Source organism: Pipistrellus kuhlii, unplaced genomic scaffold (assembly GCF_014108245.1).
Source record: "Pipistrellus kuhlii isolate mPipKuh1 unplaced genomic scaffold, mPipKuh1.p scaffold_m20_p_2, whole genome shotgun sequence".
Taxonomy (NCBI): domain Eukaryota; kingdom Metazoa; phylum Chordata; class Mammalia; order Chiroptera; family Vespertilionidae; genus Pipistrellus; species Pipistrellus kuhlii.
Window position 1 is genome coordinate 101003382 of NW_023425515.1, and position 144179 is coordinate 101147560.

Here is a 144179-nt window from a genome sequence, read left to right on the forward strand (position 1 = left end):
GTTCTGGATGATGTCCGTTTTGTCTTTTAGTTGTATTTTTGAAATTGTTGTGTGAGGCTGCAATTTAAGTTTTTACCTATGCCGCCATCTTGGTTTCTCCTTTTATCCATTTTGAGTTTATTTTTGTGTATGGTATAAGTTGGGACCAGTGTCATTTTTTTGGATGTACCTGTCTAATTTTCCCAAGACCATTTATTGAAGAGACTGTCTTGACACTATTATATGCTTTTGCCTCCTTTGTCAAATATTAATTGAGTGTAATGGTTTGGATCAATTTCTGGCATTTCTGTTCTGTTTCATTGATATAAATGCCTGTTCTTGTTAGGCTTTTAGCAATTTTAAAATCAGCAAGTTCCAGATTAATATGGAAAACTACAATCAACATTATGAAGCCTAACTTTTAAATTAATGACATTAATAGTATGGTAGAGAAAGCTGATTTTCTGAGGCTAAATGGCAACTTGAAACCTGACTGGGACACTGTCCACTACCACTTGACAACCTTTCAGTTCCACCCCCACACATTACCTGTGGCAAGAAATGAATCAGCTCTCCCTTCCCTTCCCCTCTAATCTGACTCCTCTAATCATTTCTTTCTCAGGGAAGAGCTCTAGTACTTTTTCCCATGTTAGTAACTCTGCTTTCTTTTTCTCAGTACTCAGCCATGACAGTGACTTCAGCTGACATCCTCTTGACTGTGCACACAGAGGCAAACTCAAGTAGGACCTCACCTAGAGGGTGGCGGTCAGTGAGACAGTTGTCATCTCCATAGTCCAACACTTGTGGATATTAGATTCATGTTGAAATGGAAGAAGATAATTTTTCAATTTTCATGTTTGGAGCCTGCAAAATTAAAGGTCTGAAACAATCCCCTTTGGAGAGATGCTGACTTAGAGTTGCCATGCCTAGGCCCGTTTTATGAGCTGGAGAAATTGCGGCCCAGAAAACAGTGGGAATCCACCTTCCCTTCTCTAATTCCTCTAATGTTCATCAGTTATGTTTCACATTAGTTTGTCTCCAAATGCAAGGGGTTCCCCTAAAATGAAGTGAGATGCCCTTCCTGTGCATGGTTGGCCACCACCCAGTGGGGACAGTGCAGAGTGATATGAACACTGACTGGGTGAGTATTGAGCCACAGGAGGGATCCCCAAAAGCCTAGGGAAGCCACACTTGGCACCTGGGACACTGCTTATAAGTAGAGAAGCTACAATATGTGCACATCTTCCAGGAAGTCTTCAAATTCCTTCTGGTTCCGTTGTTGTTGTTGTTGTTGTTGTTGTTGTTGTTCTTCTTCTTCTTCTTCTTCTTCACCAAATATTTATCATATATTGAGGGTGTGATATAATCCCAGACATTTTGCTAAATGTTTTACATGTATGATTGCATATAAACCACATGGTAGCATTACTGTTATCATTCCCATTTTATTGATGAGAAAACTGAGGCTGAGGGAGGTTAATCATTTTCCTAATGTTACAGAGCAAGTGACTGAGCCAGGACTCAAGGCTGGGTGTGTTGTACTAATGCTCTTAGCAACATTTCATAGCTGACTCTGCTCCTAGCTGGTCATGTATCAGGAGCCTGTTGTTTTTGTTTTGGGGTTCAGCCTTTCCACCTATGGAAAGAGGAGTTTCTTTGCACCCTTTATACTCCACTATCTCGCCCTAAATTTGCCTTTTGTGTGCTGCTCAGCGAGTCAACAGGACATTGGTGGCAGAAGGATGTCCATGATCCAGCTGCTCTCAGTCAGGATGCTGGGGCCCTCCCTGTCCTGGCCCTTCTGGGCTAGGCACTGAATCACAGTGCAGTGAGAAAACCTTGTGAACAGCAGTGGTAGGATTGAGATGTAGATGAAAGCCATGGAAATGAAATCAGAAAAGAGGCCTCATTCTCGGCAGAGCTGGGCTGGGAAGATGTGAAGAGAGACAAACAGGAGGTTGAATGCTTGTCAGCCACAAAATAATGGAGTCTCACCTTCCTTGTAAAAACCACATGCCACAGTGTCACTACCCTTCTCAGATAGTTAGCTCTTTATTAAGCACTGTGTGCCAGACACTAGATACTGAACAAGCAGTTTAACCTCTCAACATCTCACTTTCCTCTTCTGGAAAATGAGGCTGTTGTGAGGAGTACATGAGATCATTCACTTATCCATTTTTGCAACTATTGTGGGCTGACTGTGTGCCAGTCATCATGCTAGGAAATGCAGTGCTAAATGACAAATATCTACTTCATTGTATTAGTTCAGCAGGAAACAGATAACATAAGTCAACAAATGAATGTATTTGTCAAGTTCAAGGGGGTGGCAGTAAACTCTAGGAAGTTAATTCAAGCCAGGGTAAGAGTTAGAGAGTGCTGTGCTGGGGTAGGGAAGATACTCAGGGATTATTTAAATAAAATAAATGGCCACTCATCATTTTAAAACTATCCTTATGAAAACCCACATGGACTGCATCACTGCCCTTCTCAGACACGGGTGACGTGAGCAGCTTCCACATCTGTGGAACGAGTCTACAGGTTTTGCTGTCAACTCTTGAGCAGCGTCTGCATACTTTTCCCCAAGTCCTCCTCTTCCTAACTCTTTGCTCTCTGTGGGCTGGTTTGTGTCTTGGTTGGTCAGGGCCTCCTCTGGAGGTGCTCATTCAGGTGAGAGGGGACCAGCACATAGTGGTACAGCCACTGTGACAAGGGACTACTGCGGCTGTAGAGGTAAATAGCCTTGGGTGAGAATGGTTTGAGGGAAGAACTGAATTGTAAAAAGTATTTTTGTTATTCAGTTCTCAGCACATCTCCCCTTTAGAGAGGCCTTCTCTGACCACATTAGCCGAGATTCCCCACAAAGCTCCTTTCTTTCACACCTCCTTATGCAAGCTGAGTGGTGATGGTGAACAAGATTTGTGTTGCTAGCCCTTACCTCAGAGTCTTTCCCAGTGCTGGGGAGAGGCAAGAAAGAAATAGTGGGCATGGAAATAAAGGCAGGGTTCCCTGAGGTGGCCAGTGGTGAAAGGAGAAGAGTGGCCGACAGGAGGAAAGGTAGCTGGAGATGAGGCTATTTTACATTGAGTGCCTGGGAAGATGTATCTGAGTTCTGTTTCAGGGGCTTTCTCAAAGCCACACAATAGTGAAAAAGCTGGGAGGAGAATCTCATTCTCTTGACTCCCACAGAAAGCTTCTGCCCTGCACGCATGCCCCATGTTCTATGTCCCAGTGGTCTTTTTCAGCAGCCGTCCCCAGATGCACATCACTGGGGCCTGGGGCTTTCCACTCCTCCAAGCTGCTCCAAATGTGTTAGTAATAAAAACTTTTTGTCTGGTTTGTATTGCTGAAGCTTTTTTATAAGCATAAATGAAGAAAACTAAAGAAGCAATTACAAATTCTTTACAGCACAGGCCCAGAATTCATCAGTGGGAACTGTCTTCAATAGGGACATCTATTCCTGATGGGTTGTGACAACAAGTGGTGGCTGTGGTGTCCCCATTAATTTGTTACAAACATGTACACACCACTCACCATTTTCAGGCAGCTTTCTAAGCCCTTTACATATAGCATCTCAAACCACTGTTATCATCACCGGTTCACACATGAGGAAACTGAAGCAAGGAGAGATTTAAGTAAATTTCCCAAGGTCACAGAAATAACAAATAGTGGAGCCAGAATTTGAACCCCTTTAGAGCTCTTGTTTACAGCAGTGTGGTAAGGAATGAGCAGAACTCAATGCATGTGGTAAATAATTATTAATTGCAGTCCTTGGGACCCATACCATCTCTTCTCTGTAGTCAGCAGGGGGAGCCAGAACCCCTGACTGAAAGTGGAACTGCATTTGCTAAAGAGACATGCCCAGTTATTCATACCTGGTTTGGGGTATTTGAACGAGTCAGATAGAGTTGCCCCATGTGTGGGGATCCCCAATTAGTGAAAGATAAATCGCCTGAAAATTATTTACCCCAGAGGAAGCCTCAAAATGAAAAAACCAACTGTCTTGGATCATGCAGCTATTAAGTGGCAGATCTGGGACTCAAGACACCAAAGTCTATGCCCTGGAGCATAAAGGAAGACACGTATTCAAATGTTTCCTGCTGTATCTGTACCCAGCACAGGGCACCACACATCTTCCTCTTCAGTGTGGGTTTGATGAATGTGTGAATGAGGAGAAGCTAGAGCCAACTGAAGAAGATTAGCCAGGGAAGAAGGGAGGTTAGTCAAGGAAGACTTTTCAGATGAACTCCTAGTGGGTGGTCTTGAAGGATGAATTAGGAGCTTGCCATGTGAAAAGGAGGGGAAAGGCATTCCAGGCATATGCAAAGGAATAAGAGGGTGGAATAAAAAGTCTCTCACTTGTTTTAAAAACATCAGAACCCACAACACACACACACACACACACACACACACACACACACACAATTAAAACTTTATTATATACAATGTCCTCTTGCTTTCTGGTCCATTTTCATTTTTTAAATGTTAATGGAAATCCACTGATTTTCTGTGATGTGGAGGCGTTGGGAAAACTGGAGATTGGAAGGGAGTTTGGAGCCAGTCTGTGAAGACCTTTGTAAATCAGCATGATCATCTGGACCCTTTTTAGTCCTTGCCTCCTGCAAGGTTAGACCCTAAAAACCTCTTGCTCTTTTTCTAGCAATTTGAGTAACTGCCTTCTTCCCTGGCTAATCTTCTTCAGTTGGCTCTAGCTTCTCCTCTTCCCCAGCTGGTTCTTTAACTCATGCTGAGTTCCTGGGGTTCTGTGCTGGGCTCTCCACACTGGGCCTCCTTGGCCTCCCACAGCACCCATTCTCATCTTGGTTTGAATGATGGCTGCTTCTCACTGTGGAGTTCTGCCACTTTTGAAGGCCCTCCCTTTTGAGTGCCAGGTACACACAATCAGCTGCCCTCCCACTAACTTACAGATACCTCAAACTCCCAATGCAGTTCATCACCCTCTGACTGGCTCCTCTCCCATCCCAGCTCCATGTTGCCCTCACTAGTCCAACACACTGTCTCACAGAATAGGATCTTATCCTTGGGGTTTCCTCATCATGTCCATTCTTCTCTCAATTCCCTCTGCTTCTCTCCATGCCATCTGCCACACCCTTGTCCAGGCTGGGCCCTTTCTCTCCGGATAACTGTTTTACCACCTGCCCTTGTCTCCTGCCCCTTTCTGTTTATGCCCCATAAGAGCTGCCATGAGCCTCTGAAAAAGAAATCAGATCATGTGACATCCCTGCTTTAAACTTATTGATATTTCCTAAATGTATTCCCAGTCCTCCTCTGGGCCCCTTCTCTGAAACCTTTTCCACTCCACTGTCTCTAATGCTCTGTTCTCTAGATCCAGGGGCCCTGCTTCCTCTGGCTTCATAACCTCTTCCTAGTTAACACCAACTCATTCCTTCTGGATCCCAGTGTAGGAACATCTCCACGAAGCCTACCCTGATTCACTCAGGCTGGATTTAGTGACCCTGCCACAGTGTTTCCACAATCCACTGTGCATCCCCCAGCTTCATGCCTAACACCTCCTTTTTAATTGCAGTGCCCCAAGTCTGTCTTTTCCATCAGATGGGCAACAGAATTGAGGGGTTAAGGGCAGATGTCAAAGCCAAACCACCTAGATTAAAATCCCAGCCCTACCATGTATAGGCAATGGGAGTTTGGAACTTTATTTAATCTTCCTGTGATTTGCTTTCCCTCTACTGTAAAGTGTTGGTAACTATGATTATAATAATGATATTAACAAGAAGAACAGCTGTTAGAGGGTTAAATGATGCCTGGCACATAGCAAGTGCTGTGTCTTTGGTGGTTTAAATCAGCATTCAGACTAGTTACTCCAGGAGAGCAGACCCTGGATTTATTGGACCCACCACTATGTCCCCAGCTCCTGCCCCAACATCCTGGTTATGAGTGTGATACAAATGCATCTTTGGTCTCAGAGAATGGTGATGCATACAGATAAGAAAGTAACATTTGAGAAATGCTTTGGAGGAGACTGTTGAGGGCTCCTTGTGGGTGAGACAGGAGGAGGAAAAACCTGACAAGACAAATCTGTGATGTATCCTCTCAAATATTCGGCTGTTTCAATTCACACCCCCCACCCAAGCATTCATTGGCACCTCGATCCATGAAGGACTCCAGCTAGCATAAGAGTCATTGCATATTTCTCTCTTCTCTTTCCCTACCCCTGCTTTTCTCCAATGAGTCCAAGCCCAGCATCTTCCTTCCTTTCTGCACCCCACTTCTACCCTAGTTGTTCCAATTAGGATTGATGTGTCACAAGTAACAGTAACACAGTGGCGTCAAACAACCATTTCATTATCTTCACAAATCATGGGGTTCAGCAATTTAGGCAAAGGCACACTGGGGACAATCACAGAAGCAGTCTACAGAGCCTTAGCTGCGGAGAGTCAAAGGCAGGGGTGACTGAATCCAGCCGGGTGATTCCAATGCTGAACTCATCTGGGACTGTGGACTGGAACACGTACATGTGGCTTCTAAATGTGCCTGGGCTTTTTCAGTGTGGCCGCCTCGGACCTGCCGTGGTGGGTCAGGGCTCTCACAGGTATTCTAGCTGAGGCAGAGGCTGCACTGCCTCTTATGACATAGCCTTGCAAGTCTTGCAGCATCACTTTGAGCACATCTCGTTGGTCAGAAATCGGCCCAAATTCAAGCAGGAAGAGCACAGAGAACCCATCTCTTAATGGGAGGCATGTCAAATAATTTTGTGGCCATGCTTCAAAACCACCATCTGAATCCCAAACACTAATGTCTTGTACCTGGACCTGCTCCCTGGTCTGCCTGGCTCCACTGTGGCCAATCCTTCCAATCTCCTCAGTGGGTTCTCCACGGCAGCCTATGGGAGCTTTTAAACACACCAGTTACCCTTTTTCCTGTCTCTCCAATATTTTCCTGCTGAACTTCCCACGGAAATGTAGGCTCCCTGACATGGCCACACAGCTGCATGGGATCTGCACACCCATAACCTCCTTTCCACCTCACTGGCCTTCTTTCTCTTTCTTGACTGCTGATCCAGTCACCTTTCCTTCCCAAAATGTCAGGCCCCTAAATCCTGTGTCCTTCAGATCTCAGCAGGAATGCCACCTTGCTGGATCTAAAACAAACCCTGCATCACACAGTGTGTCTCTCCCATAACTCTGTTTTATTATCTCCACCTGTCCCTGAGGTGTCTGAAATTATGCATTTGTTTACTTTTGGTCTGTCTCCTTCACAAGTTCCAAGAGAGAGAAAGACCCTTGTCTCTCTTGTTCCTCATAGCCTAGGTTCCCCACCATGACGGGCAAAGGCATTTATGGGTTGTGAATGAATGCATGAATGACAGTTTTCCAAGGAACACGTGCGTGGTTTGAAAAAGCAATTATAGAGGAAAGGCAGGCATGGCCTGTGATGGCTGTGGTGGTGGAGGTAGCCTTGCTTCTAATTGGGTTCTGCCACTTACTAAGCCGGGGTCTTTGGGAAAACACCTTGGTGTCCCTGAGCCCCAATTTCTTCAGCTGAAATGAATCCAAAAGCCCCTAGCTCACTGGAGGGGTGTGTACAGTATATCACATGAAGGATTCAGCACCTCTGACCAGCCCAGGACAGTCCCTTAGTGAGGCTAAGCTGTAACACCTGTAATGTTCGCCAGGTGTCGCCCCACAGTGAGTTCTGAGCCCTGCGCTTCTGGGTGGCTCCGCAGCCCGACGTCTGGCTTAAATGCGGAGCGTCTGGGCCTCAACCTGACTCTGTCCACTAGCCACTAGGAGCGGGGGTCCAGAGAAAGCTGCTCGATCTGGGCACCCACTTGCTATCCCCCATCGAAAAGACAGGAGCGGGGGAAGAATATGCTGAGTCAGTTATCCCCGCTCCGCCATTAGCCCTAAGGAAGGGGTGTCCTCTCCCAAGAGGGTCTCCGAAGCCCCGGGGAAGGCGGAACTCGGATGCGACCTAACACCCTACAGCAGCTCCAAGCTCTAGGCCCGGCGAAGAGGACGGGAGACAGGTCAGAGCCCAACCAACCCCGGATTCCCCTCTCCGCCCCGAGTGCAATCCTGAGCGCTCACTCGCCCCGCAACTTGCGAGTTAGCGACCTCTGGGGATAGAGCAGACTCCCACCTCTCCCCACCCGGCTCCACGTTTCAGAGCCGGGAGAGGGCGCCTCGCGAGCGCGCGCCGGGAGCAGGCGGCTGGGTCCGAGGCTCGGGGCGGGCGCTCCGGGGGGCAGGCGGGGTGGGGGTGAGAAAAGAGGGAAGGAGGGGCCGGGCGGGCGGCTGCAGGGTCCCGCACTCCCCGCGCCTCGCACATTCGCAGCGGCAGCTCGCGCGCAGTGCGGTGTCGCCCGGCGGTGCGCTCGCTCCTCCCCTCCTCCTCCCGCTCCGTGGATCCCGCGTTCCCAGAGGCTCAGGCGCCGAGTGCGCGGACGGGCACGCGAACAGACGGCCCAGGGGACGCCTCGGCCCGCACCTCCCAGGCGGGCTATGTTGATTGTCCTACCGGGGTCGGCCCGCGGGATCAGCACAGCTCGGCCCGCGGCCCCGGTGACGAGGGGGGACTATGAACCGGAAAGCGCGGCGCTGCCTGGGCCACCTCTTTCTCAGCCTGGGTATGGTCTACCTCCGGATCGGGTAAGGGCCTCTCGCAGCCCCTGCACGCGTGTCCCGGCAAAGTTGGCGTGGCCTGGGGAGAGGCTGTGCTGCCTAAGAGCCGCCGTCGCCCCATCAGAGAGGCCGGGTGGGCAGGGTGCAGGAGAGGTGGGTGCACAAAGGCAGGTGCCCCAGTTATTGTACCTTAGTTCGAGAGGTCCGAGCCGGTAGACCCGCCATCCTGAGGATGTCTGAGTCTGGAAGCCCCCAGAACTAGAGATAGCTAGTAGGGACGCTCCAGTTTGGGGGACTAGGGCTAGCCAATTTCAGAGGCCCTTTAGTCCAGGGCATGGGAACAGCAGGTCCAGCAGAAACACTGAGCGGTATCTGGGACCACAACCTCTCCCAGGGAACTCATCCCCCAGAGCTCCAGAGGCACCGACACAAACGCTCCTAGAAACAGGGCAGTGCCCGCGGGGCAGGCGGGGCCGTCCAAACAACAGGGAACAGGTACCCAAAGGGAGGGATGTTCTTTGACAAAAAACACCAACCTTGCTTAGAACCCTGGAACTACACGATTGCCAAGAATCCTTGGACGTTCAGAGCCTTTCCTAGCCCAAGGGGACAGCGTCTACTAGACGAGACAAACACACAGAGACAGGACAAGAGCTGGCCCCAAGTCGCTGAAGGAGACAAGCTCGCAGAGTCAGCGCCTGAGAAAGGCGGGGCACCCTACCCTAAAACTGGGTGCCAGAGTCTGTCTGCGCGCGGGCAGAGCTGTCTCTCCCCCGCCTCCCCCCCCCCCCCCGCCCCCACATCACTGCATTTCTATGGAGGTGGGGCCTGGGGCGGTGCTCTGGTTGGAAGGTTGGAGTGGGGGCTCCAAATGGGTCTTGGAGCTACATTTGTACGGCCCAGTAACCCTTTGTACTTAGGAGATAATGCGTATGAAGCACTGAGGGGTGATGAGGGGCCGAGGGAGGGCTTAAGGATTGGTAGAGGTGTGGCGCTGATGGTCCACCTTGGCAGCTGGTTGGACCTGCTCTCCTACCCCCAGCTGGGAACCTCCCTACTGCTCTGCTTGGGGAGGAGCGGGCTGGCTGCCCAGGGCTGCTGCGAGGAGTGGTGTGTGGTAGATCCTTTGTGTTTTGTCACTACCACTTCTCCCCTTTGCCCACCTCGCGTCTCCGGAGCAAGGATTTCTCAAGTTGACCTGCAGTGGAAGCAAGCAAGGGAGCACAGAGCTAAAGAGCCGGCCCGTCAGCCCAACTGCTGGCAGAGAGCAGGTGACTGCGGGTGGAGAGGCGGCTGCGGGCCCTGCGCACTGCCGGCCTCCTGTGTGTTTTAAGTATTATTGATTTGCCAGCGGCTGAGTGCCTTCTCCCTCCCTCTCTCTTCCCACCTGCTTTAATCTTCACTTTGGCTCGTGCACCCGCTGCCACGCGCGCATCTAGCATCCAGGAAGCCGGTATGGCTGATGCTTGCGGCTTTATCTTTTTTTTTTTTTTTTTAATTAGAAATGGGGTGGAGGGGCCCGGAGGAGAGAGAGAAAGGAAAAACAACAGAAAATAATCTCCCCTGGCTGCACCGCGAGCCCAACCTCCCGATGGCGCCAGCACCTCATTGAACCCGTGGGGGCCCAGCTGCCCCGGGGGAGGGGTCCAGGAAGGGCGCTAGCCGAACTGCGGCCCAGCAGCTCCCCTTTGGGGCCCAAAGAGGTCCAGGTCGGGAGGAATTGCAGGGTAATTTGGGGTCCAGGCCCTGCTGCTCCGTGAGCCTTGGTTATTTATCTGAAAAATGAACATGCGGAGTAAAGTCCCTAAGAGGCCTTCTTTGGGAAGCAGGTGCTCACCTTAAGTGACATTTTTGAAATTCTACAATTCATTTGTGCGCTAACTATTCAGTGAACTAGCAGACAGCCTTCCTGCCCTCAAAGTGCTCACAGTCAAATGAGAAAGGCAAAGAACAAATGAACAGAGAAATGAAAAACAAACACATACATTAAGACATTTCAGAGGCGTGGACCATGAATAGCAAAAGCATTAAGAAAAACAAAACAGAGATTGTGATGGAAAGTTAGGAGGGGAGAGGTAAGAAGACAGTTTCCCTTACCTAGGTTGGTAAGAGCGGTGACTCGAGGTCACATAAATGATGACAAGAAGCCAAGTGTGTGAAGCTCAGGAGGTGAGAAAGCTTCTAGGGAGAGGTACCAGCAAGAACAAAGAGCCTGAGGCAGAAAGAAGCTGATATGAGGCAGAGGGAAAGTGGTCAGTTAGGCACTTAGAAAGGAGTGGGATCAGCTCATCTCTGGTGCTGTTGACACAGAGTAACTGCTCTTTAAGAAATCCCAGTTCCATAATCATTTGAGAGATGCAAATCAAAACAACAATGAGATACCATCTCACACCTGTCAGAATGACTATAATAAACAAATCAACAAATGACAAGTGCTGGCGAGGATGTGGAGGAAAAGGAACCCTCTTGCACTGCTGGTGGGAATGCAGATGGGTGCAGCCACTGTGCAAAACAGTATGGAGTTTCCTCAAAAAGTTGAGAATGGAACTCCCATTTGACTTAGTAATCCCACTTCTAGGTCTATATCCCAAGAAACCAGAAACACCAATCAAAAAGGATATATGCACCCCTATCTTACAAAGCTAAAATTTGGACACAGCCTAAATGCCCATAATCAGATGAGTGGATTAAAAAAAACCATGGTATATCTACACAATGAAATACTATGCCACTATAAAAAAAGAATGAACTTTTACCATTTGCAACAGCATGGATGGAACTGGAGAGCACATTATGCTAAGCAAAATAAGCCAGTCAGAGAAAAATAAATATCACATGATTTCATCATATGTGGGATATAGTGATCAGCATAAACTGATGAACAAGAATATATCCAGAGACAAATGGTAAGGAAGGAGGAGAGGTTAGAGAACAACCAAAGGACTTGTATGCATGCATATTAGCATAACCAATGGACACAGACACTGGGTGGTGGGGGCTTGCCTGGGGTGGGAATGACTTGAGGAGGGTTGTTAATTGGGAAAAAGGAGACACATGTAAAACTATAGACCAAAAAAAAAAAAAAAAAAAAAATAGTATGACCTACCCCCCAAAAACCAAAACCCAAAAACAAAACAAAACAAAAAACCCAAAACAACCTAATTCCAGAACAACTTCCCATGCCTGAGCTCCAGGATGGAAAGTATGGAGCACTTAGTCCAGTGATTGGCCATGGCCCTCAATAAGTGGAAGCTCCTATTATTATAACTACAATGAGACATCTGGGGTGAGATCTCTTTCAAACTAGACTTGAGGATTATACAAAAGGAAACTCCACATGAATGGGCCATCTTTATACAAAGGAAGGACTACTTGCATCATCAGGGTTACCATCTGAGCCTGTTTGGGGTTATCTTGATATTAGGAAATGGTCCCATCCTCAGGCCAGGTATCCACAAGTCACACTGATGCCCGTCTTTCTACCTTCTCCATCTGTCCTGTTAGCTCCACCCCATCCATCAGTCCATCAGTCTATCAGTTCATAGCAAGTTTGGTCAGCTCCATCTTCAGCCATCCCCAAAGGCCAAGCCACCACCACCTCTTGCCTGCCTAGTCTCCCTGCTTCTGCCCTGGCATCCTATAGTCCTCTTCCATGGGGCTGGAGAGATGGGATGCTGTCAGTATCATGCTGACAGCCCTTCAGTGCTTTCTGATGCCTGAGAACATTCTAGCCCTGAGTCATCTCTTGCCCCCAGATTGTCCTCCTTCCTAAGCCCTGGTTTGCATCACCTTCTATGGGTTCTTTCTGTTTCTTGGTGACCCCAAGCTTGTCCCCTACCATGACTTGTTTTCAGTTCCTTCTGCCCAGCATACACTTCCCCAGACCTTTCCACTGCTGGACACTCAGATCTCTGCTTCACTGCCACTTTCTCAGGAAGGCCCTCCTTGACCACCCAAGTTAAAGTGGCTCCATCTCTTCCCTTCCAAATTTACCCTTCCTGCCATAATAGCATCTTTACTTAGGCTCCGAAGTGGGCACCAATGTCTGGAATGGCCTATTGTATTTGTTTATGGTATGCACATTGTCTCCCTCTGTAGCTCCTTGAGTGCAGGGCCTTGGCACCTGAGAGATTTCTGATATGTGTCTATTCATATCAGATGAGGCATAAGCTTCCTCTAAGCCAGTCATGTCTAGAGGGGGCTACACATACACCATTGGCATTTAGGGAGCAAACTTAGAATTTGTATTCATAATTTCTGCTTAAATATTTTTTAGTAATAAAATATACACATACATACTAGAGAGTATATAAAACATGTACAAACAGTTTTTTAAATGAACATCTATGTACCCACCAACCTTTCTTTTGCTTGCCTTTGTCATTTTTCCACATAAAGATGATTCCTAAACAATATTGGGATTCATTTTGCATAATTTTAAATTTCATCTCAATTCAATCCTACCATAATTAGAAAGGCATCTTGCTTAGTTCCAACATTTATGTTTCACATACATCATTTTATTTTTTGCTATCGAAAAAGGAAATCAAGCCTCACTAATATTGTATATACACCCCGCACAGAAACCAATGTGTAACCACAGGTGAATAAACCTGGGTTGGGTGCAGTATCAAAAAAGTTGGGAGACTCCTGCTGGGAGCTGTGGGGTGAGGTGGCCAGGACTGGATACCAGGGAGGACCTATAGTACATACCCCACCCTGAAAGCCTAATGCTCCCTCTCTCTGTCTCCTGCTCCAGTGGCTTCTCCTCGGTGGTAGCTCTGGGCGCGAGCATCATCTGTAACAAGATCCCAGGCCTGGCTCCCAGACAGCGGGCGATCTGCCAGAGCCGGCCCGACGCCATCATCGTCATAGGAGAAGGCTCACAAATGGGCCTGGACGAGTGTCAGTTTCAGTTCCGCAATGGCCGCTGGAACTGCTCTGCGTTGGGGGAGCGCACCGTCTTCGGGAAGGAGCTCAAAGTGGGTATGTGCTCACCGGACACTGCAAACAGGCTACTGGCAGACAAACTTTTGGGAGCTCTCTGGGACCTCCTCACCTGCCCATGCTGGGATGATCCTACTGTGGGACTTGAATTCAGGTCTCTATCAAGAGTTGGCTCTCAGGTTTGAATCCAGATGACGCTGGCCCTTTATGGCAGAGTTGAATACTAACTGGTTGATACGGCACTTATGTTGTTTTTTAAATTGAAGTCCAAATTTAAAATTAGTTGTTTTGCCTAAAAATACAAATTCCTGAATTCTTTTGAAAAATAGGCTTACACATGTATCCACATAGTTATTATGGGCTAAAGCTGAGAACATAGCTTCCTTTAGCTGGAGCCAGGGCAACCCCATTCACTGCAATAGTTCCCACTACTGCCTATTATCCATCTTATATTCACCCTTATATGATATTACAGGCCCAGTATATGAAATTCATGCACTGGGGGAAGTAGGGGGTGTGGGAAAGAGTATCCCTCAGCCCAGCCTGTGTCCTCTGACAGTCTGAGAGCCCTTGGCCCCTCCCCCTGACTGAGCAGTACTTCCCCTGTGGGAGCACACTGACCAGCAGGGAGCAGCTCCTGCATTGAGCATCTGCACCTTGGTGGTCAGTGCATGTTCTAATGACTGGTCGTTCTGCCGTTTCAGTCAATTTGCATATTAGCCTTTTATTATATAGGCTGCCTGGCCACTGTGGGCATTTCAGTTTACAACCCCTGTGTGTTGCTTAGACATCGCGCGCTCACCCCCCCCCCCGCCCCCCCCACACACACAGAAGCACAAAGTGTCAGGCCACTTGGCATTTCTCACACTTTCAAACCAATGTGAGAAAATCCTAGTGGAAAGGGGTTGGTCACTGGGAACCCTGGTGAGGGAAAGGCCATGTTGTGTGTCTTGCTTATGTGCATCTGAACTGTAGGACCAGAAACTCTGCAGGCTTGCTTTGAGCTGTGGACCTCCGTGAAGGTCAGGTCAGCCTTGACTCTTTGTGCTGGAGTGGTTCACCTGGCCTACTCCACTGCTCAAAGGGCATCCCTGAGTTACTTCCTCTTGGATCATACAGCTGGTGTATCTGGGCTCTCAGGTTCCCTCTTCCACTCCCATCAACCTGCTGCCCCTGATTCTCCTTCAGGCAAAAACATCCTTTGTAAATGGAAATCAGATTATGTCATTTTCTTGTTTAAAACCCTGGGATCATGATGAAATCCTGACTGCTGACCTCTATCCATCTCTGCCCCCAATCTTCCCTCTATCCCTCTTGCCCACCCAACTTCATCCTGTTTCCAAAACACATCACACTGGGTCCTGCTTTCAGAACATAGCTCCAGAAGTTCTTTATGCCTTAGATCCTTTCCCACAGCCCCATACTCCTGAGCCCTGTCCTCCGTGCACAGTTCCCTCAGCATCCAGGTCTCACAAGCCTCCCTGGGTCCCCTTTCTAAAGTCCCCTTTAGCCAGGAAGCCCCATCCCATCAGCCAAGCAGTTGGCACTATCTGCATCTCTTCCTCACTCTTTGGGAATGCTGGCTCTTGGGGGTCAGGCCCTCTGCCACATTCACCATTGAATGTTTTCTTTCTCCTTCTTGTAAGGAGGAGCAGTAGCTCTCAGCCCTGTGGAAGGTCTCATTTTGTCACCACCTTCTGTAGCTGCTTTCTCACTCACACCTGAGGGGACTGCTGAATACAATCCCAGGTTCAGGGTGAGGCTGGTGGGGGTGTAGGAGCCTCCTCCTTCAGGCCCTCACATGAGTTTTCTTTTCAACATCTTTGTGGGATAGGACCTTGCCTTGCACCGCCTGCCCTTGTTACCCCACTTTCCAACCTCAGGGCTTACTTTTCAGGTGGAGAACCGAGGCCCAGAAAAAAGAGGCACTGCCCACCTGATGCCCAGAAATGGCATCAACACTGAGATTCCAGTTTAGGTCACTGAAATACCCATCTTGTGACCCTCCCCGGTGATCACCTATGGTTTTTCTGCCTACTCATGCTCTCATCCCTGGCCTCCATTTTCAGGACCCATGTCTAGGCTCTAACACTATTTCAATGATGATGAAACTGAACCTCAGAAGGGACCTGCAAAGGTAAACAAAAGTGAATGGCAGGGTCCCCCAGGACTGGGTTGATCCCAGAACAGCTTGCAGTCTTGAAATAGCATTGTAATGGTGCCTGCTGGGGTGCAGTGGCAGGGTATGGTGCAGGGAGGCCTGCCCCCACCCCCAGTGGGCTAGAGTCATAGAACTGAGGGATTCTTTGCAGGCTGAGGCAGAGGACTACCACCAGTACACACTGAACAGGAGTGGAGGGAGGCCTGAGGCAAGGAGCATTCTTTAAGAGGCAGGCTTGGATAGGTAGAGGTGGCCTTAGGGAATTCAAGCAGAGAGGAGTCTAAGAAAACTCATGGGATAGACCTACCTGGGCCTGAAAGAGATGGAGTCAGAGCCAGGAGGCATGTGGTCAATCTAAGCAGTTTGAATTTCTAGGTGGTGAGAGCAATTAGCGAATTTTGATCATGGGCATGACTGACAAAGTAGGTCACATTGTATAAAATAGCCACCATTCAGTGATTTTTGACCCATGACAACATCATATGATTCAGTCTAATAGGAATTCTGGAATTAAAGGGTGGGTACAGAATTCATTCGTTCATTGTCATTCATTGATTCACTCATGCATTCACTCACTGTGGTTGGTGGCTGCTGTTACAGCCTGTGTGGTCTTGGATTCATGAAGGAGGTGAGCCTTAGGCAAATTGGGAGAAAAGTATTTCAGGCAAAGGGAATGGCAGGAACAAAGGCCATGAGGCAGAAACATGTTTGAGGAACAGAGAGGAAGCTAGTTTAGCTGGAGAACAGCAAAAGAGAGAAAGAGGAAAGCTCAGAGGTCAGAGAAGGAGCCAGGAGCTAGACAATGCAATGTCTGTCACACCAAGTCAGGTTTTTGGATTTTCCTCCAGTGAATGGAGAGCAAGGGAGTGATAGAGATCTGGCTTTCAGATTTAGCAGCATTGCTCTGGTTCTGGGAACAGAATGAACTGTGTAGGGGCAAGGCTGGGAGTTCGGAGTCTGGTACAATGTTCTAGACAGGAGGTGACCAGTGCTGTGGACTGAGTGTAGCCATGGAGATCGCTTGGAAGTGAGCTACCAAGGTGAAGGGAGACTAACAACCTAAAGGACACTGAGGAAGGAGTTGCCTTTCTAAAGTGGTGGTAGTGGGAACAGAGAAGATTAGATCAAGATTGGACCCAACTCCTACAAGGCTGAGAAGTTACTTCCTTTCTGAGCCTTGGTTTCCTCATGTGTGAGCAGGTATCCTGCTCAAGGACACCAAGAAGCAAGTCTCCAATTTAGGCTTTCCAGACTCTTCATCAGTGTTCTTGCTCCCATGGGTTGCCTTTTTGTAGGAGTGACCAGTTAATAAGGGCTGCCTTGCAGGGGTGAGGGACCAGGAGTATGATATTTGACTTTGGATTGCCATCCAATCCACACTGCAAAGAGCTGGACACATCTACCTTTATTTTATTTTATTTTATTTTATTTTATTTTATTTTATATTATATTATTTTATTTATATATTTTATTGATTTTTTGCAGAAAGGAAGGGAGAGGGATAGAAAGTTAGAAACATTGATGAGAGAGAAACATTGATCAGCTGCCTCCTGTACACCCCCCACTGGGGATGTGCCCACAAACAAGGTACATGCCCCTGATTGGAATCGAACCTAGGACCTTTCAGTCTGCAGTCTGACGCTCTATCTACTGAGCCAAACCAATTTTGGCACATCTGCCTTTAAAGAGACTTCCCAGAAGCTCCACCCTGTGTTTCTATTTCTATGTCATTGGCTTGAACTTAGTCATATGACATACCTTGCTGCAAGAAAAGCTGGGGAGTACAATCTTTTATTCAAAACAGATATAAGACCAGCTCAGGATCTGTGACTGAGGAGGAAGGGGAACATTGACATTGGAGTGGGCACTAGCATAGGTTTTCCATCCCATGCTGAGACCTAAAGGCTCTCCTTTCACCACCTCCCCAAGTCTCCTCTCCAGTCCCCAGCTCTGTCTGTGTTTTTTGGCTCTGTTTCACATTCTGAGTATTCCAGATTTTGCTTCATAGATCTGAGGACAGCAGTGGGCAAGGCTGTCCACTGACAGGCCCTCTTACAGACCTCTGTGACCTGCATTCCAACCCCATTTGGGCTGTGGGACAGCCAAATAAATACTGGCATCAAAACCCAGTTCAGGCCACCCCAGGAGAAGAGGGGATTCAAGTTGGTCTGTGTAACTGGAAAGTCTGGATGGTGCTGACTTTCAGAATGACTTGGACCAAAGGTGGTGTTGGCTTCTACCAACCTCAGAACCCACCCCATTGGGACAGCATCACAACTTCTAAGTTCAAGTCCTGCAGAAAGGCCGTAGCTTTCTCTGACAGTACCTGCAGAGGTTCTATGGTTCACTCAGATTGGATCAGCTTATAGGGCTTGACTTTTGGTTTTGAGTTCATCCACTCCTATCATAGTGCTTTTGTTGGTCAGGCCTGGGAGCCCCACCCAGACCATTTTTCCTGGGAGGGACTTCTCATGAGTCTGTTAGTCAGCTCCAGCTGCTATAACAAAGTACCACAGGCTGGGCAGCTTAAACACAGACATTCATTTTCTCCCATTTCTGGAGGCTGGTTTCTTCTGAGGCTTCTCTCCTTCTTACTGTGTCCTCAGAAAGTCTTTTCTCTGTGTGCATGCCCTCGATGTCTCTGTGTGTCCTAATCTCCTAACGACATGAGTCAGTTTGGGTTAGGGCCACCCTCATTGTCCCATTTTAAGTTAATCACCTCTTTAAAGGCCTCCAGATATAGTCACTTCTAAATTACTGGGGGTTATGAATTTGGGACAGAACGCAATTTGGTCCATAACAATGAGCAACCAGAGGGAAGCATGGTTTGTGCATTAGGGGAACATATTAGGGGTTTAGTGGTGTTCAGAAGTAAGACTCCAAGGTGGGAGGAATGGACTGGACAATGGAGATGGACTTTCCCTTGGGTCTTATGGGTGGAAGGACTTTCACAACTCAGTGAATAGGATTCCAGGCAGAGGGAACAGCAGTATAAACACATGGATATTTGATTGCTAATGGGATGATGAACAGGAGTTTGCAGGCTCAGATTACTTAACAGGCTGCCTATTTAAGAGTCTTAAAATGTCAGGGATTCAACTTTATCAGATGCTTCCCATTGTGGCTCTTGAAGGCTTAAAAAGATATTCACCAATGTCCAGGGTTTTTCTTTTCTTAAATAATACAATGACATCCGTCCTTTGAGTCTGCCACCAACACAACAACTAGAACAAGAATAGGTAATTTGCATCCACTTCTGTGAGTATCCCTCGTGCACACCTGCCTTTCCCTTCCAAGCCGTATATTCACTATCCTGAATCTTGGGTTTTCCATTCCTTGCTTATTTATGTCTAATTTATTATGTTGCTATATTCCCTAGAAGTAAATTATTTGATTCTATTTGTATTTAGTTTTATAAAGAAAAGCGTCACACTGTATGCAATCTTTTGGCATTTATTCCTTTATTTACTACTAGTAAAACTCATCTATCTTCTAGTAGCTATTGTTGATTCATTTTAGCTGTGGTAAATAGACTAAATATGTGCAAGTTTGCTTTGGGTTATGGGACATCTGGGTGGCTTCTAAGCATTTGCTGCCACTAACAGTGCCTTATTGGTCTCCTTGTGCCTATCTCCTGGCACCCATGTGTATGCGTTTCTCTTGGGTATATACAGAGGAATGGAATTGCTGGTCACGGGGTATGAATGACAACCTAAAATCCATAGTGATTGCTCCACGTGCCACTCCCACCAGTGAGCAGCATTGATCTATGGACTCTCCAACACTGGGAATCATCTAAACTTCCTCATTTTTGCCTAGGGAATGGGTGTGAAATGTTTCCCACTGTCATCTTGATTTGCACTTCTCTGAGAAGTGGTGCTGTTGAAATCTCTTCCCACATTTACTGAGTATGTTTACTCTTCTGTAAGTTTCCTATTTATGCTTTATGCCCATTTTTTTGGGGTGGGATTGTGTGTCCTTCCCTCAGTTTTGTTTCATTGTGCAGGGAGCAGAGAGGGCTGGGTCAACAGCACCTTAGGGAGGCAGCATCATAAGAGGTTTCACTCTCTTGTCTTTTATGTTTTCATGGAGAACAGTAGATGCTGAGAGCAGAGACAACCCTTCCTCACATATCAACTCATTTGGTCTCATCCAGTCTGGAAAGGAGGTCTTCATCTCAGGCTTAGACTAAGCTAGAGGCTAACCAAAGTCATATGGCTGTTTTGTGGCAGGACTGAGATTGGTAGTAATTCCCCGTTGCTGAGAGATTCTTCTGTGTGAGCCTTCCAGTGTTGAGGGTCTCCATGCTGCTGTGAACTTGAGAACTTTTTTTGTTGTTGTTGTTGTTGCTGGGTTGTGGGGCAGCCAAATAAGTTCAAAGTCATGCAGCCAGGTATCCATCCCAATCCCACCACTACCTTGCTGGTTACTCTGAGCAGATACCTCACCTTTCTGATCTCAGATTGGTCATCTGCAGAATGCAGGTGTCACATGGCCCACCTTGCCAAGTGGAAGCAACATGACACAGTGTTTTAAGACCCTGGCATCTGCTGGGTTAGGACCATCAGAGGATGTCCTTTTGTTCCTCCCAGGAGGCTCAAATGATGATGAAGAGCTCAAAGAATTGAGTATCCTGTTCTAGATTTTATTCTTGTTGCAATAGAATGGGAAGATGTAGAGTGAAATGGGGAGAAGCTAAGCTAAGCTCACTATTTTGACTATCAGTCTGTCTACTTCTCACTAACTCCACTACCACTTCCTCATTCAAAACTCTATTTTTAAAGACTTGTTGTCCCAACAACTACATCAGCCTCCTAATATAATCTTGTTTCCACCATACACATAGCCATTCAGCATAGCATCTTGCCTGTGATCCTGTGATCATGGCACCTCCTGTGTAAAACTCATCTATGGTTTCCTAATGTTCTGGGAATAAAATACTGACAGGCCCTCTTATAGACCTCTGTGACCTGCATCCCAACCCCATCTACACCTCAGCCCTGCTGGTTTTCTTCTGACTTTTACATAAGCAAAAGTCCTTCCAACCTCAGGGCCTTTGCCCTGGCTATTCCTTCTGCCTGGGCACTCTTCTGTCCTTCCATTCTGGGCTCACATGTCACTCTACCTAAGAGAAGCCCTCATGAGTTTCCCATGTAACAGACTCATCCCTGACCATCCCTCGCTTTGGCACTTTTCTCATATTTCTTTGACTACTTCAGTGCATTCCTGATTTATTTGCTCATTCTCCAGCACTTTGTAATGGTTCAGCCCCGAAGCCACCTGCTCTGTTCTTTTTGCATCCAAGGACCTTGACCACATGGCAATAACAGTGCCTATCATATAGGTGTGGGAGGAGATTAAGTATTCCCCGTGAGGCACTCAGAACCATGCCTGACACACTACACAGACACTATAAATCATAATTGAGGTGTTTTCATTTGCCTCTTGGGTTAGAAGACAGCTTGTTGAGAGAGCAAAGTCCTCTGATGCAGAGCCTGTCACATGAGGGCATGGCCACCATGGCACAGTGGATGTGGGGACAGACACCTGCCCCAATTCCTTCTTGAGTAGGAGTAGGAGCAGAAGAGTGACAGGGAGAAGCTGCTGAATGATGGCAGGTAACCTACCCAGCATTATGCAGGTCTCTCATTTGCATTTCTTTTGCAAGCCTCAGATCATTCTGTGTTTTAGTTCTCCTAACACTATTTTTGAGATATGTTTTTGTTATAATGTTCTATTTTCAATTTTCATATGGTGGACACACACACACACACACACACACACACACACACACACGCCACATACTTTACACCCATAGTCATTCTCTGTTGAGGATTCACAGATGAATAATACAGGTTACTACAATCTAGTTGGTAGAAACAGATAGATAATTCAATTAAACACAAACTAAGGATGGCTAATGTGTTGGACCACAAGCAGAGGGAGGACTATCAGGAAGGTCCCTCACAGAAGGGACACTGGAGCTATGTCTTGATGGGTATGCTTCACCAGCAATGCATTTATCTAGTTAGAGCTACTCTTATTAATCCTTTACCAGGTATTGTGCAGGCCTGTTATATGTCTTGCTTTATTCACTTCTAACAACCTTAGAAAACAGATATTTTATTATTCATTTTATAAACAAGGAAACAGGCCTTGAGAGGTCAGTTAATTCACTCAAGTTCCTGTCACTGGGAAGTGAAGCCAGAATGTGAACCCATGTTTACCAGTCTCCAGGGCCCTGTTTAGAAACCATTGGGCTACATTGCCTATTACTTGGAAGATGGAAGAGGAAGGGCATTTCTAGACTGAAGGAACAAAATGTGCAAAGGCATGGAGGCAGAAAAGAATAGGTATTGGCTCTTGATGGGCACTCAGCAGTGCTCTCCTCCTTGCTTGGTGGAAAGAGACACTTAGATAGAACCAAGATAGGAGAGAAAGATGGAGGCAAAAAGCCTACACCTGTCACTTCCCCAGGTCCTGTCTCTGTGGGTCCATTACCTTAATTGGACCCAGCCCAGGCCCTGCTCCCTAGTTTCTATGGTTGTTCATCAAAAGGCTCTCTAGTTCCTGTGGATGGAGACACCTGGATGTGGCATTCTGAGCCCAGCGGGTGTGAACTGCCATGCCATAGGGCTGGCAAAAGCAATCTTTTTCCATCTGTGTATTTTCCAAATCATCATGTATTTTAGCCTGTGTCACTGCAGATTGCTCACTCTCTGACCCATTGGCTTTAAATAGAAAAAGAAAAAAATACAATGCACTTTGTGGTTTCCAGTAAGATACTGTGAATACACCCAGATAATATTCCGGGGCAAACCATTTGCAGTGGATGCTTAGGGCAATGCAATGGAACCTTTCAGGCAGCCTGGACATCAGTGCATTTCCTCTGTACCCACAAGAATTGCTGTGGAGCTGGAATGTGTGGAGGGCATCAGTCAGGCTCCCCACTGAAAATCTCAGTAATAACACCAGTCTTTTCACACAGGGGTTTCATTGAATCATGGCAACTTGGCAGTGGCCTCCTGGTGGTTCCCATTTAACAGATGGGGAAGCTGAAACTTAGGAGGCAGAGTCCTTGCTCAGGGTCACCCAGCTCAATAGGAGCAGAGAGGAGAGACTGACGAGCTCCATTTTATTTGAATTCTGAACTGAAGCCACCTGGACTTCTGGAGGGACATTTTTTTTTTTTTTTTGAGATATGGGTAGATTCAGAATTCAGGAAGATATGGTGGAGCGGTGGGGGGGGGGGCGGGGAGGGAGGGGAAGCAGGGGGGAATGGAGATTCCATACTGGAAGCCAGGGTACCCTGGTTCAAATCTCTCTGGTCTCGCTGAGTCACTGGAGACTTTGGGCAAGTCTCCTGACCTCCTTGAACCTGTAATTCAAGGAGGAACCATGGGCTTCATGTCTGGGGCTCTGAGAGTCTATCCCCTGATTCCACAGGCATCAGAACCCTTGCTGAGGCAGGATAGCAGGGGCCAGAGGACCTGCCAATGTCCTATCTATAGCTTCAGTGATCCCTACACCCCCTCACTCACCTGCTCCCACCACAGACTGTATCATGCCAGGGCCACCACAGTCTTCCTCTGGCCTGGAGCCCTCTCTCCCCCCACAGACGACCTCCTAGCTGCTTTTCCATGCTCAAAAGCTACCATGCCAGATGCTTCCTGCTCTGACATTGTCCTGTTCTACATTCTTCTGAGCCCTCAGCTACTACTGAGTGTTTTGATCTCCCTATCTGTACCCCATAAAGTCAAGGCATGTCAAAATACTTCTTGTCAGTTTTCTCAGCCCCTAATGTGGTATCTGGCACATAGTAAGTGTTTAAGAAATATCTATTGAGTGAAGGAATAGGAAACATGGCTCACTCAAGGAGAACAAGGCGATGGCTGGCTTTGATGGAAGCTCTTCCTCTGCTTGTGGGCAGGAGGTAGAGGTGATGGTCAGGGGCAAGAGGTAGAGGTGATGGTCAGGGCAGGGAGGGTGGGGCTGTCCCTGGCGGTTACATGATTAGTGATGGTCAAGCCCAGTGTCTGCTGCTTATGAGCCCCATATGGTAGATTCAGGAAAGAGGCTGGGCTGTGGTCAGTAGGACTGGACTAGGGCAGTGGTCGGCAAACTGCAGCTTGTGGGCCACATGCGGCTCTTTGGCCCCCTGAGTTTTTAGCAAAGACCAGTTTAGGAGTACCCTAATTAAGTCAATAACAATGTACTATATAGTTTAAGTTTTAAAAATTTGGCTTTCAAAAGAAATTTCAATCGTTGTACTGCTGATATTTGGCTCTGTTGATTAATGAGTTTGATGACCACTGGACTAGAGTGAGTATCATGCCCTTACAGTAGAGAGTAACTCAGAAGCTAAAGCTGGGCTAATTGGGTTGGAGTCCTTGGCAGGTTACATTACTTCTCTGGGTCTCAATTTCTATGTCTGTAAAATGGAGATAATAACAGCCCACACCTCATAGGATTGCTGTAGGATTAAGTGAGTTGATCTATATCTAGTGCTTAGAACAGAGCCTGGCAAATAGTAAGCAATTTTATGACTTTGCTAAGCTGATTATGAATATTAGGTACATTGTATCACTCCACTTCTGCAGCAATCAAGCAGCCATCTATAAACTGTCTTCCAGATCTTGTAAGGGACACAGGAGATGGCATTCAGGAAATTACCTAGCGGGAGGAGCACTCTCAGGCCAATGGGATGGTCCTTCTCAGAGTACTGCCATAGTCAGGGTCTGGGCATGCTCTGGAGTTGCTGAGATATTTATCATGTGACCTTTAGGCTTGCACCTGGACTCTGCTAGAGCAAGTCTCTCTGAGCCTCAGTTTCTCCATTGATAAAATAAGGAGCTGTTAGTGACCTGGGTTGGGTGAAGAAAGAGTAGAAGGCTGGAGTTCGCTGTGGCCTTTCATGCACACAGTCTGAGATTTTGAGATTCTGGAATCCTTCTCTATCTTTTTACTGTCATCAAAACCAGTTCTTGGTTCAGCAAGCTTATCTCATTTGAGTGGATGGGGTCTTACAAATCATTTATTGAGAAGTCTTAACTAAGTGACATCTCTTGACAGCAATAAAGGCATTTTGATGAGTCGATTCTGTAAGCCAAAGGAATGGTAAGCTTTCAGACACAGCAAAGAACCAGGAAGGGAGGGAGGCTGGGACTGAGGAAGGTCACTATCAACCTGAGCCCAGAATCCAAGCTTGGCCAGTGTCTAGGTGGGTGGCCTCAGAGAATGGCATTACTTCTCAAAGCCTCAGCTTCCTCGCCTGTCAAATTGTGAGAAATGCTGGCTATCCAGCAGGACTATTGTGAAATATCACACAGAGAGGCAAGTGTGGGTCTGGCACATAATAGATGATTAACAAATGTTACTTTCTTCCCACCCTTGTCCCCCACCCCAAGCCAAAACCCAACCCCAAGCCTCTGGCTACCTCTGTGCAGACACCCTAGGGGAAGCCATGCTGGCTAGGCTGGGGGTAATCCCCACCCTACTTTGTAGAGCCTCTTTGGACCTTGGTTGGATTGTTCTCCTTAAGAGTAGGTGAGCACTGCATGGAAGCATTAAATAAAGATCACGTAATTATTGGCCACTGTTTGGAGCTGTCTTTCATTCATTCATTCATTTATTCATTTGACAAATATTTATTGAATGACTACCTACTACTTGTCAGGGAACATAACAAAGTACTTGCCTTCATGGAAATTACATCCCAGAGGGGCGATGGAGGTGGTAGGTGAGGTAAAAGAACAGACAATAAACAAGTAAGTCTAAAATATAAGGAAGGCTATGGAAAAAACTAAAGCAGGGGAAGTTTCTGCACCTCCCAACAGTGACTATAATTTCATCCATTATAATAATTATAATACTTAATGTTGTTTATTTAAGCATTGGGTACATGACAAGTGATTCCTAGTTCTCTCTACAGGGTGGTTGATATTAACAGATACGGAAATAGAGGCTCAGAGAGGTTCAATGACTTGCTCTGTCTGGCAGGGTTCAAATTGGAATTTAGGTCTGCTATTCATTTATCCCTCACACATTATGGTGGGAGTTGTAAACAGTGGAGCAAGATCCACATGGTTTTTGTCCCCTTGAAAATCCATTTGGATGGGCAGACAGGCCTTGGACCAGCCCCATACACCATGAGATTATCTTGTTCTTGAAGGTATCATGGAGCATGATATGTCAAAATGGGACACAGTGGTAATAATAACAATGGCTGGTGTTTTCTGAACATTTACTGCATGTTCAGTGCTATGCTCAGCACTTTTTCCTCATTCTGTTAAGATGCTGTTATTCCCATTTTACAGAGTAAACAGGGGCTTAAAGAGGTTAACAGGCCTAACATTAGTTACATAGTCAGCCTGATGCCCAGGAGAGTTTCTTCAGTGGTCAGTGTTGGAGGAGAAGGGAGATGGGACTGGGTGGTGTCAGCCTAATGTTGGTGGGCAAGGTCAATGTCAAGATATCAAGGGGTCTTCAGTACTGTTAACATCCGGAAGCCGGTACCTGGGTCCCTGAGAACTTCTGAAGCCAAGAATGACTGCACCTCAACATTCCTCAGACTCTAGGCTACCGCCTCCATTCCTCAGCAGGTGCTGAGGTGAGGGAGTTAGGTGGTCCTTGATGAGACTTCACTCAGGTCTGGAGGTCTACCTTAAATTCAGTAAAATGTGTGTGGTGCAGTTGCCCTTCACCCATTTGGAATTTGATGAGTATCTTGCATGGGTAGAGAGCTATTGTATTATTATAATGTTTAACTAGTGTCTGTCCCTCATCATTTGCAAAGTCATGGGGCTCAGAAAACCCCCAGGGACTGGTAATCACTTGGTGGTGGAGCTCCTGCACACAAAATCACCTGGAAGGGGTTGGACTGGCAGCCCTTATGCTGTTCTTGGCCCCACCTCCCAGAAGGAGCCTGGGAGAAAGGTAAGCTTTAGATGACAGGCCAGGCCCCATCCCTCCCAATTTACTCCACTCAAGGTCTGATTAAGGGGACCCAGCCTCCTTTCTTGGAGTCATTTAATCTTTGGGGACAGTTCTTGATCTGTGTGGAGTGTTCAGAGGCAGACTCTGCAGCTCAGCTCTGCAGCCCACCAGGTGGGCGGCCTGAGCAAACCAGACCTTTCTCTTGGCCTCAGTTTCTCCAATTGTAAAGGAAGATAAGTGAAGGCTTCTACTGCTTACCACACAGCTCTTTTGTAAAGAACTGTTACTATTGTCATAGATAAAAATTGCAATAAATCCAGTAGTTGGGGCCATTTTCTCATGCCAGCTCTGTGCTAAATGCTTTACCTTTGCTAATTTTTTTCTAGCACTAAATGAGTGGGTAGTTAGCATCCTTATTTTAGTAGAGAAACTGGAGCACAGTGATATTGGTGATCCAGCTAAGGTCACACAGCTAGGAGATAATAGAACAGGGAGTCCCCAGCACCCATCCTGCTCTCTCTATATTTTTTATCTGATATTCTTTTTCTTGATGTTGGCGAGGGTCTAATCTGACCATAGGCTATCCCCTTCAGTGTATTATTACCTGTCCATTGACATCTGGAGCAGTTAGTGCTGCTACTCAGGACTTTATCTTTGTTCCCCTTCAAGTAATCACTGGCCTTGGACCAGTCTTCCCCCTTGGCTTGGATGTCCTAGGAACATGCAGGGGAATAAATTTAAAATATGCAGAGGTAGGAATGAGGTTGCAAATTCCAGGAGATTCTGGTTGCCCACCCCTTACTCTCCTACCTCCTACTCTGGACAAGTCAGACTTACCTGCTTGCTGCCCAGCTTTGGGAGAAGATTTATCCAATCTGCCCTCTCCCTGGAAGTCTGTCCATTAAGTGCTCTTGTCCAGTGTCCTGACTGAGTGGAACTTGAGGTCTGATCTCCTGCCCTTGTGACCTTAAATTTCAAAGCTCCCTCTTTCCCAAAGCCCAGCAGCAGGAGATGGTCACTCCTTTGCTACCTGCTCATCTGGTGGTCAGTTCTCTCTTCAACATATGGCCACAACAGGCCTTCCATTGATCCCAGTGGAGCATTGCTAGTTCTTATGCACCATTTATTAATTTCACAAAACAAAAGCATTGGCAGGTGTCCAGCTTGACAAATTGTCAGACCTGTGTACATGTCCACCCATCGATGTGGCTTTGTCCCAGGCCCCCTGTCAGGAATTTATTACATGCATGTGGTGTGTAATACCAATATGAGAATATATGCAGAGTCAGGGACCCAGTAGGTGGGTGACAGAACTGGAATTTGAGCACCCGTTTTAACAGGGTGCTGTGGATGGGCTGGCCTGGAATGTCAGAGCAAAGTGGCTTGGGCTACAGGAAGCCACCCAGTGGTGATTGGGTGGGGACAGGGGAGTACAGGTTGTCTGTGTCTTAGCAGCCTGGGTTAGGGTGATCATGAGTGGGTGGGAAAAGGGTGTGTCTGAGTGTGGGTCCCAGTGACCTGGGACTTAAAAGCAACTTGGAGGCTGCCTTTTATCCACCTTCCCCACAGCTTAAGCCATTTCACCCCAACATCCTGAAGAATTTCTCCCCATTACACCATGCCTGATCAGCACTATTTCATCTCCTGCTCTGGCTTGGGGGCCTTTCCCAACAGGCTGCTCTCCCTGAAACCCACACTACCCAGGCTCAGAGTATGAACTTGCTGAATGCTCACTCAGGGTTGATGCTGCACTCAGGGCTTCCCACAGAGTGCCTTGGTACATCTTCATTCTGTGTAGTAGACACTGCTTGCATGAACATATTTGAGGCCCCGAGAGGCAAAGAGTGTGGGTGGCAGCATTCTTGCACCCTGGCTACTAAGTGCCCTTCTGTCCCTGCTAAAAGCCCAGCACTGCTGGGCAGGGCCATCTTCAAATAGCTGGGAAGACTTGTGGGAAAGTGACTTCTCAGCAACTTCTCACACCCCCTACTGAACCTTCCTGTTGACGTACCTGCTCTTTTCCACCCTGACTGTGGGCACTCCTCGCTCCTCTTCCCCAGCCTCTGCCTTCTGGGAGACCAAGGCCTGAGGATGAAGATGTCCAGGGTCCAGGTCCCAGCCTTCCCTAGAGATACTCATGGTCTGTCGAAGAGGCGTGGGTGAGCCTGCGACTGTCAAGAGACACACAGCAGTAGTAACAGGGGCTCACAGATAACAAGGGTGTGTCAGGCACCTGCCAGCAGCCAGATGCAGAGCTGAGAGTGCTAAGAATTTTTTTAGCTTCTAGTTCTTATTTTTGACATCTGGAGCAGTTAGCGCTGCTGCTGAGGGGCTTTATTTTGTTTACCTTTAAGTAATCACAGGCCTCAGACCAGTCTTCCCCCTTGGCTTGGATGTCCTAGGAACATGCAGGGAAATAAATTTAAAACTTGCAGAGGTAGGAATGAGGTTGCAAATCCCAGGAGATAACATTAACAAGAAAACATTCAATCAAATTTTAAAAGTTAGGGTGGATTAATTTAAAATAAAATAATAAACTCAAAATATCAGCCCTTTCATTTAGGGTCAAAGAGGCCAATAGTTTCCATTTAAACAGATTTACAAAATTTATATTTTAACCTATATTTGATGGCACAGAAATATAAAAAGCATATAGCTTCCATTGAGACTTTTCCTTCCCTTCAGAGTATAATTTCATACAATTGCTCCTTTGTTCAGTTCTCAAACTTTCAAAAAATATTTTGAAATATATCTACAACTCCACTGATAACAAGAACACTCTTAAAACAATTCTTATAGGACAAACTCTTATTGTTCTCTGTCATTGCCATGAAAAAAGTATTGTTGCAGAGTTTTCATTTTACCTCTGAGCACACGGGACTCAAGAAGGGCTCAGTACTGGCTGAAAGTCACAGGACCAGAAATGGACGCTCCTGAGATATGAGCCCAGCCTCCCACTCCGGAGTCTGTGAGCAGTTCAGGTGTTGAAGAAATGCTGCTTTGAAGGTTGTTGCCAGATGCTGTTCATGTGCACAGTTTACACCCTAATTTGAGGGTTGTGGGGAGTGGGTGGTCATCCACAGAGGGATCCCACATGTCTCTCTCCTTCACTGCCCAGTCAGCTACCCAAGGGCAGGCTGATTGGGGCTTGAGTGGGACTGTGCATGACTAGTGCTCAGCCTTGGTCATCCCAGCATGGATCTTTCGAAGGTAAGGAATGGGTGCTTACTGGATCTTTGTGGAGCCTTACAGTGGTGAGCTCAGTCCCCTTCTTATCCAGGCCAGTCTCCTCCCTGGATATCCTGGTTCTGATCCCAGGCTTTCCACCCTCTCCTCACAGGGAGCCGGGAGGCTGCCTTCACCTATGCCATCATTGCTGCTGGCGTGGCCCATGCCATCACAGCCGCCTGCACCCAGGGCAATCTAAGTGACTGTGGCTGCGACAAGGAGAAGCAAGGCCAGTACCACCGGGATGAGGGCTGGAAGTGGGGTGGCTGTTCGGCCGACATCCGCTATGGCATCAGCTTCGCCAAGGTCTTCGTGGATGCCCGGGAGATCAAGCAGAACGCCAGGACGCTCATGAACCTGCACAACAATGAGGCGGGCCGGAAGGTAGGGCAGACCCAGACCTGGAACAGCCCTCGGGGCTCCCAGAACAGCGACAGAGCTCCACCTCTAGTTGGCTCTGTGGCTCAGGGTGTGGCATGAAGCTTGTCAGTTACTAGAAAGGTTGAATAACTGAATCTTGGTGAAAATTTGATGTAACAGCGAAATGGAAAGAGGGAGGCTTGTGAACTCTTATCCCTGGGTCCACAAAATCAGCTGTACAAACTCTGATTGGGGGAGAGGTTGAGGTGGGTCCAGCAGGAGTCATCTCTAAACATCAGGGCCGCTAGCATGTCATTGATCACTGCAGCTGGAATCTGGCTCTCAAAATAAAGGCAGCATTTTGAGTGTCTCCTCAGATGTTCCTGGATTCTGAGCTCAACTTGGAAGAGAGCTAGGAATGTTCCAGGATATTTTTAGTGCAGGTGGCTGGGACAGAAAAGCACTGAACACCCATCCCATGAAAAGCTGGCTGTCCTAAGGCAAGGTAGCAGAGCAGCCTAGAGTGCAGAGTGTGGGCCAAGGGGTGAAGAGATCACGGAGAAGTAGGTTCTGTTGTGAGGGGCCAAGCCACAGCCATAAGATATGGAGTGAGCTATCAAGAAAGGAGTGATCTCTTTATCCCAGGAAGTATTTGGGCAGAGGATGTTCAAGGTACCCAAGTCAGTGCTGCAGCCTATGGTTGGGATTGTGTTCTTAAGTGCCTTTAAAGGCTGAGGTGCTCAGAATCCTTCCTGGAACCCCCAGGCCCAGGAGATGCTGGGAAAGAAAAAGCTCAGATGTTGGGTGGAGCTCTGTGATGAAGTGTCTGTGAGCCAGAGCAGATGGAGAGGGGGGCTTAGGGCTATCTGGGTGGAGACAGACCACTGCAGTGACTGGACTTATGCTGTCACTACCTGGGACCACAAATGCTGGTACCCAGGGTGGCTGGGCAGGAGCAAGAGTGACAAGGACCTAGCAAACCATACTCAAGGCTATAGTGGACTCAGGAATGCAAACCCCATCCACAGGCCAACACTGTGGCTATGTAGGAAGATCAGCCCACTGTGGCCAGACCCAGAGTTTAGACTCAGATTTTTATTTACCATCACTTAATTTTTAAGTGTTGGCATTTCAATCTGATTGACACCAGTAGAAAAGGTAAAAAAGAAAGAGGATTACCAGATGCTCAAGTATATACCGTATTTTTCAGACCATAAGACGCACTTTTCCCTCCCGTGGGGTGGGGGGAAAAGTCCCTGCGTCTTATGGTCCAAATATAGCCTACACATATACTTTAAAAAAAAAGTTTTTTTACTTGACCGGCTCTGTGTGGTCTCTGTGTGCTTGCCTGGCTCTAAAATGGTTCTAAATGCTGCTGTTTACTTTACAGGGTTGATTACATGTGTTTATGACTGTGATGTTGGGTTTTAATGCACATAAAATATTTTAGGACACTATTTGTTTCAGAATCTTTTTTTCATTTCCCTTCTCTAAAAACTGGTGCATCTTATGGTCCGGAGCGTCTTATGGTCCGAAAAATACGGTAAATCTACTGGCTAAGTGTGGGCTATGAATGCCCCATTTGGGTGACAGATGTATTAAGTGGTACATGCCTTGTTCTGCTGGAGCACGTCTGTGGGCCAGGAAGTGTTATAGCTCTGGATGTATCAGCTCACCTAATTCTCAAAGCATCTCTAAGAACAGTAGCATCATTATCCCAATTTTACAGGTGAAGAAATTGAGGTTCATAGTGGGTAAGTAATGGGCTGAGGGTCCCATAGTTAATAAGCAGTGCCAGAATTCTGTCTCTTAAGCTGGCATTCTTTTTAAAAAATATATATATTTTCATTAATTTCACAGAGGAAGGGAGAAGGATAGAAAGATAGAAACATCAATAATAAGAGAGAATCACTGATTGGCTGCCTCTTGCTCACCCCACACAGGGGATTGAGCCTGCAACACAGGCTTGTGCCCTTTACTGGACTCAAAACTGGGACCCTTTAGTGCACAGGCCAATGCTCTGTCCACTGAGCTAAACTAGCTAGAGTTCAAGCTAACATTCTTTACACAGCATACACTGCTGTAGCATGGTGGTCAGAAGGCTGCTTGTAGGCTGACAATGGGCTGCCTGGTTTAGATCCTAGCTTTGTTACTCCTTCCCAGGAAGGAAGTAAAGCTGGCAGGAGTGTCCTCAGGGCTGAGGTGAGGAGGGAAGGAGACAAGGCAGGAGACCACTTACCCCAGGGCCTGGTACAGAGTTTTTCCTCACCACAGGGTGGCTGTGATTACAAGTTGTGCAAATGTGTAATGCAGGAGGGAGTCCATCTGGCAAATGTTGGGGGGGGGAGAGGAAGGGAAGGGGTGGGTAGCCTGCACACCTTAGAAAGGAGCAGGGCTCCCCTCTTGCAGATGAATGGGAAGGGACAAGCTGTCCCTTCCTCCAGCCTTCAGGTACCCCTCCCTCCTTCCTCTTCTCCAGCCTCTGGCCACATCCTGTGTGTAAGAGCCTCCCAGGAGTCTGGGTGAGTCACAGCTGCAGAGCACTCACCGGACACAATGCTGTCCTGGGTTAATTGCAAGGCCCTGTCTGGCTCCACGCAGCTCCTGTGGCTGGCAGCTCCTGTGCGGCCAGCACATCTCTCCAGGCTTTTTGGCTATTCATTTTACCTGGTTTCTGTGGTCAGATCACTCCTTAGGGCATAAGGCACAGGGTGCAGGCTTCCACTTGCACTTGAAACACTTCCTTGGGTCAGAAAAAGGGAGTGCTTCAAGAGTCTTCCCACTTCCAGCCTCTGTTTTCTTATCTGTAACTACCTGGATGGGCCACTGTGAGAATTAAAGAAGAGAATACTTAGCTGGGGATAAGAAAGGTTCAGTATATCCAGTGGGAAAGACTTTCCCAAGCCATGGAGCTCCACAGCGTGAGAGCCACGGCTGCTGTTTCAGGCAGCTCTTGGGTGGTACAGATGCTGGAAGCTATCAGATTATAAGATCAACCTCAGTAGCTTCCTGGAGGAGATGAGTAAGGTTTGGCTTGGCAAGGAAAAGAGGAGAAGGCAACACAGGTGTGGTGTGAGGAGGCAGTGGTCAAAGGTCCAGAGGTGAAAGCTTGGGACAAGTTCAGGGGCCCAGACTGGCTGGTCTGTGAGTCACAGCAGCTGGAGAGCCTGCATGTTCACCTTCCAGGCCTTGGAGTGAGAGCCTTAATTTATCCCCCCAGACCTGTCAGGTTTCAGCTCAGATATCCTCCCTCAGATAAGCGTCCTTTTCAATTCCTTCCTACCCTTTTCTTAAAAGTCATCTTGTTCTTTTCTCTTCCACCTTCCTCCATACCAGATCATGAGCTTGAAGTGTCTTATTCATAGCTTATCCACAATGCTGGCATACACAGCCACCCTCTGTGTAGAGTGAAGAGTTGAGTACCTATGCTCACTGGTGAACCATTGATGATTCTGGAGCAGGGAAGGGGCAGAAGTCATATACACTGACTCTAGGAAGGCAGAGGAGGCCCTGGGTGGGATCAAGAATGGAGTGTAGAGTGAGTGCAAACTGGGCTCTCCCAGAATGATGAGGAAATAAGACATTTTGGCGGGGGGTGGTGGGGGGTAAGGGGGTGGGTGAGAGAATGGGTGGGGTGTGTGTGTGCTAGCAGCCTGACTCTGTATCCCTAATGTACATTCCTGTTAGCCTATAGTCTAGTCACTGCCCCTTTCTTAATTACCTGGTCTTGCAAGATCTGTTTACCTAAATACTCACATTTTAAAGAGGCCATAAACCATGAACAATACACAACCCCTGGAGAGGGTTATCAGCACTGGCACCAGGCCAGGCCTTTAGGTGTGTTCTCATGGTCCCCATCCCAACACACAGGACTTTTTGCAAAGCCTGTGAAAGTTCCAGAAGTATGATCCATATTTGGGGGACAAGGAACCCAAAGGTTATAAAGAGAAAGCTTTCTCCATATTGGTTTGCTCAGGATTTGGAAACAGGCTCCCTTGAGTTACAGTATTAGTGCATCTGGAAATAAATGTTTTTTTCCTGTATCCCTGAGTATTTTTCGGTCACTTGGTAAATTCTGTAATAAGCTCAGGTAAACCAGCAGAAGGGCTCTCCCCATGTTGGCCTAGCTCCCTTCTGGCTTGTGAGGACACTTGTGGGTAGCTCCCCGGGATAGCAGGCACTCTGTATTTTCCAGAGTCAAGAGGTGGGATTTGGGACTCCCCAGTGTACATAAGGAAAGGCCTGATCATCCACACGTCTGGCCCTTTGTGGTGTAGGGGTGCAAACCCAGGGCAGTGGCCACACTGCTCAGCTAGATCCCTGCAGGATGGTGGTCTCTCAGCCCAGCCCTCTCTGCTACAGGGCACCTAAGCACCCACACACATATCCAAGTGGTCAGGAGCAAGGACAGCCGCCTAGCCTAAGGCTTGGTGTATATCAGTACCGAGTCCCGTCAGTACCTGGGGAGACAGTTTTCCCATTTTTCAAATGGGACTATGACATTGATTTATTCCGTATCCCAGGTGCTGGCCAGGGACAGGTGAGGCATACAGGTGCTCCAAGATTCTGTGTGCCATCTATTAGAAGGCATGGGGTCCCACCCCAGAACCTCCCCCACAGCAGGCTTCTGTGGGTCACACACACACACAGGAGAAAAGAGGTCAGCCTGCAGCCACTCCTGGCTGAGCATCTTGGAAAGGCTCACAGTGTTTATCACTGACTCCCTCGCTCTTGCTGTGAGCAGACAAGACTCAACCTGACTACAGACTCTGGGTCTTGTTGGCAGCTGTTTGAGAAAAGAAGGCAGGGGGAGTTAGGGAGGGGTTGCTTGTACTGAGGGGCAGAGGTGGTGGCAGATCCAATGAGGGGAAACCAGGGGCAGCCCACTGACTCACCTGGCAGAGAGGGAGAATAAATGCTGTGGGAGCATCCTGCCCTCACAGGTCTCCACTCCTCTAGGAAGAACAAGGTGCTGATCTGTGGATGGGTCACAGGGCTGGGCAATGGGGACTTCTGTGGGACAGCCAGCCTTTCCATTTCCTCATTGTCTCATGCAATTGTGTGGTCTGCAGGGTGGAACCAAAATGACTAGGTGAGAAGATAGAAATTATAGTGTTTCCCTATTGGAATTTTAGGGCCTAATATTTTTGAATTGAAACCCCAGACTGTTCAGATTGAGAATGTAGAATATTAGGTTCACATTCTCGTGTGTGGGGTTTGGAATCATAGGATGTTTGGTTGGGAGGGAGAGAGACATAAGGGAGCGTTGGGTTGAAATGTTCAGATGGTAAAATCTTTGTGGCTTTCAATGATTTCTTTCCAGTCTTTTGGGAAGTAGGGATATAAGCAAACCATGATTCTTTCCCTCAAGTTAATCTGTCCAGTGAAAGAGGCAGGTAAGAGGAGCAAGAATTATGATTTAGGGTTCACATCACAGGGGCAATGCCACACAGAATGCTTAGAGGGAGCCCAGGGAGGGAGTGCTCTCCCCAGGGACATGTTTGAAGACCTCTAGGGCAGCGGTCGACAAACACATTAGTCAACAGAGCCAAATATCAACAGTACAATGATTGAAATTTCTTTTGAGAGCCAAATTTTTTAAACTTAAACTATATAGGTAGGTACATTGTTATTAACTTAATTAAGGTACTCCTAAGCTGGCCTTTGCTAAAAACTCAAGGGACCAAAGAGCCTCATTTAGCTCTCAAGCCGCAGTTTGTCAACCACTGCCAGAAGGGAACAAGGGACCATTAGAATGGCTTTGAAGGATAAGTAGGAGTCCTCCAGGTGGATGAGATGGGTGAGAAAAAGAAGGGCAGTTCAGACAGAGATAACAACATGTATAAAAGCATGAAGTCCTAGAAAAGCATGGTTGGACTGTGGGGAGTGCATTTGACAGGTGGGGAAACAGGCCCCATGTAGGGATGGAACTCAGAACTGATATACACTAAGCCTTAGTTATCCCACGTTAGGCGGCTGTCCTTGCTCCTGACCACTTGATTATGTGTCTGGGCCCTTCAGATGCCCTGAAGCAGAAAGTGATCACCTCAGGGCTGAGCTGGCAGACCACCTTCCTGTGATAGGGCTGAGCAGCATGGTCGTTGCCCTGGGTGCCCAGGGCCAGGGGCTGGTGTGCTGTGGATGCCTTGCTGTACACTGAGAAGAAAGTGCACAGGGAGCTCTGGAGGCCTCAGGAGAGGGAAGGGCCATCAGCAATCCCTTGCCTGGGGTGTGGTGACTGAATTCAAGAGAGGCAGCCATGGGTATGGGGGCCCAGCTGGGATAGGGCTGGCCCCTGCTGGAATGTGCTGCTTGCTCCCAGGGAGGTGAGCTCAGGGGGATGGAATTTTACCTGAGTGAGGAGGCACCTCCCAGTCCCTGCCCAGCCTCTTGCTCACAGAGGGTGCCGATTTTGTCCCTTCCTGCCCTGCCCTGTCTGGTCTGGGTGCTCCTGGGAGCTGGATTTTCATCCTGCCCTAGCCACAGGCAGGCCTGTGAATCAGGGGACAACAGGAAGCTGGCAAGGCTGCTGAGGTGGGGCCCAGATAAGGTTTGCCCAGCTATGCTCCTTTCCACTGTCCTGAGGGCCACTTGCATAGTTGATCAGATAGAGTGGTCAGTGGTGGTAAATTGAGAGCTCGGGAAGCTGGCTGACCAGGTCAGGCTGTGAGGAGGCCTCCTTAGGCCTGTGCCCTCCGTTCCTGGCCCGGATCCAGGAATAGATGCATTATATGTGCTTTCTCACCTTCCCAGATGAAAAGGCCTCTAGCCAGAACTTAAGGGACTAGGATGTTGAGCAAACCACATCTATCTATGGTCTTAATTTCTTCTGTGGTGGAAACTTGTAGTCTCAGAAGGGTCTTCCAGGTCTGACATGTGAGTTGAGTACTTAGGACCAGTGGATGTCAACCTTGTCTGCAGCCACACACTTGTGGAGTCCACCAAACTTAGGGCCTTTATACATGCTATTTCCTTTGTCAGAAATGCTCTTCCCACAAATCTTTGAATAACAAAGACCCTTCCAGACTCTTCTTCTCTATGTCCAGTCATCTCCCTTAGTATACTACCCTGCTTTATTTTCTACTTGACACTTTTCACCATAAGAAATTACCCTATTTACACAGCTTTCTATGTGATTATTGTCTGTATTTTCTCACTACAATATCAGCACCACAAGAGATATCGGGTCTAGTAATAATTAATGTCGTTTTTAAACATTCGTTTAAAATCTTGCTTGGCGTTGACTTGTATTGACATAACCTTCAAACACGTGGTATCTACAGAACATGTGAAGTGCAATTAACAAGTTTTGCTTGAAAAAGTTTGTGTTTGGTTTGGTTTTTGTTGCAAAACTAGGGCTAAGAAGATGGTAGATGAAGAGCATATTCGGCACTGCATGCTTTACGAGTTCCAATTAGGAAGAAAAGCAAGTGAGGCTGCAAAAAACATCTGTAGTGCTCTTGGTCAAGATGCAGTTAGCGCCAGAAAATTCCAGCGTTGGTTTGAGAAATTTCGCGAGGGACATTTTTCGTTAGATGACAAGAGTGGTAGAGGCCGTGTGTCCAATTTTGATCAAGAAGCTCTTCAAGCTCTTTTGGTGCAAAATCCTCAAATAACCCAACAAGAGCTTGCGACAACTTTAAATTGTTCACAAAAAACAATTTCCAATCAATTGCGTGCACTTGGCAAAGTCCAAAAGTTTGGAAAATGGGTTCCTCATGAGTTGACCAACAACAACCGTCACAATTTGCAGTTCGCTCCTCTCTCGTCAAAACTGTTTGCCGTTTTTAGAGCAAATTGTTACCGGAGATGAAAAATGGGTGCTGTATGTTAATTTGAAAAGGCGGCCTCAGTGGTTGGACAAAAATGAGGCTCCACAGCCCACGCCAAAACCTGACTTGCATGCGAAAAAAGTGATGTTGTGTGTTTGGTGGAATTTTAAAGGAATTCTTCATTATGAACTTTTACCATCTAACCAAACCATTACAAGTGCAGTGTATAGTGCCCAATTGGAAAGGTTAGCCCAAGCTTTAAGAGAAAAAGAACCCGCGCTGGTTAATCGGAAGGGCGTAATTCTTCACCACGATAATGCACGACCGCATACTGCAAGAATCACTGCTGAAAAACTGCTCCAGTTGGAATGGGAAGTTCTCCCTCAACCTGCATATTCTCCTGATATTGCCCCTTCCGATTACCATTTGTTTCGTTCTTTGCAAAGCTTTCTTCTTGGAAAAAAATTTAATAATGAAGAATGCCTCAAAAATGCATTGACCGAATTTTTTGCATCAAAGTCACAAGAATTTTACAACAGAGGGATTAAAATGCTTCCTGAGCGTTGGGCACAGTAGTAGAAAACAATGGCAACTATATTGTTGATTAAATTTTGTTGTATTGTTTAAATAAATTCAATTTAAAAAAGTATTAGAAAACGACATTAATTATTACTAGACCTAATATTTGCCAGAATGGCTGTGCCATTTTACATTCTCACCAAAAAAATATGAATGATCCAGTTTCTCCACATCCTCACCACCATTTGGTGTTGTCACTGTTCTTTCTTTCTTTCTTTTTTTTTTTTTTTCAAGATTTAAAAAAATATATATATTTTATTGATTTTTTTTTACAGAGAAGAAGAGAGAAGGATAGAGAGTTAGAAACATCGATGAGAGAGAATCATCAATCAGCTGCCTCCTGCACACCCCTCACTGGGGATGCGCCTGCAACCAATGTACATGCCCTTGACCGGAATCGAACTTGGGACCTTTCAGTTTGCAGGCTGACGCTCTATCCACTGAGCTAAACTGGTTTCAGTGTCACTGTTCTTTAGTTTTGTCATTTTGATAATTGTGTGAGACATCTCACTGTGGTTTTAAGTAGTACTAGTATTTCCCTTAGGGCTAATGAAGTTGACCATCTTTCCATGTGCTTATTTGCCATCTGTGTATCTTATTCAGAGGAATGTCTGTTAATGACTTATCGAATTTTCTAATTAGTCTGTTTATATTCTTATTGTTGAGTGTTGAGATTTTTTTTATATATGTTCTAGATCAGGGTTTCCCAAACTTTTGACATATGTGTACCCCTTCTATAATTTTTGTAATGCTGAGTACCCCTCGTACTCATGAGAATGTAGAATTAGGCGCAGTTAAGCACGGTGCAGTGCATATCCCCACCAAACTCTTCCCGTACCCCTGGGGGTACACGTACCACACTTTGGGAAACACTGTGGTAGTCTTTTGTCAGACATATGGTTTGCAAAATCACCCCTGCCCCAGTCTGGAGCTTGTCTTTTTATCCTCTTCAGGGGGTCTTCTGCAGAGCAAAAGTTTTTAACTTTGATAAGGTCCAATTGATCCAGTTTTCCTTTTATGGACAGTGCTTTTGGTGTTGTCTAAGAACTCTTTGCTCAGCCCTGGTCCCCCAAATTTTCTCCTATATTGTTTTCTAAAAGTTTGGTAGTTTTATGTTTTATATTTAAGTTCATTATCTGTTTTTAAATTAATTAACTAACTATAAATCAACAAAGGTTTATATATTCTTAAATTTTATTAAAATATAGACAACATAAAATAGCATTCTAACATTTCAGTGGTGTTAAGTACATTTACATTATGTGCAATCATCACCACCATCCATCTCCAGAATTTTTTCATTTCCCAACTGAAACTCTGTTCCCTCAAACACTAAGTCCCCATTCCCCACCCGGCCCATGGCAACCACCATTCTACTTTCTGTCTCTATGAATTCGACTGCTGTAGGGACCTCATCTGAGTGGAATCCTACAATATTTGTCCTCTTGTGATTGTCTTATTTCACTTAGTATGATGTCCTCCAGGTTCCATTATCTTGTTTGAGTTAAATTTTGTAAAAGGTTCATTTGAGGTAAAGGTTCACTTTTTGGGGTCTAATTATATGCTCAGTCTGGCCACTCTCCTCAGCCCTTCAGCCCTGTCTGTGGAGGACAGCAACTTTTAGAAAGTGCCAAGGAGAACTGTACAATCTTTTATTTAGTTATTTATTTAAAACATTTATCCCAGTACAGATGTCCCTTTTATTTTTCTCATTGACTCCCTCCAGCCCCCACCCCCTACTCCAGCCCTCCTTGTATTATTGCTTGTGTCCATGGGTTATGCATATCTATAATAATAAAAGTGTAATATGCTAATTAGACCGTATGTCCTTCTGGATGACCTTCCGAATGAAGCTGGGGCTTCCTGGGTCCCAGATGCTGGAGGGAAGCCTGAGTCCCAGGTGCCAGAGGGAAGTTGGTGCCGGCAGCCGGTGGAAGGAAGGCCTACTCTTTTTTTCATTTTTTTTAATTAATATTTTATTGATTTTTACAGAGAGAAAGGGAGAGGGGTAGTTAGAAACATCGATGAGAGAGAAACATTGATTAGCTGCTTCCTGCACACCCTCTACTGGGGAGTACCTGCAACCAAGGTACATGCCCTTGAAAGGAATCAAACCTGGGACCCTTGAGTCTGCAGGCCAATGCTCTATCCACTGAGCCAAACCAGTTAGGGCAGGAAGGCCTACTCTTGCGCGATTTTTGTTCACTGGGCCTCTAGTATGCATATAAGTTCCCCAGTTACTCTTTCCCCATTCCCCTTTCCCAATACTTCTGAGATTCATCAGTCTATTGTTCCATGCTTCCATATATCTGAATCTGTTTTGTTCATTGGTTTGTTTTGTTTATTAGATTCCAGATATGAGTGAGATCATGTGATACTTGTCTTTCTCTGACTGGCTTAATTTGCTCAGCTTAATACTCTCCAGGTAGCTCCATGCTGTCTCAGAGGATAAGAGATCCTTCTTTTTATAGCTGCATAATATTCCATGATATAAATGTACCACAGATTTTTTTTTTTTTAATCCACTCATCCACTGATAGGCACTTGGGCTGTTTCCAGATCTTAGTTATATAAGTTATGCTGCTATGAACATAGGGGTGCGTAGATTTTTTTTTTTTTATTGTTGTTTTGGGTTTCTTAGGATATATTCCTAAAAGTAGGACCACTAGGTCAAATGGCAGTTTCATTTTTTACATTTTTAAAGTGAGAATAAGATTATTTATTTCAGTTAATAACATATGAAAGTGTAGTAAGATATAAGAAAGTAAATCAATTAATCACTTTTAAATTAACGTTGAATGCAGCTTGTCTAACTTTTTAAAATTTTATTATTAATGTAAATTATTTATTGTTTAAAATATTACATGAGTCTACTTTTCCCCCCATTGACCTCTCCCTGTCCGCTCCCACCCTCTAGCACATGCTCTTACCACCCTATGTCTGTGTCCTTTGGTTAAGCTTATATATATGCATATAAGTCCTTTGGTTGCTTTCTTACCCCCTCTTCTTAACCTCTCCTGCCTTCCCTCAGAGGTTTGGCTGTTTATTCAATGCTTCTATGTCTCTGGCTTTATTTTTGTTCATCAGTTTATGTTGCTCATTATATTCCACATGAGTGAGATCATGTGATATTTATCTTTCTCCAGCTGGCTTATTTCGCTTAGCATAATGCTCTCCAATTTCATTTATGCTGTTGCAAATGGTAAGAGTTTTTTTGTTTTTTTGTTGCTGTTGTTTTTTACAGCAGCATAGTATTCCATTGTGTAGATGTGTAGATGTACCACAATTCTTTTGTTTGTTTTTTGAAGTGAACATATCAAGATTTTATTGTCACATAATAAAACAAAATATGAAGCTTAGAACTGGATCACTTGTCCCTTTATCTTTTTACAGTATTTCCTCCCAGTTCAAAACACTTGCATCTCTTAATAACAAGCATTCTCTTAGATATGCATTTGGGCTCAACACATTCAAGCCTCAGCATAATCTTCTTTGTAGTTTTAGCTTCCCCCCCCCCCCAAAAAAAAAAAATTGGCTTAGTCTGTCAATCATAGCCACTCTGCCCCCTGTCATAACACCACTTTCCTTGCACATACAGAGAATCCTTGCCCCTCTTGTATTGTGATACTTTGTGGTGTTGATGCTTGCTACACTTATTACAGAAAGCTTGATGGGTTTTAGGAATATTCACCATGTTTTTGAGAGTGCTATCAGCAGGGAAAGAAACTGTACCATAGCTTTTTTTATCCATTCATCTGCTGATGGGCACTTAGGTTGTTTCCAAGTCTTAGATATTGTAAATTATTCTGCTATGAACTTAGGGGTGCATATATACTTTTTGATTGGTGTTTTGGGTTTTGTAGGATATATTCCTAGAAATGGGATTACTGGATCAAATGGGAGTTCCCATTTTAATTTTTTGAGGAAACTCCATATTGTTTTCCATAATAGCTGCACCAGTCTGCATTCCCACCAGCAGTGTACTAGGGTTCACTTTTCTCCATATTTCTGCCAGCACTTGCTGTTTGTTGATTTACTATTTTGTTGTTTACTATTCTGGCAGGTGTGAGGTGATATTTCATTGCAGTTTTAATTTGCATCTCTCTGATGATCAGTGACCTTGAGCATTTTCTTTTCTTTCTTTTTCTTTTCTTTTTTTTGTATTCAGTAGTTACTTTTATTTTTTTTACTTAAATTTTATTTATTTATTTTTCTTTTTTTATTAAATTATTATCTGTGTACATATTTTAACATTGCCCCCCCTCCCATACATACCCTTCTTCCCCAGTTTTGTGTCTATTGGTTGTACTTATATGCATGTATACAAGTCCTTTGGTTGATCTCTTATCACAGATCTCCCTACCCTAGCCGCTGTAATTTGACAGTCTGCTTGTTGCTTTACTGTCTCTAAATCTATCTTTTGGTTCATCAGTTTATAATGTTCTTTATTATTCATAAATGAGTGAGGTCATGTGGTATTTCTTTCATTGATTGGCTTATTTCACTCAGCATGATGTTCTCCAATTCCATCCAGGTTGCTGCAAATGATGAGAATTCCTTCTTTTTTATGGCAGCATAGTATTCCATTGTGTAGATGTACCATAGTTTTTGGATCCAATCATCTGTTGACGGGCACCTAGGTTGTTTCCAAATTCTAGCTATTGTAGATTGTGCTGCTATGAACATAGGGGTCCATATATCCTTTCTGATTGGTGTTTCTAGTTTCTTGAGATATATTCCTAGGAGTGGGATTACTGGGTCAAATGGGAGTTCCATTTTCAGTTTTTTGAGGAAACTCCATACTGTTCTCCACAGTGGTTGCACCAGTCTGCATTCCCACCAGCAATGCACGAGGGTCTCTTTTTCTCCGCAACCTCGCCAACACTTGTCATTTGTTGATTTGTTGATGTTGGCTATTCTGACATGTGTGAGATGGTACTGCATTGTTGTTTTGATTTGCATCTCTCAGATAATTAGTGACTTTGAGCATGTTTTCATGTGCCTTTTGGCCTTCCTTCTGTCTTCTTTTGAAAATGTTCTATTTAGGTCCATTGCCCATTTTTTAATTGGATCATTCATTTTCCTTTTATTTAGTTGTATAAGCTGTCTCTAGATGTTGGAGATTAAACCTTTATCAGTGATAACATTTGCAAATATGTTCTCCCATACAGTGGGCTTTCTTGTTGTTTTGTTGATGGTTTCTTTTGCTGTAAAAAAGCTTTTTATTTTGATGTAGTCCCATTTGTTTATTTTCTCTTTAGCTTCCATTGCCCTAGGGGCAGTATCAGTAAAGAAGTTCTTTTGGCATATGTCTGAGATTTTGCTGCCTGTGGATGCCTCTAGTATTTTTATGGTTCCCCATCTTATGTTTAAGTCCTGTATCCATTTTGAGTTTATTTTTTGTGTAAGTTGGTGATCTAGTTTCATTCTTTTGCATGTATCTGTCCAATTTTCCCAACACCATTTATTGAAGAAACTGTCTTGACTCCATTGTATATTCGTGCCTCCTTTGTCAAATATTAATTGAGCATAGAGATTTGGGTTGATATCTGGGTTCTCGATTCTATTTCATTGATCTATATGTCTGTTCTTGTGCCAGTACCAGGCTGTTTTGAGAACAGTGGCTTTGTAATAAAACTTTTTTTAAAAATCAATCTTTATTATTCATATTATTACAAAGGTTCCTCATTTCTTCCCCCCTCCACCAGCTTCCCACCCCACCCTCCGCCCCCTCCCCATCCCCCATTGTCCTCATCCATAGGTGCACAGTTTATGTTCAGTCTCTTCCTCCCTCCCTTTCCCCGATAGTAAATCCCTTTTCAGATAGTAAATCAGTTACTTAGCATTTTCTCATATCAATAATACCTCCACATGCCCAATGATACACTTCACACAAAAGACATTTACAAATAGGTCAACCAGCCTCATCTAGGCCCCACCCAAGGCACTCACATATCAACACTCCAGTGCTATACTAACTCAACACATCCAGATCTAAGCCTTTATCACTTGATTCAGCAGACCCTCAAGTTCCCGCAAAAGTTTCCAGCCATGTCTGAGAGGCAGCGGTGGGGCAGGGGCAGGCTCCGGGCCTGGCCTCTGTTGCTCTGGTTCGTTCCACAACCAGCTGCTCTGGGTCTGGTCACTGCTGCTCCCGACCTAGTTGCTTTGGATTTGGCTGCTGCTGCTCCGGGCCTGGCAGCACCAGACCTGGCTGCTCCAGGCCTGGTCGCTCCCAGCCTGGCAGCTGCTGCTCCAGGCCTGGTCACACCAGACCCAGCTGCTCTGGGCCTGGCCTCTCCCAGCCTGGCAGCTGCTGCTCTGGGCCTGGTCGCACCAGACCCAGCTGCTCTGGGCCTGGCCGCTCCCAGCCTGGCAGCCGCTGCTCCGGGCCTGGCTGCACCAGACCCGGCTGCTCCAGGCCTGGCCACTCCCAGCCTGGCAGCTGCTGCTCCGGGCCTGGCCACTCCCAGCCTGGCAGCTGCTGCTCTGGGCCTGGCCGCACCAGACCCGGCTGCTCCGGGCCTGGCCGCTCCCAGCTTGGCAGCGCTGCTCTGGGCCTGGCCGCTCCCAGCCTGGCAGCTGCTGCTCCTGGCCTGGTCGCACCAGACCCAGCTGCTCTGGGCCTGGCCGCTCCCAGCCTGGCAGCTCTAGTCCTGGCCGCTCCCAGCCCGGCAGCTGCTGCTCCGGGCCTGGCCGCACCTGACCCGGCTGCTCTGGGCCCCTGCTGCCTCGGGCCCGGCCGCTCCGAGCCTGGCCGCTCCCGGCTTGGATGCTCCGGGCTTGGCTACTGCTGTTCTGGGCCTGGCTGCTCCCAACTCGGCTGCTCTGGGCCCGGCTTCTCCGGGCCCAGCCACTCTGAGTCTGGGTGTTCCCGGACTGGCCACCATGGGCTTGGCCACCTCCGCCTCAGGTCTGGCTGCCACTGCCCCAGGTCTGGCTGCTCCAGTGCTGGCTGTTGATGCTCTGGTTCTGGCTGCTGCTGCTCTGGGGCCTGGCCGTTGCTGCTCCGGGCCTGGCTGCCACTGCCTTGTGCCTGGCCACTCTAGGCCTGGCCACAGCCGTTCCAACATTCTGTCCTTTTTTTTTTTTTTTTTTTTTTTTTTTTTTTTTTTAAACACATTTATGTTGCAGTATTGGCTGGTGAGTTGAGTTCTGACTGTCTTTGATTTTTCAAGATCTTCTTTGTATTCTTTCTTAAGTAATTTTACTATCTTTTGCTCTCACTTGATTTCTTCACATTGAGAACTTCTTTGGTTTCTTCCTCCTTGTCCTGGGAGCTCAGCAGGTTGGCCTGTGGCACCCCTTTGTTCTCCGCGGGCTCCTGCACTGCTTCAGCCTGTTGCCGGAGTCGGCGCCACCCAGGAAGCAACCCCCGGCTTTGGCTCCGTTGCCTGTGCTCAGTGGTCAAAGGTTCAGGGCCCCCCCCCCCCCCCCAGGGGCCCTGTCGCCCGGCTCCTTGCTGGTGCCCGGCTGGCCGGTGTCCGGCAGGGGCTCCTGATCCTCATCGCGTTCCTCCAGTCTGGAGCTTTTTTTCTCCTTCCCGCTGGGGAGACTAGGATCAGAGTCAACAGACTGTCCTCTGAGCGCAGTGTGTGCGACTCCGGGGGCTCCGCTTTTCGCAACTCCCCCAGGACTCCACCTCACAGCCCTGTCTCCCTCTGCTTGAGCCTGGGTCCCCAGGGATTGGCAGTCGGGAGTAGGGCTCAGCACCGCCGGAGATTTTGTTTCTTCCCTCCAGGGCAATACAGCATCAGAGTCAACATTCTGTCCTCTGCATGCATTGTGCGCATCTGGGTGCAGTGTGAGCGACTCTGGGGGCTCCGCTTTTTGCCGCTCCCCTGGGATTCTGCCTCACAGCCCCCTCTTCCCCTGCTGGAGCCTGGGTCCCCAGGGTCTGGCCCATAACTGGGGCTCAGCGCTGCCAGTTCGGGGGTTCAGCCCAGGCTGGGGGTTTTATTTCCTTCCTGCTAGGGAACGCCAGGCAGCACCCAGCCCTCTCCTCCTCTCCGGCTGCGACCTTTCCGCGCACGCATGTGCGTGCGGGTGCGCAGCATGTCTCCGTACCTTAGGCTTTTTTCAGCTCTTCTGATTTTCCTTCTGGTTTTCTCTTTCCTTCTTGTTGTAGAATTTTCAGTCAGTCGACTACCTGTAGCTCTGGGCAATGTCCAATCTACATTTTAGTTGTATTCCATTGAAATTGTTGTGTGCTGCTGCTGTTAGATGTCTACCAGAGCAGCCATCTTGGATCCTCTCTGTAATAAAACTTGAAGTCTGGTATTGAGATCCCTCTTACGTACATTTCTTTCTTAGGATTGCTATGGCTATTCGGGATCTTTTATTGTTCCAAATGAACTTTTGGAGAGTTCGTTCTAGGTCAGTGAAATATGCCATTGGTATTTTAATGGGGAGTGCATTGAACCTATAGATTGCTTTAGGAAGTATGGACATTTTGATGATGTTGATTCTACCAATCCATGAACATGGTATGTTCTTCCATCTGTTTACATCTATCTCTTTTTTCAGTGTCTTGTACTTTTCCAGGTATAGGCTTTTGTTTGCTGGAAGCTTTTAAAAAATATATATTTTATTGATTTTGTACAGAGAGGAAGGGAGAGAGATAGAGAGTTAGAAACATCGATGAGAGAGAGTCATAGATCAGTTGCCTCTTGCACACCCCCCACTGGGGATATGCCCACAACCAAAGTACATGCCCTTGACCGGAATCGAACTCGGGAACTTTCAGTCCCCAAGCCGATGCTCTATCCATTGAGCCAAACCTGTTTCGGCATTTGTTTGCTGGAAGCTTTTTGATGACTGTTTCAATTTCTTCCCAAGTCACTGATCTATTGAGATTTTTAGATTCTTCCTGATTGATTTTTGGAAGGTTGTATTTTTCTAGGAATATGTCCATTTCCTCCAGGTTGTCCAGTTTGTTGGAATAGAGTTGTTTGTAGTATTTTGTAACAATCCTTTGTATTTCGGCGGGGTCTGTTATTTCACCTCTTTCATTTCTGATTTTGTTTATTTGAGTCCTCTCTCTTTGTTTCTTGGTTAGCCTGGCTAGAGGTTTATCTATCTTGTTTATCCTTTCAAAGAACCAGCTCTTGGTTTTGTTGATCTTATGTATTGTTTCTTTGGTTTCTATGTCGTTTATCTCCACTCTGATTTTTGTTATTTCCATCCTTCTGCTTACACTGGGCTTTTCTTGTAGCTCTTTTTTCTAACTCTTTGAGTTGTAGAGTTAGATCATTTGTTACCATTTTTTTTTGTTTTTTGTTTTTTGCAATAGGCTTGTAGGGATATGAACTTCCCTCTCAAAACTGCTTTTGCTGTGTCCCATAGATTTTGGATTGTTGTGTATTCATTGTCATTTGTTTCCAGGATGTTTTTAATTTTTTCCTTGATTTCTCTGATAACCCAGTCCTTGTTTAATAGCATGCTGTTTAGTCTCCATGTGTTTGATTTCTTTGGATTATTTTTATTGTAGTTAATTTCCAGTTTTATGCCATTATGGTCTGAGAAGATACTTGATATGATTTCTGTCTTCTTGAATTTGAAGAGACTTTGCCTATGTCCAAAAATGTGGTCTATCTTTGAGAATGTCCCATGGGCACTTGAGAAGAAGGTATATTCTGTGGCTTTGGGGTAGAATGTTCTGAAGATGTCGATTAATTCCATCTGGTCTAGTGAGTCATTTAGGATTGATATTTCTTTGCTGATTTTTTGTTTAGATGATTTGTCCAAGGGTGACAGTGGGGTATTAAAATCTCCTACTATGATTGTATTGGTATTAATCTCTCCCTTAATGTCCTTCAGCAATTTTTTATGTATTTGGGTGCTTCCATATTGGGTGCATATATATTTACAAGGGTTATTTCTTCTTGTTGGATTTCTTCCTTTAGTATTATGAAGTGGCTTTCATTATCTCTTGTTATGTCCTTCACTCTGAGATCTAATTTGTCAGATATAATTATTGCTACCCCAGCTTTTTTTTTTTTTTTTTTTCATTTTCATTTGCCTGGAAAATTTTTTTCCATCCCTTCACCCTCTGTGTGTGTCTATTTTTCTGAAGTGGGTTTCTTGTAGACAACAGATATATAGGCCTTGTTTTCTTATCCAATCTATTACCCTATGTCTTTTGATTGGTGCATTTAATCCATTTACATTTAAAGTTATTATTGATAAGTACTCATTTGATGCCATTTTTATTCTATACCCCTGCATTCCTTCTTCGCTTCCTATTTCTTTATTTTTACAGTAGACCCTTTAGCATTTCTTGCATTACTGGTTTATGGAGATAAATTCCCTTCATCTTTTCTTGTCTGTGAAGCTCCTGATTTCCCCTTCAATTTTGATTGATAGCCTTGCTTGGTACAGTATTCTTGGATTCAGATCCTTCCTTTGCATGACTTTGTATATTCATCCCATTCCCTTCTGGCCTGATGAGTTTCTGTTGAGAAATCATTTACTAGTCTGATGGGGGTTCCTTTATATATAACTTTCTGTCTCTCTCTGGCTGCTTTTAAGATTAGTAGTTTGTCGTTGGTGTTTGCCAATTTAATTATAATGTGCCTTGGTGTCGGTCTTCTGGGATTCATTTTGCTTGGGATTCTGCGAGCATCTTGGATTTGTGTGGGTTTTTTCTTCTCTATCTCAGGAAAGTTTTCTGTCATTGTTTCTTGAAATACGTTTTCCATGTCTACCTCAGTTTCCTTTCCTTCTGGAACCCCTATTTTGCTAATATTATTTTGTTTTGTATTGTCCCAAAGCTCCTGTAGGCACTCTTCCTGCTTTTTAATTTTTTTTCATAGAAGCTGCTCTAATTGGGTATTTTTTTCTATCTTGTGTTCTAGCTCACTGATGCGGTCCTCTGCTTCTAGTATACTCTTGATGCTTTCTATTGCATTCTTCATGGTAGCGATGTCATTTTTTTCATTTCTTCTTGGTTCATTTTCATTTCCTCTTGGTTCTTCTTCATTTCTTCTTGGTTCTTATTCATATTGTCAAATTTCTCTTCCATTCTTTTTAGCCATCTTATGATCATTACTCTGAATTCCTGTTCTGGTAGGTTGCTTGCCTCTAACTCATTTACCTCCTTTTCTGGTGATGCCTGCTTTTCTTTCATGTGCAGGCTATTTCTTTGTCTCCCCTTGTCTCTCTTTTCAGGATGTCTGGTTATGTGGTTTTCTTTCTCCAGCGTTGACTTAAAGGCACAACATACAACACTACCAGGTAAAACACAAAAAGCACTGATCAGGAATGTATTTGCGATATTAATAACCTGTAATAAAGGCAATCACTAGAGAAAGGCAAATTAGGGTGTAGGGGAGAAAGAAGAAAGGAAAAAATAAAAGGATAAATAATGAGGTAGAAAGAAAAAAAGTAGTGTTGAAATCAAATTGGGAAAAGGAGAGAGAGAGAGAGAGAGAGAGAGAGAGAGAGAGAGAGAGAGAGGAGAGAGAGAGAGAAGTTGACTAAGAGTGAAAGGGAAAACAAACTATATAATATGTGGAGAAAATTCCCATAGAACAACCACTAATTCCCACAAATGCCAGCAATAATACTTGGAGAGTAATACAAACTACAATATCAACTATTACAATATTAAGCAAGGCTATGATAAACAGAAGTAAAAAAATAAACAAAAACAAAGTAATTAAAAAATACTAAGCAACGATAACAACAAAAGAATAAGCATATCAATTTCACTAAAAAGCATAAAAATTCAATATAATCAACATTCAGGCAAACAATAACAAAAGGATAGAGAGGAAAACAGTTTTTTTTTAACTAGTTAATATAGCGAAGAGAGTTGTATTTATGCACTTGGAGCAGGGGATTGAAAATTAGGTCTATAAGTATGGTGATAATTTTAGCTGGGGGTATACAGAAAGAATAGGGAAAAACTAAAGCCAGAAAGGGATAAGATAAACAGGAGATGAAAATGGTAAAGGCTAGTAAGAGAATGATGGTGTAAAAGTCGAGTTGAGATAGGGTTGAATGATGCTATAGTAGAGATTAAAATAGAATGAAGACTAATTCAAATGTAAAATAAAGAGAAAATAAAATGGTACTAAAAAAAGGAAACAAAAATGCAAAATAGCAGTAGTAATAATGATGATTGAAATTGAAAAATGTAATAGTTGCAAAGGTAAAATCAAGTGAGGCAAAAAGAAAAAAATTTGTTTCTTAAGTAAAAGATGTAAAAAATCAAAATATATTAAAAGATGTAAAAGATGAAAATAAAATAAAAAATAGAAAAATTAGCATGAAAAAAGGGCAGTAGTTGTCATTCACTTCCTGTTTCTTGGTCCAGACAGTATTGCAGTTCCCTGCATTCCAGTGCACCTCAGTTTTGTAAGCTAGTCCTTAATTTTAAGTAGCCTATTTCTTAGTTATTTGTGTCTGTTTACTTTTGATTAATTAAAAGTAATTAAAAAAAGAAAAAAAGAAAGAAAGGTAAAAAGGGGGGAAAATAAGTTTGTATTTCAGCCCCTAGGAGGCAGTGTTTCTGGTTTGACTTCCCAGTCTTTTTGGCAGCTCTAGCCTTCTTTCTCTATGGCTCTATGTTTTGTTGAGGTAGGCTGCCTGGATGCAGGCCCCCAGATTGTCTTGGCTCCCACATTGTCTCTTCTCGCTCCAATCCCCTGTTTCCAGGAAGGCAATTTTCCCCTGCAATCTCCCAGGATATGCCAAACTGGGCAGTCCTTCCCTAGACTCAGAAGCAAGGGGGTAAAGGGGATCAGGTGCAGGATGGGTCTGTGCCAAGGTGTCCAGATGTTCCTCTTTTGGCGGGAAGGTCCCGATTATTGACAATTTGTCCAGCGTCCCTTGGCGTTTTTAAAAAAGTCCCAATTTGGGGGAAGATCACGCCAAACCCAGCACCGGGTCTCGCAGTGCACGATTCTCTCTGCAGCCGCTGTCTCTTTCGGTGCAGCCCTGGGCATGGGGCTACTAGGGGCATGGGGTACTCAAGGCGCAGGGCTGCGCGGGGCCAGGGCTGTCCATGGCGCGGGGCTGCATGGGGCTAGGGCCGCTCGGGGCCACCTTCCCTCGGGGCCCGTAGCTCCCGGAGAGGTCTCGCCTCCGCAGTGCTGGCTGCTTGGTCAAGAAAATCTTGTCCAGAGGACCCTTACCTTCTTTTAGAGTTCTGCTACCCCTTAGCTTGCCAGTCGATACTCCCTGAGGGACTCTTAGAAGCTGCTTCTATCTGTTCTGGGACGAGGCTCAGAACAAGTCCGTCTGATCGGTTGCCATCTTGTCTCCCTCACCTTGAGCATTTTCATTTCTCTTGACCATCTATCTGTAAGTCCACTTTGAAGAACTGTCTTTTTAGGTCCTTTGCCCATTTTTTAATTGGATGTCTGTCTTCCTTTTGTTGAGTTGTATGAGTTCTCTATGTATTTTGGAAATTAACCCTTATCAGATATGTCATTGACAAGTAAGTACAGTGGGTTCCTTTTTCATTTTGTTGATGGTTTCTTTTGCTATGCAGAAGCCTTTTATTAATAATACAATAAAACTTTGTATTATTTCTATAATACAAACTTTATAGCTTGTGTGGAAAACTTGGTTTCCTCCATTGCTGGGGAAACCCAAGCCTCCCTCCTGCTTGCTCAGAGGTGGCCATAGCCATCTTGGTTAGGGTTAATTTGCATACACACTCCTAATTGGCTGGTGGGCATGGCTTGTGGGTGTAGCAGAGTGATGGTCAATTTGCATATTACTCTTTTATTAGATAGAATGAGAGATGTCTGATATTTTGCTTCCTATGGTTTTCTAGGATTTTTATGGTTTCACCACTTACATTTGAGTATTTTATCCATTTTGAGTTTATTCTTGGATATGGTGTAAGTTGGTAGACTAATTACAATTTTTTGCATGTACCTATGCAATGATCCCAACACCATTTATTGAAGAGACTGTTTTTCACCCGTTGTATACTTTTACTTCTTTTGTCAAATATTAATCAAGCATAATGGCTTGGGTCGATTTCTGGGGTCTCTGCTATATTCCATTGATGTATATACTTGTTTCTTGTGCCAGTTCCAGGCTGTTTTGATTACAGTGGCTTTGTAGTCTAATTTGATATCCAGTATTATGATCCCTCCTACTTTGTTCTTCTCTTTCAAGATTGCTGCTGCTATTTGGGACCTTTTTTAGTTCCATATAAGTTTTTGGATTATTTGTTTTAGTCCTATGAAATATACTTTGGTATTTTAATAAGAATTGCATTGAATCTATAAATTGCTTTGGATAGTATGGGCATTTTAATTATGTTAATTTGTCCAATCCATGAACACAGTATATTCTTTCATATATTTGCATTTTCCTCTGTTTCTTTTTTCAATGTCATATAGTTTTCCGAGGTTATGGTTTTATACCTCTTCAGTTAAATTTATTCCAAAGTATCTTATTTTTTTGTTGTTGCAATGGTAAATCGAATTTTTTTGTTTGTTTGTTTCTCTTTCTGAGAATTCATTACTGGTGTTTAAAAAATGCCATTGATTTCTGGGTGTTAATTTTGTATCCCACTACTTTGTTGAACTCACTTATTAAATCCAATAGTTTTTAAAAAATATATTTTATTGATTTTTACAGAGAAGAAGGGAGAGGGATAAAGAGTTAGAAACATCAATCAGCTGAACTTGGAGACTTCAGTCTTCAGCCTCCAAAAGATCCCAATATCTGGCAGTTTGGGAATTGTGAGTGACTCAAGTACTGCGAGTCCTCTTCTACTCTGGTCACTGTGGCCCTGGGAGAGTCCTAAGGCACCATCCTCTGCCTGGGTCTGGACACTTCTGAACCAGAAGGGAACTTGGCTGTGTGGAGAGGAAGATTCTACATGTTGCCCTCTTCTGCATGGAGAGACCTAGACTATTATGGAGGGTTCAAGATGGGACTTGACCAGGAAGTACCTAGACTAAGGCATGCCCAGGAGTATCCATAACTGTGCAGAAACCTGGGGCACCTCCTGTTTTAATGGAGTTTCTGAGCTTGCTCAGTTTGGTGAAGTTATAAGCCTGGGGAACTATATACTCTCCCCTGGCAGAATCCTTTTAGTCCTTCTTGTTAGCTGTGAGTCACTATTCTCAATGAAGTGGGGTGCTTATAGCTATCCAATAGAGTCATCATAGGCCACAAATAAATAAAATTAGACATTCAGATCCTCAGTCACGTTTTGAGTGGCTCTTAGCTACCATATTAGACAGTTCCATTGTCATGGAAGGTCTGCTGGACAGTGCTCACTGGATTAGAGTGCAGCAGCATGGACAATGGTGTTAAGGGGAACCAGGGAGGTATCTACAGTGGAGCAATCCTTTCACCTCCCTGATGCCCTGGCCAGCCCAGGGTGAGAGGTCTTGAAGAGTTGCCATCTGATTTCTCAGCAGGAAATCCTGCCGGTCCTTGAGCCAGAGGATCATTTGAAACCAACCTGTGGTGGAGATGGGCAGTTCGAGGAGCCCTGAGAGATCTCCCAGTGAGGTGAAGCCCGAGGGAGCTTGGTTATACCACCACAGTGAGACCAAGTCAAAAGGCAGCCATGGGAACAATTGATGCTTTTGTCCTCAGCGGTGGAACTGGGAATCCTGGGTGTTATCAAATCTGCTGGGATGAGGAGAAGGGGAGACAAGTGCTGGTAAGGAAGATGAGGGTGGGGGAGAGGAGGAGGAAGGGACAGGAATGGTCTTGAAGAGAAGGGCATGGATTGGTGATGTGGGAAGGAGCCCGCTACTATCATTTCCCCTAATTCTGAACACTTGCTTGTCCTGTGAGGAGAAGTCCTGTTATGTCCTGAAAAAGGACTCCTTGCTTGACAAAGGGGCTTCTTTAAATTGTCACCTTGCAATGTGCATTTGAGATGCAAATAATAGTCATTGCACACAGTCGTGAGCACTTGCTCTATTCCAACACTGTGTCTACATGAGTTAATCCATTTCAACAACTGTGGGGTTCCTTATTAACTGCATTTTGCAGCTGAGCAGCTGAGATCCAGGCAGAGACTTAAACAGTGTTCCAGGCTCCTGAGCACCAGAATAAGGGTTCAACTTATTTCAGGGCCTTCCCAGGACACTGGAGAAGAGAGAAAAACCCTGGGCCAGTGGGGCATGGGCAGCGTGAGGCCAACTCAGCTGCTATGTGTGCTCCTCTCAAGATCTGACACATCATGTGTTCTCATGCATGGCCTTAGAGGAAAGGCTCTATTGTCATCACTCCCATTTTACAGGTGAAGAAAACTGAGGCACAAAACAGTTAAGTACTGTATTGTGATTGCCGGGTAGAAAGTATCTGAGTCAGGATTCCTTCCCAGTCATCCTGCCTCTGTAGCCCATGCTATAAGCAGCCTCTTAGCTTTTACTAGTGTGTGTGTGTGTGTGTGTGTGTGTGTGTGTGTGTGTGTGTGTGTTTTCGTTCTTTGGGTACACATATATTTGGAGGGATAGGCATGAGAAGACTAACAGTATTTTGAAACAATATTGATTCTAACAGTGTTTGTGAAAGATTTTATAATATGCAAAACCTTTCTTTTATACTTTCTTGGCCAAGTTTCACACTCGCCTCCAAGTGAACGATGGAATTTTGTCCATTTCACAGGTGAGGCACCTGACACTCCCACTGGGTGTCTCTCAGTCTACTGGAATGGGGGCTCTGCAGGGAGCTGCTCTCCTCTGGCTCGGAGAGCCCTGGGTTGGGAGGCATGTTGGAGAGCCCTAGCCACATTGTGATCTTGACTCATGGAAAGATGTTAGGTTTTGTTCCATGCTGGGAGATGGAATGCCATGGCTATGGGAAGAGTTGTAATAAAAACCAAATTTTGCCACTTGTTTGCTGAGTGACTTGGTTAGTCTTCTTCTTCTTCTTTTTTTTTTTTTTTTTTTAAAAAAATATATTTTATTGATTTTTTACAGAGAGGAAGAGAGAGGGATAGAGAGTTAAAAACATCATTGAGAGAGAATCATTGATCAGCTGCCTCTTGCACACCCCCTACTGGGGATGTGCCTGCAACCAAGGTACATGCTCTTGACCTTTCAGTCCGCAGGCTAATGCTCTATCCACTGAGCCAAACTGGTTTTGGCTTTGTTAGTCTTCCTACATCAAGTCTCAGATTCCTTCTTAGGATAATTTGTACTTCTCAGAGAAGTTATGCAGATTGAATGAAACGATACCTATAAAGTGCTGAGTCCCATTCCCTCTTGCATGGTGTATTCTCAGAAACTAGTGGCTACTGTTATGAATATTGTTATTGGTAGTAATAGTAATTTTCAAGCCACATTAGGTTTTAAGCACTATTAGTGTATTATATTCCTTAGACTCTTTCTAAGTCTAAAACTTTGTGTGTGTGTGTGTGTGTGTGTGTGTGTGTGTGTGTGTGTGTGTACCAGCCACATAGCATACTACAAGGATTTGGGGAAAGGAGATGTCCAAGAGGTCATTAAGATTTTCACTTTACTGATCTGAGAGGGTCATAGGGGACAAAGCTATTGTGATCCTGGGCTGGTCCCACCTCTCTGAGACAGGTGAGGTCTATCTGGGTCTCTCAGTCATATCAAAGCTGGAAAGGGCCCTACTTTGGACCTTTCCAGCCTCCTGCCACAATACCCAAGCAATGGCCACATTCTGGGGCCAGCAAAGTTGTCCTTAAAGTCCAGTCTTCACCAAAACTTGAGCCTGGTGTATCCAGCTGCCACTTTCCCCCTTCCTCCTGTCTCAAACCTCACTCCTGACCTGTCTCCCATGAATGTGCTCCTTCCTTCTCTCCCTTCCCCCATCCATTTCAGGAAATAGTTCTGTTGTCTAGATAAAAATCTTTGACTTTGTTCTTGATTCCTATTATCATACTCCATATCCAATATGTTGGTTCTGCTTACATCTATCAAGAATCTTTCCCCTTCCAACAACCTGCATTCCTGACTCCATGGTCCAAGCAACAACCATCTCATGCCTGGGGTAGTAAAATAGCCTCCTAACTTGTCTCCCTGCTTCCATATTGACCAATGTAACTTAAATCATCTTTCCTCCACCCATAATGTTGCAATGGCTCCCAACCCTGAGTAGAAACCAAAGTCTTCACAATGTCCAATAAGACCCTTTATGACTGTGGCCCTCTGATCTTATTTCTTTCTGCTTTCCTTTTGTTTACTCTGCTTCATTGATACTGTTCCTCAGACACACTGGGTACCTCCCTACCTCAGGGTCTTTGTATTTGCAGTTCACTTTGCATGGAGTTTTCACCCTCCAGACATTCACCTTCACACCTCCTCAAGTTTTTGTTCAGATATCACCTTCTTCAGGGGAACTTTTCTAATCACCCAATTTGAAATTGACCTTCTGTCTACTTCATCACTTCCTGTCCCCTTCCTTGACCACCTGACATAACATTGGTAGTTAACCCAATGGTCCCAGTGTGGCTGGGAAAGTGAAAATGTTTGCTATAGGAGACCTCCTGTGGGAACAGTGGAGACTCAGTCAAAAGTTTTCTTCCTGCCTTTTAAACTCAAGAATCTGTGATTTCAATATTTGGTCTTATGGCCAGCCTGAAATTGGGGTTTTATTTTTATACACCTATGTATCATTTGTCTTACTCTAGGCACTGTTCTAAGCACTTCATATGTATTAACTCATAACATTTTCATAAGAACCCAGTTATAAAATGCTATTATTATTTGTCTTTTACAAATGAGGACACTGAGCACAGAAAGGTTCACTGACTCCTGCAAGGTCACAGAGTGAATGAGTAGAAACAAGGGTCTGAATCCAGGCAGTCTGGCTCCAGTGTATATATACTTGCTATATGTAGGTCCTCTGTTTGGGCATTCATTCACTCAGTCATTCATTAAATATTTGTAGCATGTCTCTTTTGTGTCAGGTGCAGTATTTTAGAGGCCAACAAATGACTAAAAATGGTCCCTGCTATCATGGACTTCACAGGTTAGCAGGAAATGCAAAACAAGTAAATAAAGGGAAAGAAAAAATATATTCATTCAGAAAACATTCACTGACACCTATTAAGTGTCAGCTCTGTTTTTAAGCACTGGAAATCAAAGGTAAATAAGAGAAAATTTCTGCTTTCGAGCTGCTTACATTGTAATAAAAGGGGAAGGATGAATTATTGAATGTATTCATAATGGCATAAAATGCATTTGGTAAAAGGAAGTGTAGGGGATTGTAGGGCCATAGGTTAGAATGTCTAACCATCTGGGGGTTGGTGTAGATGTATATGGATGGTGGATGGATGAATATTTGGAAGGATGATGACAGGTGATAGATAGGTAGGTAGATAGCTAGATAGCTAGATAGAGATAGATGATAGATAGATAGATAGATAGATAGATAGATAGATAGATAGATAGATGATAGATAGATAGATGATAGGATTTGGAAAGATTGTTGGAGAATGGCTATATGGATGGAGAGGTAGATGAATAGATGGACAGATAAAGGGATGAAGGGATAGATGAATAGAAAATTATTAGAATGATGGTTGGTTGAATGGATGGGTGAGTGAAAAACTGAGTTCATTGCTGATAAATCTGATGTTTTCCCAGTGAGATCATAAGACCAGCTGAGAAATAAAGGGATAGAAATCCATGCACTCATTCATTTAACAATATCTATTAAGCACCTATTTCTGTGTCTGGGATTGTCTGAGGCTCTGGGATTAGGTAGTACTTTTCTTTAGGAAGCTAACTATCCATAGGGAAAGCAGAGGACAAAAAACCAATCAATTATATCTATTATCAGAGAGTAATGAAAAAATATGATGAAAAAATAAAGCAGGATGAGAAGTCAGAAGTGATAGGAGGGGGAATTTATATTAAGTAGCCAGGAATAGCCTTTCTGAGAGGATGAATTCAGAGTAGGAAGTGAGAAAGTGAACCATATGGGGAATAGCACTTGAGACAGAGGGAACAGCGAATACAAGAGCTTGGGCATAGAGGCTCAATGAGCAGAGGAAGAGGGGAGATGAGGTGGAGATGAGGTAACAGATGGGTGTGTTTGGGAGTGGGGGGTGAGGAGCAGAAGAGATGGGCAGATCTCCTCCTGCACCCTGTGAGGAGTGTAGGTTTGGTTGTATTCTGGAAAGCCAAAGGTGGACTTTGAACTTGGACTTAATTAAATTGGAAAAGGTACCAACCTCCTTGTTCCCCTTGTGCAGTTCCAAGCCCTCCTGGCGTATTCACAGTTGGGAAGCTGTCAGCTTTTTAATTACAGCTCTCAGTGCTCAAAGGTTAAAACTCAACCATAAAATAGGCCCTGGGCAACTTGTGGCACATCAGAGTGATTTACTTGCTCACCATTTCCATATTTAGTATCATCCAATGCCTGTGGGCCAAGTTTCCAGAGATTAGAAAAAGGGAGGAATTTAGGGGAGTTGGTTTTTTAACACATAGATCTATTTTTCAGTTGTTTCCTGAGATTATTTTCCAGCCTCTAAAAATTTACAGGATGTAAGCAATTGTGTTCCATGATGCTGTTCATTTCTAAGAGTTTACTCCCTTGCTATACTGCCCTTTTCTCTTGAAAATATGTGTTTGCTTCCTGGCAAGAGAGTCATGGGTATAAAAACACCATGGTCTGAGTGTGTGACTAGGGACAAAGGCATCAATCACCCAATATTTCACCTACTCTGGGCTGAACTTCAGGTTATTTGCTCCCATTCCCTTCTGAAACAGGGATCCTCCAGAACTCTAACCAAGTTATCTGCAAGGTATCTCAAATTTTAATGCACACACAATCACCTGGGGAGAATGTGGAAATTCAGCTTCTGATTCTGCAGGTCAGGGTAGGCCTGAGAGTCTGCATTTCCAACAAGCTCCCAGGTGATTCACTGGGACCACACTTTGAACAACAAGGATTTGGCCAGCACTGTTCCATAGAAATTAATGAGTCACACATGTAATTTAATTTTTTTTTCCTAGAAGCCACATCAAAAAGGTAAAAAGGATGACATTAAATTTAGTAATGTATTTTAATCTAATATGCTCAAAATATTGTCATCTCAATATGTTATCAAAATGAAAATACTGAGATTTTATGTTCTTTCCCCCCCATAATAAGTCTTTGAAATCTGGCATTTACTTTATATTTCAGCTCATTTCAGTTCAGATGAACCACAGTTCAAGCTGTCATGTGGCTGATGGCTCCCTTCTTAGATGTGCAGATCTCATTCTAGCTTGAATACCTCTGGTGATAAGGATCTCACTTCCTTCTGGAAACTTCACTTTATCCCTGCAGGCTCTTGGTTGGGAGTGGTCTTATAAAACAATTAGGAAGGGCCAGTTCTTACTCCCTGCATCTCCAAGCTGGTTGGCAACTTCTGCAGAGAATAATCTTGCAAAAATTTGGGGGCTCCAACCCATTAAAGTTATCTTCTCCAGCTCCCTCCTCACATACTGCTTCAGTTAGCAACCCTGAGATGGTCCCTGTCATTGCTACTTGTAAGTCCCAGTTTTCTTGTTGAAGAACCAGGCTCAGATAAGTTGAATGATTTCCCATGGTTACCCAACCAGGAGGTAGTAGAGCTGGGACTCCCAAGTCAAGGAGTTGAAATCTCTTCTTCCTCTGTTGTGAAAGGCTCCAGTTTATTCAGCATGACCTGCTTTCAGAGGACCTTACCCTCATCCAGACACATAGGACCAGCTCACGTGGTGCAGACAGAGCTTCAGAGATCTCCAGAAGCCACACAGCTCTTGGTGGCCAGCCTGGGACGAACACCTGTGTTCCCCTGTGCCCTGGGTCTCAGCTCCTACAGCAGTTCCCTGTAGCTTCAGACCAGTAAGGAATCCATTATTCCTCAGCCATGCCACCCCCTCGTTTCCAGGAGAGGCCCACCTCACTGAACACTGCCCTGCATAGAGATAACCCAGTTAACTGACTGGAAAATTCCTGACTTCACCATGATCAGAAAAACATCTGTCTCAGGGGAGGTGTCTCTGTACCCATGTCCTTGGGCCAGACAGCCCACCTTCCCAGACACCAGTTCCGGCATTGGACCCCCACACAAAGGAAGTTCCTTTTCTGGGGTGGGAATTCAAAGGGCCTCATTGGTACCTGGTTGCCCAGGTAGGGCCTGTTGGATCCTGGGCGGTCTATCTGGTGGTAGCTGGGGCATAGAAGGCCATGAAGGACAGCAGGTACTGTGGACACTGGCTTGACCCTCATCAGCTGTGCACTTGTAACTGATTCACCACCAAAGGGGGTTCACAAGCACCTACCCCTGGAAAATGGCCAGGTGATCATCTGACTTCTGCCTGCTCCCTGTTCTTCCATCTGCAGTTCTGTCTGGCCGATCCTTTCTTGTACTGCTTCCAGACCAGCTCAAGCCTCTGGTCTGTCCTTCATGTGGCTGCATGAGGGAGCTTCTCAAAGTCCAAACACCTCTGTTCCATCAAGAGGCCTGACCCACTGGCCTCCTCACCATTTCTTGACTGCTCCTGCTCTCAGCCCCTTTTTCACTGGCCTTTGCTCATGCTAACCCTTCTGTCTAGCCTGCCCTTTCCTTCTTTTTATCTAGACAAGTTATCCTCAATGTCCTCCACTTTGGAGGCCATTTCCTCACCTCCTCATTCCAGTTGGTCCCATTGTTACTTCTCTCAGTCATTCATTCAGAATGTATTTACTGGGTACTGTCTATGTTCCAGGCACCAGTCTGAGTGCTGAGGACGCAGCAGGGAGCATATAGGCTAGTTGCTGCCTTTGGACAGTTAGATTCTAGTGGGATATAGGAGAAACCAAATAAGGAGAATGTGTCAGATATTGACCTTTCAGGGAGCAAAAGAAACCAGGTGGGGATCCGAAAAAGTGTCCTTGAAAAGGTGAGATTTGAGCAAAAGCCCAAGGAAATGAGGGGAGGAGCCAGGTATAGAGCAGAGAAGAGTGTTCCATGCAGAGGGACAGCTAGGATTAAGGCCTTATGCAGGAGCATGCCTAGTGTGTTGGAGGAACAGCAAAGGACACATTATGACTCGAGTATAGATGTTTGGGCATGTGGGTGACTATGTGCAGGGGCAGACAAGTGAGAGAAAAGTGGGAACCTAGAAAGGCAGTTCTAGAGATTAAGGGTTATTTATCCACAAGCCCCCAGTTCATGTGCCTCAAGAGCCAGGCAATAAACTCAGAGCTTTCACCCCAGGACAATAGGGTGCCACGGATAGTCTTTGAGCATTCATAACCTGGCCCACAGTGAATTTCAGAGGTCCCAATCTAGACCAGAAGAATTTCCTGACTGGTTTGGTTGACACTGCTCTTCCTGAGGCCAGGTGGGACTTTATGCCACCTTGTAGTCAGGGCTAACCCAGCTGCACTCCCGTGGCCCTGTTCTAAGGAATGCAGCTTTCCCCTGCCATCCCACCCAAAGCAGACAGGAATATTTTCTTGAAGTCAATGCATCCAATATTACTTAAAGAATGTGACCAAGAAGAAAATACTCCAAATGTTTTAAAAAGTCTGTCTTCTATTTTGTCTGCGTTGCCCAAAGGAATACAGCTGCAGCTGAATGCAAGGAAGCTTTCTGCTCATGAGGGATTGACACACAGGAGGTGCGGAGGAAGAGGAGGAGTAGCAGGAGCAGTAGGAGGAGGGGAACAAGAAGGGGACCAGAAGGACGATGAGGAGGAAGAGGAAGATGAGGAAGAGGAAGAAGAATTTAAGGAGGAGAAGGAACAAGAGGAGTATAAGAAGGAGGAGCAGGAGGGGAAGGAACCGAAGGAGGAAGAACAGAAGGAGCATAAGAAAGAGGAGCAGGAGGAGAAGCAGGAGGAGGAACAGAAAGAGGAAGAGCAGGAGTAGGAGGAGCAGAGAGGCAGTGTAAACTCTGGGATTGTAGTTTGCAGCCTCCCTCCCAAGGTGTGCTCACACCTATAATCTCCTGGTGGCTGGATCCAGTAAGTGCTCTGGGGAGATGCACCTCTGGGGACATGAGGGAGAAGTTGGACTATGATGCAGCAGCAGAGGCTTCAACTGCCCATTAGAATGGCCCTTTAGAAATGTCCCTAGTTGAAGCAGGGAGAACAGGCCTTTGCATCAACCCGTCATTGGCTGAGGAGAGATGGTTCCCATGATGGAGCACCTCCAGGAAGAACTTGGCTGCAAGCATCAGCAGCCAACACTCCAGGCAACTGGTTAGTGAGTGTTTGGTCCTGGAGGAGGACCAGGGTGGGCACCAATGTCCATTGTGTACACCTGCCCTTTGAGCCATAGCCTGAGGGAGTAAGGCTCTCCCAGACCCCTACTTTCTATGTATCCAGCTGTATCACACGGCTCTAGAGCCAGACTACCTAGGTTTGAATACCCATTCCAATACTTCCTAACTGTGACCCCTTGGTTTTTCTGTTTTCTCATCTGTAAAAGGGGAATGATAATAAATCTGTCTCATAGGGTTGTTGTGCAAATTCAGTGAGTTGTGTTATGTCAAGCACTTAAAATAGCAGCTGAGGCCAAGTTGGCAGCTTTTATTGGAGTTGTCCTTGTTCCTGCCCTCATGGGACTCACAGTTTGGTGGGAAGGACAGGTGTGCAAATAGGAAGTTATAACAGAGTAACTTGGGCAGGAAACTAGTGGACAACTCTATTCTGAAAAATTGTCCCTACTCTTATTCAAGAGCAACATAAACATTTCTCACCATGCCATAGATAATTTAAAAACCATAGTAACTCAGCCATGCTTCCTGATAGCCTGCTTCAGCCCAGCACTGTGCCCCAGTCTCCCATCCTGGGACTGCCACCACTAAATGGGTTTCACTGAGTGAGGAGGCAGCAATGAGGCTCATGAGGTGGTCTAATTGACCCAGTGCCCCAGCCAGGGTCCAGTAGAAGGCACACTTGGCAATAACAGAAGAAAGTTTAATGAAGAGGTTACTTACAGGAGTATGGGCTGCATTGGGGAATCCTCTGAGGGACTTTGCAGCACCGGGGCTGGGAGATCTTAGAAGCTTGAGGAGCAGGGAAGGGAGCAGTGTAGCTGGAGGAGAGGGGCCACATTGCAGGAGCTGTGATTATAGTTAGGGGAATGAGGAAACAGCCACCACATGGCCCTGCACAGAGGGAGTCAGGAGTAAATGTCCTCGCCTCTCTCTCTTCCTGCCTAGTTTCTGTAGTATTTCTAGGTGGCTAGACCTGACTGTAGGCTGGAGGGCAGGGAGTTTATGGATATAGTGTACAAAGATAGCCTTTGGGGTGGGGGAAGGGATGCACCCAAGGTTCTCTCGGGGCCCAGCCTTGACTCTGGCAGGACCCCCATCTTGTTGGGCTCCTTAGGATAATGGCCATGAGGTACCCAGCACAAGGCATGGCCATGCATGGCGCCTATGCACTAAGGGGGACGAGGGTTCAACTTGATTGGTGCAGGTGCTTCTTAGAGATGAGAAATATGGGTAGCTGAGGCATGGAGAACTGGGAGAAGAAACTAGCCAGACTTGGTAACCATCTTCTTGCCTCAAGTACCCTGGACTCTGACAGGTGGGCCTTCTGTGGAAACATCAGCCTAGGAGAGGAAGACTCCATACACAGCAGATGTGTCTCCTTCTTTCTGTGCCTCTTCTTGACTAGAGCCCAACTTTTCCAGTCAATTTTTCCCTCTGACTTGAGGTTTGTTCAGAGAAGGTTTGGGAACTAGGTATCCTGCTGGGGAAAGAGTGGCTGGGATCTAATAGTTGGAGAAAGCACTAGTGGTAACATGCTTGGGAGAGGATGCTGTAGAGACTCAGAGCAGATAGTGAGAGAGGAGAGAGTGGTGGCAATTATGGGGGCTTCTGAAAGTTGTACTGGCTCCTGTGTCAGGAGTCAATAGCACACATAAGCTTCAGGAGCTGGGCTGGGATGAGCTGGCCTGGATGTGGGAGAAAGTAGAGAGAGAATGAAAGACCAGGGCTTCTTTAGTGGGGTCCATTTAATACCCTGGAGGCAACAGATACTTTTACGAGTCTTTAGCTACTGCAACACCCTGATATTAATTCCTATCTGGGGACTTCTTGGAGAATGAGGCAGAATTCAGTCAATCGGCTTCTCTCCTCACCCTTTCCTGCCTTATCCCTCTGTCCCTCTCATCTCTTGAAGGACCCCCTGCTAGTTTCTTCATTATACAGGTTGGGGAAACTCAGGCCCAGAGAAGGAAAGAGACTTGCCTGCAGCCACACAGCCATGTAGAGGCATAAGCAGGACCTCCAGCCAACTGACCTTCTACCTCATAACTCTGCTTCCCTACTGCTGCTCATCCAGACTGTGCCAGCTCATCTTGGTTTCCCTTGAAGGAGATAAGAGAAACTCACACAAGTGACACGCTGCACCAGGCAGCTCTTCTCTCATTTAATCCTGCTATTCCCTTGGAGGAAAGACTGATCCTATTTTATAATGAGAGAGTCACTGAAGATGCATTTCTTCCAAGTAACAGAATACCTTGCTAGATGTGGCTTTAATGATAGGAGTTTTCTTTTACTTGCAAAATGAAAGTCTAGTTTCTTTCAGAGGCTAGCATCTCTTTGAGGGTCCAGCTGTTCCCAATCTCCAGACTGCCATTGGCACTTTGTCAGTCTCTGGGTCTCCTGCCTTTTGATCACAAGATGGCTGCCCAAGCTCTGAGAATCATGTCTCACACCACAGCATTCAAAGATAAGTGACAAGAAGGCTGCCCCCCCCCTTCTCTCTCTTTTTATGAGGTGATATATTATGTGTTCAGTCTCCATGATCAGAAGCAGGTAGGCTGTAGTGAGAAAATGAAGACCCAGGCAAGCCCTGCTCCCTTTAGCCATTTCTGCCATCTGCATGCGGCAACCAGAGGTAGGATTTGAACCTCGTTCTTGTTATCTGCTCCTGACATTGGTGCTTTTCCCCCTGCTTCTGGCTGGTTTTCATCACAATATGCTGCCATGTAGAGATTGATTCTAGTTGTTTAGATCACTGCTCATCACCTGGGGAGCAAATGGTCCAAAACTAACCCCTCCCTGCAGAGTAGCCAAGCTAGCCTCAATCTTGAGCCCTGAGGTCCTGGCCTCCCTAAGGCCTTTTCAAGCAAACCAGTTTTCAGCTCCCCAGATCTGTTCCAGGTTGTGACAAAACCCACAAACTAAGAACTAGCTATTGACTTTACAAACGTCATCTCCACTATACAGGTGAAAGGAGCTCTGTACTAGTTAGGGTATTTTAAGCTGTAAGGGACATAAACCCAACACAGGATGGCTTAAAAACAAAGGGAGTTCATTAGCTGATGGAACTGAATGATCTCAGGATAATGAATTCAGGTTTAGTTTGGTCTAGAGTGCAAATGATATTTCCAGGAAACAATTGCACACACATACTCCTTGCACATACACAATTGCACAGTGTATCCTCTCTTTTCCAGTGGTGCTCTCTTAGTTAACTCCATTCTCAGACCCATGTGGTTACAAGGTATCTGTACACAGCTCTGGCTACTGCATTCTCTCCTGTGCATGCAGGAAGGAAATAACCAACAATTCTCATCTACTGTTTAGTGTGAACCCCAGGGCTTGCTCTAAGGGTCCCTGACTGGCCTGAGTTACTAGTCTGTCCTTAGCAATGAACAGGTGGATCTGGGAGGAATGATTGATGGGAATCAGGAGAGATGACTGGTGGGGTCTTTGAGCAATGACTGATAGAGCTGAGAATTATGACCAATGGGAGCTGAGAGAGATGATGGGTTGGATCTTGGAGTGATGACCAATGGGAATTGGGAGCGATGACAGGCGGTGTTCCTTTGTTTTAGTGGTTGTGGTAAGTCTCTCTGAGGAGTTGGTGTTTACAGAGCCCCGAAGGCCATGCCTGGGTTGTATAAAACAAGGCACAAAGAGAAGGGCATTCAGAGCAGGAGAGATCTTTCTGGAAGAGACCTGCTGGGTTGGATAGGGCAGGGACAGGACAGCTCTGAGAGAGAGGTGGTGTTTGTGAGGCCCCTGACTGAGCCAGGCCATGTGGTGGTGAATGGAAACACATTCCTGGATAAAAGCATGGCAGGAATGACAGACCCCAAGAGGAGGGGAAATCCTTCTGAACTGTGTTGGGAATGCCAGGTTCTTCTCAGGGGAGGTGAAAGGGAGCAGTGGAATTCAATGCTGGCAAACACCTTTTCTTTTTTTAAAAATTAGATGCCCTTCAGAATGCTTTGGAGGGTGAGAGAAGTTCCTGGTCACAGGAGCACCATGTGGCATGGACCCTATGAGAGATCACTGTCTGACCTCTCCCCCTGAGAACCCCCTCCTCCTCTAGGAAATTCACTGGACAGTCCCAAGAGTCTGGGACTGCCAGGGAGGCCACCTTTGATAGTATCTATTTGGTATTATGAATCAAGAAATTTTCCTGAGCCAAGTTTCTCCCAAAGCCCCTCCCTGGCCTAAGAACTCCACCCTGGCAATTCTGGACTCTGGGCAGCACCATTGTTGGCACTTCCTGGGGGCCTGTAAGAAAGAGATTGATTTTCTACCTCCAATGGTGTAGAAAATCCTTCCTGCTGTTCCAGGAAGGTTTGGGACTTAGCTAGGGGACAGAGAAGCAGATTGAGAAGAGCCACCCCCACCCATTGCAGGAATCCCTATTGCAGACTCCATCTGCTGTTCCCACACACTCCCAGGACAGGGAGCTCATCACCCCCTGCAATGCCCTCCAGCTTTGGTCAGCTTAGTGGGGAGGGCTGACCTATTGCTGAGCTGGTATCTGCTGCCCTGCCCCATGACTCCCCATCCCCGCCAATTAGGGTCTCAGTTTTGCCCTCTGGATGCATAGTGCCTCCCACTCACCCTGCCCTGAGATAGGTCTAAAGAGAGAGAGAGAGTGTGTGTGTGTGTGTGTGTGGCGGGGGGGTGGGGGGGAGGCAGGGGGGGAAAGCAGGAGTGGGTGTAACCAGGGCAGAAACTATCTTCTGTAGACTAGGCAGCTCCAGCTCTTCAGCATGGCTTCTTTAAACCCCTCATCTACACATTCTTTATCTGTTTCTGTCCATTTGCTGTGGTATAGCCCAGTTCTGAAAATCACATAGCAAGACCAGCTCCTCCTTTATTGTAGACAATAGATACCTATCTCAGTTAATATGGCCTCACATGGTTGGCTTTTCAGCAGTCTCTTATTGAACTTGTAGTCATCTAAACTTTAAAATTTTCTGTCTCCCCTCTAATGCTTTTGCAATCAATTTTTAAAAATTTTAATAAATATTTATTGTTCAGATTATTACAATTTTTCCTCTTTTTTCACCCCATAGATCCCCTCCACCTGGTTCCCACCCCACCTTCTGCCCTTACTCCCCCTCCACTGTCTTCATCCATAGGTGTATGATTTTTGTTCAGTCTCTTCCCGCACCCCCAACACCTCTTTCCCCTTGAGAATTGTCAGTCCATTCCCTTTCCATGTTCCTGATTCTATTATATTCACCAGTTTATTCTGTATGTCAGATTTTTAATCCACTTGATTTTTAGATTCACTGGATAGATATGTATTACAATTCTAAATGATAGTTTTGCTGGGTAGAATAATCTTGGTTATGGTTTTTACTATTCATCACTTTGAATATATCTTGCCACTCCCATCTGGCCTGCATAGTTTCTGTTGAGAAATCAGCTGACAATCATATGAGTGCTCCCTTGTAGGTAACTAACTGTTTTTCTCTTGCTGCTTTTAATATTCTCTCTTTGTCTTTTGCTCTTGGTATTTTAATTATGATGTGTCTTGATGTGATCCTCTTTGGATTTCTTTTGTTTGGGGTTCTATGCACTTCCTGGACTTGTAAGTCTATTTCTTTCACCAGGTGGGGGAAGTTTTCTGTCATTATTTCTTCAAATAGGTTTTCAGTATTTTGCTCTCTTCTTCTGGCACCCCTATAATTCAGATGTTGATATGCTTGAGGTTGTTCCAGAAGCTCCTTACACTAGCTTCATATTTTTGGATTCTTTTTGCTTTTCTGGTTGAGTGTTTTTTGCTTCTTTATATTTCAAATCTTTGACTTGATTCTTGTGATCCTCTAGTTGTTGGATTTCTGTATATTATTTTTTATTTCAGTCAGTATATGCTTAATTTCTAGTTGGTCCTTTTTCATATCCTTGAGGGTCTTGCTGAATTTATCAGCCTTTTCTAAAAAATTATTGAAAAACCTTATAACCATGAACTCTATATCCAGTTGTTTGCTTTCCTCCATTTCTTTCGTTTGTGATTTGTTTCTTTGTCTCCACATTTTGGCTGCTTCCTTGAGTTGATAAAGTAGCTTTGTATGCTAGGAGTCCTATAGGGCCCAGTGGCTCAGCCTCCCCAGTTATGTGAGGTGGACACTCTTGGTGCACCCCTTTGTGGCTTGTATGCACAGTCTTGTTGTAGCTAAGCCTTGATTGTTGTTGGTATCATTGGGGGGAATTGACCTCCAGGACAACTGGCTGTGAGGATTAGCTGTGTCTACCTGAGAAAACTTTTGTGCTGGAGACACCCTTATAAGACAAGACTTGCAAAAGCCTCTTTGCTCAGCTTGGATGGAGTGGAGTCTCAGGGCAGAGCAGACAGCATTGGTTTCCCATAAGCCCTGCCAGAAGAGGTCCCCAGGTCTCAGTGTCCTGCGGTAATTGCTGCAAGAACCTTTGAGAGAAAGCCACCCTCTAGTTTTGCCCACTGCCAGACAGTCCAGTTTCTCTCCAAATGAGTCTGGGTCCCCAGAGTCTTGCCTGGAACTGGAGTTCAGTGCAGTTGGGAGCTTTTGTCTCCCTCCCACTTGAGAAAACCAGCCATGTACTCAGTTGCTAGCCCTCTTGACAATTGTTGCATGCATGTGCATCTCTGTACATCTGCCTTCTGCAGCTCTTTTGAATGTCAGTGTGCTTTTCTCTTTCCTTCTAGTTGTAGAATTTCCACTCATCCAGCTTTTCTGTGGTTCTGGATGATGTCCATTTTGTCTTTTAGTTGTAGTTTGAAATTGTTGTGCGAGGCAGCAGTTTAGATGTTTACTTATGTCACCATCTTGGTTTCTCCTACAATCAATTTTTTAATACAAAAAAAAAATTATATTGTTGTGTAAGGCAGCAGTTTAGGTGTTTACTCCACTTCTAGCTAGTTTCAACCACATGTTTTAATCTGTGGAAGTGACCGAATCCTGACTAGGATTTAACTCCTATTTTCCCTTGTGAGCACCTGAGCTGATTGGAACCAGATTTCAGTGGCACTAAAACACCCTGTTGCTCCCCACATGTCCTTCTTATTTACTGTCACTAAAATTTCCTAATTATGCCCTCCACATATACTCTTTCCCAACCTATTCCCTCTTCCTATTCATTGTCTTGTGCGCAGTCCCTGCATCCATCCTGTGAGTCACTTCTTGGACCTCTGCAGCCCTCCACCAATTGTCCATATTGTCTTATCAATTTGCTCCTTCTCTCCCTTCCACTGTCACTGTAATGATCTGTACCACCATCATGGCTCTGGCCTGTTTGATGAGGATACCTTCTTGCCAGATTTCCATCTTACCCTCTGACCTTCTCTAACCTAATGGCCACTCCCTTTGGAACGATTTTTAAGTTGTCAGTTGGATCCCATGATTCCTCTGCGTGAAAGCCCCTCTTTGGTGCTCTTGGTTCATGGATGATCCAGATGCTTCTTCTCCGAGTGTCTCACAGCCCCTCTCACTCTGCCAGCCACACCTGTCTCATCCCATGAAATCTGGCCAGCTTGCCTTTCTGTGAGGGGCTTTGGGGAGCTGCACACAATAGCAGCCCCTTCTGGGATAGGATTTCTTTGCTCTGTTCTGCTCCTTCATAGCACTCACTGATCTACTAATATAATCAATGATCGATTCCAGGGATGCTCTGGCTTGGGTGTGCAGGCTACAAGAATGCAGGGACAGCATATGCTTGTATCATGTTCTTCCCAGGGCTTCCAGAACATGGATGATGCCAAAGCAGTTGTTCAATGTCAAAGGAGAGAACAAGTGAATGAATATTTCACAGAGGAAAATATACACATTGTGTCTTTCTTTCACCTTGCAGCTAGTCAGCACCTTTTCCATGCCAGGTGAGTCTTCCAGAGGCTTGGGAGATCGAGATGAGTGACCTGGCTCCAGTCTCTCAGGTGTGCCCAGGTGAGGGTCTCCAGAAGCAGAGGCTGAGATGGACTTCCAAGTTAAAGCTCTTTATTAGGGAACTGTGAAGGGAAAGGGGAGGAGCAGGGATGGGCTGAAGCTGCAATGCTGGCCAGGCAATGTTTTGGTGGGAGCTCTGGAGCAAGTACTGTCCATTAGAGTGGCCAGACCTTTAGACACCTCTGCCTCTGTCTGTCCAGTGGGGAAGGTTGCAGCTCTTTGCCATGGGGACAGACCCTGAAGGAGCTGACCATTAGATGATGTGTGCTAATTCCACTCCTAGTCCTATGTGTGCTGGCACTGGCTCCTTCGGGCTGAAACGACCCAGTGTGATATAGTCAGGAATTTGTGAGCTGATTGTTAAATGTTTGGTAGCTTAAAATCAGGTGTGTGTGTTTTTTAAGCCTAATTAAAAGTACACCACTACCTGTAGCTATGAAACATGACCCCTGATGAAGGGGTATCTGGGTAGTATATCTTCATGTCCACCACATAGAGCTGTTAGCCTGATGAAGAAAGTTGAGAGGCAGATAGTCAACAGCCCAGTATAGCTATGGAAATTAGGAGGGAGTCAATGACTGCTCTGGCAACCGGGGAAGGTTTTGTGGAGGTGGTGAATTTTTTTCTAACATGGTAGAAAGTTCAAAAGGTACAAAAGGCAATCCCCTGAAAAGTAAGACTCCCATACAGCTGGTCATCCTATTTGTTCCAGGTGCTTGCCCCAGAGGCAGCTAACTCTTACCAACTTCTCAAATATTCTTCCAGAGATAGTATTCTGTGCTCTTATAAATACACATGCACAAGTCTTTTCTTTCTCACACAAATGAGCTCATGTCCTGGGCACTTTTTTGCACCCTGCTTTGTTGTCTTAATCATGTATCTTGAAAATCAGTCCTCAGTCCTCATTAATCAATACAGACTGCCTTGTTCTAATATCTTCAGGACATTCCATTTTATAGATGCACCATCATTTACATAACTGGTCCCCATTGTGGAACTTTAGATTCTTTTGGCTTTTGCCATTTCACATGTGCATGAGCCTCCCAGTTTATAGTGGTATTCTTGGGTTGAGCATCTGTAAATATTGGCCTTCCATGTATGGAAGAGCAGGTGCAGAGCCCAGAGGAAGACATGAAGGAAAGAGCATGGGACTAGGAATCAAGAGGACAAGACTTATTCTGGACTCTGTCATGGAGGGGCGATATGTAGCCACTTGGGTTGTGGCTAGTATAATGGGCACTTTCAGGCTGGGAAGTTAAAGGAAGTTTAAAAAGAGAGTACTATCCAATAACTTATGAGTGAGTGGATAAGTTGTGACATATCCATACATTGGAATATTATTCAGCTATGAAAAGGAATAAAGCATGCTATACTATGTATGAACCTTGAAAATATTACTCTAAATTAAGGAAACTAGGCACACAAAAGGCCATATATTGTACTAAGGGCCTGGTGCACAAAATTCATGCACTGGGGAGAGGTCCCTCAGTTTAGCCTGACCCCTCTCACATACTGGGAGTCCTCAGGGGATGTCCTAAGGATGGCTTAAGCCTGCTTCCCTTTGGGAGCAGAACTAAGCCAAATTCTGGCCTCCCTTTGCTTGAGGTGACTGGGCTGATCAGGGGAAGGCGCCAGCCCCATCATCCCATTGCTGCAGCACTGCCAGTCTGCCAAGGTATTTTCATCAACATGGACTCCAGTCTCTTCACCATGAAAAAATGACAACTTTCTTTAAGCATTTTCAAGATGTGTCTTTCATAGAATATGACATTTAAAAAAATATGTTTTATTGATTTTTTTTTTCAGAGGAAGAAAGAAGGATAGAAAGTTAGAAACATCAATGCAAGAGAAACTTCGATCAGCTGCCTCCTGCACACTCCCTACTGGGTACATGCCTTTGACCAGAATTGAACCTGGGACCCTAGAGTCTGCAGGCCAATACTCTATCCAATGAGCCAAACCAGTTAGGGCAGATATGACATTTCTTTCTTTATTTTTCTTTTTATCCTCACCTGAGGATATGTTTCCATTGCTATTTTCCCCTTCCCTCCAATCCCAAGCTCAGCCCCTTCCCAAGCCTAAAGCTTCTGTCCCAGGCTTTAAGCTTGGGAAGGGTTCCCCCACCTCTGACACCTGAGATTGCAGGCTCGGCCCCTTCCCAAGCTTAAAGTCTCTGCCTGTTGAGTTCCCTCCTGCCCTCCCTCCTCTCCCACCCCCACCTCTCCCGCTGCAGCGGGCAGGGTGGGGGGCACCCTGTCTGCCCCACCATGCTCACGGCCACCTTGCCACACTCTCCATGGCCCGCTCCTGCTGCCACCACCACCTCCGTGGCCATGGGCACCACCACTGCGCACCTCGCCCTACCCCACATGTGCTGCCAGTGCTTTCCCTCCAGCAGCCACAACCACCTTGCTTTCCACTTTGCCGCCCTCTTCCTTCTATGCTGTCTTCAGTCTTCACTCCTTTCTCCCTCCATGTATGCAAATTAACCGCTGTCTTTGTTGGGTTAATTTGCATACTCACTCTGATTGGCTGGTGGGCGTGGTTTGTGCAGCGGAGGGATGGTTAATTTGCATTTGGCTCTATTATTAGGTTAGATGATTACATTTAAATAAAATGTCTAGAACATGCAAATAAAGGAAGACAGAAGGTAGATTAGTGGTTACCTGAGATTGAGATGGGAGAAATGGGGAGTGACTACTAGTTAATATGGAGTTTCTTTTAGGGATAGACACAATTCTGAATAGACCAAAACCCACCAAACTGTGTACTTGAAGTGAATGAATTGCATGTTGTGGCAATCATATTATAAGAGAGCTGTGTTTTTTATTATTATTTTACTAGAGGCCCATTGCATAGAGATTCAGGCAATAGGACTTCCTTCTTCTAGCTGCCAGCACTGGTTTTCTTCCCAGGACCCAGGCCTTTGCTCTGGCTACCACCTTCCATCTTTGCTCCAGCTGGAGCCTTCAGTTTTTGCTCCAGCTGTAGCACCACTCCTGTAGTTCCCTCTGCCCCACACCCTATCCCTCATAACAGGTGTCCCACCCTGCCCGGCCACTCTTTTCCTGCATGCATGCTGCCCAGAGGCCTGTAGTGGCTGGGGGTGGGGCCACCAACATTTTTGTTGGATTAATTTGAATACTCACTCCTGATTTGCTGATGGGCATCATGAAGTGATGGTCAATTTGCATATTTCTCTTTTATTAGAGTAGACTAGAGGCCTGGTGCATGAATTTGTCCACAGGTGGGGTCCCTGGGCCTGGCTGGCAATCAGGGCTGATGGGAGGAGGGGGCTCCAGCCTGCCAGGGGGAGAGATTCCAGGAGGTTGGCTCCAGCAGCAAGCTAACAAATGGACAATTCTGTGAGGAATTGGGCTCCCTCCTGTATCCTGTACGGTCTGGAGTGTGGGTGAACCAGATTCGGGGCTGTCAGAGCCCAACAGTGTGCATCATAGCTACCAGTTGGTCATTCTGGTCATTCAGTTGTAGTGGTCATTTAGGCTTTTGTATAATAGATTATTTTTATTTTTAATAAATCTTTATTGTTGAAAGTATTACATATGTTCCCTTTTTCCCCCTATTGACTCCCTCCAGACAGGTTCTGCCCCCACCCCCACCCCAGGCTTTTACCACCCTATTGTCTGTGTCCATGGGTTATGCATATATGCATACAAGGTTTTTGATTGATTACCTCCCACCCACCAACCCACCCCCACCTTTCCTTTGAGATTCCACACTATGTTCTATGATTCCATGTCTCTGGATCCACTCCATTCATCAGTTTATTTTGTTAATTAGATTCCCACATATGAGTGAGATCATGTGATATTTTTCTTTCTCTGACTGATTTATTTCACTTAGCATGATACTCTCCAGTTCCCTCCATGCTATCACTAAAGTAAGATATTCTTTTTACTACTGCATAGTATTTCATGGTATAAATGTACCACAGCTTTTTTATCCACTCATCTATTGATGAGCACTTGGGCTGTTTCTAGATCATAGCTTTTGTAAATTGTGCTGCTATAAACATACGGGTGCCTACATTTTTCTGATTGATTTTTCGGGTTTCCTAAGATACATTCCTAGGAATGGGATAACTGGGTCAAATGGGAGTTACATTTTTAATTTTTTGAGGAAACTATATGCTATTTTTCATAATGGCTGTACCAGTCTGCATTATTACCAGCAGTGTAGTAGGGTTCCCTTTTCTCCACATTCTAGCCAGAACTTGTCATTTGTTGATTTGTTGATGGTAGCCATTCTGACAGTTGTGAAATTATATATCATTGTCATTTAAGTTTTCATCTCTCTGAGGATCAGTGACTTTGAGCATTTTTAAATATGTCTCTAGGCCATCTGTATATCCACTTTGGAAAAGTGTCTGTTTAGGTCCTTTGCCCATTTTTGGATTGTTTGTTTTGCTTTTGTTAAGTTGTATGAGTTCCTTATATATTTTGGATATTAACCCTTTATGAGATGTATCATTGCCAAATATGTTCTCCCATACACTAGGCTTCCTTTTCATTTTATTGATGGTTTATTTTGCTGTGCAGAGATTTTTATTTTGATGTAGTCCCATTTGTTTATTCTTAGTTTCCTTTGCCCTAGGAGATGTATCCATAAACATATTTGCTACATGAGATGTTTGAGATTTTGCTGCCTATGGTTTCTTCTGGGATTTTTATGGTTTCCCGACTTACATTTGAGTATATTATTCATTTTGAGTTTATTTGTGTGAATGGTGTAAGTTGGTGACCTAGTTTCTTTTCTTTTCTTTTTCATGTATCTATTCAATTTTTCCAACACCATTTATTGAAGAGACTATCTTTTTTTTAAAAAAAAAGATATTGATTTTTTACAGAGAGGAAGGGAGAGCTATACAGAGTTAGAAACATCAATCAGCTGTCTTCTGCACACCCCCTACTGAGGATGTGCCCATAACCAAGGTATATGCCCTTGACCAGAATCAAACCTGGGACCCTTCAGCCCACAGGCTGATGCTGTATCCACTGAGCCAAACCGGTCAGGGCTTGAAGAGACTATCTTGACTCCATTGTATGCTTTTGCTTCCTCTGTCAAATATAAATCATGCAAAATGGCTTGGGTCAATTTCTGGGTTCTCTGTTCTGTTCCATTGCTCTATATTCCTGTTCCTGTGCCAGTACCAGGCAGTTTTGATTATGGTGGCTTGGTAGTACTTGAGATCTGGCATTGTGATTCCTCCAACTTTGTTCTTCTTTCTCAAGATTGCTGCAGCTATTCATTATCTTTTTTAGTTCCATATAAATTTATGGAGTATTTGTTCTAGATATGTGAAATATTCTGTTGGTATTTTAATAGGGATTGCATTGAATCTCTGGACATTTTAACGGTGTTAATTCTACCAATCCATGAACATAGTATATTCTTCCACTTGTTTATATCTTTTTCTGTCTCTTTTTTCAATGTCCTGTAGTTTTCCAAATACAAGTCTTTGTCTCCTTGGCTAAGTTTATTCTTAAGCATATTATTTTTTTTATTGTAATGGTAAATGGGATTGTTTCTTTAGTTTCTCTTTCTGAGAATTCATTATTGATGTATAAAAATGCCATCATTTTTTGGGAGTTGATGTTGGATCCTGATACATTCCCAAATTCATTTGTTAAATCTAGTAGTTCTTTTGTGGAGTCTTTAGGTTTTTCTATGTACAATATTATGTGATCTGTGAATAATGACAGCTTTGCTTGCTCCTTTCCAATTTGGATGCCCTTTATTTCTTCTCCTTTGTCTAATCACTGTGGCTAGGACTTCTAGTACTATGTTAGATAAGAGTGGTGAAAGCAGACATCCCTGTCTTGTTCTTAGGGGAAATGGTTTTATTTTTTGCCCATTGAGGATAAAGTTCACTGTAAGTTTGTCATATTTGACTTTAATCATGTTGAAATATGCTCCTCTATTCCCACTTTCCTAAGAGTTTTTATCCAAAATGAGTACTGGATTTTGTCTAATGCTTTTTCTGCATATATTGATAATTATCACTTGAATTTTGTCTTTTAGTTTGTCTAATGATGTATTATATTTATTGATTTGTGGATATTGTACCAGCTTTTCACCCCTGGAATAAATTCCACTTGGTCATGATGTATGATCTTTTTTATATGTTGCTGTATCTTATTTGCTAATATTTTGTTGAGGATGTTGGCATCTATGTTCATGAGGAATATTGGCCTGCAATTCTCTTTGTAGTGTCTTTATCTGGTTTTGGAATTAGGATAATGCTGGCCTCATAAGAAGAGCTTGAGTGTGTTCCTTTCTCTTGATTTTTTTGGAATAGTTTGAAGAATAGAGGTGTTATTTCTTTTTTGAATATTTGGTAAAACCTCTGTGAAGTCATCCAGACCCTGGCTTTTGTTTGCTGGGAGTGTTTTATTTTTAATTTTAATTTCTATTTTTATTATTACTGCTTCTAACTCCTCAGTTTTTATTTGCTTACTTAGGTTTTCTGATTCTTCCTGATTCAGTTATGGGACAATGTATTTTTTCTAGGAATTTGTCTTTCTAGTTTGTTGTCAAATAGTTGTTCATAGTATTTTTCTTACAATCCTTTTTATTTTTGTGTTGTTAGTGGTTACTTCTCAGCTTTCTTTTTTTATTTATTTGGATCCTCTCTATTTGTTTCTTGGTAGTTTTGGCTAATATTCATCAATCTTGTTTTTCCTTTCAAAGAACCAGCTCTCAGTTTCATTGATTTTTTAAAATTATATATTTTTTAGTCTCTATGTCATTTATTTCTGCTCTAAACTTAATTATTTCCTTTCTACTTACTCTGTGATTTTCTTATTGTTCTCTTTCTAATTCTTTAAATTGTAGGGTTAAATAGTTTAGAATTACTTTTTCTTGTTTTTTGAGGTAAGTCTGTGTAGTGCTATGAACTTCCCACTCAGGACTGCTTTTTTTGTGTCCCAGAGATTTGGGGTTGTTGTATGTTCATTTTCATTTGTTTCCAGGACGTTTATTATTATTATTATTATTATTATTATTATTATTGTTGTTGTTGTTATTATTATTATTATTATTATTATTTTATTGATGAAAGTTTTACCTATGTCTCCTTATTCCCAGCCTGTTCCTGCCCCCTCCAGCACAGCCCCACACACCCTTATTGCCTGTGTCCATTGGTCATGCTCACATGCATGGATACAAGTTTTTTGGTTGATCTCTTACCATCACCCACCCCAGCCTTCCCTCTGAAGTTTGAAGGTCTATTCAATGCTTCTATGTCTCTAGATGTTTCCAGGAAGTTTTTGATTTCTTTCTTTATCTTGTTGGCAACACATTCATTATTTAATAAGATGCTATTTAGTTTCCATGTTTGGGGGTGTTTTTACTGTTTTTGATATCTAATTTCATTCCACTTTGATCTAAGAAGATGCTTGATATGATTCCAATCTTCTTGAACTTGTGGAGACTTATTTTGTGTCCTAACATGTGGTCTATCTTTGTGAATGACCCATGAGCACTTGAGAAGATTGTAAAAATGGCAGCTTAGCAGTGAAATGTTCTATAAATGTCAATTAAATCCATCTGATCCAATGCGTTCTTTAATTTTTTTGGTTAATTTTTTGTATGGAAGATCTATCCAGTGAAATCAGAAGGGTGTTAAAGTCCCCTAAAATTCCTGTATTGGTGTCTATCTCTCCCTTAAAGTCTTCTTAAAGTTTTTAAAAATATATTTAGTTCTTCCTATATTGTGTGCATGCATGTTTAACAGGGTTATATCCTCTTGTTGGATTAATCCCTTTAGTATTATGTAGTGACCTTTGCTGTCTCTTGTGATGGCCTTAATTTTGAAGTATATTTTGTCAGATATAAATATTGCTACTCCAGCTTTTTTTCTTCTCCATTTGCATAGAAAATATTTTTCCATCTCTTCACTTTCATCCTGTGTGAGTCATTTATTCTGAAGTGGGTCTCTTTAGATAACATGTAGTTTGGTCATGTTTTCTTATCCATTCAGCTACTGTTTTTATTTAATCCATTTACACTTATGGTTATTATTGATAGGTATTTATTTATTGCCATTTTAATTCTATATGCCTAGGCTTCTCTCTCTATTTCTTCTTCTCATTACAGCAGTCCTTTATCATTTCTTGTAATGCTGGCTTGGTGGTAATGAGCTTCTTTAGATCTTTTTTGTCTGGGAGGCTATTTATTTCACTGTTTATTTTGAATGATAGTCTTGCTGGATATAGTAGTCTTACTTTCAAATCCATGCTTTCCATTACCTTGAGTACTTCTTGCTAGATAGTTTCTAATGAGAAATCAGATATCAGCCTTATGGGAGCTTCTTTGTAGGTAACAACTTGCTTTATTCTTCTTGCCTTTAAGTTTTTCTCTTTTTATTTATTTATTTATTTATTTATTTATTTGTATTTTAATTATGATGTGTCTGGGCAGGGCCTGTTTGAATTCTTCTTGCTTGGGACTCTTTGTACCTACTGAACTTTTGTGACTTTTTCCTTCACCAGGTTAGAGAAGTTTTCTACCATTATTTCTTTTCTTTTCTTTCTTTTTAAAAAAATATATTTTATTGATTTCTTACAGAGAGGAAGGGGAGAGATAGAGAGTTAGAAACACCAATGAGAGAGAGTCATTAATCAGCTGCCTCTTGCACACCTCCTACTGGGGATATGCCCGCAACCAAGGTACATGCCCTTGACTGGAATCGAACCTGGGACCTTTCAGTCCCCACGCCGATGCTCTATCCATTGAGCCAAACCGGTTTCGGCTCTACCATTATTTCTTCAAACATATTCTCCATCCCCTTCTTCCTTTATGCTTCTTTTGGCACACCTATTGTGCAAATATTGTTATGTTTCATGTGTCCCACAGCTCCCTTTAAGCTGTTTTCCTGTGTTTTTTGTGTGTTTTTTTGTTGTTGTTTTTTTTTGTTTTTTTGTTTCTTATTTTTGGTTCTCTGATTGATTTTTTCCTACTCTGTCTTCTAATTCACCAATCCCATCCTCCGCTTCCCCTAATCTGCTGTGTATTCCTTCCAATGTGTTCTTTATTTGTACTATGTCATTCTTTATTTCTGCTTTCATAGTTACTATATCTTTTCTCATGCTGTTGAGCATCTTTACCATCATTATTCTGAACTCTATATCAGATATATTTCTTATCTTCATTTCATTTATCTCTTCTAGGAGAATTCTCTTGTTCATTTGGGGGTTGTTTCTTAATCTCCTCATTTTGGGTACCTATTTGGGTTTGTGACTATGTATTAGGTAGTTCTGCTATACCTCTCAATTGCTAGTGTAGAATAGTGTCAAATGCTGTTTCTGAGTAATTAGATCAAACAAAGATTCAAAGCCTCCAGAGGGTGACTCTGCTTGCAGACTGATTAGATTTAGTCTTGAGTAGCCCTCATGCATAAGAATATTTTTCCCAACAGCATGGAGTAATTGCCTCCCTGGAGGTTGTTATTCTCATTCTTTCAATGGGCCTCAGAAACTCTACACTGTGGGGAAGGTGTTTTCCAATATGGTGGGTCAATTGTCTTCCCTCAGGCAAAACTGCCAAGATAACAACTGTCTGTTTGAGAAAGATGACCTCATCAGTATGAGGATATGACTCAGCATAGGAAACTGGGGTGTTTGTTTTTTGAGCTCTAACCCTATTGACCCCAACCTTTGCTTCTGTTCACATAACTCCAGTCTACTCTTCCCTCCCTCTGCTGGAGCACAAGGTGAATTGCTCCACAGGGAATTTTGTGTATTGGACCTTTAAGAGGGTCTCTCCCAGGCAGACAGCAACTCTTCTGTTTTTCACAGTCAGATGTTACGTGGGCACCCTTCTCAGTTCTGGTGCTCTCTGCTGGGGGACCCAACTTGGGGATTAGACCCCAGTGTTTTCAGTGGAAACCCCCTACAGCTAAGATATCTCTCCAGAACTTCAGTTGCTATCTATGGGTGCCTGGCCAGCCCTTTCATGCCCCTGCCCCTCCTACCAGTCTCTGTGTGGTCTCCACTCTCTGTCTTCAGGTATCAGGGTTCTCTTCAGCAAGTCTTCAGTTGATTATTTAAAAATTTTTTCAGTATTTTAATTGTAATTCCAGTTTAGTCCTGGGAGTGTGTCCATGCAGCATCCACTTACTCTGTTGCCACTTTAAGTAACTAAGATGTATATATTTTTTTTAAGAGAGATTGCTAATAAAACAAAGGACAATGTCAAAGGAGCCAAAACCGATGGTGCAGAACCATTGCTTTGTGAACAACTAAGAACCATTATTTCTTAGGCTAGAAATGTCAGGAGTTTGGCTTGCTAGAATCCCAGAGCCTTTAAGAAGAGGACTTGCACGCAAGAGCTGTGATCTTTGATAGGGAGTGCAGCCATCTGGGCGCCAGTGGAGATGAGCAGGAGGACGAATAGCCAAGACTTTCCTCCTGTCCTCTAAGCTCCTTCCAATGCCTTTCATTGGTCAGACCCACCTGGAAGTGACCCAGCTGCAATAAGACTATCCCACAACCCAAATACCCTGGGCCCAATCTATCACCTTTAGGAATGGTTAGAGTCCCGGAACAAGCAAGCTCATTGGTGCAGTCCTATAGTCTAGTCTCCAGAGGGCATAGGACAGGAGGGGAAAGTATGGAAGTAGTCTGCAGAGACATAGGAGAAGGTCCTGCATACTCTGAACCTGGGTCTTTTTTTTTTCTCTCTGGAGGTTTCAGAAAATTCAATTCTATCAGAACACTGGAAATGCTTTTATGGGTTAAAGAACAGCATGGATAAAAGGCTAAGAGTATCAGAGAGAGTAGGCTTGGAAATCATCTAGTTCAAACTCTTGAGTTCAAATGGAGAAACTAAGGCCCAGGGAAAATACCTACCCAATCAACATCAGAGTCAGCCAAGTCTCACCTCCAGAGACAGTCCCTACACCCAGCTTCTCTGCTGAGATCTTGTTTTATTTTTTAGAGCAGTTGTAGGTCCACAGCAAAACTGAGCAGAAGGTATAAGGAGTTTTCGTATATCACCTGCCTCCCCCAACCCACATACACTCTCTGTACAAGAGTGGTCCATTTGTTATAACCAATGCGAGATCTTTTCAAAGTCATAAATCCTGCTCCACTGGTTTCCCTGTCCACTCACAGTAAAATCTCATCTCCTAGCATAAGGAGACAGGATGACTAAATGTCATGTGGTGACCTAGTTAGTATTGTGGAACAGAAAAAGGACAGTAGGTATAAATCAGGAAAATCTCAATAACGTATCAACTTCAGTAATAATAACATATTAATATTCACTCATTAATTATAATATTTACCATACTAATGTAAAATATTAGGGTGTATGGAACCTCTCTTCACAATTTTTCTGTAAATATAAAATTGTTCTAAAAAATAACATTCTTTCATAAAACTCCGAATATGAAAAAAAAATCCCACCTCCTTAGAGTATGTAGGATGGAACTTCTACCTATGCCATCTTGGCATCTTGCTTTGCCCAGTCACCAAGCTCCAGCCACATGGTGATGGCCCTGCAGAAGCCTCTGGCCCTTTGCCCCATGTTCCTCAAGTGGAAACAAAATGAGAGAATGAGTCTATTCTGCCATGTGTTGGCCTCCTCTAGTGGTCTGCCCTCTGCTCAATGTCACCTCTCTCATCTAGGTCTCATAGCCTACCCACCTCATTCCTCACGCTCCAACTGCTACTCATATCCCATTTTCTTCTCACTTATTTTATTATTTGAAGCAGTTACCTGTTCCCCTCAATCCCTTAGCATGTCCTCTTAGCTTTGTCCCTCTTTCCTTTGCTGAGTCTCCAATCCTTGCTTGATGCCAGCACATAGTAGTTCCTCGGTTTGTCCCTTCAGTTTCTGTGAAGATCAGTCCCCAGACCTGCACTAGTGACATGTGAAAATGAGTGGGGCCTGTGGCTGGAACTGGAAGTGGGACTGGAGCACAGCACCTCATCATGTCATCTGACCCTAAACCACCACATAGCTAAGAGGCGGAGAACTATGTGTGCTTAGTGCTTGCTGAGCCACACATCTGGGACTCACTCTTTTCTCATTTCTTTTCCTTTTTCACTGAGGCATCTCTGCACCACAGGGTGGTGACATGGTAGACCCTAAGCACTCTCATATCACTGGTCTTTAAGTTGGGACCTAGCAGTGTAGCCAGGGACATAAAATATTGACAATGATTCATACCAACGATTCCAAGCCCCCTCTCCTCTACTATGGCTCCTCCCCTGGGTCCTCCCGACTTCCCCCATTCAGAAATGTAGGTTTGGTGCTCTCATGGTTGTTGGACTAGAAATGCAGTTATGGAAGAACTGGAATGCCCCCTGTTAGTGAATTAACCTTTGGGAATTTCCTAAGAGAACCCACTATGTGCCAGGAACTGGGAAGGTGTGTGGGTGCAGATCCTTCAACTGCCTGATCCTTCAAGCACAAAGGAATACCCAGAAGTCCCCCTGGACAGCTCAAAAGCTGGTAGCCAAACTGGACTCAGGGTGGGAAAAGAGTGCGCAAAGCGTGATATTTGTCCCTGACACACTTCCTCTGCTGTTGTCCCTTGCCTTAGGAAGAGGGCTTGCTGCCTGTCTATAATTTCCAACTGGCTGACCAGTCCTGGCCAGGAAAGCTGTTGTTATGCCCAGCTCTATTTGGACATAATGCGATCACTGAGGCTCTCAAAATGCAGAGTTTGCAGGGTTAATGAGCTGGTGTCATCTGATTAGGGGCCACACAAATACCATCACAGCCTGAGGCAGCCACAGAGAAAGAGGGAGGTAGTGTGCAGGGGGCTGTGCAAGGGAGCTGGTGCAGATGGTGTGGGGGGCAACTGTACCCAGCCCGAGGACCCAGGAACCTGGCCTCTGGCACTGGGCCTCAATGCTCAGGGTCCACCTCAACGAAAACATTTGGTGTCATACATAGGCAAATACAGCCCATGCTTCTGGCAACTTTTTAAAAAAAACCCACACAACTTTATTGCATTATAATTTACATAATATACAGTGCACTCATTTAAGGAATGCAGTTAAAAAGTTATTCTCAGGTCTGTGCAACCATCACAATAGTCAATTTCAGAATATTTTCATGACCTCACAACCTGTATCCCTTAGCAATTACTCTTCATTTCGCCAAACTGCTCTTCGTCCATTAATCCACCATCTGACTTTATAGACCTGCCTATTCTGGACATACCATACAAATGCAATCATATAACATGTGACCTTTTCTGACTGGCTTCTAACACTTAACTTAGTGTTTTCAAGGTCCATCCATATAGTAGCATGTGTCAGTACTTCATTCTTTTTGTGGCTAAATAACATTCCATTTATGGATAGACCACATTGTACTCATTAGTTGATGGACATTGTGGTTTTGATTTGCATTTCCTTGATGATTAGTGATGCTGAGCATCTTTCCACATACTTATTGGCTATTGTACCCAATCAATTTTTTATAAATTGCAAGATATAGTTTACACGCAAAAAAAAAAAAAAAAGCACAGAGATCATCTATGTTTATTTAAAAGAATAATGATAAAGCACTCATATCTAGGAACAGAACATTACCAGAACCCCAGATGATATCTGGGTGACCCTCATCAACCATAGCCCCTTGCCTCTCACTCCAGAGACAAGCACTCTTGGTATTTGTGTCCCTCATCTCTTTACTTTCCATGCGTCCCCTCTCTGTGTGCTCTGAAAAATACAATATTGATTTCAAAGAGGAAAGAAGAGAGATATATATAGAAACATCAGTAATGAGAGAAAAATCATTAATCTGCTGCCTCCTGCATGCCCCTGACCGGAGACCAAGCCAGCAACCCGGGCATGTGCCCTGACTAGGAATCAAACCATGACCTCCTGGTTCATAGATTGATGTTCAACCACTGAGCCATAACAACTGAGCAGTTTTGCCAGCTTTTAAACTGATAAAGATAAAACAATTCTGTGGAAATCTTTCAATTGTTTCTTTCTATCCCCACTGTGTTTCTGAGGTTGGCCTCTGTTTGTGTGCTTGGTTGTAGTTGTTCACTGTCATTGCCCTTCTGTGCCCTGTTGAGTACACATGCCTCAGTTCATTCTTCCTATTATGACGGATGGACATCCAGATGGTGCCCCATTTGGAATTATAAACACTGCTGCTCTGAGCATCCTGGAGCCTCTTCCTGTCCACATGAGCAGATTTCCCCAGGCTCTGCTGCTTGCACTCTTCAGCTTTCTCAGGCTGCTGTGTTTGCACTCCCACCAGCAGTTGGTGTGAGCTTCACCCACACTCAGTAATATCAGAATTCATTCTGAATATCTTCCAGCATTTTTCTGTTCAAGTCTCTGACTGCACTAAAATCTCAGTCATCTTGGCCGTCATGTCTCAGGAACACCTACCTGCCTGACCCTGCATCCACATGCATCACACCTCTGAGCCTTGCTATTTCCCACTTTTCAGGCCAAGGTGAGCTGGCCTGTGGGAACTCTCTTATCACTGATGACACAGTGGCTACTCATCTGTAGCAGCTCTAAGTGTCTGAAGGTTGTGTGAGGGTGCTGGCACATAGTATGTGCTCTGTCAAAAGGTGTCCTGATACCAGAGACTCAGTCAGCCTGGATCTCTATCCCTGAACATTCTGGATGCTTGCAACATCGCTGACTTGTATTGTGGTCAAAACACAGGTAATCCTCCCTTCCTATTGAGTATATTGACCAAGCATTAGTCACCTCTTCCTGGAAGCAGAACAATTAGAGCTGGGTGGACCCTGAATACCGGCCCATTCTAGGTGACAAACCTCTGTGTCCCCAGCACCTGCATAGGCCCAGGCCCAGAGGCAAAATTAATAACTACTTTTTGAATGTCTGATTTTGTTCTAGCACCCTGACTTTTGTTAGAAAAAATAAAATTGGCCTTGCTCCATGTTTCAGTAAAGGCAACTGAGCCTCAGAGATGGGGTGTGACAACCCCAAAAGCACATAGTAAGTAAGTAACGAGGGTTGGGGGAGGGAAAAGCATTCACACCCCTCAGCAATAAGACCCTGCATCTGAATGCCTCACACACCAGTATGCCTGCTCTAGGAGTCAGCTGAGCCTGTTTATCCCTACAGATGGAATCATACTAACATGATGAAGTGAAATAAGATGCTATATATAGAAGCATGTGTATGGGTGATTAATAAATGTTAATTTACTCATTCACTTATTCTTTCACTATGTAACAAGCAAAAGTATTTTGACAATCTGGATGAAGAACCATGAAAATGCTTACACACTATGACCCAGAAACTATGCTCATGAATACATCCCCATCCCTCTGCCTACTATACAGTAGAAGCTTAATAAATGCCTATTAGGATGACATCAGGCCAAAGATAATGAGGAAGGAAGAGAAGCTTCAGTTCAAAATATACTTGCTTCCACATTACATATAGTTAAAAATAAACAATGAAGGAAAGAAAGAAAGAAGGGAGGGAGGGAAGGAAAGCAAAAGTAAAAATAATAACCAAAAACAACCTAAATACCCTGTGCTATAGGGGATTGGTAAATGACGTCTCCTCTTACTGCTAAGATATTCTAAAACTGGGGTCAGCAAAATATGGCCCATGGGCCACCTCTGACCCACTGCCTATATAGTTAAATAAAGATGAAATGAAAACCAGCCATTAGTTTTCCTGTCCTTGAACTTCACAGCAATAGAATCCCATATTATGTTCTTTTTAGTGCCCAACTTTTTCACACAACATTACATCTAGGAGATCTGTTCTTATTGCATTAATAGTTCATTCTTTTTCACTATTATCTAGTATTTCACTGCATAATTATAATTAATTACTATTTATTATTATCCCCATCTACAAATGGGGAAACTGCAGCACAGAGATTTAAAGAAAGTTTCTCAAGGACACACAGCAGGTTCATGTTAGTTCTGGGACTTAAGTCCCAAGGTCCAGAATCTGTGCTCCTCCCCAACTCCCACTCCATACAGTACTGCCTCTCATGGATGATGGTGGAAGCCCAAGGGGCCTTGGGAATTCATAAGAAGGGCGACAGCATCCAGCCTGGGAGCCAGGGATAGATGCCAAGAAGCTTCAATCAGAGCAATGGGTTTCCAGATCTATATGTCCATAGTGCCTGGCAGGTGTCATAGGTGATCAAAGCAGTTAACCTATTAAAAACCATAACTTAAGGTCAGGTAAGTAATGGGGAGTAGTGAGAACTATGGCAAATTGAAGGATAAGTACTATTGCCATATGATAAGGCTGGCAGAGGTTGTGGTGAGTCAGGACCCAACGGGACTACAGCTGGCATTTCTTACCAGATTCTGTGCCAGGAAGATAACACCACTTATTAAATAATTTGACTATCACCCCAGAGTTGCCAGATGCACTTTTTGTTTGCCAAAAACAAATGCATGTGGGAGTCTGCCTTTTAAATACTTCTGGTTTATAAATGTTGGTTCAGACACTGTTTTAAACCTGGGCAGGCCAAAGAGAACCTATGTGTGCTCTGGACTGGTCTGAACTGATCTAAGTGCATCTACAGATTGCACAGGAGTTGGGAAACAAGGAAGGCAAGTTTATTCCAGGTGGAAGGCACAGCATGAGGGCTCGAGATGAGAGGAATTTGAATCCAGGGCTGAGTTTCCTGCACCAAAAGGAGAAACAAAAAAAACACAAAAACCAAAAACAAACCCAGCTAGTGGGGCAGGGGGTGGGACAGGCTGGGCTGCATCCTGCAAACAATGACCTTCATTGTGCTCTCCCCCTCCCACTCCTGCAGATCCTGGAGGAGAACATGAAGCTGGAGTGTAAGTGCCACGGCGTGTCAGGTTCCTGTACCACCAAGACCTGCTGGACCACGCTGCCACAGTTCCGAGAGCTCGGCTATGTGCTCAAGGATAAGTACAACGAGGCTGTACATGTGGAGCCTGTGCGTGCCAGCCGCAACAAGCGGCCCACCTTCCTGAAGATCAAGAAGCCACTGTCATACCGCAAACCCATGGACACGGACCTGGTGTATATTGAGAAGTCACCCAACTACTGTGAGGAGGACCCAGTGACGGGCAGCGTGGGCACGCAAGGTCGCATCTGCAACAAAACAGCCCGCCAGACCAGTGGCTGTGACCTCATGTGCTGCGGCCGTGGCTACAACACCCACCAGTATGCACGGGTGTGGCAGTGTAACTGCAAATTCCACTGGTGCTGCTATGTCAAGTGCAACACCTGCAGTGAGCACACCGAGGTGTACACGTGCAAGTGAGCCTAAGACAGCACTGCATGCGCCCTCAAGTCAGGTCCACTGTGGGGAGGACCAGAGTCCAGCTGCACTCACCCTGCAGGTCACTTCCCAGATCATCATAGGGAACAGCAGGAATGCTGAGCTTGTCTTTCCTGCTGTAGAGGCTCCTGTGCAGTTTCCTGCTGACACTTTGGGGAAAGGGCTCTCCAGAGCCCTAAGGATTCTAGTACATACTCAGCCTGCTCCACCCTACCCCAGACACTGCCTGGGCCTCCTCACTGCAGCAGAGCCTACGACAGCAGGAACCCTGGATCCTTGGGCCTCATCAAGCAATATTTAACAATTTTGATTTTTAAAATAATATTAATTTATTTAATTAAAAAGAATCAGTCCACCTCATTGAGATCCGTTTTCTGCAAAGTGGACTGGCTGCTTTCTTTGCAGGAAAATTTTGTCACTGGAACAAGGAGCCAACCAGAACTGTACATAATTATTCTTTATTAAGATATTTCTACTAGCTGATTCTGCAAGTATCCACTGCATTAGATGTTTAAGTACAGAGCAGATGTCATATATATATAAAAGCTGGTCCAAGTTTGGAGATGTTTTTCACAATACGTTTCCCATTCTTTAGTCCTACCTGACTCATACTTCACCATTAGAAAAAATTTGATTTGGAATACATAGAAAAGGGAAAGATAATAAAAGCAATTTACATCTTTTGGAAAGTGAGCCACTGGATAGGAGAGAATGTTTTGTAAGAGACTATTTTTATATGAATATTTTATTTATTTTGCATCTGGCTGCATCATTCTGTGGCCTGGGCTTCTTAATTCCAGGACTTGCTTTGTGGTAAGGAAAGACAAGGCCCGGGTGTGGAGTCAGCTCCCACGAGGACCCTCACACAGCTGGGTTTTCAAGTTCTGTGATCAAATTGGCAAAAGTGGCCATGGATGCCTGGGCTGTTGTGCCATTGGTATTACCTGGGAAAGGAATTAGATCTTCAGTCTCAGCCTATTAAGCTCAGGCTTTAAGAGCAAGGTCACTGAGCGGTGACCTCATGACTAGCCATTTGGTGGGCAGATCTGTGCATTGGGACGATCACAGGGACTTGGTCATGGCCACTTGGCAGAAGCCAGCTCAGGGAACCTACTCCTCACCAGAATACCCCTGAATTGCTGAGTGCCCTGGACGGGTAGGAGTAAGTCATAGTCCTCAGTTATAAGGCAAAAAAGCTGGGGTGAGAGCTCCCATGAGCAGCTGGGTTTCCTGGATGTCACAGCCCCAGGGCAGACTGTCAGAGAAAGGTATGGATGAAACCTCTCTGCCCTGGGTCGTCCTCCTTCTTCCAGTGCCTCTCTACTTTGGAAGCTTTCCTTAAGAAGGCTATGGGTGTTCTGTATCCGTGTGTGTGTGTGTGTGTGTGTGTGTGTGTGTGTGTGCACGCATGTGCAGCTTTAGGGAGTCTTGGGGTAGTTATGTGACTTTGTGCTTTCAGGTATCTCTTGTGTGCTTCTGTGTGTACCCAATTATCTGTTTCTCTCCATGTGTGTGCCTGAAAGATTTGGAGTGGTGTATGCACATGGGTGTGTGCCTGTGTATCTCTGCTTGCAGTGCAGGGCAGATGGTGTTGAGTCAAACTATAGGGACCTTTGGTGATTGTGTTGAGCCACCACGAGAAGGCATTTCTGAACTCCATGCCCACAGGTACTCCTAAGATCACAGTCCCATGGCCCCATGCACTAGGAGCCTCTCCATATCTAGGCTGTATTGGACACTCCAGTGTCAGCACTGGGCCTGGATCACAGCATAGACAAATAAAATGGCTGGACAGTTGGTTGATTTCTTCCCTTGGACCATTTTTTTTTCTTCTTTACTTGGGTATCAGGATGGGTAGGCTTGAAGGAATGAGTGCATGGCTGGATGAGTGAATGAATGGGTGAGTGGGCAAGTGGGCAAGTGCAGGGGGCAGGGTGATTAATGGGTGAGGGAGGAGAAAACGCAGAAGTTTCTTGAAGTCTTCATGTCACAGTTTATCTTTGCCTCAGAAACCTGCAGTGTCCACCGTGAGCAAAGAGGCTTCTTAAGCCTTCAGCCCCTCTGCTCCCAACTGGCCTCATGGCATCTGAGAGTGAAGGAAATTCTGATCACCTCCCAGAGGCCAGTTTAATGTAATCACATAAACATGGTTTCAGAAGCCCCATGTCTTGTTTTACTATTCAGATGAGGAGTGGGTCTGGCAGGGGGCAGCTGGGCTTGTGAGAATAATGGCCAGGTCAGCTGCCAGCCTATCACTTGGCTCCTTAGTACACTGTTAGTTTCAAATGTAGGGACCTGCCCTCCATCCGAAGGTGCCCAGCTAAGTTGTGCTCTGGGCCTTAGTTTCTCCATCGTAAAAGTGGAATAAAAATACCTACCTCACAGGGCTGTTGTGAGGGTCCTGCCAATAATGATTGTGTGGCACTTTGAGTTTCAAAGCAATGGATGGATGCTAAGTATTATTATTATTGTTATTGTTGCTATTATTACTGTTTTCTCCATAATGATAATATTTTTAAAACATAGCTTATAAAAATACATATTTTGCGCTGTGTTAGGCAAAGATTTCCCCCTTTGTTTGTTTTATTCCTAAAGTGGTTTTTCAATAAAACTGCCATTAAAAAGACAAAAATCTTAAGAGACTGAAACAAAAAACAACAGCAGAAAGTCCAGGACTATAGTGTGGAAAGCTCAGGGTCCAGGTGGATAACAATTGGTCGAAGTGAGCTGCTCAATGCAAGCCCATTGGAGCTGCATGAAGATGTGGGCCTTCTCATAGCTAGACCCTCTGACTTTTCTTTAATCCTCACCTGAGGATATGTTTTTATTGGTTTTTAGAGTGGGGGTGGAGAGGGAGAGAGAGAGACAGAGAAACTTTGATGCAAGACAGAAACATCGATTGGTTGTCTCCAGTATGCATTCCAACCAGGGATCAAACCTGCAATCTATGTATGTGTCCTCACCAGGAATTGAACCCACAACTTTTTGGTGTACATAATGATGTCTCAACCAATTGAAACACCTGTTGTGGCAAATCTACTTTTTTGATATGGAGCAAAACAAGACTGCAAGCTGAATTTGCCTTTGTGCCACCAGTGTGCAGCCTCTGACTTGGACCAAATCTCTTGTTTTAGTGATGGAGAAACTGAGGCCCAGAGAGGGACAGGGCTTTATGCAAGACTACATAGCAATCCCAGGAGAGGGAAGACAAAAACAGGACTTGTGCCTCTCAGAAAGGCCAACAGTGTGCATCACTGAGGCAACATAATCACGTGGGAGGGATGAAATTCCTACTTGTTCAGTCTACCACAGGGGGAGAGGGCAAAAGTAGGTTTATAGTTATGAATACACAAAGTACAGAGTTTATTCTTGATTATTATTTATTAATCATTATATTATTTTTCATATGAACAACTGAAAACCTACTTTTGCACCACCCTGTATGTGTTCTCAGGTGTGTGTGCAAATGCACTCGTGTCCTTCTGGACTTAAGTTTTGAACTAACTCAAGGCTCCACAGGGTGACAGGCCTGTGCTCTCAACTACTCTCTAGGGGGTGCCTGGCAGTCAGCCAGTGGAATCCCCAAATCTCCCATTCTCTAACCCACACCTCTTCAATCAAGGAAACTCCTTAGCAAGACCCAGGTCAGGAGAATCCTGAGTTGACCTGTTTCTCTACCCAAGATAGAGCTATACCTTGCAATCTTCAAAGCAAGTTTGTGATGTGTTTCCTGAGACCCTAGGAAAGCTCTATTCCTACTTATAAATAAGGACCAGCCTCAGGGAAGGAAGTGCTTTCTTCAAGACCTCAACCTGAGGAAGTGGGAAACAGGCTACAGTCTGGTTGTCTCACATCAGCCTATGGTCCTGATCCAAATGTAACCTCTAACAGAAGCTTAAAAAAGAAAGAAATGACAGTGGGTCACACAGGGCATCCAAGTCTGACACAGATTGTCATTGACAACTTTTTCCCACCTTACTGAATGTATCCAACAGGCCACCAAGACCTGGCACTTTTTCCCAAGGCATTGCATAGTCCACCCATCTTCCTCACTAACTGGCCACCATTGTCTCTCACCTAGAAGAATGCCACCACCTCCTCCCAGGCCTCCCTGGATACACTCACACCCCCTCAAAACAGCCTTTCAAGCTCTGGATAGCCCAATCCACTTCCTGACTACAACCAGATGTGGCTCCCCATTGCTCTGCAGATAAAGAACAAGTTCATTAGTCCTTCACAACCTGGCAGCCTTGCCTCTGCCTCTTCTGCCCAGCAGTACTAGTGCCATTTGTAAAGTTATTGTTTTGTGCCAGACAAGGTTCTAACAATTTTCATGAATTCTCTCTTATCTTCACACCACCCTGTATGTCTTGTACCTTTGCTATGTCCTCTGCCAGGAACACCCACCTTCCTTTCCTCTACCTGACAGACTCCTGTTACTCTGAGGAGCCCTTCTGTGCTATTGCAGGAAGGATAAGGTCTGGAGCCACCCATGTACAGGTGAAGCCTTGTTGTTCTTTTTGTCCTGAGCTACTGGAATCAGAATTAGACTCTCTCTTACAGTATTCTTCCAGCTGAAGGCAGGGAGATGTAGGGATTCACCCACACAAATCACTGACTAGGCTCTATAACCAGTGTATCAGTTTGCTATTGCTGAGTAACAAATCACCACAGACTCAATGACTTCAAACAACTGTATTATTGCAACTAAGTCTATGGATAAGTTGAGCAATTCTTCTGATCTCAGATGGGTTCCCTCATGCACCAATGGCCAATTGTGGTCAGATAAGTGACCCTGCTGATCTTGGAAAAACACTGTTATATGTTTTGGGGTCAACTGGCTAGCGGCTGGTCCAGAATGACTTTAACTAAGATGAATGGGCCATAATCTCACCCTCCAGTAGGCTAGCACAAGCTTATTTCCATCAGAAAGGAAGGATTCCAAAGTAGGAGCAGAAGTTACCAAGCTTCTTGAGGCCCAGGCTCAGCACTGTCACAAAGTTAGGTCTGCTACATTCTATTAACCAAAATAAGCCACAGGACCAGCCCAGATTCAAGATGTTAGGAAGGAGACTCTTTCTCAATGGGAGGAATTGCATAGTCACATAGCAATGGGTGTGGGACAGGGAAGGGACTTAACTACACACAGGATCACTGTGAAGACATTCAGATTTGCTGTCCTGAGCAGGACAGTTTTAGCACTGATAATGTGGCAGGGACACAGCCGCTCTGTATAATGGGCCCCCAAACCTCAGCTTCTCCATCTGTCAGTCACTTGTTCTGGAGTCAATCTTGTATCTTGTCTTCCTCTACCCCAGTCCATTAGCAAAACCTCTTGAGTGTACTTCAAAATATACCCAAAGTACACCCACCAGCCATCTTTATCTGAGTCCAGCCATACCTAGGTTCTCTATGTAGGTCTTACTGCTAGACCACATTCCTTGTTTCCCTTGTGGTTATGACTCTGCAATATGGAGTAGGGATGTTTGCTCCACTTCCAAGTCCATCGACACCTCCTATGCTCTTTTTCTTCCACAGAGGCTGTAAGGTGTGGACAGTAGAGCCACACAAAATTGGTTCCTAGGCCCCTCAGGTCCACCTGACAATCAGAAACACTTATGGGTAAGAAATCTGTTGTGAGAAGCCACTGAGATTAGTAAATTCATCTGTTACAGCACAGAGATCCTCCCTTACTATACTCTACAGTGCCTTCCTTCTGCTCTTCCAATATAGTAGGTTTTACCTCCAGGCCTTTGCACATGATAATTTCTCTGTTTTTTTTTTCTTTCTTTTCTTCATAGCTGAATTTTCCTACTTAAAAAGGATTGACTCAAATGCCAGCACTTCAATATGCACCTTAATCACCTGGGCTTCCAGCACCTTTCATCTACTACTTTAGCATTTATCACTACCTGCATGATATTTCTCACTTATTAGAAATTTACAGTATAGTGGTTAACTGCATCAACACTGGCCTTGGCCAGGTGGCTCAGTTGGTTGGAGCATCATCCCGTACACCAAAAGGTTGCAGGTTTGATTCCTGGTCAGGGTGTGTATAGGAAGCAATCGATTAATGTTTCTCACATTGATGTTTCTCTCTCTCAAATTAATAAAAACATATCGTCAGGTGGATTAAAAAAAAAGGAAAAGAAAAGGACATCAGCCCTGAAATCAGATGCCTAGTGTTCAAACCTGGCTCTGCTATTTACTGACTGTGTAGTTTAGGGTAACTAACAGCCTTCCTGTAGCTGTGTTTCACCATTTGTAAAATTGGGCAGCAATAGAATCATCACAGTGATTAAATTAACTGATCAATGTAATAAAGTACCTGATACATTGTAAGGGCATGGAAGTGTGAAGGTTGGATATTACTGTGTTTGTTCCAATTCATGGGTGCAGGATATCGGCTGCCACTGGATCCTTAGTGTGCAGCACACAGGGTTAATAAGCATTTGTTGAATAAGAATAAATAAAGAGCTGGAGCCCATTTCCAGACTCACCCAGCCACTGCTGGGGAGAGGGGCATCTGAATCTGAGAGCTGGAGGACAAGAGACCAGGGGCCTGAGGGTGTGGAGACAGATAAATCCCCTTGATGTGGTTACAGACACATCTGCTCCATTGACAAGGTGGCTACTGGTTGCCACAACAACACTTCTGGCCCCAGAAGAATGTGCTAGAGACAACGGGAGAGCTCAGCAGCCACCCATGACTTAGCCTCGGATGGCAAGCTGCCTCTGACCCAAAGAAAGTGTCATACCCTATGCTCCTGCATGTACACATCCCCACGGCCGCTCATGGACATGGAGAGAGAAATCCAGGGGGACTTGCACACACAGCCAAGGGGAGGCATCACAAAGGAGGCCAGAACCCAGACAGATCTCATAAGAGACATAAGAGATACACACAGGCCACTGCAAGGGGTCCAAGGTCACACTACTTAATGCCACCCACCTAGAGGCTGGGCAACTTGTCTTATCTAGGAAGCCATGGATTAAACTTCACTGTTCATCTGTGGTCCCTGGCACTTGCAGACTCCCAGTTCGTGTGTCTGTGTGTGTGTGTGTGTGTGTGTGTGTGTACATGTGTATATGTAAGTATATGTATATGCACATGTGTTTATTTGTGGTATGTGTTGTATGTGTGTGTGCATATGTGTTTATTCATGTGTATGTGTGCGTGTGTGTGTGTGTTGGTAGTGGGAGTCACCATGTATAGGTTGGAGGAGAACACAGTACCATCACCCTCAGGAGGGAAGCCACACCCAGAGTGGAGATAGTTGAGTATGAAGAGAGACAACCAGTGAGGCATTACAGCTACAGTCCTGCTCTCTGGCCAAGATTCTGGGTTCCAATCACAGCTCTGCCCTCACACTGTGGAGAGATGGGATAAACAAGGCCTTCTACCGTCAGCCCCAGGTTCCCCACACTCACAGCAAGTGCACACAGGGTTTCACATAGAGCTCCCCAGTGCAATCAGGGTAGACAGCAACTGTGAGCTCCACATTTACTAGATAGGGCTCTGTACTGCCTCGGAACTGCAAGCCTGGGCTCAGTTCCCATTGACATCCAGTTTGGGGTAGGTGCCAAGGACTGTGGGGGGCTTTTGCCTACCATAGGTCTCAGACAGGGTTTCTGAAAACACAGTTCCCAGACCCTCTCAGGGAGTCAGGAGGTCAAACCATTGTCACAATCCTTCTCCCAAAGGTGCCTGGCATAGTGCTCAGGCCGTGACTAGATGTGACTTCACTGCCAAAGTGACTGAACACAGGGGCTGATATGAGGCACTAAAGAGATCTGAGAAAATGTAAAACAATGAACTTTTTCTCACTAAGTTTTCTTTTTTTTTAAATTTCTTTTTTATTGATTTTTTACAGAGAGGAGGAGAGAGGGATAGAGAGCTAGAGAGGTGGTAGTGAGTCTGGTGCTGAGTCATACCTGAGCCCTGGTCGCCATTTTCCACTGAGAGATAGCCCCTCCCTCCAGTCTCCAGGCAACCAATACAGCCATACCCAGATCCCACCCTGAATAATACAAAGGAATCTGAATACTTCCTGATGTCATAGAAACTGGCCTAAAGAGAAATCTTTAGCCCCAGCAATGGGGAAACTGAGAAACAAGAACAGTAGAGATAACTGGAATAAGAAACCAGCCAAAGGAATGACACTTCGCTTTTTTCATTTTTATTTTTTATTATCCCTTTTTCTTTGTTTTATTGTTTTTGTTTGTTGCTTTATTTTCTATTTCTTTTCACATTATTTTACCATTACTATTTTTATTTGCTATTTTTATACCATTTTTAAACAAATTTTTTGCTAATTTATTATTATTTTCTTCTCATTCTCTTTCTTCTCATCCACTTATTCCCTTTTTACTTACTTAATACTAAATTGAGGTCCCCCCTATATTCATCCAATTCTTAATCTTATTTTCAGTATATGAGCTCACCCTCTACAGATTATGCCCCAACCCTTTTTCCTGGGTGTGTGGTGTTTGTATTTTTTGTTTTGTTTTATTTATTGGTTCTGCAGTATCTTACCTGTGTGCGCGCGCGCGCGCGTGTGTGTGTGTGTGTGTGTGTGTGTGCGCGCTCTCCTTTTTCTTCCTTTCTCTTTGATCTCTTATCTTTTTCTCTCTCTTCTATAGCATTTATGCTCTCTTTTCTCTGCCCTAACTCTGTTTTCTCAGGTGATCACTTATATTGGGTTTATTGGTGTTGTGAGTACATTTGTGCTTAGTTCCTTCTGTGCTGTGTCTTGTTGAGGCGAATTTTATCCTGTCTGACAAACGGGCTTGAGAACAAGCCACATAACCAGACACGTGGAGAGGAAACTATCTCTCAATGGAAAATGGCGACCAGGGCTCAGGTATGACTCAGCACCAGACTCACTACCACCTCTCTTGGACCGCTGCCCACTCTCCCCAGATTCCACAAGTCCACACCTTCTCCCGCACCTCAGCCACGAGTAAGTGTCTGTATCCAAAAGGTCCTACGAACTAGGTTCAGTGAAGAAAAGCACAGGATCCAGAGTGAGGAGGGACTGCATCCCTGCAAGCTCCTCTCAACCCTTCAGGGCTGCCTTTGAGCTCAGATGCAAAATCCAGACTTCAAGATCCAAAATCCTCTACCTCCTGCAGTCCTGTGAACCCTTTTTCACAGTCAGATGCTTTGCCTGTCCTCAGGGATGTGGCTTTGCGCTGTGTAGTTCCTCTCTGACCCTCTGGGCACAGAGGTTCGGGCAGACTCTCTTGCCTATATCCTTGATTTCACCTTCATCCAGGGGACTTATGCCCTTTCCAACTGCAAACTGTCTTACCAGCTGTGTCTCCTTTGCCAATTCTGGCTGAATTCCACTCGTTTCAGCTGCTCACTCTATTTGCTCCAGAACAAGGCTCAGGACACGTCCATCTATTCTGTTGCCATTTTGTCTCCCCTCAACCCTTTTTCTGAGCATTTATTATATAGTATGTGAGATCTCTGAGATTTTATTGCCTGTGTTCTTCTCTAAGATTTTATGGTTTCATGCCTTACATTTAAATATCTTATCCATCTTGAGTTTATTCTTGTGTATTGTGTAAGTTAGTGGTCTAGTTTCATCGTTTTGCATGTCTGTCCAGTTTTCCCAACACTATTTGTTGAAAAGACTGTATGTTATTCCCTCCTTTGTCAAATATTAATTGACTGTAATGGTGTGGGTTAATTTCTGGGGCCTCTGTTCTGATCCATTGGTATATATTTCTATTCTTGTGCCAAGCTGTTTTGGCTACAATGGCTTCATAGTATAGTTTGATATCTGGTATTGTGATCCCTCCTACTTCATTTTTCTCAAGTTTTCTGTAGCTGTTCAAGGTCTTTTATGGCTCCATTTGAATATTTTTGGAATATTTGTCTTAACTCTATGAAGTATACCATTGGAATTTTAATAGGGATTGCATTGAATCTATAGATTGTTTTGGATAGTATAGACATTTTAATGATGTTAATTCTAACCATGAACATAGTATGTTTCCATTTGTTTCTATCTTTCTCTATTTCTTTTTTCAGTGTTCTATAGTTTTCCAAATACAGGTCTTTTACTTCCTTGGTTAAATTTATTCCTAGGTATCTTATTTTTTTTGTTGTTGCAATGATTAGTGGGATTGCTTTTTTAGTTTCTTTTTCTGAGAGTTCATTATTGGTGTATAAAAATGCAATCAGTTTCATTTTTAAATTTTTAAAAAAATTTATTACTTTTTAAAATAAATCTTTATTCATATTATTACAAATGTTCCTCTTTTTTTCCCCCTCCATTGCTCCCCTACACCAGGTTCCCAATCCACCCTCTGCCCTTTCCCACCCCACATTGTCCTCATCCATAAGTGCACAGTTTATGTTGTCTCTTCCCGCACCCCCCACTCCCCTTTTCCCTGAGAATCATCAGTCCACTCCCCTTCCATACCTCTGATTCTATTATATTCACCAGTTAATATTGTTCATCAGATTTTTAATTCCCTTGGTTTTTACATTCACTTGTTGATAGTTACGTATTTGTTGTTCATAATTTTTATTTTTATTCTCTTCCTCTTCCTAAAGAACTCCCTTCAGCAATTCATATAATTCTGGTTTGGCCTTGATAAACTCCTTTAGCTTTTTTTAATTTGTGAAACTCTTTATCTGGCCTTCGATTCTGAGTGATAGCTTTGCTGGGTAAAGTATTTTTGGCTGTAGGTTCTTGCTATTCATCACCCTGAATATTTCTTGCCATTCCCATCTTGCCTGCATGGTTTCTGTTGAGAAATCAGCTGACAATTGTATGGGTGCTCCTTTATAGGTAACTACCTGCTTTTTTTCTTGCTGCTTTTAATATTCTCTCTTTGTCTTTTGCTCTTGGAATTTTAATTATGATGTGTCTTGGTGTGGTCCTCTTTGGATTCCTTTTGTTAGGGGTTCTGTGCACTTCCTGGACTTATAAGTCTATTTCTTTCACCAGGTGGGGGAAGTTTTTTTTCACTGTTTCTTCCAATATGTTTTTGGTATTTTGCTCTCTCTCTTCTTCTGGGACCCCCATAATTCTGATGTTGGTTCACTTGAAGTTGTCCCAGAGGCTCCTTACACTATCTTCAACTTTCTGGATTCTCTTGTCTTCTTGCTTCTGTGGAGGAGTGTCCTCTGGCTCTTTGTGTTCCAAATCTTTGACTTGATTCTTGCGTTCCTCTAGCTTGCTGTTGAGTGTCTATAATATTTTTCATTTCAGTCAGTGTATGTTTAATTTCTAGTTGGTCCTTTTCCATATCCTTGAGGGTCTCTCTCATATGCTCGAGGGTCTCACTAAATTTGTCAGCCTTTTCTAGAAATTCTTGAAAAACCTTATAACCATGGTTTTGAACTCTATGTCCAGTCACTTGTTGTCCTCTATTTCTTTCGTTTATGATCTATTTCTTTGTCTCGGCATTTTCACTGCTTCCCTGAGTTAGTAGGGTAGCTTTGTGTGCTAATGTGTCCTATATGGTTCAGTGGGTCAGCCTCCCAGTTACCTGAGGTGGACACTCTTGGTGCACCCCTTTGTGGACCATGTGTACAGACTTGTTGTAGTTAAGTCTTGATTGTTGTTGGTATCACTGGGAGGAACTGACCTCCAGGCCAATTTGGCTGTGAGGATCAGTTGTGTCTATGCTGGGAGACAGCCTTATTCGATTAGACTTGAAAAATTGCAAAAGACTCTTTGCTCAGCTTGGATGGGGCGGAGTTTCAGGGTGGAGCCTACAGCCTTGTTTTCCCGTCAGCCCCACCCTATGAGATTCCTGAGTCTCAGTGTTCCTCAGTGTCCTTCAGTACTTGCTGTAAGCATCCCTGAGAGAAAGGTGCCCTCGAGTTTCACCTCACCTGCTACCAGACAAGAGTCTCTCCCTCAATGAGCCCGGAACTTGGGTTCAGTGCAGTTGTAAGTGGGGTTCAGTGCAGTCCAGAGCTTTTGTTTTCTTTCTGCTAGGGCAATCCAGCTGCACAGTTAACAGTCCGCCCTCTGCACGCATTCACGTGCACTCCTCTGGAGCTCTGCCTTTCACCACTCCCCTGAGTTTCTGCCTTACAGCCCAGATTCTCTCTGTATGAGCCTGGATCCCCAGAGTCTGGCCAAGAACTGGGGTTCAGTGCAGTCGGAACTGGGGCTCAGCACAGTCCAGAGCTTTTGTCTCCTTCCTGTTAGGGCAATGTAGCAGCATAGTCAATAGTCCATCCTCTGCACGCATTCAAGTACGCACCTCCAGGGCTCTGCCTTTCTCCGCTCCCCTGAGTTTCCACCTTACAGCCTAGATTCCCTCTGTATGAGCCTGGGTCCCTAGGATCTCACTCAGAACTGGGGTTCAGTGCAGTCAGAACTGGGGTTCAGTGCAGCCAGGAGCTTTTATCTCCTTCCAGCTAGGGAACACCAACCAGGCACTCAGTCTCCCCTTTTCTCAGGCTCCATCCTCCCCACACGCGCACACTGTGTCTCCGTATTTTAGGTTTTTACAGCTCCTCTGATTTTCCTTCTGGTTTTCTCTTTCCTTCTAGTTGTTGTAGAATTTCCAGTTCGTCAACTTTCCTGTAGTTCTGGATAATGTCCATTTTGTATGTTAGTTGTATTTTTTGAAATTATTGTGTGAGGCTTCAGTTAGGCGTTTACCTATGCCATCATCTTGGTTTCTCTCCCCTGGGTTTTTCTTACTGTTCTCTTTTTTCATTCATTTAGTTTTAGAGTTAGATATTTTATTAGTCATTTTTCTTATTTCTTGAGGCAGGCTTGTAGAGCTATGAACTTCCCTCTCAGGACTGCTTTTGCCATGTCCCATAGGTTTTGAGTTGTGTGTTCATTTTCATTTGTTTCCAGGAAGATTTTATTTCTTCCTTGGACTAATTGGTAACTCATTCATTGTTTAATAACAGCTATTTAGCCTCCATACATTTGAGTGCATTTGTTTCCAGGAAAATTTTATTTCTTCCTTGGTCTAATTGGTTACCCATTCATTGTTTAATAACATGCTACCCTGTTTCCCGAAAATAAGACAGTGTCTTGTATTAATTTTTGCTCCCAAAAATGTGCTTGGTTTTATTTTCAGGGGATGTCTTATTTTTCCATGAAGAAGAATTCGGTACACATTTATTGTTAAATGAAAATAAAGGAAATTTATTACCTGTATATGGTACGGTAGTACAGTAGTTGTCAACACAAACCAGACAAACTGTGAATCCTACAGTATCAAGAATTTACTCATTTATTCAATGACAATCATGTCATCATCTTCTGGAACATCATCATAACAATCCAATTCCTGAATTCCCTAGTGAATTTCTTGTGACTCCATTTCTTTCAGAATCAGTGGACCAAATCTCTCATGTTTAGCAATAGCATTATGAGACAGAGCCTAGGGGGGGGGGGGGCTTATTTTTGGGGGATGCCTTATATTTCACTCAGAAGGAAACCTGTAGGTAAGTCTTATTTTCTGAGGATGTCTTATTTTCAGGGAAACACGGTATTTAGCCTCCATATATTGATATTTGAGTGCTTTTGAAAATTTTTAATTGTAGTTTATTTCTAACTTAATACTATTTTGATCTGAGAAGATGCTTTAATATTCTTGAATTTGTATAAACTTGTTTTGGTTTATCTTTGAGAATGTCCCATATGTACTTGAGAAGTATGTATATTCTGTTCCTTGGGGTAAATGTTCTGTAAATATCAGTTAGATTCATCTGATCCAGTGTGTCATTTAAGGCCTCTGCTTCCTTGTTGATTTTTTGTCTGAAGATCTATCCAGTGATCAGTGGGGTAATAAAGTCTCCTACGATGACTGTATTGCTATCAAGCTCTCCTTTAAAGTTCTTCAAGCATTTTTTATGTATGTGGTTGCTCCTACACTGGATGCATATATGTTTATAAGGGTTATATTTTCTTGAATCATTTCCCTTTAGTATTATGAAGTGGCTTTCTTTGCCTCTTATTATAGTCTTTGTTTTGAAATCATTTTTTGTCTGATATGAGTATTGTTACTCCAGTTTTTTCCCCTTTCCATGTAATTTTTTCCCATCCCTTCACTCTCTGTGTATATCTTTTGTTCTGAGGTGGGTCTGTTGTAGATAGCATATATATGGGCCATGCTTTCTTGGTCCAAGCAGTCACCCTGTGTCTTTTGACTGGAGCATTTAATCCATTTATTTAAGATTATTATTGATAGGTATTTATTTATTGCCATTTTTATTTTCTTGTGCCTATGATCCTTTCTCTTTCCCTTTCTTCTTCTTAAATCAGTGCCTTTAATAGGTTGCTTGCCTCCATTTCATTTAGTGCTTTTTCTGGAGATTCCTTCTTTTCTCTCATTTGAAGGTTGTTTCTTTGTCTCCCCATTTTAGCTGTCTCTTTATATTTGCTTCTATGTATTAGAACTGTTGTGCCTCCTGTCTTTGTGGGATGTCCTAATGTAGAAAGTATCTTGAGGGATCCAGAGGTGCAGTGCTCCTTGTGTGCATTATTTGGGCTCTCCTGTTCTCAATGGGACTTGATTGTTGATGCCCTGTTAGTAGGAAAGGTACCTCCTCTGACTTGCTGCCAGTGAGGTTGGGGCTTGCTGGATTTTGCTCTGATTTTGATGAATCTGGTCTCTTAATGTATCTAACTATCCATCACTCACACACACACACACACTAAGCATATCCACACACATATTCTCCTCTCACTCATTCACACTTTCTCCCTCACTCCTGTCCTGTCAGCCACCATGTTGAACCTTCATTATCATTTAAAATAAATTAATGCATAAACATTTTTTCAGCTCTAATTTTTATTACTATAAATATTGATAGGTTTACACACACGCAACGGCTCTGGGTCTGCAATAATTTGTTAAAATGTTAAGGGGTCCTGAGCCTTTGAGTTCCTCCACTTGTCCAAACCCAGTAAATAATAAAAATAGGGAGCAGATGCTGAGCCCTTTCCATGCACCAGGCCCCATTCTAGGATTTGAGAAGGTGATCTCATGGAGTTCCAACATCAGCCTTAGGAGAAAGGGACTTGGAGACAGGAGGACCCAAGCTGGGTTTCCTCATTATTATTGATTGTTAGTGTGTGCCAGGCACTTTTCTAAGCACTTTCACACATTCTATCATGTAATCCTTGCAATATAAGGAAAGTACTGTTAATAGCCTTAGTATTCAACTTTCCTAGGCCTGCTGTGACGCAGTTCCACAGACCAGATGTCTTAAACAACAGAAATATATCTCCTCACTTCTGGAGGTTAGAAGTCCAAGATCAAGGCATCAGCAGGATTAGTTCTTTTGGAGACTATGGGGAGAATTGGTTCTGCTTCTCTCTCCTTGGCTCATAGATGGTCATCTTCTCTTCTCCATGAATCTCCATATTGTCATCTTCCCTCAATGCCTGTCTCTGTTTCCAAATTTCTCCCTTTTATAAGGACATTAGGGGCCCAGTGCACAAATTTGTGCACCTTGAAAGGATCTGTGTGCCAGAGGCTGCAATGGGCTCAGCGGCAGGTCTTGGCCTATTCTCTGTGCCCCAGCCCAGCCCCTCCCTCCATGGCTCCTGTCTGCTGGCAGTACCACTCCTGCTGCCATGGTTCCCTATGCACTGAAGACACTAGCCCTGCTCACACCCACTGATAGCGTGGAATGATTGGGGATGGCGCCAACAGCAGGAATGAGCAGGGCCGACACTGTCAGTGGGTGCAAGCACTGGCAGGACTGCAGCGCATGGGAGTAAAGAATTTTTAGTAATCACCAGAGGCTTGCCCAATGACAGCGACTGGTGCCCTGCTTTGGTCTGGTGCTCCCACTCACCACTGCCGATGCCTTCCATGTTTCACACACGTCTCCTGGTAGTAAGTGCACGTCATAGGGACTGGTTGTTTGGTTGTTTTGCCTTTTGGTCTATTTGCATATTAGACTTTTATTATATGAGATATTGGATTAAGACCCATGTTAATGATCTCATTTTAATTTGATCACCTCTTTAAAGATTATATCTTTAAATAAGATTGTATTCTGAGGTCCTGAAGATTAGGACTCTAACATATGGATTTGGAGGGACACAATTTAATCTATAATACCTGGTTATAGGTGAGAAAACTGAGGCAAGGAATTTAAGTGACTGGCCTAAGACCACACATGCTTTAAAAGCTAGCAGCAGGATTCCAGTTCTAGTGCACCATCTCTGTCCACCCTTCAGCAGTTTTGCCTGTTCATACTGAGCCAGTCATTCCAGCCTGGCAGGGTTGTATGGGAAAGAAACAACAGAGGTCAGGGGAAACATCCAGAACAGTGCCTGGCACAGAATCAGTACTGAACAGATGTCAGCAGCTAATATACGGTCTGCCAGGCCTGAGTCCAAATCCTGCCCTTACTTTTTATTCTGTGTGACCTTGGGAGGGACTTAACCTCCCTGAGCTTTTCTTATCTGTGAAAGGCAGGCTGGATAATAGTCTTTCCTGAGAGCTCTACAACAAGGGTCTACTGGGCTTCCTGATGTCCTCAGGGCATATCTGCCAGTACCAGGAGAGGGCTGTGATGGCAACTCTTCCTTCTCCTCCTCAGATGCAGGGGTCCCTACCACTCTGAGCCACTCTAGACCTCCAGACCCCACCCCATGTGGCTTCCCTCATAGTATGGTGGAAGGTCTGACTCAGGGCACACATCAGCCTGCATTGGCAGAGGGAAGAAGAGGGAAAGAGTTCTATATAGGTGAGGAGGGCATAGAATCATTGCGGATGTCTGTTTCTGGCCAAGCTAGAGTCACAAGAGCCAGTTTTTCCTCATACCTGAAACAAACTAACAAAACAGACAGAACAGTTGAAACAGTGGTTGTCAAGACAGAGGATTTCAGACCACAAAGGGCAATGATCCTTCCATATAAGAAACCAATGAGGTGAGCCCTATGACTGCCTCACTTGCTGCCTTGAGAGTTTTCAGGCTGAGGCATAGGGAGTGGGAGCTGCACAGGGGCCCATGCAGGTCAAGCAGCTATGGTTTTCAGGGAAGAGAGTACCTGCAATGAGAGAGGGCCCCAAGAGAAACCTGCAGACCCACGGGGCCTTTGTAAGCATCCAGAAGTACCCAGTCCATGTACTGAGGACATTCTCCGAAGATGGGGAAGAAGCAGTTGAAAGGATTATGGTCAATTAGCATCACACAAGACTAGGAATAGTACCTGTTCTCACTGTCAGACTAAGAAGCCTCCCAGCTCAGGCCAGTTGGCAGAGCTCTCAGGAGGGCCTCGCCTCAGTGCTGAGGCCTGACTACCTCCTACTGAGCCTGCTCTACCCACCTACCAGACCAGGAAACAAGACCCCAGAGAACCAAACAGTTTTCAAGTTACTTGACTGCATTTCTGAAAAACATTCATAGGAATACAAAAATATCCAATACCCAAACAAAACTTCACAAGCTCTGGCTCTAATTGAAGGTCACCAGGCATGCAAAGAAGCAGGGAAACATACCAACAGTGAAGAAAAACATCAACCAAACAAAATCAACCCAGAACTGACACAGAGGCTAGAATCAGCAGAAAAGGACATTAAATAGTTCCTGTGACTGGACACCATACGTTGAAAAAGTTAAGTGAATATGTAGATACAGTAAAAAAAAAAGACCTCATAAAGATTAAAAAATATAATATAATGGACAGAGGTAACATTGGATTAGACATTGCAGAAGAAAATATGAAAAACTTCCATCATCAGAATAACAAGAGAGCCCACTACATGGGAGAACATATTTGGCAATGATACAACTGATAAGGGGTTAATATCTAAAATATATAGGGAACTCATATAACTTAACAAAAGGAGGCAAATAATCCTACTTAAAAATAGGCAAAGGACCTAAATAGATACTTCTCCAAAAGGGACATACAGAAAGTCAAGAGACATATTAAAAAAACTAGAGGCCTGGTGCACAAAATTTGTGCTGGTGCACAAAATTTGTGCACAGTGTGTGTGTGTGTGTGTATGTGTGTGTGTGTGTGTGTGTCCTCAGCCTAGGCTGCACCTTGTCAAATCTGGGATATCCCTCTCAAAATCCAGGTCTACTGGCTCCCAACTGCTCGCCTGCCTGCTTGATTGCCCCTAACTGCTTCTGCCTGACAGCCTGATCACCCCCTAACCACCCCTAACCACTCCCCTGCCAGCCTGATTGACACCTAACTGCTCCCCTGCTGGCCTGATTGCCCTCCCCTACTGGCCTGGTTACCCCTAACTGTCCTTTCCTGCTGGCCCAGTTACCCCTAACTCCCCTCCCCAACTCCCCTCCCTTGCCAGCCTGGTCACCCCTAACTGCCCTCCCTGCCAGCCCAATTTGCCTTAACTGCCCTACCCTGCTGGCCTGGTCTCCCCAACTGCCCTTCTCTGCAGGCCTGGTTCCCCCTAACTGGCTTCCCTTGCTAGCCTGGTTGCTCCTAACTGCTCTCCCCTGCAGGCCTGGTTTTCCCCAACTGCCCTCCCTCCTGTGTTGGCCATCATGTGGCAATAATCTTGTGTCCACATGGGGCAGCCATATTGTGTGTTGGAGTGATGGTCAATTTGCATATTACTTCTTTATTATATAGGATGCTCAAAGTCTCTAATCATACAAGACATACAAATCAAAATGACAATGAGATATCACCTTCCACCTGTCAGAATGGCTATCATCAACAAATCAACAAGTGACAAGTGCTGGCAAGAATGCAGAGAAAAGGGAACTCTAGTACACTGCTGGTGGGAATGCAGATTGATGCAACTATTGTGGAAAACAGTATGGAGTTTCCTCAAAAAATTAAAAATGGAACTTCCATTTGACCCAGTAATCACATTTCTAGGAATATATCCTAAGAAACCTGAAACACTGGTTAGAAATAATATATGTACCCCTATGTTCATAACAGCATAATTTACAATAGCTAAGACTTGGAAACAGCTCAAGGGCCCATCAGCAGATGAGTGGATAAAAAACTATGATACATTTACACAATGGAATACTATCCTACCTAATAAAAGAGTAATATGCAAATTAACCATCACTCCACTCAAGCCACACCCACCAGCCAATCAGAGTGAGTGTGAAAATTAACCCCAATCAAGATGGCTGCAGCCACAGAGAGCAGTTGAGAGGCTTTGTTTCCCTGGCAATAGAAGAAGCCAAGCTTTCCACACACCCTGGCCGACCTAGGCCTCCACTGAAGGATACAAAGTTTCAATTATAGAAGGTAAATCCAATGAAAAATGGCGGCAGCCATGGAGCTAGAAAGGGCAGGCTAGGGTTGCCCCTGGCAACAGAGGAAGCAAAGCTTTCCACCTGCCCTTGCTGGTCTAGGCCTTCACTCAAGAATACAAAGTTTCAATTATAGAAGATACATAAAACCAAACAGAAATGGTGGCAGCCACAGAGTGAGCAGGGGGCTTGGCTCTGCTCCAGGCAACAAAGTTTCAATTGTAGAAGGTAAATAAATTCCAGATACCAGAGCCTCTGCTTGGGTCACCAGGGGGCGTGGCTGGCCTGAAAACCACCACAGGCCCCTCACCCATGCTCCCCATGCTCCAAGGAAACCCTCACCCTGACCTGGGACACCTTTCAGGGCAAACCAGCAGGCCCCCACCCGTCACCAGGCCTCTATCCTATCTAATAAAAGAGTAATATGCAGATCACTCCAACACACAATAGCTGCCCCCATGTGGTCAAAGATGGCCCCCATGTGGACACAAGATGGCCACCACAAGATGGCCAGCAGGGCAGGGCAGTTGGGAGGCAGCAGGTCTGTAAGGGAGGGCAGTTGGAGGCGATCAACCCTTCAGTGGTGACCAAGCCAGCATGGAAGGGAAGTTGGGTGCAAACAGGCTTGCAGGGGAGCAGTTAGACATCAATCAGGCTAGCATGGGAGTGGTTAGAAGGTGATCAGGCTGGCAGGCAGAAGAGGTTAGGGGCAATCAGGAAGGCAGGCAGGCAAGCAGTTGGGAGCCAGCAGTCCTGGATTGTGAGAGAGATGTCAGACTGCCCATTTAAAAACAGGCAGTTTAACATCCCTCGAGGGGTCCCAGATTGGAGAGGGTGCAGGCTGGACTGAGGGACACCTCCCCCTACCCTGTGCACAAATTTCGTGCACCAGGCCTCTAGTACTACTATAAAAAAAAAGAACTCTTACCATTTGCAACAGCATGGATGGACCTGGAGAGTGTTATGCTAAGCAAAATAAGCCAATCAGAAAAAGATAAGTATCATATGATGTCACTCATTTTTGGAATCTAATGAACCAAATAAACTGATGATCAAAAGTAGACCCAGAGTCATAGAAGCATAAACAGATTGTTGAGCCTCAGAGGAAGGCAGGGGAGGCTGGGTGGGAGGAGATCAGCCAATGAACTTGTATGCTTATATGCATAACCTGTGGACACAGACAATGGTTTGGTGAGAGTCTTGGGTTGAGTGGGGGGGAGTATGGGAGTAGGCTGGAAGAGGTTAATGGAGCTAGGGGGAGAGAAGGAGGACCTATGTAATACTTTCAACAATAAAGATTAATAAAAATAAAAAAACTTGAAGATCCGACATGAAAAACACAGAGAAAAATAATTTTAAAAAAATGAGAAGTGCATTTGTGAGCTGAGACAACTTCAAGACAAATTCAAATAATTGGAAATGAAAGGATAAGTGGGAGGAGGGTAGAAAAAACACTTGAAGACCCTTTTTAACCATTGAAGACTTTTACAAATGTCATGAAAAATTATAAACCCACAAACCCAGGAATTCAACAAACCTCATGCACAAGAAACATGAAGAAAATCACACTAAGGTACATTTTATCAAATTTTGTCAAAGCCAGTGATAAAGAAAACATCTTAAGCCAGAGGGGAGGGAAGAATGTGACTTTTTCAGAGATACAAACTATGAAAGAACTTATCACCAGCAAACAAACACAACAAGAAATGCTAAAGGACACCCCGCAGGAAGAAGGTGACTCCCCCAACGCTGAGTTTACACAAAGACGTGGAAGCCCTGGAATGTAATCCCATGGGGAATGTAAAGCACAACTTTTCATATTATTCAAATGTATTTAAAAAATAATTTACCGTTTAAACAAAACCCTGATCCATCTACTGTGGGTTATATTCGATGAAGAGAATATGGCACAGTGCGCTTTAGTCACCTGCCCACCAGTGACAAAGGCACTTGGCTCCAGAGCTCTGCTTAAAGTTTAAGTTTGGTTGTATATAGAAATACTATAGTTACAGATATGTGAATATATATAGTAAATATATAGATATATGAATCTATACCTATGTAACAAATATTTATATAGAATTTGCCTTTGAGGTTATTCAGTTTGATTTACCAGATGGTGAACTTATACACTTTGTGTTCTTTTTGCTTATCTGTATTTTGTAATTTTACTTTATTTTAATTTGGTGCAAAAACTTCCAATTACTTTGAGGAGAATAAAGCCCCTGGTCACACTGGGGTGTGGGAGCTGTTTCAGGATCTGTTTCCTTTCTCATCCATTTACTGAAGTTGGTCTCCACAAAGCATGACTCCCATTGGGGAATGTGCTGGCCTGGGTGGCTCTGAGACACCAACAGGACCCTCCAGTGCAAGCTCTCCAGTTGCTTCTTGAATGTTGCCATCTAAGTAATGGTATAGAAAATAGCATCCAAACTAAAAAGATAAAGCAACTCTCTATTATTCGGCTCCGCACTGTGCCAGGCAGAGCACATGGTTCATATCTTTGGCTGCACATGGCATTACCCACCAAACTTTGGAAGGTGATGCCCTATCCCTTTCCCCACAAGTACAATTAAATGAGGGTGGGGGACAGTCTGGGAGTAGGATCTGCCTCCGGTTCTCTCTAGCAGCTGAGGCTGGGGACCACTGCCACAGCACCAGGTGATATCAGTTAACTGCCTCTTCCCCCAGAACCGTGGTCGGCAAACTGCGGCTCATAAGCCACACGTGGCTCTTTGGCCCCTTGAGGGTGGCTCTTCCACAAAATACCACGGCCTGGGCGAGTCTATTTTGAAGAATTGGCATTAGAAGAAGTTTAAGTTTAAAAAATTTGGCTCTCAAAAGAAATTTCAATCATTGTACTGTTGATATTTGGCTCTGTTGACTAATGAGTTTGCTGACCACTGCCCCAGAACTTTGCAAGGTAATAATATTTATCCCCAGGTTGCAAAAGACAAAATATGGAACAGGCTTCTGATTTGTCCCAGACTGTGCAGCCAGGCAAGGGCAGACCCAGGTGTGAAGACCAGCACATGCCCCACCAGGCATTTCATTCCCCAAGTTGCCAAGTCTAGTCTCATTTTCTTCTGTATTCCACATTCTTTTTTATTTATTTAAATTCTTTATTTTTTAAAGTATTACAAATGTCTCCTCTTTCCTCCCTCCCCCATTGACCTCTCCCTGGCTGCTTTCACTCCCCAGCACATGCCCTCACCCCTTTACTGTCTGTGTCTATTGGTTATGCTTATATGCATACCTACAAGTCTTTTGGTTGATCTCTGCATTCCACATTCTTAATCTCAGAAAATAGTCCTCCTCAAGCTCCCCAGTCACTTAAGGTGGAACCCCCAAACTCACCCTTGGTTCCCCTCCTCTCAGCCCCCAAATCCAGTCACTGGGTGCTGCAGCTTCTCCTTTTTAAATCTCTCTTCTCTAGCCACTATTAGTGCCTACTCAGGTCTCATCTCTCCCCAGGGATATGACCTTGGACTCCTTCCTAGCTAGCTTTCCAAGCCTCAGTCATCTCTCAGAGCATCCCTAACTACTGTGCTGCTCTCTTTCACACTGGATGCCTCCTCCACCAGACTGGGAGCAATTCAAGAACAGGGACCATGTCTGATCTGGCACCAAGGCCTCAGTTCCCCCCATAAGGCAGGACTCTCTGTGGGCCCTAAGTGGATTTATAAATGAATGAATGAATAAGTGATTAATTTATTAAAGACTAGGACTTTCCTTTCTTCCCTACTGGGCTCTAGTCTTCAGAGTTAGGAATCATTTCTTTTTGCTCTGAGCATCGAGCTTTCAGCAACTGCCTGACCTGAGTAAGTTCTAATAAATGTTTGTTGATTGAATAAGGAAAAGGACCTTTGCTGCTCCCTTCATCTGAAATGCTCTTCTCCAGACACTCCTGAAGGAGACCAAAGTTTTCCCATCCTAAAGCTGCCTTTTTTTGGATAGTGACTAGTAATATTGTTATTAAGAAACAGGACTCAGAAAGAACCTTTGAACCCCCACCTTTCCTGCCTAAGATGGAAAGACCTGCTCCAGGAAGGAGATCTTAGGATGTTCTCCTGAGCCTAATTTAAATTGAGTGTGGTGGATGGCGGGGCGGGAGGAGGAGAGGAAAGCAGAAGCCTGCTTACCGGATTACCCTCTGTATCCCATTGTTCCTGAGTTACCTAGCAAAAATTCAGCTGTCTTGTGTTCTGCTTTTCTGTTACCTGTAAATTGCTTATTCTCATGTTTGAAATCTAAGTTCCCATCTCCCCACCTCTTCTCTTTTGTTCAAAATGTCATATATACCTAATTTTGCCTCACTGTTTTGGAATTTTCATGTTTATGTGAATTCCTCATGCATCAAACTTTGATTTTCTCCTGTTAATCTTTCTCTGTTAATTTGATTATTAGCCAAGCAAAAAGAACTTAGAAGGTGGAAGGAAAGAAATTCATTTAGTCCCACATCCCCATGGCTTATTTCTTCACCTTCAAGTCTTTGCTCAAATGTTACCTTTGCAATGAGGCCAGAAAATCCTACTTAAAATTGAAAATGCCACTTTTCTTCCAAGACTCCAATCTCCCTTCCTTTGTGTGGTTGTTTCTGCCTCCTCACATATGATATCATTCCCTAAATTATTATGTTGACTATTTATTGTCTGTGTTCCCACCATCACCATAAAAAATGTTTTTCAGCCAAAACCAGTTTGGCTCAATGGATAGAGCATCGGCTTGGGGACTGAAAGGTCCCAGGTTTGATTCCGGTCAAGGGCATGTACCTTGGTTGTGGGCATATCCCCAGTAGGGGGTGTGCAAGAGGCAGCTGATCGATGATTCTCTCTCATCGATGTTTCTAACTATCTCCCTTCTTCTCTGTACAAAATCAATAAAAAAAAATGTTTTTCAGCCTGGTCAGTGTTGCTCAGTGGTTGAACATTGACCTATGAACCAGGAGGTCAAGGTTTGATTCTCAGTCAGGGCACATGCCAGATTAGGGCTGGATCTGGGGGTGGGGGGGTGGGGAGGCGCGTACAGGAGGCAGCCAGTCAATGATTCTTTCTTCTTATCATTGATGTTTCTTTTCTTTTTTAAAATTTTTATTTAAAAAAAGATTTTAAATATAATATTACATGCAATATTTTAAGAAAAAATGATTTTAAATACAATAATATTACCAAAACTGTCCTAACATAGTATAATATCACAAAAGTTGCAAATGGTAAGAGTTCCTTCTTTTTTACAACAGGGTAGTGTTCCATTGTATAGATATACCATAGTTTTTTAATCCACTCATCTGCTGATGGGCACTTAGGCTGTTTCCAAATCTTAGCTATGGTAAATTGTGCTGCTATGAACATAGGGGTGCATATATCCTTTCTGATTGGTGTTTCTAGTTTCTTGGGATATATTCCTATAAGTGTGATTACTGGGTCACATGAGAGTTCCATTTTTAATTTTTTGAGGAAAGTACATATTGTTTTCCACAGTGGCTGCACCAGTCTGCATTCCCACCAGCAGTGTAAGAGGTTCCTCTTGCTCCACATCCTTGTCAGCACTAGTTGTTTGTTGATTTGTTTGTGTTAGCCATACTGGCAGATGTGAGATGGTACCATACTATCATTTTGATTTGCATCTCTTGGATGACTACTGACTGAGTATGTTTTCATATATCTCTTGACCTGTATGTCCCCTTTTGAAATGTGTCTATTTAGGTCCTTTGTCCTTTTTTTTCTTTTTTCTTTTTTCTTTTTAAAATATATTTTATTGATTTTTTTACAGACAGGAAGAAAGAGGGATAGAGAGTTAGAAACATCGATAGAGAGAATCATCGATCAGCTGCCTCTTGCACACCCCCTACTGGGGATGTGCCTGCAACCAAGGTACATGCCCTTGACCGGAATTCAACCTGGGACCTTTCAGTACGCAGACCGATGCTCTATCCACTGAGCCAAACCAGTTTCAGCCCTTTGTCCTGTTTTTAATTGGATTGTTTATCTTCATTTTGTTAAGATGTATGAGTTCCATATAAATTTTGGAGATTAAACCTTTATCAGAGATAACATTGGCAAGCATGTTCTCACATGCAGTGGGCCTTGTTTTGTTGATACTTTATTTTGTTGTTCAGAAGCTTTTTATTCTGATATAGTTCCATTTGTTTATTTTTTATTTAGTTTCCATTGCCCTAGGAGCTGTATTGGTAAAGATATTTTTACGACACATGTCTGATATTTTGCTGATTATGGATTCTTCTAAGATTTTTATGGTTTCCCACCTTACATTTAAGTCCTTTGTCCATTTTGAATTTATTTTTGTTTATGGTATAAGTTGGTATCTAGTTTTTTGTTATTGTTTTTTGCATGTATCTGTCCAATTTTCCCAACACCACTTATTGAAGAGGCTATCTTGACTCTATTGTATGCTCTCATCTCCTTTGTCAAATATCAATTGAGCATAATTGCTTGGGTCGATTTCTGGGTTCTCTGTTCTGTTCCACTGGTCTATATGTCTGTTCTTATGCCAGTACCATACAGTTTTGAGAATAATAGGCCCAATCCCTCCAACTTTGTTCTTCTTTCTCAGGATTACTGCAGCTATTTCGGGAATTTTTTAAATTCCAGATGAATTTTTGGAGAGTTTGTTCTAGGTCTGTAAAATATGCCATTGGTATCTTAATTGGAATTGCATTGAATCTATAGATTGCTTTGGTAGTATTGACGTTTTAATGATGTTGACTCTACATCAATTCTTGAACATGGCATATTTTTCCATTTATTTATGTCTTCCTCTATCTCTTTTTTCAGTGTCATGAAGTTTTCTGAGTACAGGTCTTTTACCTCCTTAGTTAACTTTATTCCTAGGTATCTTCATTTATTTGGTGCAATTGTAAATGGGATTGTTTGTTTAGTTTCTCTTTCCATGAGGTCATTATTGGTGTATAAAAAAGCCATAGATTTCTGGGTATTAATTTTGTATCCTGCTACATTACCAGATTCATTTATTAAATATAGATTTTTTTAATGGATCTTTGAGGTTTTCTATGTACAATACCATGTCATCTGTGAATAATGACAGTTTTACTTCTTCTTTTCCAATTTGGATGCCTCTTATTTCTTCTTCTTGTCTGATTACTATGTTCCAGTATCACATTGAACAGGAGTGGTGAAAGTGGTCATCCCTGTCTTGTTCCTGTTCTTAGGGGAAATGCTTTTAGTTTTTGCCCATTGAGTATGATGCTGGTTGTAGGTTTGTCATACATGGGCTTTATCATGTTGAGATATGCTCCCTCTATTCCAACTTTGCTGAGAATTTTAATCACAAATGGGTGTTGAATTTTGTTTAATGCTTTTCCTCCATCTATTGATATGATCATGTGATTTTTGTATTTTAGCTTGTTTATGTGATGTATCATGTTTATTGATTTGCAAATATTGTACCAGCCTTGCATCTCTGAAATAAATCCCATTTGGTCATGGTGTATGATCTTTTTAATATATTGTTGGATGTGATTTGATAATATTTTGTTGAAGATTTTAGCATCTATGTTCATCAGAGATATTGGCTTGTAATTCTCTTTCTTTGTAGTATCTTTATCTGGTTTTAGAATTCGGATAATACTGGTCTTATAAAAATGTTTGGAAGTCTCCCTTACTCTTGGATTTTCTGAAATAGTTGGAGGAGGAGAGGTGTTAGTTCTTTGAATGTTTGGAAAAACTCCCCTCTGAAGCCATCCAGACTTGGGCTTTTGTTTGGTGGGAGTTTTTTTATTGCTGCTTCAATTTCATCAATTGTTATTAGACTATTTAGGATTTTTTTACTCTTTCTGATTCAGTTTCGGAAGATTGTATTTTTTAAAAAATTTGTCTATTTCATCTACATTGTCCAGCTTGTTGGCATACAGTTTTTTATAGTATTTTCTTACAATGCTTTTTATTTCTGTGAGTCCATGTTTACTTCTCCATTTTTGTTTCTGATTTTATTTACTTGTGTCCTCTCTCTTTATTTCTTGGAGTCAATTTTGTTTATCCTTTCAAAGGACCAGCTCTTGGTTTCATTGATTTGGGGCGGGGGGTAAACTTTTTTTTATTGGAAAACAAATATACAACTTGAATGGATTTAAGGCAAATTATGCTTACACAAATTTTCTTTAAGTGGCTAACCAAGTTTAAAAAGCAAGTAACAATAAAAGAAAATGTGTCTGGTTACAGAACCAACAGTACAAAAAAATAGTGTATGAGTACCTGTATAGTACACCCATTTTTCAATAATGCAACTTTTAAATACATATTGTTGACTGTCCATAGTCCATGCAGAGTTACAACTCTATACTTCAACAACAACATGATGACAATTCCTAAAGAAAACTACTTTTAAAAAAGGTATAACCAGATGTTCCCTCATTTGAGTTTATATGTGCAAAAGGGCTTAGATATATCCAGAGTAAGCCACATGCAACATGTTACTTGATGAATTTTCTAAAATAAGATTTCAGGACAATAACAGTAAGATAAGGGAAGAAAACATGGAGGAATTAAGTCCTAATTACTATACATGTATATATTTTTTGACAATAGAGGGGACCTTTTACAGATAAGTTACAAACAAATAAAAGGCAAATAAACAATTTTGTAAAATTTTTTTTAACACATTCTGTACAATATCTTCACTTTGCTGTCATCATTTGCATAAACTCTTCATAGTTTACTTGACCATCACCATCAATATCTACTTCCCTGATCATTTCATCAACCTCTACATCTGTTAACTTCTCTCCAAGGTTTGTCATCACATGGTGAAGCTCTGCTACACCAATATAGCCATTGTCATCCTTATCAAACACACAGAATGCTTCTCAAATTTCTTCTTCACTGTCTATGTCTTTCATTTTTCTTGCTATCATTGTCAGAAATTGTGGGAAGTCGATTGTTACATTAACATCAGCATCCACTTCATTTATCATGTTTTGTAACTGTGGGATTCTGCTGAAGAGACCTCATTACAGTTTCCAATTCCTTTGCTGTTATAGTTCCATCAATATCCTTGTCAAATAATGAAAAAGCTTCTTGAATTCTGCAGTCTGCTCTTCAGTTAGTTGTTCAGCCATGCTGCAAGTGCTACTGGTTTCCAAGAAGCAACTATACAACCACTCAGCTAGCTTGATCCACTTGGACTAATTCCTTCATTGATTTTGTATTTTTTTTTAAAGTCTCTATGTTTTTTATCTCTTCTCTAATCATTATTATTTCCTTCTTTCTACTTTCTCTGGGCTTTTCTTATTGTTCTCTTTTTAGTTGTTTAAATTGTAGGGTAAAATAGTTTATTGCTGATTTTTCTTGTCTTTTTTAGGTAGGCCTGTAGTGCTATGAACTTCCCTCTCAGGAGTGCTTTTGCTATGTCTCAGAGATTTTAGGTTGTTGTGCATTCACTTTCATTTGTTTCCAGGAAGTTTTTGATTTCTTTTTTGATCTCCTTGATAACCCATTCATTGCTTAATAACATGCTATTTAGCTTTTATGTATTTGAATGTTTGTGAGTGTTTTTACTATAGTTGATTTCTAATTTCTTTCCACTGTTATCTGAGAAGATGCTTGACTTGATTTTAATCATCTTGAACTTGTCAAAACTTGTTTTGTGTTCTAGCATATGGTCTATCTTTGTGAATAATCCATATGCACTTGAAAATAATGTATGTTCTGCTGAATTGGGGTAAAATGTTCTATAAATGTCAATTAATTTCATCTGATCCAGTGTGTCCTTTTGAGTCAATGTTTCCTTGTTAAGTTTTTGTCTGGAAGATCTATCTAGTGAAGTCAGGAGGGTGTTAAAGTCTCCTCTATGACTATTTTGTCGTTGATGTCTCCATTAAAGTCCTCTAGAAGATTTTTAAATATATTTAGGTGCCCCTATATTGGGTGCATATGCTTACGAGGTTATATTCTCTTGTTGGATCAATCCATTTACTATTATGTAGTGACCTTTCTTGTCTGTTGTGATGGCCTTCATATTGAAGTCTATTTTGTATGATGTGAGTATTGCTACTCTAGCTTTATTTTCCATTTTCATGGACAATTTTTTTTCTCATCCCTTCACTCTCATCATATGTGTGTCTTTTGTTCTAAGGTGGGTCTCTTGAGACAGCATATAGTGAGGTCATGTTTTTGTATCCATTCAGCTACCCTATGTGTTTTTATTGGGTTATTTAACCCATCTATATTTAAGGTTATTATTGATAGGTATTTATTGCCATTTTAATTCTGTATGCCTAGGTTTCTCTTTCTGTTTCTTCTTCTCATTACAGCAATCTCTTTAGCATTTCTTGCAATGCTGGCTTGGTGGTGATGAACTCCTTTATACTTTATTTTTGTCTATGAACTTTTTATTTGACTGTCTATTTTTATGGTAGCTTTGCTGGATATAGTAATTTTTGTCTCAGATCCTTACTTTCCTTACCTTGAGTACTTCATGCCATTCCCTCTGGCCTGTAGAGTTTCTGAGGAGAAATCAGGTGTCAGCCTTATGGGAACTCCTTTGTAGGTAACAGTTTTCTTTTCTCTTGCTGCCTTTAAGATTCCCTCTTTGTCTTTAATTTTTGGCATTTTAATTATGATGAGTTTGGACATGGGTCTGTTTGGGTTCTTCTTGTTTGGGGTTCTCTGTGCTGCCTGAACTTGTGTGACTTTTTTCTTTACCAGGTTAGGGAAGTTTTCTGCCATTATTTCTTCAAATACCTTTTCTCTGTCTTTCTCCCTTTCTGCCTCTTCTGGCACACCTGCTATTCTAATATGTTATGCTTCACATTGTTCCAAAGCTCTCTTAAGCTGTCCTCCTGTTTTTTTTTTGTTTGTTTGTTTTTTCTCTTTGGTTCTGTGATTGAGTGATATTTTCAACTCTGTCTTCTAATTCACTGATTTGATCCTCAGCTTCTCCTAATCTACTGTGAATTTCTTCCCATGTGTTCTTTATTTGTGTTGTTATTCTTTATCTCAGTCTGTTTCTTTTTTTCCTAGTTACTATATCTTTTTTCATACTGTTGAGCATTTTTACCATGATTACTCTGAATTCTGTTTCAGATAAATTTCTTATCTCTATTTCATTTATCTCTTCTGGAAAATTCTCTAGTTCTTTAATTTGGGAGTTGTTTTCTTGTCTCTTCACTTTGGTTGTCCCTTTGGGTTTGTGACTATATTTTAGGTAGATCCTCTACACCTCTCAATCTCTAGTGCAGAACAGTGTTAAAGGCTGTTTCTGACTAATTGAATCAGGCAAAGACTCAAACCCTCCAGAGACTACCTCTGTTTACAGACTAATAAGTTTCTGACTTGAATTGCCCCTAGGCAATAGTCCTAAGGTGGAGCAAGAGTTTTTTCAACAGGGTTGGGCAGTTGTTTCTGTCTGGAGGCTAATTCTTATTTTTAATCTCTTAAGTGGCCTCAGGGCAAGGATTTTCCAATAGGGTGTGTCAATTGTTTTCCCCCCCAAGCAAGGCTTATGTCTGTGTGGAAAAGATGTCCCCAGTCCTGAGTTCTGCCCTCACAGCTCCAGTCCATTTCACCCTCCCTCTGCCAGAGCACAAGGTCGGTGGCTCCACAGGGAGTTTTTGTGTGTTGGTCCTTCAAGAAAGTGCCCAAACTTGCAGCTGCCACTCATTGGCAAACAGCACCCTGCTGCTTTTCACAGCTAGATGTTATGTGAGTACCCCCCTTGAATTTTGTGCTCTCTGCTGAGGAGCTCAGCTTGGGGATTACATACCAGGGTTCTCAGTGGCACCACCCCTCGCCCTCCCCCCCACAGCTGAGACTTCTCTCCAGGACATTCGTTGCTGTCTGTGGACACCTGGCCAGCCCTTTTATGCCTCTATTCCTCCTACCAGTCTCCATGTAGTCTCCACCTTTGGTCCTTGGGTATTAGGGTTATCTCCTGTGATTTTTTCATTGATTATTCAGGAAGTCTTTCCATATTTCATTTGTAATTCCAACTTGTTCCTTGGAACATGTCTGTGCATCCATCTACTTTGCTACCATTTTAAATCTCTCCTCATTGATGTTTCTATCTCTCTTTCCCTCTCCCTTCCTCTCTAAGATCAATAATATCTATCTATAATAATAAAAGGGTAATATGCAAATTGGTCAGGGCGCCCTCACAGTAACAACCAGACAGCAAGCTGTGTGGAGTGACCAAGCTGACAGAGGAGTTAGTGAGGGACAACCAAACAACTGAACAGCAGGCTGCGTGGGGTGACTAGGCCAGCAGGTGGGGCAGTGAGGGGGGATGACCAGGCCAGCAGCGGGGGGGGGGGGGGGGAGGGAGAGTGGGGGACAGTTAGGGGCTACCAGGTCAGTGGGGGAGGCAATTGAGGGCTGGCAGGCTGGCAGGCACAGGTGGTTAGGGGTGATCAGGCCAGCAGGGGGGGGGGCAGTTAGGGGAACCAGGTAGGCAGGCAGGTGAGCAATTAGGAGCTAGCAGTCCAAGATTGTGAAAGGGATGTTTGACTGCTTGTTTAGGCCTGATCCCTCCTGGATCAGGCCTACCTAAAATGGCAGTTGGACATCCTCCAAGGGGTCCTGGATTGGAGAGGGTGAAGGCTGGGCTGAGAGGATCCCCTCCCCATGCGCGAATTTTATGCACTGGGCCTCTTTAATATCTATCTATCTATCTATCGATAGATAGATAGATAGATAGATAGATATTAAAGAGACTCATATTTTTAAAAAATTTTATACACAGAGATTTTTGACTCCCTGTTTTGTGTAATTTCCCCAAGGCCTAATACAGTCTGCAACATAGTAGTTATTTAATAAAGAGTTATTGAATAAGGAAATTACTCTTATTCTACCAGTGACTGCTTTGTGGTCTGAGGCTGACTCCTTGATCTCTCTGAGCTCCAACTTTAAAATAACACTAGCAACAATAATAATAGTAATAAAGAAGGTTGGGTGGTCTGGCAGTCATTGGCACTGTTTGCAAATATTCCTGTCTCTCCATCCTCCAGCCACATAGTAGGTCCATGCTCATTGTCCCTGTGTGGTTGACCATGTGACTTTCTTTGACCAATTTGAGTGGAAGAGAAAGTGATGTGCCTTACTTTCAGGAAGATACTTTAAGAGCCAGTAACAACTCCTCACTCCCTTATCCCTTCTTCCACAGTGATTGGCAGTGTTCCTGATGGGGGCTGCTCCATCAGCCTGACTCAATGACACAGTGGACTCATTTTTTGATATGTTGTATGAGTGAGAAATAAACTTTTGTTGTATTAAGCCAATAGGATTTGGGGCTTTTGTTATCGCAGCATAACTTGCCTCTACTGACAAGTCAGGTTCTTCAGTTCCTGGGTTGCCCTGAAGGTTCATTTCCCTGTGCACTGTGGGGTGGAAGATGAGGGAAGTGGACCTGCAATAATAGCAATGACAGTGGCTTATCACTTAATGGTCCTAAATTGTCCCATCATGTGATCATAGAAAGCCAGACTAGGCACTGCAATTGTCCCCTCCAGTGTACAAAGACATGTAATATTTTCCCAGGGAGCTATGAGGTGGCAGGACCAGGACTTGAACTCAAGCAGCCCAGCTCTAATGCCTGGGCTCTTCACAGTGAGCCAGACACAGGTGTCTCTTGTTCTTGTCTCTGTTGTTCCTCAGGTTCCAGATGCCAAATTGAGAGAGGCCTTGTGCCTCAAGACCTTTCCTCTCTGTTATACTTGGGCCCAGGATGAATGCAAGGGATACAAGGCCCAAGTGTCTTTGCTAAGACAGTTATGAGGGAGAAGGTCTGTTGGTCATAGAAGGCTGGCATCTAACAGGCACCAGGACACAGATTGGCTGCTGTGAGCCATCCACATGACTCGGGTGTCAATGTGGGAACTAATCCACACTCCTTTGGGGTCCATTCAGTAGGCAGAGCAGAGTCACTTCCTGAAGGTCCCAGTCCTCCTGCCTCTGTGAGATGCTTCCTAGGACTTCTCCTCTGTGAGTCAGGAGTAGGTGTGTCCATGCATCACATCCAACCTGTATAGGGAAGAAGTGGGCCCCACTCACCTCTTCTCCAGCTGTAGCCACCTTTACAGAGGAGCCACAAGGTGACAGGAGCCCAGGACACCTCAGGGGATGTCTGACTGCCGGTTTAGGCCCAATCCCACAGGTTTAGGCCTAAAACTGGCAATTGAACATCCCTCTCATAATCAGGGACTGCTGGCTCCTAATCGCTCACCTGTCTGCCTGCCTGATTGCCCCTAACTGCTTCTACCTGCCAGCTTGATCACCCCCTAACCACTCCTCTGCCAGCCTGATTGACACCTAATTGCTCCCCTGCCAACACGAACGCCCCCAACTTCCCTTCTCCTGCCGGCCTGATTGCCTCCAATTGCCCTCCACTGCTGGCTTGGTTGTCCCATGCAACCTGCTGTTCAGTTGTTTGTTCATTCCTTACTAACCCTCTTGCTGGCCTGGTTGCCCCACTCAGCCTGCTGTTCAGTCATTTGGTCATCCCTCAATAACTCTCCTGTCGGCTTTGTCACCCCATGCAACCTTCTGTTTGGACATTATTGTAACTGTGATGGCATCACAGACAATTTGCATATCCCTCTATTATTAGTATAGTCTAGTGGCCCAATGCATGGATTCATACACATTGAAAGGAAATTAATTAGAAGGTGGCCAGCAGGGTGGGCCTGGGCAAGACAGGCCAGACACACCCTGAAGCCAATCTCCTACAGTCTCTCCTCAGATTCTGCAGAGTGAGCGGGCTTCCTCTGGTAGGTGGAGTCCCTCAGTCTGGCCTGTGGGGATCAGGCCAAAACCGGCTCTCTGACATCCCCAAGGGGTCCCAGAGTATGAGATGGCACTCTGCAAAGTTGCTGTTGTATAGGGTGTGAAACACCAATGCAAGTGTGCAGTAAACCAGATTTGGGGCATACAGTGTCTCAGCAACAACATAACCTATGGCTGAAGGTGGAATCACATCGCCCAATAAGGAACCGGATTCCCTCCTCTCTGGTTTCGTGGTGCATCACTCAAAAACCACCGCTGCCAAGTCACTGCAGCTTGGCAGCTCCTGAGCATCTGTCCCCTGGTGGTCAGAGCTCATCATAACATCTGGTTGGACAGGCAGAGGGACACTTAACATATTAACCTTTTATATATAGATATAATTTTGTATATTTTAATAACAAAAGTAATACAAGCTTTTTATTTTAAAAATACACACAAGATTTCAGGTTAAAGATGGAAACATGCACATCTCCCTACCCCTCTTCTCCAGGGACCGGGATTCTTTTTGTATGAACACAAATACATATGTGCTACCTACCTCAAGCATGTTTTATAAGTTGTTTTGCAATGCACATACAAAGACCTGCTCATTCTCTAAACAGGCATGGAGTATTCCATGGCAGGGAGGTGCCCACATTATATCATCAACCTCCTGCTGGTGGATATTGAAAAGAATTCCATTTGTTTTTCCACCACCACACTCAACATCATTACAAAGATCCTTGGACACCTTCTTTCTGCACTGGATGAGTCTGCTGTAAGGCAGTGTCCTAGGAGTGGGGTTTAAGGTCAAACAGTCTTGGCTTCTACACCATGATAGATTCCCCCAGAATGACTCTGGATAAACCCTAGAAAGAGGTTTTCTTTGCTAGAGGAATTCAAAGGACTTTAAACAACCTGCCTCCAACCACTACCACCACGGTGCTGCACAGGGGGCTCCTCCATCAAGGTTTAGGTTGCCTTGGACAACCTTTCATTCCTTCCCATGGGCAGATTTTATTTTTGTACAAGCCTTTTGGGGAGCAGTTCCTGGCTGAGATGTGCATGAGTTTCCTTCACAACCATAATCTGGAGTTCCTTCTGGTGGGGGCCTGCTGGTGGAAGTAGAGAACTAGAGCAGCCGCCAACCAAAGGCACAGCCAGCTGAAGGATGGGGAATCCCATGCTCTCCTGGGAGTCCACAGAAGGAATGCATAACCTTGTAGAGTCCATGCAGCTCTTTGTTTCAGGTGTTTGGGGCAAGGTGCTTATTTATGCAAGCAAGCAAGAGGGGGCAAATGGGAGAAAAGCTGCTAAGAGGCTGGGAAGACTGAGCTGAGGAAGTGAGTCTGTAGTAGGAACTGACCCGTGGCACACAACATTAGGGTCTCCTGACAATGACATGTAATGAGCCTGAGAATGAGATTGCAAGAGCCTACAAAACTATTAGACTTTCTATCATCAGTTTCCTTCAGTCTGCACTCTATTTTAAAATGTTCTATCCTTCTGGGAAGATGGCGGCAAGGTAAACACTTATATTTGCTGCCTCTCACAACCACATTAGAGCTGCAACTGGGGATCTTATCTGAGACCTGAAAAAACCACAAACTGGAGACCACTGACCAGCTGTGGGGCCCCCACCGGTGTGGACACGCGGATTCCACAGAAAGATTGGATTTTGCCAGGGATAACATGGGGTGTCTGGATCCTGGCAGTGGAGGCGGCAGCTGCAGAAGCTGTGGCAGCAGAAGCTGCAGCCACTGTGGCGGCAGACACTAAAGTGTACGCACTGAGACTGCAAAAATCTGTGTCCACAAAAGCCCTCTGCTGTTGAGTCTGGCATGATTTGAGAGAGTGGATGGGAGTCCTCAAGGTTGCTAATAGTGGGGTTCTCTAGGGAGCAACCCATTCTGATCTGACACAGAGGGAGAACATAGGAGTTGGAAAAGTATGCAGTCTGTTTATAAGTGCGCACAGTCTGTTTGTTAAGTGCGCACAGACTGGGCCATCGCACACCTAGGCTGGCTCCCCTGCAACCCTTTGCTTCTGATTACAAAAGAGAGACCATCCAGATTGGCTGGCCCTGAGAAACGGCATGGAGAAACTGCTTTTCTGGAAGCTGAAAAGCAGATGGGGAGAAATCATCCAGAATTCAGCTCCAAGGCAAAATCGTTATTGAGTGCCATAGAGAAAGAAGGCTAGAGCAGCCAAAAAGATGGGGAATCAATCTAGAAACACTGCCACCAAGGGGCTGGAGTACAAACTGACTGTGTTTATTACTAGTTTTATTTAATCAAAAACCAAGAAACTAAGAACTTGCCATCTTAAAATTAAGGACTAGTTTACAACACTGAGGTGCAGTGGAACACAGGGAACTGCAATACTGTCTGGACTGAGAAATAGGCGTGCCAAACAGAATAACGAAAGAAGTGAATGGCCTTCACAACTGCACACTCTTTTTGCTAAGTTTTTTTTTTCTTCATTTTTTGCATCTTTTACTTAAGAAATGAATTTTTTCCGTTTTTCCTCACTTGTTTTTAACTTTTTAATTATTACATTTTTAGGTTCAGTCAGCATCATTACTACAGCTATTTTAACTTTTTTTTTTAAGTGCCACTTTATTTTCTCTTTATTTTACATTGGAATTAGTGTTCTTCATTCTATTTTCATTTCTCCTTTAGCATTGTTTAACCCTCTCTCAACATGACCTTTACACCATCACTCTCTTCCTATCCTTTCCTCTTTTGCTGTCCTGTTTATCTTAACCCTTTCCTGCTTTAGGTTTTCCCTACTCTTTCTGTCTCCCCACTGCTAAAATTTCTACCCTACTTATGTATCTAATTTCCAATCCTCTGTGCCAAGTGCATATACACCCCTCTCTGAACTGTATTAACTAGAAAAAAAAATTGTTTTCCTCTCTCTCCTTTTGATGCTATTTGTGTGTATGTTGATTATATTGTATTTTTATGCTTTTTAGTGAGATTATTTTGCTTATTCTTTTGTTGTTGCTGTTCCTTGGTGTTTTTAATTTGCTGTTTTTTTGTTTGTTTGTTTGTTTGTTTTTTTGAGAGACAGGTTTCTATTAAAACTATTTTCCAAGCAATGCAGTCTTTCCTAAGGCTGGGCGAGCTCAGCAGGGAGCCACGTAACAAGACCAGGAGGTCCTCACCCTCAGCCCCTCCTCACTCCTGGGCCCCTGCACGTCCCTTCCCTCCCTGTGCACACACTTCCAGACAACACCAGCCCCTGCTCCCCCTTCCGCCAGTAACAGCTCACAGGGAGAGGGCTCTGCCTGCTCCGTGTGTAAACACAGTTTAAGATATGTCAAACTTTTCCAAAAAGCCCTTAGATACCGATGTTTGAGTAAATGAATCCTCGCAAATAAGACAACTCTGATTCTGGCCTAGACCTCCGTGCCTGCAGCGCCCAGAGGCGAAGCTTCCGGTGACAAGCATCCCTGGGACCAGACTGAGCACGCGGTCCCAGGCGCTGCGGACCTATCTTCACAGTCAGTGGGAACCCGCCTACACCAGCACCCACATCCCGCACGTGGAACAGACACAGCAGTACTGGCGTGACAGCGTCCCCCGCAGGCTCCACAGCCCGTGCTCCGGCTTTATACCGGCCCGGGCGGGGTGGGGGCGGGGCTGCGGGGGCGGAGCAGGGGCCGGGCCGGGTGGGGGAGCGGCCCGCCTGCGGGCCCCCCAGGCGCCAACGCGGCCAAGCGGAGGAGGAAGCGCCTGGAGACCTTTTTTTTTTTTTTTTTTAAACTTCAGTTTTCCCTTGCTTTGCTGGATATTAGTGTGTATTGTAGTTTGTATTATTCTCCAGGTACTGTTGCCAGCATTTGCTGGAGTTAATGTTTTTCTATTGAAATTCTCTCCCCATATATATAGTTTGTCCCCCTTTTCTCTCTTAGTCTTTTTCTTGTCTCTCTCTCTCTTTTTTCTTCTTCTCCCTGTTTCCCAATTTCATTTTGACATTCCATATATATATTTTCCCCCTATCTTTTTCTTTTGCTCACTCCCTCTTCTCTTTTTACTCTTCTTCTTTCTCTCCTATTTCATAATTTACCTTTCACTAGTGGTAACCTTTATTGGAGGTTAATATCGTAAATACATTTCTGTTCAGTGCCTTGTGTGCTGTACCTGGTTGTGTTGTATTTTGAGCCCTTAAATCATGCAGGAGAGAGAGATCTACATAACCAGACATCCTGAAAAGAGAGACCATCGGGAGACAAAGAAACAGCCCACAAATGAAAGAAAAGCAGGCATCACCAGAAAAGGAAGTAAACAAGTTAGAGGCAAGCAACCTACCAGAGCAAGAATTCAGAGTAATGATCATAAGATGACTAAAAAGAGTGGAAGACAAACTTGACAATATGAGTTCAAACCAAGAGGAAATGAAGAAGAACCTAGAGGAAATGAAGATGAGCCAAGAAGGAATGAAAAGTGACATTGCTATTATAAAGAACTCAATAGAAAGCATCAAGAGCAGACTAGAAGAAGCAGAGTACTGCATCACTGAGCTAGAAGACAAGATGGAAAAAGATACCCAATTAGAACAACTTCTAGAAAAAAATGAAAAAGCAGGAGGAGAGCCTACAGGAGCTTAGGGACAATACAAAACAAAACAATATTAGAATAATAGGGGTTCCAGAAGGAAAGAAAACTGAGGAAGACATGGAAAACATATTTCAAGAAATAATGACAGAAAACTTTCCTGAGATAGAGAAGAAAAAACCCACATAAATCCAAGATGCTCACAGAGTCCCAAGCAAAATGAATCCCAAAAGACCGACAATAGGTACAATTAAATTGCCAAACACCAACGACAAACTGAGAATCTTAAAAGCAGCCAGAGAGAGACAGAAAGTTACATATAAAGGAAACCCCATTAGACTAGCAACTAATTTCTCAACAGAAACTCATCAGGCCAGAAGGGAATGGGATGAAATATACAAAGTCATGCAAAGGAAGGATCTGAATCCAAGAATACTGTACCCAGCAAGGCTATCAATCAAAATTGAAGGTGAAATCAGGAGCTTCACAGACAAAAAAAACAAAAACAAACAAAAACTAAAGGAATTTATCACCACAAAACCAGCAATGCAAGAAATGCTAAAAGGTCTACTGTAAAAATAAAGAAATAGGAAGCGAAGAAGGAACACAGGGGTATAGAATAAAAATGGCATCAAATGAGTTTCTATCAATAATAACTTTAAATGTAAATGGATTAAATGCTCCAATCAAAACACATAAAGTAGTAGATTGGATAAGAAAACAAGACCCATATATCTGTTGTCTACAAGAAACCCACTTCAGAAAAAAAGATGCACACAGACTGAGGGTGAAGGGATGGAAAAAGGTTTTCCAGGCAAACGGAAATGAAAAAAAAGCTAGAGTAGCAATACTTATTTCTGAGAAATTAGATCTTAGAGTGAAAGACATAACAAGAGATAATGAAGGCCACTTCATAATACTAAAGGGAGCAATCCAACAAGAAGAAATAACTTTGGTAAATATATATGCACCCAATATGGGAGCACCCAAATACATTGAAAAAAAAAAAACCCAAAAACCAGCTGGAGGACATTAAGGGAGAGATTAATAGCAATACAATCATAGTAGAAGATTTTAATACCCCACTGTCAACCTTGGACAAATCATCTAAACAAAATATCAGCAAAGAAATATCAATCCTAAATAACTCACTAGACCAGATGGAATTAATAGACATCTTCAAAACATTCCACCCAAAAGCCACAGAATACATTCTTCTAAAGTGCCCATGAGACAACCTCAAAGATAGACCACATTTTGGGTCATAGGCAAAGTCTCTTTAAATTCAAGAAGATAGAAGTCATATCAAGCAACTTCTCAGATCATAGTGACATAAAACTGGAAATTAACTACAATAAAAATAATCCAAAGAAATCAAACACATGGAGACTAAACAGCATGCTATTAAACAAGGACTGGGTTACCAGAGAAATCAAGGAAGAAATTAAAAACATCCTGGAAACAAATGACAATGAAAACACAACAATCCAAAATCTATGGGACACAGCAAAAGCAGTTTTGAGAGGGAAGTTCATATCTCTACAAGCCTATTGCAAAAACAAACAAACAAAAAAAACAAAAAAAACAAAAAAAACCCCAACAACAAAAAACAAAAAACAAAAAAAAATGGTAACAAATTATCTAACTCTACAATTCAAAGAGTTAGAAAAAGAGCAACAAGAAAAGCCCAGTGTAAGCAGAAGGAATGAAATAATAAAAATCAGAGTGGAGATAAATGACATAGAGACCAAAGAAACAATACGTAAGATCAACGAAACCAAGAGCTGGTTCTTTGAAAGGATAAACAAAATTGATGAACTTCTGGCCAGGCTAACCAAGAAACAAAGAGAGAGGACCCAAATAAACAAAATTAGAAATTAAAGAGGTGAAATAATAATAGACCCTGCCGAAATACAAAGGATTGTAACAAAATACTACAAACAACTCTATTCCAACAAACTGGACAACCTGGAGGAAATGGACATATTTCTAGAAAAATACAACCTTCTAAAACTCAATCAGGAAGAATATAAAAACCTCAACATACTAGTGACTTGGGAAGAAATTGAAACAGTCATCAAAAAGCTTACAGCAAACAAAAGCCAGGGACCAAATGGCTTCACAGGAGAGTTTTACCAAACATTCAAGGAAGAACTAAAACCTATCCTCCTCAGACTATTCCAAAAAATTCAAGAGGAAGGAACACTTCCAAACTCCTTCTATGTAGCCAGCATCACCCTAATACCAAAACCAGATAAAGACAACTCAATGAAAGAGAATTACAGGCCACTATCCCTCATGAACATAGATGCCAAGATATTCAACAAAATTCTAGCAAATCGGCTCCAGCAGAACATCACAAAGATCATACACCATAACCAAGTAGGATTTATTCCAGAATGCAAGGATGGTACAATATCTGCAAATCAATAAACGTGATATATCACATAAACAAATTGAGAGATAAAAATCATATAGTCATATCAATTGATGCAGAAAAAGCATTTGATAAAATACAACACCCTTTCCTGATAAAAATTCTCAACAAAGTGGTAGTATAGGGATCATACCTCAACATAATAAAAGCTATATATGATAAACCCACAGCCAACATCATACTCAATGGGCAAAAACTAAAACCATTCCCTCTAAGAACAGGAACAAGACAGGGATGCCCACTCTCGCCACTCCTGTTTGACATAGTACTGGAAGCACTAGCCATTGCAATTAGACAAGAGGAGGAAATAAAAGGCATCCAAATTGGAAAAGAAGAAGTAAAGTTATCCTTATTTGCAGATGACATGATATTGTAGATAAAAAACCCAAAAGACTCCATTAAAAAACTAATAGACTTAATAAATGAATTTGGCAATGTAGCAGGATACATAATTAATGCCAAGAAATCTATGGCATTTCTATACACCAACAGTGAACTTACAGAAACAGAGAGTAAAAAAGCAATTCTATTTACCATCACACCAAAAAAATTAGATACCTAGGAATAAACTTAACTAAGGAAGTAAAGGACCTATTTGTGGAAAACTAAATGACACTGAAAAAAGAGATGGATGTAAACAGATGGAAGAACATACATATTCATGAATTGGTAGAATCAACATCATTAAAATGTCCATACTTCCCAAAGCAATTTATAGTTTCAATGCACTCCCCATTAAAATACCAAGGGCATATTTCTCTGACCTAGAATGAACTCTCTAAAAATTCATTTGGAATAATAAAAGACCCCAAATATCCATAGCAATCCTGAGAAAGAAGAGTAAAGTAGGAGGGATCTCAATACCAGACTTCAAGCTGTATTACAAAGCCACTGTTCTCAAAACAGCCTGGTACTGGCACAAGAACAGACATATAGATCAATGGAATAGACTAGAGAATCCAGATATCAACCCAAATCACTATGCTCAATTAATATTTGACAAAGGAGGCACGAACATACAATGGAGTCAAGACAGTCTCTTTAATAAATGGTGTTGGGCAAATTGGACAGATTCATGCAAAAGAATGAAATTAGATCACCAACTTACACCATACACAAAAATAAACTCAAAATGGATACAGGACAAACATAAGACAGGAAACCATAAAAATGCTAGAGGCATCCACAGGCAGCAAAATCTCAGACATATGCCAAAAGAACTTCACTGATACTGCCCCTAGGGCAATGGAAGATAAAGAGAAAATAAACAAATGGGACTACATAAAAATTAAAAGCTTTTTTACAGCAAAAGAAACCATCAACAAAACAAGAAAGCCCACTGTATGGGAGAACATATTTGCAAATGTTATCACTGATAAAGGTTTAATCTCCAATATCTACAGACAGCTTATACAACTTAATAAAAGGAAGGTAAATGAGCCAATTAAAAAATGGGTAATGGACCTAAATAAAATCTTCTCAAAAGAAGACAGAAGGAAGGCTAAGAGGCACATGAAAACATGCTCAAAGTCCCTACTTATCCTAGAGATGCAAATCAAAACAACAATGCAGTACCATCTCACATCTGTCAGAATGGCCAACATCAACAGATCAACAAACAACAAATGTTGGCGAGGTTGCAGAGAAAAAGGAACCCTCATGTACTGCTGGTGGGAATGTAGACTAGTGCAACCACTGTGGAGAACAGTATGGAGCTTCCTCAAAAAACTGAAAATGGAACTCTCATTTGACCCAGTAATCCCACTCCTAGGAATATATCCCAAGAAACTAGAAACACCAATCAGAAATGATATATGCACCCCTATGTTCATAGCAGCACAATTTACAATAGCTAGGATTTGGAAACAGCCGAGTTGCCCATCAACAGATGATTGGATCCAGAAACCATGGAACATCTACACAATGGAATACTATGCTGCCATAAAAGGAAGGAATTCTCATCATTTGCAGCAACCTGGATGGAATTGGAAAACATCATGCTGAGTGAGATAAGCCAGTCAATGAGAGAGAAACACCACATGACCTCACTCATTTGTGGATAATAAAGAACATTATAAACTGATGAACCAAAAGATAGATATAGAGACAGTAAAGCAACAAGCAGACGGTCAAATTACAGCAGGAAGGGTAGGGAGATCTGGGGAAGATAAAAGATCAACCAAAGGACTTGTATACATGCATATAAGTATCATACAACCAATGGACACAAAACTCTGGGGAGGGAGGGCATGTATGAGAGGGTGGGGGGCAATAGTATATGTACACAGATAATAATTTAATAAAAAAATGTTCTATCCTATTATTTTGAACCTCTGATTCTTTTAAAATTCCACAGGGACTACACAGGGCAGTCAACTTTGGAGCAAGGCTCCTGGAGATCAAATACAATTCTCATGAGTGTTGAGAACTTGGGCATAATGCTGGCCAGTTCCATTCCTTAGTTTCCGTTCCTTAGTTGGTAAATGGGTATAGAATAGTGTTGGTTCATAGTTCCTGGGAGAATTCAAGCATCCATGGGTGGCCAAATAGAGAGCCAGGTACCCAGTGGGTGCACAGAAAAGGTAGATATGTTTGTTCTACAAGTAGTCTTATCAGCCAGGGTTCCAAGATTCAATTCTAGGAGCCTAGGCCAGGATAGAGTTGTTCTAAGCTGCTTCCTTGGTTCCTCCACAGCAGACAGCTGCTTGGAAGCCAAGTGAGCATCCAGAGAGAAGGAAGCTCCCTGGGGCTGCGGGAAAGCAAATTAGGACCACTTCCTTCAGCCACAAGCTGTGGACGCCAACATTTCCCAGGGTTAGTCCTTGGGAATACACCTCAGGCACTGCACTTAGCCTGTATTTAGACAGCTTGAGTAGTGAGGGGGCAGAAAAAACAGCTTCAGCCCCATCCTACCAGCCCCTCTGCAGGACGGAGTGCCAGGGCTCAGGATACAATAACATCAATAATAATAATTAATATTGCCTACATATTTACCAGGAGCCTACCACTATTCTATTCTTAGTGTGCTATATACAGACCATTTTATTTACCCCTCATAACAATAATAATAACAGCAATTAAAGAAAATGAGGCAAGTTTGAGGAATCGTACAGCCTAGGCTTTAGGTACCACACTCTCAATAAATCACATACTGCCTTTCAAGAGGTAATGATGATGTTTTCTGAATACTCTGCTTGCATGATCTCTCTCAGGTTCTTTAATTACTCTGTTAGGTGGGTATCACTGTAGGCCTCCTTTTTCAGCTAAAATAAACTGAGGTGAAGAGAAACTAAGTCACTTGCCTAAGATTGTCCAGTCAGAAAAGGTAATAGTTGGGATTCAAAACCACTGATATTAATCGCTGTGCAAATGTATTAATTTCCTCCCACTGCCATAACAAATGATCACAAACTCAGATGCCTAAAACAACACAGATTTATTCCCTTACTAGAAGCCCATTGGATGTGCAAGAATATGCCCCTGGCTTCACTCTCAGCCCCCTGGGAGCTGGCATGTCCCCGCTCCCCGGCTCTCAGGCTGCCTGCAATTCCTTGCTTCTGTCAGGAGCACTACTTCAGTAGCTCCCTCCACCACCCCACATAGAAGGCTTTACTCCGCTCTGAGCCTGTGTATGCAAAGTAACCTCCATCTTTGTTGGGTTAATTTTCATACTCACTCTGATTGGCTGTGAGCATAGCAGAGTGATGGTTAATTTGCATTTCCCTCTTTTATTAGATAAGATACTTCTGAAGGTCAGAAATCACTTTCCCAAAGTTAAAATCAAGGTTTTGGCAGGGATACTTTTTTCTGGAACCTCTGAGAGGAGAATCCGTTTCTTACCCTCTTCACCTTCTAGTGGCCACTTTATTTCTTGGCTCCTGAGCTCTTCTTCCATCTTCATAGTGTATCACTCCATTTTCAGCTTCCAGCACCACATCACCTCACCCCTACCTGCCTGTTCTTAAGACCTTAATGTTTACACTACAGGCCCTGTGCATGAAATTTGTACATGTGGAGGAGGGGTTGTCCTTCAGCTCAGACTGCACCCTCTCTAATCTGGGACTCCTTGAGGGATGTCTGACTGCCCATTTAGGCCCGATCCCACTTGGATCAGGCCTAAATGGGCAGTTGAACATCCCAACTGCCCTCCCCTGCAGGTCTGGGTCCCTTCCAACTGTCCTCCCCTGCAGGCCTAGTCCCCACCCCCCACTGCCTTCCCATGCAGGCCTGGTCCCTCCCAACTGCCCTCCTCTGCAGGCCTTGTACGCCCCCAACCCCAACTGCCCTTCCCTGCTGACCTGGTCTTTCCCAACTGCCCTCCTCTCCTGGCTTGTTCACCCTTAACTCCATGCAGTCCTGATCCCCCCAACTGCCCTCCACTGTAGGCCTGGGTCTCCCACAACTGTTCTCCCCTGCAGGCCTTGCCCCCCCCCCCAACCCCCCAACTGCCTCCCTGCTGGCCTAATCACCCACAACTGCCCTCCCCTGCAGGCCTGGTCCCCCCAAACTACCCTCTCTTGCAGTCCTGATCCCCACCAACTGCCCTCCACTATAGGCCTGGGTTCCCCCAACTATCCTCCCCTGCAGGCCTTGTACCCCCACAACTGTCATCCTCTGCAAGCCTGGGTCCCTCCCCCACAACTGTCCTCTCTTACAGGCCTGACCACCCCAACTGCCCTCCACACCCTCCTCCCCCCTGCCCCAACTGCACTCTAGTGCAGGTGTGGTTCCCTCAATTGCCCTCCCATGCAGGCCTGCCCCCCCCCCCCCCAAAAAAAAAAAATTCCCTCACTTGCAGGTCCAGTCACCCTAACTGCCCTCCCTGCTGGCCTGATCACCCACAACTGCCCTCTCCTGCAGGCCTGGTCTCTTCCAACTGTCCTCCTCTCCTGGCCTGGTAACCCCTAACTGTCCTCCCTGCAGACCTGATCCCCCCTAACTGCCTTGCCCTGCTGGCCTAAGTCCCCCGCAACTGTCCTCCACTACAGGCCTGGTTCTCCCCCCAACTGCCCTACCCTGCTGACCTGGTCTCCCCCAACTGCCCTCCTCTCCTGGCTTGGTCACCCCTAACTGTCCTCTCTGTTGGCCTGATCACCCACAATTGCTCTACCCTGCAGTCCTGACACCCTCCCCCCATTGCCCTCCCCTGTAGGCCTGGGTCCCTCACAACAGTCCTCCCCTTCAGGCCTTGTCCCCCCACAACTGCCCTCCCATGCTGGCCTGGTACCCCCCAACTGCCCTCCCCTGCAAGACTGGGCCACCCAAAATGCTCTCCCCTGCAGGCCCAGTTACCTCTAATTGCCCTTCCTGATGGCCTGATCACCCACAAGTGCCCTCCACTGTAGGCCTGGGTCTCCCATAACTGTCCTCCCTGCAGGCCTTGTTTCTCACCCCCCACTGCCCTCTCCTACAGGCTTGGGATTCCTCCAACTGCCCTCTTCTGCCAGCCTGGTCACCCCCAACTGCCTACCTCTGCTGGCCTGGTCACCCCTAACTTTCCACAACTGCCCTCCCCTGCAGGCCATCTTGTAGCAGCCATCTTGTGTCCACATGAGGTCAGCCATCTTTGACCACATGAGGGGCCATCTTGTGTCTTGGTGTGGTGGTCAATTTGCATATTACTCTTTTATTAGATAGGATCAGGCCTCCTGCATAATCCAGGATAATCTCCCCACCTCAAGATCCTTAATTTACTAACACATTCAAATTACTTTTTGCCAGCTAAGGTAACAGGTCAGGTTCCAGAGATCAGAGCATGAACATATTGGGTGGCAGCAGGGGGCATTATCCTGTTTATCACAGTGAGGTTAGGCTGTGTCTTGCTGAAGCAGAAGTAATGAGCTCCTAAATGTATGGAAGCAAATTTTAGGCCCACTCAGAACTCTGGTGGTGGGAGTCGTAGGAGTCTAACTTAAAACTTGAAGTCCTCAGAATTCACTGTCAACCATCTTGCACATTTCTGGATGGAGAAGCAGAAGCATCCCTTACTCCAGGGGGAGTGACCTCCTCAACCAGTCCCAGCACTTAGCCTGCACATTTTTCCAGGGCTCAGCACACCCAGGCTTATGTTACTATGATGTGCAGCCCAGCCTTCATTACATTGCCTGCTGCAAGCTTGACAAAGGCCGAGCTCAGATGCTTTCCCTCTAGCTCCAGCACTCAGTGTGTACCTATTAAATGTGTGTGGAAAGAGCAGGCAACGGAAGTGGAGTCTGGCACATTGTAGGCACTTTACAAGTGTATGTTGAATTAATGAACCCAGAGCTCTAAAGCTGTCCAAGAGAACTTTCTGTGATGATAGAATGTTTGATAGCTGCACTGCCCAAGGTGGTAGCCACTGAGCACTCAAAAATGGCCAGTGGGACTGAGGAATTACATTTTTAATTTTCTTTTTAAATGTGGCTAGTGGAAACAGAACTTTGAGGTCTGCCGAGGACCCAGGCTTCCCCAGCCTCAGACCTTGTTTTGGGGCCAGGCCTTCACTCGGCCAAGTTCTCCCTCAAATTCCCAGGTCCTGGCTTGAATTGCAGCTCTGCAGTATGTCCCCATCCCTCTCTGATAAGTGCAGGCTGACTTGGGAGAGTTTCCATCCTAGACCCCCATAGTAAAAAGTTATGACAAGAAAGATAGTCACACAATTTTTAAAAATTTCCCAGTGCATATAAAAGTTATACTTACACTATATTGTAGTCTACTAAGTATGAATAACATTATGTTTTTTAAAAGTACATACCTTAATTAAAAGATACTTTATTGCTAAAAAATGCTAACTACCATCTAAGCCTGTTGGGAAAATGGCACTGACAGACTTGCTAATGCAGGGTTGTCACAGATCTTCAATTTGTAAGATATTTTGTAATATCTGTAAAGTGTAATAAAGCTAAGCTCAGTAAAACAAGATGTGCCTGTATTGCTGTGAAGGTCTCAACCTCAATTTTTAGAGCTAAGCCTTCTCACTGTCCTTAGGCAAAACCCTCCCACCTGCTTGTCCCACTCTTGTTCCAACTGTGACAAGTCTGCCACCACCCTTGCCAGCATTAGCTGAGGGCCTACTGAGTGCTGAATGTCAATGTTCAGCCCTGGCAAAGATGCAGGAGGCAGGCATCACTGTCTCCATCTTTTAGACAAGGAAGAGAAGGTTCAGTAAGAATCTTTCTAGAGCAAAGGAGCCCAGTCTTTTGGGACAGGAAAGAGATGGAATCAGGCGATAGTGGCATCCATCACTCAACTTACCACTCTTAATCTGCTTTCTGGCCTTGGAGCTGGTGACCCTCTGAGGGCCTGGGGAGCTGCCCGGAGGCAGATGCCTACATTGGCAGAAGCAAAGCAGACCTGCATCGTGCCAGGCCCAGTTCTTCCAGAGCTGAAGAACAAAGGGCTTTCACGGGGTGTAATCCAGGCTGAGGGGAGAAGAATGGTTAGGTGTATGGAGAAGCCTGTTCACATGGAGGGAAGGAGTGAGCCCAGCAGGCCTGGCTGGCATGGAGGCTCGGGTTCCGGCCCACACTCCCAGGGCGGCAGACGGTTGCTGGCGGCAGGTGAAGGCCCGTTTGTGCTAGATGTCAGCAAGGAGGGCAGGCCTTTTAAAGGGTGAGATCGTGTAGCCCGATAGCACACCAAGGGCCTCTCCCTGGGGGGCCTAGGTCCCCTGTGAGGACTGTTGGCCATTGTTAACTGTACCTCATTGTGAGGGAAAATGGGACATGGGCAGTCAGCTGATACCTGTGCGATCCCACTGTTGGGACCAGCTCCATTGGCTGTGGCTCTGATTACATAGCACAGTGAGACAGGAGAGGTGGGGCACGCCAGCCCAGGGAAGGGCTCATGGAGCTGCTGGCCCAGCTGAGGTCCTTGGCATGTCTGCATCAGAAGGGATGTGGTAAACCAGCCTAAAGTAAACAGGAGAGAAGCACGAGGCCACAGGATTGGTAGTCCTGGGTGCTGGGAGGGCATACCCTGTGTGCTTCCACAAATACTCTAGGGCCACAAAGCCCCCACACAGGAGAAAGAAGAGGACATTCTCCAGGACCTTGTCTATCCAACTGTCAGCATGGAAGTGGAGGTAGGGAAAACATGAGGAGGTTAAATTACGTGGGGAGTGAGGGTGACTCCAGTTGTAGTGTTTATAAATTTCTGTGACGTCAGTGCTGGCTGGTGCCTGCTGCAGCATCACTGCTAAAATTTGAACGTGACTCTCTAGTACGTTGTTCATGTGCTTAGTCCTCACTTGATAGGTCTTATAATGACAACCATCCTCACTTTACAGTTGAGGCACAGAGAGGCTGAAAAATGTGCCCAAGGTTACACAGCTGTAATAAGAAAGAGCTGGGATTTGAACCCTGACTGTTTGGATCCAGAGTCCAAGTTATTAACCACTATGCTATCTTGCCCCCCATGGCATAATTAAATAACAGTAATGTGCTGAGCACTAGTAGTGAGCCAGCCCTCTGTTCACCTGCCCTAAAGGTGATCATCACTAGAGGCTTGGTGCACAAATTCAAGGGATCAGGATGAAACTGGCTCTCTGACATCCCCCAAGGTGTCCCAGATTGGGAGAAGGCACAGGCCAGGCCAAGGAACCCTAGTGGTGCACAATTAGGGCTGGGCAGGGATGCAGGAGGTTGGCCAGCTTGGTGAAGGGGGGGGATGTGGCGGGGGGAGGACTGCAGTAGGATTTCGGGGCATGTCCGGCCCATCTCGCTTAGTCCCGTTCAGCTGGACTCCAGCAGCAAGTATGGTAACCTATCGGTTGGAGCATCTGCCCTCTGGTAGTCAGTTCACGTCATAGTGACTGGTTGACTGGTTGAATGTCTTCCCCTTGGTGGTCAGTGCACGTCATAGTGAGCAGTTGAGTGGTCTTAGCAGGTCATTAGCATATTACTCTTTGATTGGTTGAATGGCTGAATGGCTGACTGGACACTTAGCATATTAGTTTTTTATTATATAGGATTCTCCTTTTATAGAAACCAAATTCAGGAAGTGACATCATGTCAGGGTCCTGGTGGGAAATGCCAACAGAGTCAAGTGCAACTAATAACAGGGCCAGTTACAGAAGCGTGAGCAGGTTGAGGGAATCAGCCCAGCATGGCAAGCCACCCATGGGCTAGCTGCAGTGGGAGCTGTTGTCTTCCCAGGCCTGTGGCACAGAGAGCCATTTCTGGAGCTGTTGAGGGCTGAGGGCAGCTGAGTTTAGTGAGTGGCTGCCAACTGGCCACAAACATTGGTGTACAGCACAGCCACCTGGCGCCCTGCAGGAGGGGCCTGGGTGTTCTGTGAACCCTTTGACCCCCTTTCAGGTCCAGAGGTCTGGGAGGTGGTGGGTTCAGGCCCCTAAAATCAGATCCCAGGGCACAAAGCAGGACCAGGAGTGGATATGGAGGATCCGATGGAGACTAGCCAATCCACTGTCTCCACAACGCTGGTGACTGCTGGAGTCCAGGCTCCCACATAGCACTTGCAGTCCCCATCAATCCAGTGGCTCACCATGCTGCCCGTGAACCAGCCCCAGCCTGCAGGCCTGCCATTGGCCACAGAGATGACACTAAGTCCCAAGGATGTTGTGCCTCCATTTAACAAGCACTTAATTCATCCATCTACTAAATGCTTCTTTATGCCAAATGGGCTGTAGCGCTTTGCTGGGCACAGAGTAAACAGAGTAAACCAGACAAGATGTGGAGGCTACAGAAAGTGTTCACTTCTCCATCCACTGCAAGTTCTCTCAGCCAGACAACCAGGCATCCACTGGTGCAGAGTGGGCAGAGTCTGGAAATGCATATGGCATTTTATTTATTTATTTTTAAATTAATTTCTTTATTGACTAAGATACCATATATTTGTCTTCAAACCCCCATCCAACCTCCCACCCCCCTACTCATGCCCTCACCCCCTTATCGTCCTTGACCACTGGTTAGGCTCATATGTGTGCACATAATTCCTTTGGTTGATCTTTCCCTTTTATTCCCACCCTCCCTTTGAGGTCTAACAGTCTGACCCATGGCTCCTTATCTCTGGGTCTGTTCTTGTTCATCAGTCTATGACATAGACTGTGTTTCCCAAACTTTTGACATATGTGTACCCCTTCTATAATTTTCTTAACGCTGAGTACCCCTCGTACTCATGAGAATGTAGAATTAGGCACAGCAGTGCATATCCCCACCAAACTCTTCCCATACCCCACACTTTGTGAAACACTGATCTATGTTGTTCATCATTTCCCCTAGATGAGAGAGATCATGTCCTACAGGAAATATACTAATAAAAATAAAAAATGAGACAAGCAATAATCGTTATGCTGAAAGGCATATGAATCAGTCTGTAGTGAGCTTCTTTTTGGGCCAACAGTTCTTTTGAGACCCAATTTCAATGTCAAACAGTTCCTTATGTGTACATGTCAGCAATGATATTTCAGTTCTGGATGGTGGGAAAATGGTGGTAATGCAGGTCCAACCCTCTCTGATTTGGTCCTGGGCAACCTGCAGTGACAGCTACTGACTGCTATTATGCTAAGGTGTCATCAGCGACTTCCATCTCTGGACTGCTTCTCTTCTGTCTTCATGGTTGGAGTAGTCCTGTCAATTCCTCTCTGTTGCCAGAGTCCACTTGGTCCCAGAGTTGTTTTCTGAAAATATACAAACATATTCTGGACCAAAAGTTAATACGAGAATATTTTCTATAAATTTGACTTGGGATCCTTTTTAATTTTTTGCCCAAATGATTTTCCTCTGGCTTGTTTGTTGACACCATGTGTGTTTTTCATGGGTGTCTTGCTGATAGCATTACAATTAATTTTCTAAAGTAAAAGTTTCTAGATGTAATTTACTTTCAGGATATTTTCCCTTACATGATATTCCTAAGGCAAATTTTCTAGATGTAATTTACTTTCAGGATATTTTTCCATACATGATATTCCTACTTTCCCCCTTTTTTGATTTAGATATTAGGAGGTTTTTGAAAATTTTATAATGTAGTCTTGATGACTTTGAAATTTTAATTTTTTGCACTATAATATGACTGCTTTAGGTGCATTTCCTGTTGTGAGATTTTATTCTGAGATGAACTACCAATAAAAATTTTAGTTAACATTTTAGGAATAACTTTTTGTCAAGTACAATTAGTTTTTCTAGGATATTCACTTATTTCAATTAGCCAATTTAAATTAGCCTGAAAACTTGACTACTATTTTACTCTGAAATTTATTACTCAAATTTACTGTCAAATTTATTAAAAAAACAAACAAACAATCTTTTTACCATGTAAATATTAGGGGAACGGATTATTTGCCTTCTTGAGTAGGCCCTGAGCATTCCTGGTGGTAGGCTGGATTTAGATATCAAAAACCCACTTCCCCACACCATGTTTACAAGACAACTCAAACAAGTCTTGTTGTAGTGCAAGGGCAGCTGCTGTCAGCCAAGTCTCTGTCTTTTACCTGGGTCCCAATTTCAGCTGGGCATAGGAAGTTAAGCAGCCATGGGAGCAGGAGATTCCCTAAGTAGGGGTGAAGTTTCAGGCCCCTGCAAAGTTTGGGGTGTGAGGGTCTGTGCCCCACCTCAGTTGACCCCCAAGTTCTCTCCTGATGGCCCCTCTGTGACTGTGTCTGTCTTAGATTGTTCCTTCCCTGAGGAATCTTACCTGTCACTGGCTAACCAGCCATCCTTTGGGGCCAAACAGGGTGATGTGAGGTTCAGTTCTGTCTCCTTGGTATCCTATGCCCCTGTGGCCTCCACGTCCAGCTCCTGCCTTAGGATTCCCAAACCTGCTGGCAGGGCCCCAGCACTGATCACATATCTTGGGGAACCCAGATATCTTCTCCAGGGAGAGCCCAGCTCACCCCACTGGGTGAGAGATAGATCCATGGTACCAGTCATTACAAGGCTTCAACCTCGACATGAACAGAAAGCTCAGGCAGCAGCTGTGGGCAATTGGAATGTGGGAAGAAGGCCCCTCTTGGACAAAAGAGCAAGAGGGGCCAATATAGGAAGCTCAGGTGACTTCCCAGGAGGCCCTTTACACAATGGAAGGGATTAAATCCTTTCATGTCATTTTTTAAATTGCTTCCAGACATTCAAAGAATTTGGTTTGTAAGTTTGCTTGGGATAATTGTATATTTTTAGATAATTGGTATAATTTTAGAATATTAAGAGATGTGTTACCTTTGTCTCCAAGCACCAAAAAGATGATATTTTATTGATCCCCAAGGGTTCGAGGTACTATTATAAGTAATTGGAGTAACACAAATCTGGGAAAAATTCTAATGACATTGTAGAATAATATCATGTAAGGATATTCTTTGTTGTAGGCCATGGCAATTCCATTTCATACTGGCTGTCTATTTCTTTTTCTATGGACCAGGTCTTAGTTACATTTTCTGGACCTCTCCAAGGGGTTAGTAGTGATAGTAGTGACACCCTTTCTTTGGTGTCCATACAAGCCAGAAACCGCTCTTTAATTTTACACACAAAGGGGCAGTGTTTTGATTTTGTGTCATACAAAAGGGAAGCTGGGTGGAGACCTCTGTGTAATTATGCTTTCTTGGGCCTCCCATGGGCCTCCTGGATGAACAAGGTGTTTGGTATTATTGGTGACTACATTAGATGGGGGATCAGCCCATGTAAGGGGTCTTACCTGTGAAGTGTCAGGAGCATAAGTCCAAAATACTTCCCCATTTGCCCCAGATATTACCGTACATCTGATGATTGCTAGTATGACTAGAAAGGAGTTCTCAGGCATTCTTGAGTTTCTGGTTACCTCACAATTTCTTCCCTGAGGTTATTTGTTCTGATTGGTATTTCTCTGTCTGGAAATTATATATATAATTTCCACCCCCTAATCTGTTTATGTTGTTCATTATATTCCACAAATGAGTGAGATCATGTGATATTTATTTTTCTCTGTCTGGCTTACTTCACTAAGCATAAAGTTCTCCATCTCCATCCATGTAGTTGCAAATGGTAAGAGCTCTTTCTTTTTTACCACAGTGTAGTATTCCATTGTGTGGATGTACCACAGTTTTTTAATCCACTCATCTGCTGATGGGCACTTAAGCTGTTTCAAAATCTTAGCTATGGTGAATTGTGCTGCTATGAACATAGAAGTGCATATATCCTTTTTGATTGATGTTTCTATTTTCTTGGGTTATATTCCTAGAAGTGGGATCACTGGGTCAAATGGAATTCCATTTTTAGTTTTTTGAGGAAACTCCATACTGTTCTCCATAGTAGTTGCACCAGTCTGCATTCCCACCAGCAGTGCACAAGGGTTCCTTTTTCTCCCCATCCTCGCCAGCACTTGTCATTTGTTGACTTGTGAATAATAGCCATTATGACAGGTGTGAGATGGTACCACATTGTTGTTTTGATTTGCATCTCTCTGATGATTAGTGACTTTGAGCTGGTTTTCATATGGCTCTTGGCCTTCCTTCTGTCTTCTTTCAGTTGCCCATTTTTTGATTGGGTTGTTTATCTTCTTTTTGTTGAGCTGCATGAGTTCCCTGTAAATGTTGGAGATTAAACCCTTATCATTGATATCATTGGCAAATATGTTCTCCCATGTTGTGGGCTTTCTTGTTGTTTTTTTGATGGTTTTCTTTGCTGTGGAAAAGCTTTTTATTTTGATATAGTCCCATTTGTTTATTTTCTCTTTAGTTTCCATTGCCATAGGAGCAGTATCAGTGAAGAAATTCTTTCAGCATATGTTAGAGGTTTTTCGGCCTATATATTCTTCTAGTATTTTTATGGTTTCCCTTCTTATGTTTAAGTCCTTGATTCATTTTGAGTTTATTTTTGTGTATAGTGTAAGTTGGTGATCTAGTTTCATTTTTTTTTTTGCATGTATCTGTCCAATTTTCCCAATACCATTTATTGAAGAGACTGTCTTAACTCTACTGTATGTTCATGCCTCCTTTGTCAAATATTAATTTGAGCATAGAGATTTGGATCGATTTCTGGGTTCTCTATTCTATTCCATTGTCTATATGTGTGTTCTTGTGCCAATACCAGGCAGTTTTGAGAACTTGTAATATAGCTTGATATCTGGTATTGAGATTCTCTCCTACTTTGTTTTTTTCTCTCAGGATTGCTGTAGCTATTTGGGATATTTTTTTTTATTTCAGGTGAATTTTTGGAAAGTTCGTTCTAGGTCTGTGAAATATGCCATTGGTATTTTAATGGGGAGTGCATCGAATTTATATATTGCCTTAGATAGTATGGATATTTGATGATGTTGATTCTGCCAAACTATGAACATGGTATGTTCTTCCATTTGTTTATGTCTTCCTCTAACTCTTTTTTTTCAGTATTGTGTAGTTTTCTGTGAATAGGTCTTTTACCTCCTTAGTTAAGTTTATCCCTAGGTATCTTAATTTCTTTTTTTGGTGTGATAGTAAATGGGATTGCTTTTATAGTCTCTCTTTCTGTATGTTCATTATTGGTGTATAGAAATACCATAGATTTCTTGGCATTTATATATTTTGTATCCTGCTACTCTGCCAAATTCATTTATTAATTCTAGCAATTTTTTGATGGAGTCTTTAGGGTTTTCTATGTACAGTATCATGTCATCTGCAAATAAAAACAGTTTTACTTCTTTTCCAATTTGGATGCCTTTATTTCTTTTCTTGTCTGATAACAATGGCTAGTACTTCCAGCACTATGTTGAATAGGAGTGGTGAGAGTGGGCATCCCTGTCTTGTTCCTATTCTTAGAGAAAATGTTTTTAGTTTTTGCCCTTTGAGTATGATGTTGGCTATGGGTTTATCATATATGGTTTTTATTATGTTGAGGTATGATCCTTCTATTCCCACCTTGCTGAGAGTTTTTGTCAAGAAAGGGTTTTGGATTTTGTCAAATGCTTTATCTGCATCAATAGATAATTACTATGTGATTTTTATCTCTCAATTTGTTTATATGATGTATCATGTTTATTGATTTGTGCATATTGTGCCATCCTTGCATTCCTGGGATAAATCCTACTTGCTCATGGTGTATGATCTTACTGCTGGATCTGATTTGCTAGAATTTTGTTGAGGATTTTGGCATCTGTGTTCATGAGGGATGTTGGCCTGTAATTTTCTTTTCATTGTGTTATCTTTATCTGGTTTTGGTATTAGGGTGATGCTGGCTTCATAGAAGGAGCTTGGAAGTGTTTCTTCCTCTTGAATTTTCTGGAATAGTCTGAGGAGGATAGGTTTTAGTTCTTCCTTGAATGTTTGGTAAGACTCTCCTGTGAAGCCATCTGGCCCTGGCCGTTTTTTTTTGCTGGAAGCTTTTTGATGACTGCTTCAATTTCATCCATAGTTATTGAGAATTTTAGTATCTGCCTATTGAGAATTTTAGTATCTTCCTGAGTAAGTTTTGG

The 144179-nt window shown here is 44.0% G+C and overlaps 1 protein-coding gene and 1 pseudogene across 1 annotated transcript; one reads left to right on the plus strand and one right to left on the minus strand.

The window, feature by feature from the left end:
* Positions 1 to 8242: 8242 nt before the first annotated feature.
* Positions 8243 to 89681, plus strand: WNT7A (Wnt family member 7A). Its single transcript, XM_036446872.2, has 4 exons — positions 8243 to 8606; positions 13339 to 13565; positions 29963 to 30234; positions 87387 to 89681. Exons 1-4 carry the CDS (start codon positions 8536 to 8538, stop codon positions 87864 to 87866), a joined length of 1050 nt encoding a protein of 349 aa, XP_036302765.1. The 5' UTR covers positions 8243 to 8535; the 3' UTR covers positions 87867 to 89681.
* Positions 89682 to 115737: 26056 nt separating this feature from the next.
* On the minus strand, positions 115738 to 116203 carry LOC118724388 (annotated as a pseudogene).
* Between the last annotated feature and the right edge of the window lie 27976 nt (positions 116204 to 144179).

Bases quoted from the DNA above. Each gene is read 5' to 3' on its own strand.
- WNT7A (XM_036446872.2), top strand. From the start codon at position 8,536: ATGAACCGGAAAGCGCGGCGCTGCCTGGGCCACCTCTTTCTCAGCCTG. The intron at 8,607-13,338 runs GTAAGGGCCTCT...CTCCTGCTCCAG, and splicing joins ATGGTCTACCTCCGGATCGG to TGGCTTCTCCTCGGTGGTAG. The intron at 30,235-87,386 runs GTAGGGCAGACC...CCACTCCTGCAG, and splicing joins ACAATGAGGCGGGCCGGAAG to ATCCTGGAGGAGAACATGAA.